The sequence below is a fragment of the Amblyomma mixtum genome, chromosome 9 (assembly GCF_055824585.1).
Source record: "Amblyomma mixtum isolate Tamu chromosome 9, ASM5582458v1, whole genome shotgun sequence".
Classification (NCBI taxonomy): domain Eukaryota; kingdom Metazoa; phylum Arthropoda; class Arachnida; order Ixodida; family Ixodidae; genus Amblyomma; species Amblyomma mixtum.
Window position 1 is genome coordinate 11,765,733 of NC_143020.1, and position 144,179 is coordinate 11,909,911.

Sequence of the window (144,179 nt, forward strand, 5' to 3'; positions counted from 1 at the left end):
TGCCATGGGTGCCAGATGGATGATGCATACTCTAATTTTGGCCGCACGAATGTTTCATACCCGAGTTGTTTTATGTTATGGGATAAAGATTTCAGATTTCTTCTCAGGTAGCCAAGTGTACGTGAAGCGTCGGAGCAAATGATTCTAATGTGGGTGACCTGAGAAAGTGTTGATGTGAGATGTACACCTAGATATTTATAAGATTTTGCAACGGTTATAGGGAGAGATGAAATGCTGTAAGTGTGATACGTCAAGGTGTGTTTGTGAGTGAAGGACAATCATTTGCACTTAGTAAGATTTAAAGGCATCTGTCATTTTTCACACCATGATGCAATAACGTCAAGGTCCTGCTGCAAAGTGCAGTTATCGGTTGGGCTACTTATTGCATTATAGATCACACAATCACCCGCAAAGAGTCGCAATTAGCATTGAACATTAGAGGGCAGGTCGTTGATGTATATTTAGAAGAGTAATGATGATAAGCTTGCGAGGGTGGAAGAGCGGGCTAGTTGGTAGTTCATCTTGAGGAAAAACACAGAGCACTCCTATGACACGGACAAAGAAAGGCAAGACGATGCAGCGCTGACTTCAACTGGTTATTTTATTGTGGAGCAAGATATATACGTTCGAAAAGTGGGCGGGAAGACATGAGTAACATCTGCTGTGTTTGTACGCGACCGAAAGATAACAAACTACAATTCTAAACAACATGAGGGCAAGGGTGACCCTTGGAGGCAATAAAAAAATGAAAACTAGACAAGATAAAAAGACGAGTGGAGGGGCGATTAAACGGATACCGCTTAAAAAGATGACGTTCAAAAGGATGACGCAAGCAGACAGTACAAGAGACAAAAAACACTCGGAAATGACAACCAGTGAACAAAATGCACTAAAAGGCCAAAAGGACCATTAAATTTTTTTTTTAAAACCGATAAAAGAGCCAAAAGGGACGTTAAAAGCAGAAGACATAAAACAACCTTGCCCAAAAGGTAAAAAAGGCTAGAAGTCGTATTTCGGAATCCTACACATTAAAGTTGCTCTATGCCTGGCTCAAATAATCTAACTCACGTTTCGTTAGCGCTATCGAGGGTGTGCTACACACTAACACAATCTTCACCTAGCTTTAGAATGTGGGCGGCTTCTATAATTTCGCGTGTGTTTTAATGGGCGTTTCTCGCGATGACCGAGCAGTCATGAAAGAAAGGCTCGCAGGAACCGGAGGGACACTTTAAGCAGTGAATACCCAGGTTTTTCTTTACGATGTTAGAAACATTATTTGAGTGCTCCATAAGACGCTCATTGACGGAACGTCCGTTTTGCCCCACGTAGGCCATACCGCAGCTCAAGGCTATCTTGTACACGACACCAACCTCGCAAGGAACGAAGGGTGCACGGTGCCTAACAAGGCAGGCTGGCTCTCTCACAGCCGGGGCATTTACTCTGCGACAAAGCTTGGATAGCTTGTCGGGCGCCGAGAACACCACTCGGACACCTGCCTTTTGTCCAATTCTTTTGAGCCTGTGAGAGAGACCATGCAGGTACGGCACCACAGCGACTTTGTGTTCGTGGTATAGGGCAGCACTCACTTGGCTTCCTTTGAGTTTCCTCAAGAGGGAGCCGGCTACTCAGATCAGAAGGTCAGAAGGTAATAAAGTGGTGCTCTCATGCCTTTTTCGGTTGACATTAAGGACCTTTATTACTCACTTCCACATGACAAGCTTCTTTTGTGCGTTGAAAGCTGTATTGATTCATTCGGATCCGTCACATTTCAGAATTCTTGTGGCATGTTGGTGGGCGGCTTCCTAGAATTGTTGACCGTTTATCTTAGCTCTACTTTCATTAGCAGGGGTGAATGTAATTTTATTCAAAAGAGCGGAGTATGCATCGGCTTATGCATTGCTCCAACCTTAAGCGATATCTACCTCGCCAATCATGACCGACTGATAAAAGAGCAGCTCTGTTCGTCAGCTGCCGTGAACGTTTTCAGGTTCGTGGACGATTACCTAATCCTTTTGGCCAGTAATGAACGTACTTTTCTTAGCTCAGTTTCAGAAGTGCTCCAATTGTTTGAACGGTACCTCTCGCCCCTCGTTTTGACCCATGAGGTACCCTAGAATGGGTCTTTACGTTTTCTCGACTTGAGGTCATTGACAGCACAAAATCACCTGTGTCGGTTGTATGAGCCACGAGGGGGCAAGTTCTTGTTGCCTTACAGTTCAGTTCACTCCAAGATCGTTAAGAAGGGCATTGTGAACCTCTGTTTCACAAATTCCTTAATGAAGTCCTGGGTCCACTCGATGGACCATAGCCTGAAAGAGCGGAATCGGAGGCTGATAAGAGCTGGCTACCCCGAGCACCTTCTGATCTGAGTAGCAGGCTCCCTCTTGAGGAAACTCAAAGGAAGCCAAGTGAGTGCTGCCCCAGACCACCAACACAAAGTCGCTGTGGTGCCGTACCTGCATGGTCTCTCTCACAGGCTCAAAAGAATTGGACAAAAGGCATGTGTCCGAGTGGTGTTCTGGGTGCCCGACAAGCTATCCAAGCTTTGTCGCAGAGTAAATGCCCCCGCTGTGAGAGAGCCAGCCTGCCTTGTTAGGCACCGCGCACCCTTCGTTCCTTGCGAGGTTGGCGTAGTTTACAAGATAGCCTTGAGCTGCGGCAAGGCCTACGTGGGGCAAAACGGAGGTTGCCTCAATGAGCGTCTTATGGAGCACTCAAATAATGTTTCTAACATCGTAAAGAAAAACCTGGGTATTCACTGTTTAATGTGTCCCTCCGGTTTCCTGCGACCCTTTCCTTCATGACTGCTCGGTCATCGCGAGAAACGCGCATCAATCCACACGCGAAATTATAGAAGCCACCGACATTCTAAAGCTAGGTGAAGATTGTGTTAGCACACCCTCGATAGCGCTAACGAAACGTTAGTTAGATTATTTGAGCCAGGCATAGAGCAGCTTTAATGTCTAGGATTCCGAAATACGTCTTTTAGCCTTTTTTACCTTTTAGACAAGGTTGTTTTCTTTCTTCTGCTTTTAACGTCCCTTTTGGTTCTTTTGTCGGTTTTAAAATTTTTTTAATGGTCTTTTTGGCTTTTTAGTGGATTTTGTTCACTTGTTGTCATTTTCTAGTGTTTTTTGTCTCTTGTACTGCCTGCTTGCGTCATCCTTTTAAGCGTCATCCTTTTAAGCGTGATGTGTTTAATCGCCCCTCCACTTCTCTTTTTATCTTGTCTAGTTTTCATTTTTTGTTGCCTCCAAGGGTCACCCTTGCCCTCATGTTGTTTTGAATTGTAGTTTGTTATCTTTCAGTCGCGTGCAAACACACCAGATGTTACTCATGTCTTCCCGCCCACTTTTCGAACGTATATATATCTTGCTCCACAATAAAATAACCAGTTGAAGTCAGCGCTGTATTGTCTTGACTTTCTTTGTCCGTGTCACAGGAGTGCGCTGTGTTTTTCCTCAAGATAATGGTGATAACCCGGCCCCTTGAGGGACACCAGATGTTACATCCGATGAGATGTTAAATCCGATGAGCATTTCCCTTTCTTATGGTCGTGCGTGTTCTTATGCACTTAATTTTAGGGCATCGCGCTGAAAAACGCCTCTGATTGCAAGTAAGTCCCCATACCTTCCACGATTTGAAAATCCCTCGTTTTCATTATTCAAAACACCCTGGTTTTCAGTGTTATTTAGATATAAAGGTCCAAGAATTCGTTTAGTATGTAGCTTGAAAAAAAATTGACAGTTTTTTTTAGTCAGATTCTAAAGAGTGACAGTTTGACCACATTTGTGGTTGCCATTAGGGGATAGGGTATGAGGATTTCCTTCTAAATATCAAGTGATCAGTGAACATCGGATATGAACAATTCATTAAAGACACTTCAAAACGGCGCGATATAGTTTTCCTGTAAATGAATGCATTGAATCAATTTCTTACCTTTCCGAGGAATTCCGTTCACCAGGTTTTGCGCATGTAATACAACGACACGAGGAATAAGAGCCTCGTGACGAAAGGAACGGGATGAAGGGTACTTTACAATGCAGCTGCTTTCCAACACCGTCTTTGTGCTGCGCAGTCACAGACAACAAGACCTTATCTGCGTGAGTGGAACAAGAAGGAAAGAAAAACTACAAGAACGAGCGAAAGCTTTCAACTGAGACTGCACTTCTGAGACAGTATATTTACCCCTCCGCTAGACTAGAAAACGACGATCTTTGAGACTGGTACCGAAACACGCAAAGACAGAGCAATCGCCTAAGATGAAGAGGATGCTCAGTTCGACATTCGACACTCACTGGTACTATCTCGAGTGCCGGGCTGTTTGCGCAGTGGGCGCCCGGTTCGATCAAAAATTCAGGGGGCACTTTGGCTCTCTCAAGTGCTGCAAGGCGAAAGCGTTTCCTGGCGCACAGTTTGTTTTTATTTATTTTTTATCTTTCATATTTTATATTTTTTATTTGTGCTATTTTTCTTATCTTTATTCTTTTTTATTTTCATTTCCAGATCTTAATTTTAATTTGATTTGATTTTGTTTATTTTCTTATTTTAATTTTTTATTTTCCCTTTCCTTCACTTTATTCCCTTTATTTTGTTTATGACACCCATGCATTCACTAGATGCGCCTTTATTCATGCTCGAACCTTGAGCCTTCGTGGCGGAGTGGTAGCGTCTCCGCTTCAAATGCCAAAGGCTCTGGTTCGATTCCCACCCTCGGCGCAGCTTCTTATTAAGCAGTGACGCCGAAAGGCGGACAAATCTGCCGATGCGTCTGTCGACACGGCTGCTGACGCGTCTGTCGACACGGCTCAAGAGAGCGTCTGCTAACGACAGTATGAGGCATTAAAGGCTTTCGCCTTAATAAGAAAATGATTATGTTGATGTGTTTATGCCGTGCTACTTGATGTGCTGACCTCAGCGATAGCCGTTCTTGCATGCCGTGCTTGTCCTGCTCAGCGTCGTAGCGTGAGCGCCATGCGGGGTGCGTACCACTTGCTGTCCCCTACCGGCCTTTGCAGTGATTTTGCTCCCCTTTCTCACTCCCCAATGCGGCCCTTCTTTCTTTGATAATTTATGAAAAAAATGTAAATTGCATGGTTTAAGGCGCCGAAGTGACGGCTGTTTGCGAAGCCGTTCTGAAGCGCTCCGGATTAGTTTATATGAAGTTAACGTGAGCCAAGACCGCACAGCTCAAGGGCGTTGCCAGAGAAATGCGGCCACTGCGGGCAGGATCGATCCCGCTGCGTTGCGGTCGGTCGCCGAAGGATGAAGCCTCTGAGCCACGATGGCGGCATCGCTAACTTTAGCAGCCATAATTCAGAGATCGATGGTAACCGGTATGGGGAGGGAAATGAATACCATAGTACGAAAAGGAGCACTCGCTAAGAACACGTTTGGTTTGGTTTATTGGGGTTTAACGCCCCAAAGCAACTGAGGCTATGAGGGACACCGTAGTGAAGGGCTCCGGAAATTTCGACCACCTGGGGTTCTTTAACGTGCACTGACATCGCACAGCACACGGGCCTCTAGAATTTCGCCTTCATCAAAATTCAGCCGCCGCGGCCGGGATCGAACCCGCGTCTTTCGGGTCAGCAGCCGAGCGCCGTAACCACTTTGCCACCGCGGCGGGGCGCTAAGAACATGGTAGAAAGGTAGGGCTACATAGCAAGTGTTTAAGGGAAGACTTTAAGCAGTTCTCAAAAACAGGCTTTTGGGTGTACAAATATGCTTTTGCGACATAGCATTGCTAGTGTTGGCGGACACGAGAAAGCCGGTCGATCATTTTAAGGGGTGAGTTGGTCAAGTAATTTTCAATAATTAATTTTTATATTTTTGAGTTAGAGCTTAGTTGTAATTAGGCATTTGCAGCCGGTCGGTAGTGATAACCATATCAGTTTTTAGAATTTAGAATACGCGGTTGCCCTCGACGCTGTGGCTTGGCAAAATTTGGCTTTTTCGACAAGTTAGCTTTTCGAAAGCGCATGTATTTTGGCACGATATAGGTAAATTTTGCCGAGCCACAGCGCAGAGGATAATCGCGTTTCCAACATTTAAAAGATTTCAGAAACAATTCTCCGAGACCAACGTTGTGCTTCCATTTCCGTCGTCTATGCCAACTTGGTCTGCAGCCAATCGAGATGCGAGCATGCTTCATTAGATAATAAATCTAAAGATTCTTAGATGTAACCAAATAATAATAAATGTATTTACATCAGGGTTCCCTTTTGTATTACTACAGTGCCATTGCACCGTATTAATTACCGTAAATCTGAATATGTGCACTGTTAGAAATATTTCGTCATCATCATCATAAGCCTGACTACTTCTCCTGCGCAGCAAAGGTCTCTCCCCTATCTCTGCAATTAACCCTCTCCTGAGCCAGCCGCGACCACCTTATCCCCGTAAACTTCGTAATCGCCTCCAGTTTCCTATGGCGGCACGTCTGGAGCCAGAAACTCTTTGCGCCCTCCGCTGCATCAAAGGTCTGACTACCACCTCGGTAAGTTGTCCCGCCACTGCTGGGGACTGAGGGCTAATTGGTGTGTTCATATAGGAGGGTTTGGCCAAATACTACACCGGGGCGGCCAAGTTTTGTTCTTATTTGTTGGAGCATCGCATGGTGACGGAATTCGAACCGCGGTCCTCTTGTACGCGGGGTGGATGCTCAACCTTCATGCCATAGCTGCCTTTTTAGGGTTCGTCATCATCATCATCAGCCTGACTACACCAACTTAGACATGTGAAGCCCTGAAAAAAACACTGCAATTCTGAAAAAAAAAAGTTTTTTTTCGTTTTTTTTTCAGACACAAAAAATGGAATGAAACACCGAAAATTTCACAATGCAATTTCAAGGTTTTATGAATGCTTTATTTTCGTTTAGGTTTTTGTTCTTGCTTTGAAAACTATTACAGCGTGCATCGTTGAACGATTGGAGAGCTGTCGTCATCGCCGGTCCCGGGTAGTGCTTCTAAAACGTTCGTGCTGCGAGTACGCGGGTTGTAGGCCTGGTCACATATAAGACCTAGGCATGAGTTTAAAACACACTAACACTTGAACTCACGGCTGAAGTAGAACAAAATGGCTGCAAATTCTGCAGCGCTACACACACGGCAAAAATAACGTGGCCTGCTGTGCACGTAAGCAGTTTTAGCCAAATACAAGCCTAGCTTCTTGATTTCCAACGTAGCAGAGTACAGGGCATCCGCAGGAATTTGGTCCAGGACAGGGGTCTTCAGCGAAGCACGTGGCCCCATCTACCTGCTGGCAAGGCCTTTGCACCAACCAGCCGCTAACCCGTCTGGCTTGCCGACTCCTGCAGATACCACCATCATCCGCCAGCTGCGAACGAAACTGGTCCCGTTTCGGAAACTTCCATACAAGGATTCGCAGCCGGCTTTCAGGGAAACGTGTTCGAAAGCTTGTGTATGTGCAGTCGAACCTAGCTGTGGACACCAACGTTTTTAGAACCCTTTCAGTTTGCAAGCTCCCCCGGGCCGCGCCCGAGAAAGCGGCCCCCGTCCGCTTCCACTCACCACGCGGCGCTGCTGTCGCTGTCGGCCCGGAAGCGTGTTCGCCATATGCAGCCGGTACAGCCAGCGATGACAGCGCCGCCCACCGGCAGGTAGCAGCCACATTAAGGCTGGTTATAAATATTCATTCAGAACGACGGCTTGACATCGCCGCTATGGCGCAGTGGATTAGAGGCACGTGTTGCGTATGGAAGGTCGGCCGTTCGATTCCGCTCTCGTACTGTAATTTTATTGTTTTTTTATTTCATTTTTTTCCCATTTTTTTTCCTTTTAGGTCGCAAATCGTGATGCTTAGTGGCATATAACGCCGTTTAAGAGGATTTATTACCCCTTTTAGGTAAGCCGTTGTGACAATCTTCAGTCACAGTGATCAATTCACCGTGGTTTCAAGCCTTGTGGCTGTACAGGCTGCAGTTGGCGAATACGCGGCCCGGAACCGCCGGAGCGCTTGCGCTTGCCAGTTGCTCTGACAGCCCGTTGTCATCCGCGATAACATTGGGAACGAACACGTCGAACTCAAATTTGCTGTACTTTTAGAGCTGTCACATTGAAACTTCAGTCTCATGGTTAAAGAAATGTTTCGCCTGGCTAGTAAGGCTGAGATAAAGAGCAGACTGATGCCAGTTCGCAAAAAACAATCGTTTGCATTGCGCTTTATCGCATCGCGTTTGTCATGTTTAGCGCTGATGATATGCGTGTGTTGGAGTAAAGCTATCAATATTTCTTCGGGAGAATGCATGAAACATTAATGAAAGGTTAAAACTAGCGATGTTCCGCTTCTAGATCAATCACTAAATTCCGCGCTATATTATCAGCGAAGCACCGCACAAACGAGCAGCATTTGGCACATTATTTAAAATTCCAATTTCAGTGAACACAAGTATAAATGCAGACACACTGAGCTGGATGCAGGGAGGGAATAACCTATAGAGGAGCTTTTTATTTGCAATGATCGCACAGACGAAATCAGCGTCCTGCACTTTCATTTTTAGAATGTTAATTTCGTTGAACACAGACAAGCATTAAATGCAGACACACTAAGTCGGAAGTGTTAATGGAGCGGCCTGGCGTCGCTTGGTCGACGAACACGACATCAAGCACGGAGGGAATGGCTACAGAAGGCGAGCTTTTTTATTTGCAATGATAACCTTTTCTCTGTTCTCCAGCCGACGGTTCACGTCTCTCGCATAGAAGTGCATGCGTGTCACTATGACAAAATGCAGCACTTGGCACGTAAAAGTGGCCATATGCTCTGCACATCCAAGCCGAGCAACGTTTTGCAATTCCAGCTCGTCTACACCTCTCAAAAAACGTCCCCAAAAACGGGACCTTCTTTCAAAGAAATCGAGATTGCTTTGTTTACATTGTTGGTAAACTCTAGCATCTTTTTGGTGGGATGCTTTAAGCACCCTTGCTTGAAGCTTTTGTATACTGTAAGATAAGCGTCACTGCCAACAACTGGCGCAGGCGAGCTGATATCTTGCGTGCTGATATCTGCTGGCTGCTCCAAATGAGGCGCCGGCGACGATGGCGTAGACATAGAGTAATATAGAAGTAAAGAGCGGACACTCCCGTAGGCCCCAGCGGCCGACTTTTGTGCACAGCGCACCTAGCGGACCCGGGGAAACGCACTGGCCTCAGAGATGATAGGCCTAAGCAGGAATCTTGGAGGCTCTACTGTCAAAACCTGGTGGTGGGCATCTGCCCTTGACGCAGCTTTGTTGCCTCTTTGGAAGTGCTTGGGAAGAGCCGCCGCCGCCGCCTTTAAGGCCGACAGCTGCAGCTTCTTGTTGGACAGTTCACGGGGTGGAAGAAACAACCGTCGCAGCACCACAGCAGTACACAAAACGGACGTGCCCACGAAGCTTGCAGACGCCGCAAAAAAATACAGCCGCTCACACCGTCGGTCCGTCGCACACTGCCGCCTGGGCGTGCTTGCCCGTTGGCTTGACGCACTTAAAAGACGCCGCTGTTGCTGACGTAACTGCGGCCGTAGGCGCGCAGCGCACGTCACTGCAAGCCAAGATATGCCAAGACCATACTCTTTTTCCTTTTTTTATTTGCACGTTCAGTGCCATCTGGCGGAAACGGGGAAGCGCCGAACTCGGCCGCGAAAGGGCCCGAGTGTCCGCTCTTTACTTTTATGTTACTCTATGGCGTAGACGCGAAGGGCCACGCTGGTCGGGCAAACAGCGTGGCGAGCGCCACCGCGCGGCAGGAAACGGAAAGGCGACAATCCGTGCACCGCAGCTTTCAAACTGAAAGGGATCTAAAAACGTTGGTGGACACAGCTTCGGTTCATGCTGCTGCGCGTAGTGCCGCATCCAGCGACAGTGACTCTGAGTCCGTATATGGAGTGACTTATGGATCAGTTTTCATGTTCATTTTCTCGGTGCAATTGAACAAGAAGTTCGTTCCACAAATAGGATATTTATATCTCCACATTCGCCTGAAGTGCAAATCATTATTTATCTTCTGGGAGCAATAGAACAAGAAGTTCGTTTCACAATATGGCATCTGTAACTGAATATTCGACTGAACGCCGGAGCATTATTATTGATCGTTGTGCTGTTGCAAATAAATATGTTTTATCACATTTTTCAAGATTTCCAATTTTTCATGAAAAAAACCCTGAAAAACGGTTTTTATCATGCTATTCTAAATTTCTTGAAATTTTACATCTCTACACGCACAGCAGGGCAAAGGCCTCTCCCACGTCTCTCCAATGAACCCTGTCCTTCGCCAGTTGCGGCCACTGTAGCCCCACAACCTTCTCAATCTCATCCGCCGACCTCACTTTCTGCCGTCCCCTGCTGCGTTTGTCTTCTCTTGGAATCCACTCCGTTATCCTTACGGGCCAGCGGTTATCTTGCCTTCGCCTTACACGCACTGCCCAAGCCCATTTCTTCCGCTTGATTTCAACTAGGATGTCATTAACTTGCGTTTGTTTCCTCATCCACTCCGCGCCCTTCCGATCTCTTAGCGTTACACCTATCGTGTTTCTTTCCATAGTTCGCTGTGTTGTCCTTAACTTAAGCTGAACCCTCTTTTTTAGCCTCTTTGTTTGTTTCTAGGGTTGAAGGAGCGGAGACACCAAATTTCGAGGCTATAAAAAGCCTGCTATGGGATTCCTCTGTAGAAAAGGGCACTCAAAGCCAGGTGCTGGACACAGCAAACGTTTAAAAAGTATTTGGTTCGGTTCCAAAGATTTTCTAAATGCTCGCTCTCAGAATCTAGACCCATCGCTAGCGCAAACGACGCTGACGTGATTACGCTTGCAGAATAACCAACGTTTTATTGACGGCATACCAAAATACAGTGACGTACGATGAGCGGGGCACAGCCACAGCCATGAGGCACGAGTGACGAGCCACCTGAGCGCAATTGACGCACTGCAGCGAGCCGCATTTGCTGCGAACCGCCCGCCACTCGCTAGGTTAGGTTTTGTCAAGGTATGGTCAAACTAGCCATGCTTATTGGCATTTCGCACATTGCTTCGCATCCTCACGCGAACCCGCGAAGGCGATATTAGCGTGCGATGGTGCGATCAAAAAAAAAAAGTCGATGTCCTCATTGGAGTAAGATTCGTCAAAATCCGAGCTGCTGGGACTAGCCATGCCGTTGTTTGTTTTCATGCACTGGTCAGCACGTGCGTGAGAAAGCAGACGATGAAGCAGTACCTACGGCACAACTTTTGTGGGCCCACGTGACCGGGCAAAGTAGTTGAGCATCCTAGATAATGACGTCACTATCCGACTCGTCGTTCAGAAACCTAAACTGAAAAGCGTTCACCTAAAAAACTCAGGGGGCACTTTGGCTCTATAAAATTTTGCAAGCCAAAAGCCTTTCCTTGCGCACCGGTCTTCATCAATTTTTTTTAGTGGTTTATTATTTTTTATTTATTTTTATTTTTCCTTTTTATTGTTATTTCCCAATTTCTAGCTCTTTTATTTTTCTTCGTTCTTTTTATTGTTTGGTTCTTTTTTATTTTTTCGTCAGGGAAGAAAGGAAAATGGTAGTGAACGATGACATCGTATTCACTACACGCGCCTTTGTTCATCCTGAACCAACAAGCTGGCACGGCGGAGTGGTTAGAGCACTCCGGATACACGGTTCGATTCCATAACTCGATCCATTTCCTACTCGGTTTTACTTAGTTATTTATTTATTTTACATGGAGCATCACTATACCTTCCCTTTCATTGGTTGCATGGTTACTAGCCAAAGCACAATTAGCCCCATTTACAATTCGCGCATTGTGATGTCACGACCATTTCGACCAATTGAAAAGCGTGACATCTCTCTCGACAACTCCTGCTTACAAAGATGAGGCATTAAAAGCTTCAGCCTTAAAAATGCCATATTAACGTATTCGCGGTAAATATATGAATATCCGAGTGGGTTTCATGCTTCCTGTAGTAATACGAAACGTTTGAAACAAAGAACGCGCGAGATACACATTTGATGTCTCCACCCCTTTAAGGACGCATGCAGTTCACTATGGTAAACAATACACTAGGGTTTCGCATAACTCCGCGTCGCTCCCTAGCGCGCGATGAACGGTGTGACGAGGTGTGTTATTAAGATCAACGTCAACAAGTCTCGCCGGGTGGCCTCCAGCACGCCTGCTTCTTCTGTGTATGGCGGCGAGCGGCTTGAGTGTGATTGCTTTCGGGCCTGCCGCCATGGACCGCACGCACTGAGAGGACCTAGGTGACAGCTGGCTTCAATTACGGAGTTTGCCCGGGAGGAGTGCAGGACCAAAACCAGACCCCCTTCACAAAGTGCCTGCACGTGTAAAACGCCGCCGCCGCCTCGGGGAGACGAACGTTATCTTCCCCATTTGCCGTGGCCATGCCGGGGAACAAAGGGCCTCGTTTCGTGCGGCTCTGTGGCGTGCCAAGCATCGCGACAAGCTGGCGGGCATCATCTCCGACCCAAGCACGAGGAACCACTTTCGGCCTTTTCGTGACCTCGCGTCCGGCCTCGAGCGGCGGGTGTCTGATTATCAGCAGATGTCGGTGACCCGCAGAAACCTTCGACTGGCCGGAGGCCATCACCTTCCGCAGTCAACGCTACCTCGACAACCTTCTTTCCCTCAGACTCCACATGTGACGGGGGCGTGGCCCTAAGTGCAGTGGTGTGTTTGTGCGCACAAGTTTGTGTTGTTTGTGATCTGGGCCCCTCCCACCCCGGCGTGGGCGTCCTCAACCTAGGGAATTTAGGGAAGGCGAACAGTATAAATGTCGAGAACGAATGCGGCAGAGCAGCTCACTTCAAGTCTCACTTCGAACTCACTAGAGCCTCTCTTCAAGCCTCCCATAGAGCCTCTTTTGGAGCCTCACTTCAGTCTCTAACCATGTTGTAAAAAGATGTAAATAAACCCTCTTGTAATCTTCCTCCCATCACTTAACTCTTCGACTTGGCGGCACTCCTGTCCTGGTGGTGGTGGGAACGGGTTCGAAGCTTGACCGCGGCGAGCAGCAGCAGCAGCGAGCTGGCAACGACTCCGAACCGACCCATCATCGCCAACAACTGGTGGCAGCGTCCACAACTGGTTGGCAGCGGTGTGATGAACCGGGTGGCATGGTGCTGCATCTACGGGTGAGTGTTTGGTTTTTGCTTTGGATCCTCCAGGCTTCAAATTCTGGGTTAATAATTTGAACTGCTGGTTGATCGGGTGTTTGTATGTCTGTAGCACAGGGGTAGTTGCTCAAAATCACCATGAGCGAGCAAAGCCAATATTTAAAAGCAGCGACCGTGGACCTGACGAGGTTGTCGAGGACAGAACTGTTGTTCTTGTGCGATGAGTTGAGTGTGGATGTGCAGGAAAGAGCGAAAGATTCGGATATTATCCAGGCAATCAAAAGTTTGCAACGGAAGAAGAAGATGATTTTGAAATTGCTTGGGATAATACGCACAGGTGGGCAAAAGAACAGGAGCGTAAAAGAGCTGAGGAAGCGGAAAGAGAGGAACGAGAGGCACAGCACCAGGAGCGTATGGAGAAGCTAGCAGCGGAGCTAGAAGAGCTTAAACTCGAGGCTGAGAAAAGGCGGCTCGCAATGCTCAGTGGTCTTAATGGGAACGAAGTAGCAATGAGTGACGCTATCTCCGTCCAGATATGGCCTTCAATGTTCCAGTCCATCGCCGAGTTAGAGAGGCATGACGCCATAATACAGGATTGCGAAATGGCGCAAAACCGGCATGGATGGCACACGACAGAGCACGGCCAAAATAGAGAGGCTACAGAGACCGTCTCCGAGTTAGCTAAGTGTAACTCCGCGAGAGCTCGTTCAGAAAACGAGTGGAGAGGGCATGGATGGCGTCGGACAAAGCCGAGCCAAGAGAGACTTCCCAAGCTAGCTAAACAGACCGTCGCCCAGTCAGGTAGTCGCAAACCTGCGAATAAGGGCCGAGAAACGGAGTCTAACCGGCACCCGCGGTTTAGAATAGAGAGAGCTCCGAAGAGAGGCTGTGCAGTGAGAGTAGGAACCGTGGCCGATTTGGTTAAGCGTGAGGACGCTAGAAAGGGGCCTGTACAGGCGACTAACCGGCACGGGTGTGAAAGGGATAACTTCCCCAAAGGTAAACGTTTCGAAAAGGAAACAAAGGGAAGCCCTTTAGTGATTGAGAATCGTGGCAACTGTGAGTTAAAGCGTCACTGCGGCGTCAGTGAACAAGCCAATGTTGTGGCTACCTTAACGAAGCTGGCGTATAAAGAGTGTGGAGCTGCTGTTGGGTTAAAACGCAGTACTGAACGCCATGCTGAGAAAAAGGACGAGAGCCCGATTCTAGATGAGCAGTGCGTTTCAGAGGAAACCACTCAGAGCGTGAGTGACCATGCGAGTGTTGTGGATATCTTGGCGAAGCTGGCGTATCAAGAGTGCGAAGCTGCTGTTGAGTTAAAACGCAGTATTGAAAGCCAGGCTGAGACACAGGAAGAGAGCCCGATTCGAAAAGAGCAGTGCGTTTCGGAGGAAAGCACTGAGAGCGATAAGCAAGCTGCAGAGGACTACCTTCAGGGGAGCGAACTGCTCATTTCCGGGGCACCTGAAGGTCCGTCTGTCAGCTCTGTGGAGATGACCATCTGTTGCGAAGGCAAAGAGGTCAATTTTGTGACTAAGGAAGGATCACGCGATGCATCAAGGGCTGGAGGAAACAGTCTTGGCTCATGCGGTGCACGCGGAAAGTCCAAAGCGAAAAAGGAAGAGGGCGAGGACAAAAAGGAAACGGATGAAATGTCAGGCCCTAAATTCACGTGTGCGGACAGGTGCTAGTGTTAGCACAGATGAAAATGCGGCAGAAGGGAAAGAGAAGCCTTCCCGCATTAGAGCTCGCAAGCTTGCGGCTAAAGTTACTGGTCAGGCGACACGCGTGGATTGTTGTAAACCTGACCGCAGTAACAGAAAGGGAAGACCGCATCTTCCAAGGAGAGCAGGAGGGGGGTTTTTCAAAGGGCATCGGCCTGCGGGAAAGCCCTGACAACCCATACCTGAGAAGAAGGCGGAAAGGGAAAAGGCAAAGCGGCCCGAGAGACCGGGAAGCGCTAGGTTGCGCGACCGTCAGCGCATGCGAGCACAGGGATTGAGAAACAGAGACCCAGCACGCAGGCATGTTCACCGCGCGCAGTTGAAAAAAAGGATGCGTCCTTCACTTTCGGCACTGGATTCTCGGAAGCGCGCAGGGCGAAAGGGTAGCCGAGCTTCGTGCTGGGGGCGACAACAAAGAACAGCTTCCCGCGCTGGTCGCTGTGCGTCGCCAAGAGCCGGTTCTCGACTTTGCAGGCGCTACCAAGGCTTTCTGAGCGTGTCGAGGGGGCGCGGAGACGACAGAGGGAGTCGTAGATGGCTTTTTTCAGTGGCCTTTTGTAGCGAAATGACCGCAGTGTCATCAGTCAAAGCGCGACCCCAGCGGGCGCGTCTGAAGGGTTAATCCTTTCAGCATGGCGGAGGTGAGTCAGCTTTCACCCCCGTGTAGCCATTCGAAGTAGTTTTTGTTTTGTTCCTTTTTTTGTGTGCGAAATCAAAGAGGGAAGGGCTACTTTGTTTTGAGCTAAAGATTTAGAGTTATCGGACGTTACTGTGTTTTGTCTTAAAATTTAGAAAGATTAAAGTCTGAGTAAGAAATTAGAGTTCAATTTGGCATGCTACCGAGGAATAAGGGCACTTAAAAGAGTGTAGCGAAGATTCCTGAGTAGGTCATGTGCTGTTTACATAGTTGGAACCGTTCAGAGCATTCAAGTTTTGCTGTGTTTGAAGGTTGGCACAGGTTTCTGTTGTATCGATAGTAGACTCAGACGTGTCAGACTTGGTTGAGATACCAAGATGTTGCTGCTATATTAACGGAAGTGTAGCTAATGCCTTGCGAAGGCAAAGAAAGTGCGCATAGTTGTGCATATCTGTGTACTCTTGTTTACTGGCGCGTGGTTAGTTATCCGATTGCGGTATTCGGAGATTAACCGAATGAAGTGAAGGTGCACAATTGTGTGGAGAACGGCTGTAGCAGCTTTGTGGTGGTTATGGTGCCTGGCACAATGAGTATAAGAGAAGTATTGCGCCAGTACTGGAATGAGTACGGATTCTGAAGAGCAGTCGTATCTTTGTGAGGTTAACTGGAGCAGTTGATTCTCAGTCTCGAGCGATCAAGGTTCTTTGAGAAGAGCCAGAGGATTAAACTGAGCGTGAGCCAAATTTTAAGCAGACTTTCGATATTCGGGTGGTATTGGGGATCAGAGCTTGGTTGATAAGGAATGGAGTTTCTATTCAAAATTTGTAGGCTTTGACACACCACCGCTTATCGCACAACGTGGCAGTCTGTCTTTGGCGACCTCAGGTGTGACGCGGGCGCTCACTTTGACCCTAAATTCGGGCAAAATTGACGGGTCAGTATTCTGGAGAAGGGTTTTGTTTGGTACTAAAAGGAAGCCTGGTGGGTCTTGAGTGAATTCCAGGCGCTTGCGCGTGGAGCGGTGCTTTGTTGTTGGGAACGTCCCATCTGTGCTTTCCTTTGTTGGTGGTTTGGTGTTTTGGGTTTGCCTTGGGAGTTGATGTTGCAAGCCAAGATATCAACGTGGACGCGAGCCCATCTCTTCCTACCCAGCGGTGGGGAACGCTGGCCATTCGAGATTTTCCGGGCCGCGGAGGAGCTATTAAGATCGACGTCAACAAGTCTCGCCGGGTGGCCTCCAGCACGCCTGCTTCTTCTGTGTATGGCTGCGAGCGGCTTGAGTGTGATTGCTTTCGGGCCTGCCGCGATGGACCGCACGCACTGAGAGGACCTAGGTGACAGCTGGCTTCAATTACGGAGTTTGCCCGGTTGGAATGCAGGACCAAAACCAGACCCCCTTCACAAAGTGCCTGCACGTGTAGAACGCCGCCGCCGCCTCGGGGAGACGAACGTTATCTTCCCCATTTGCCGTGGCCATGCCGGGGAACAAAGGGCCTCGTTTCGTGCGGCTCTGTGGCGTGCCAAGCATCGCGACAAGCTGGCGGGCATCATCTCCGACCCAAGCACGAGGAACCACTTTCGGCCTTTGGTGACCTCGCGTCCGGCCTCGAGCGGCGGGTGTCTGATTATCAGCAGATGTCGGTGACCCGCAGAAACCTTCGACTGGCCGGAGGCCATCACCTACCGCAGTCAACGCTACCTCGACAACCTTCTTTCCCTCAGACTCCACATGTGACGGGGGCGTGGCCCTAAGTGCAGTGGTGTGTTTGTGCGCACAAGTTTGTGTTGTTTGTGATCTGGGCCCCTCCCACCCCGGCGTGGGCGTCCTCAACCTAGGGAATTTAGGGAAGGCGAACAGTATAAATGTCGAGAACGAATGCGGCAGAGCAGCTCACTTCAAGTCTCACTTCGAACTCACTAGAGCCTCTCTTCAAGCCTCCCATAGAGCCTCTTTTGGAGCCTCACTTCAGTCTCTAACCATGTTGTAAAAAGATGTAAATAAACCCTCTTGTAATCTTCCTCCCATCACTTAACTCTTCGACTTGGCGGCACTCCTGTCCTGGTGGTGGTGGGAACGGGTTCGAAGCTTGACCGCGGCGAGCAGCAGCAGCAGCGAGCTGGCAACGACTCCGAACCGACCCATCATCGCCAACAACTGGTGGCAGCGTCAACAGTGTGCACAGGAAACCATCCCCAGAAAGTGAAGTGCCTAAATGTTCTCTGGGATGGGAGCCCAGTAATGTGTGCGCAGACACTCGTAACTACGAAATTTTCTTCTTAAATGAGAGATAACTGCAACGTGTGTCATAGCACGTACGACAATGGGAGAAACATGGTACCAGAAATAGAGCCTTAAATCAGCAATAACACTAAGCTCTCGAGCATGGGCAGAACGAGAGTATTGGCCGCCATGAAGCGTGTATCGGAAGATAACTGCGTCACCCTTTCTATCAAGAACCACACAGAAGTTTTCTATTGTTCAAATTGAAGCCAATTTGTCAAACACCACTGCTAGATGTTGCTTATGCCAGCTTTCAAAAGACGGAAGTCTTGTAAAGTTAGTCTTGTCAATCTTAGGAATATTTTCAAATAATTAGCAAAGAACAATGGCCTCGAGTTGACAATGTGCAGCGCAAAATCATTATTAAATGCTAAAACAACAGTTGTGCTATCTTGATCTTTTGATGCCCTCCTAATTTCAGTAGAAACCCATTCGACGCATACAGAAACAATATAAGCAGATTATGGCTGTTACCAAGGTAGCTTTTCCAGATTTTTTCTTCTGCATTCGAACTGAATCATGTTAAACCGGGCATAAAGCTTCAGTCAGACAAAAAAAGGTTGATTCTACCTGACCGCGATTAAACACGTGAGGCCCACTGTACCCGACAAACCTGCTAGGATTTGACTCACCTGATCAGCGTTTTGAAAATGTATATTGCGAAGACTAGACCTCTTTGAGTTACGAAATCGTGCGTTAACACATAACTACTTCGCAAAATTTTGTATAGCAACAAAAAAAATGATACTGGTCGAAAATTATTCCTATGACAAACACAGCCAGATTAAATCAACCCTTCGTGGGACAAAATGTTGCCCGCAAAGCACGGGCGGCAGAGTGGTTCCTATTAGTTAATTATGAAATGTACCAAATTTACTTTCTCTAATGTAATGGCTCCTGAGAAAAAAATGCGACATATGCGTCCCACTCGGAAAGAGGATGTAACGAAGCCTCAGGAGCAATGCAAAGGGGGAAAGCAGCTGGTGAGGATCAGGTAACAGCTGGTTTGTTGAAGGACGGAGGAGAGATTGTGCTAGAGGAACTAGCCACCCTGCACACGGAACGCCTTGTGACCTCGAGCGTACCAGGAGCCTGGAAGAACAACATTATTTTAGTTCATAAGAAAAGAGACTTCAAGGACTTGAAAAATTACGGAGCGATTAGATGATTGCCGGTTGCCTAAAATGTATTTACTAAGGCAATAGCTAATAGAGTCAGGACAACTGTAGACTTCAATCAACCGAGGGATAAGTTCGGGCAGACATTCGTAAACGATACTCTACGACAGACCATATTCGCGCTATTAGTCAGGTGATGGAGAAATGCGCAGAATATAACCAGCCCCTACATATAGCATTCATTGATTACGAGAAAGCATTCGACTCAGTAGAAACCTCAGCAGTCATGCAAGTATTGCGGAATCAGGGTTTAGAAGTCTTACTCGAAAATATTAGAACATATTTATAACGATTGCATAGCTGCCATAGCTCTCCATCAAATTCCCATAAGGAAAGGTGTCAGACAGGGGGACACGATCTCACTAACTGCCTGTGTACAGGAGAAATTCCGAAGTCTGAATTGGGAACAGTTGGGGATATGAGTTTATGGAGAATACCTAAGCAGCCTGCGATTCGCTGAATACATTGTCTTGCCAAGTCACTCAGGACATGAACTGCAAAGCATGATCGATGATTTAGACAGGCAGAGCAGAATGATGCATCTAAAATTAACACGCAGAAAACCAAAATAATGTTCAAAAGTGAAGGAAAAAAACAGCATTCGCAATTGGTAGCGAAGTGGTGGAAGTGGTAAGGAAATACGTGTACCTAGGGAGGTAGTGGCTGCTGATCATCATGAAAAGGAAATAACTAGAAAAGTAAGAGTGGGGTGGAGCGCATATGGGAGGTTGTCTCAGATCATGAACGGCAGTTTACCAATATCCCTCGAGAGAAAATAAACAACAGCTGTATCTTACCGCTACTCACCTATGCCGCAGAAACGAGGAAGTTAACGAAAGGGGTTAGGCTTATTTTAAGGACAACGCAGAGAACTATGGAAGGAAAAAATGGTAGGTGCAACGTTAAGAGACAGGAAGCAGGAAGAATGGGTTAGGGAACAGACACGAGTTAATGACATGTTAGTTGAAATCAAGAGGAAGAAATGGGCTCGGTCAGGTCATGTAATCCGAACGCGGGATAATCGCTGGTCCTTGAAGGTAACGGAGTGGATTCCAAGAGAAGGCAAGCGTAGCAGGGGGCGGCTGAAAGTTAGGCAGGCGAATAAGATTAAGACATTTGCTGGAATGCGGTTGGTGCAACTGACAAAGGACATGGTTAATTGTAGAGACAAGAAGAGGCCTTGGCCCTGCAGTAGGTGTAGTCAGGATGATGATGATTGAATAAGAGTTTCTCAGGGTTGAACTGTATGGGTGGAAAACTGAGCAGTGGTGAAGGATCGCAAGGTGACAGAGTATGTCGACAATATAAAATTGAATCACAGTTGAAAAACTACAAAGCTGCAGTATGCTTGGCGGTGTTTTTCATCTGCACTATGGCACTGCGCTTGAAAACTGCAATGTGACAATTATGTTTTATGTGTTAGATACTATACAGAAGGATATCTGCACTGATTGTTAAATTTCATTATTTTATTTTGCTACGAATAAAACTTTGTGAATGTAAAGAAAGAGGAATGTTTATCATTTTGCTTATGAATAATATTAAGAAAAAGAGCCAGGATTTGTTCCAGAAGCAGTGGTACTTCAGGAGGCTAATTTTCAAACACCATAATTTGTTCCTGAACCATCTAGAGAGTGCAAAGTCAAAAATGTAATACCTTGTGCCAGGAAGCAATGTGAAATAGATGAATCAAATTTTGTTGTGCGTGATTTTAACTGACCACGAAAAAAGAGTTGGTTCGAAAAGCGGCTGAAAAAATATTTTATTCGGCTCCACGGCATCGCTTTCCAGGGCGACATAGTCCACGGCAGCACACCCCACGTATCCTCTGATCTGGCAGCTGGGCAAGTGATGAAAGAAGAAAAATAAAGCGTAAATTCTTGGTGCCTTTAAAAAAGCTACGCTCTTAGACAAATAGAGATAACGAACAAGCTTGTTTTATCGCCTGGAGATGTTTGCCTTTTCATAAATGCAAGCTGTTTACAAGTAAACATGCTCTTAGAAACAAGCTCCCCGTAAAGGGGTGCCCCAGATCGTTGCAAGAAATCAGCCATCACGGTGTATTAGTGTTTATGGCATCTAGCTGTTGAGCCTAGGAAAATGAATTGGAAATCAGGGGCGAAACAACCGGTCTGCTGTGCGGAGCCATGGAATCGGAGGCGATACAATTTAATCCGGAACCCTCTACTTCAATATTTGAAAGTTTGAAAAGTTTTAAAAGTATTTATTCGAAGTTTGTCTCATACACTTCAGGAAGGAGGCCAAAAGGCGTGGTGCCTGACGAGGGCCTTCCTCCCTGGGGGTAAGCAAATTGCATACAGCATATATACACACAAAATAAACAAATGCAATATATGTAGCGGTCGCAATGACACTTGCTGGCACGTTAAAAGGAAAACAAAAAACTGTACAACAATGTTAAGGTAGCTTCAAAGTTGTTTAGATGCGCGCTGTTGGGTTACAGGGAATTATAAAAAGGAAAAAAATATTGTGACGAAGACGAAGCTGCCAGTGGCGCAGGACGGAGCGCCCGTGCTAGGCCAGCGGCCATTAAATCATCTCATAGCCATGGTTCACCACGTCTCATTCTTCGGCTGGCCGCCGCGTAACATTTGGTGTGAGGTGCTGGGGTCCCTTCATCGCCATCCTGGTCACGGAGCTTCGGCGTGCTGGGCCTGCCGTGGACGTCGGCCGTGAGTACCTAGTCAGCGCCGCACGGCCGTGCCCCAGCCCGCCCGACCTGAACCGACCTCGACGCTCACCCCAGCCCCGTCCCCCGCCCGGACCACACTACACGACGACCCAAGACCCGACGGACCCAAGACCCGACCGACCCAAGACCCCACTGACCCAAACGTGAAGACACCGTACCCCTGCCTCTGCCGTTCGGTGCGTCCAGAGACCTCAGCCGTCAGCTCCTGGCACCCTACGGCCGGGATGCTTCGTTGACCGGGACTCATTCTCTCATCTTTCTCATCGTGGCGGCCAGCACTGCACCATCTTCTACATATTGTTCGATCCTTCACTCAAGACTATCGCCATTTCGCCGTCTGTTCGTCACCGATCGGGACGATCGCTCGGAGGCCCCGGGTAGTGTGACGAAGACGAAGCTGGCAGTGGCGCAGGACGGAGCGCCCGTGCTAGGCCAGCGGCCATTAAATCATCTCATAGCCATGGTACACCACGTCTCATTCTTCGGCTGGCCGCCGCGTAACAATATATACAATCATGTTAACTGCTATCAATTTACAATATGTCACAGGATGTACCAGTTAGTCATGTAGTGAGTAGTGCAATCACTTTCCTCTTGTATATTTTTTGAGTTCTGCATTGATTGAGGAGGTCATGAAAATTTCTCTTTTCATTCAAAAAGGTAGTCATTTGGTATCAATCGCTTGGAATCCGTAATTTGTTCTTGCTTTTGGTGCTCTTATTGTCATGTGCCGAAGGGGATATGGGTTTTGTGGTAGTTCTGGTGTTGCAAAAAAAATGAGTTTCAAGATGAAATCTGTTATATGTTTCAAGTGCTAGCCGAAGAGTTTTTAATTGAAAAATTATCAGTAACCCCAAGCTGTTCCACGACGGGTTCGTGCTATCCAAGTAGCCGAGTTTAACATTTCCTCGTATGGCTTTTTTCTGTAGTAAAAACAAAGCATTTAAATTAGTCTGTGAAGATGCAAATGAATTAAACTGAAAAAAGTTGCTTTTTGAGCCATACTGGTAATAGAAACATAAATTTATTTAGAAGGCCCACTGATCGCAAAATTTTTTTTCTTGATTAATATGGTCAGTCCACAGCAGGTATTCATTAAATTTAACTGCAGGGAAATTTATTGGCTGTACTCGTTGTAAAACATTTGAATTGTATAATATGACTGGCTCATCATCTATGACTTTATATTTAGCTCTGAATATTACGTACTTGGTCTTCGTGATGTTTAGTTCTAACTTGTTCGCCCTCAACCATAATGTAAGGTTTTCTAACCAGAGATTTGCTCTACATTGTATTGCTTGTAAACTCGCGTCATGAAAGAAAATATTTGTGTCGTCAGCGTATAAAACTGTTTCGGAGCAAGGAAGAATATTAAAAATGTCATTTATCTGAACTAGGAATAGAATAGGACCCAGTATTGAGCCCTGTGGCACACCAGTGCGTATAAGGCCGTAGCTTGAAGGTATGCCGTTAATCATTGTGAATTGTACTCTGGATGATAAGTAGCTCTGAATAAGATTAAGTGCGGAGCCTCGTATCTCATAGAATTGTAATTTGCGCAGTAAAATTTCGTGACAGACCGAGTCGAAGGTTTTTCAAAAGTCTAATAATAGCCCAAGTGTAAAAATTCTGTTTTCTATATTGTTAATTAGGTTGTCCTTTATGTGAAGTAAAGCTTTTTCCTTAGATTTCCCTTTCTGAAAGCCATATTGTTCTTTCGCAATAGCTCCGGTCTTAATGAAGTACGAAGTAAAGCGGGTATTGATGACTTGTTCAGCAATTCTTGAGAAAACCGGCAAAACGTATATTGGGCTGTAATTATTAGGATCATTATAGCTTCCTGTCTTATGTATTACACAAACTCTCGCTATATTTAATTTATCTGGAAACCTGCCTTACTTGAGCATTTGGTTGCATATATGGGACAAAAAAGGTGCGATAATATCAGATACGGCTTTCACTACCTCACCCTTGATGTCATCAGCTCCAACGGAACAGTTATTTTTTAGACGCATTATATACGAGGAGATTTCGGCTGTAGTTGTTGGGGAAAGAAATATCGAAGGCTTTGGTCTGCCTTTAAGATATGACATTGAATCAGTGCATGTTGGTTGCGCAGACTTATTTTCACCAACCGTCAGGAAGTGTTCGTTAGACATGTCTGATAAGGGACGACCTCTGAGTGGAACGCCATCTACCACAATCTCTACTGGAGTTGGCTCGGTTCGTTATGATACTAAATTGTTGTATGACCTCCATATCTGGTTAGAGGCAAGTTTATTAGCGAACGCTTTTGCGTAATATTTCTTTTTTGCGGTACTTAGATCAGTGTTGAGCTTATTCCTTACAGCTTTTTACAAGTTTAGTATATTCATGTCCTTGCGCTTCAAAAAATCAGCAAAGAGATTGTGTTTTTGCCTTATTCTCTTGTACAGCTCTTTCGTAACCCACGGTTTCTTAGACTTTTTTATCTAGAGCGGCGGACTAGAGGAAAGGCGCCATAACAGGCATCTTGAAATTTTTTTTCAAAGACATCGTAACAGCGACTAGGATCTTCTTCATTAAAAACTAGTGACCAGTCCACCTCTGAAATCATGCGTCGAAAGCAATTTATAGTTTTCTCATTAATTTGTCGATAGAAAGTGTTAGCTGCCCTATTAGAAAAATTTTCCTCAAATGGGGCAAAAAGACAAAAAATGGAAGATGGTCACTAACATCGCAGGCCATCACACCCGACTGGACATCATTTGGTAAGAAATCAGTGAAACATAAATCGAGAGCAATTCTTGTACTTGTGGTAATTCTTGTTGTCAGGTTTATAACATTTGCACAGCTGTAAGTAGATATCATACCAATAAAACTCTTAGAAACTGTATTCTCAGTGTTAACATCACCCAGCACGACAACAGATTGACTATGTCCTGTAAACGAGTGAAGTACACTGTCAAGGTAGGAAAAAAAGCGTTCAATTACCAGACGGGGGTCTATAAACAAGAATTATAGTAACACCACAAGATTCGGCAACAAGTACCTCAAAATCACAATCAACAACGGAAAACGACTCTAGGGAGGCGTGTGATACGCCATCACGAAAATACAGAGAGACACCGCCCCCTTTTTTGTTGTCTCTGAGCAAAGACACATGAGAATAGTGTTCAAATTGAACAACGTCAGATAAATCAGTGAACCAGGTTTCTGTAAATGCTCGAACATCACATTTATGGTGAAGTAAGTTCATATAAGCGCCAACGGCCTCTACTTTGTTTCGAAGACTTCGCGAGTTTAAATAAAACAAAGAAAAAGGCTTATTTGAATGGGAAGGTAATCCCATTACTGTATCGTTAAATTCAGGTATCGCGTAGTGACTGCGGTTTTGTGACGATGCTTCGTAATCCATACTGCTAGAAGACATACAGAAAAAAGAGAAGAAAACTCAGTTGATGGATGCTCACGCTTCCGAATCATCAATTTCAGCCTGCTTAGTTTCCTTGATATTTAACAGATCTGCCTCACATGAAATCAGCAAAATTGGTTCCCCTGCGCCCTTGCTTACCATCACCTTTCCATTCTTCTGCCACGTGAAGCAATAACCCATCTGCTGTGCCCTTGTGCGTGCCAGCCACACTGCTCTCATGGAGCAGTGCAGTTTTGCGATTACCATACCATACCATACCATACCATACCATACCATACCATACCATACCATACCATACGAATTCATGCCATGGATTTCATGATTTCATGCGCTGCTCATGATACAGTTATACCAAAAACCACTAAAGTATTTGTATAAATTTCAGTGGCTGGAGAATTCATTTGCAGATGAAATGGCGAGTTTTATAGTTAGGCCAGCAGATTTCCTCGAACATTTCATCTCTGGAAAAACCCGCCGCGGTGGCTCCGTGGTTACGGCGCTCGGCTGCTGACCCGAAAGACGCGGGCTCGATCCCTGCCACGGGGGCCGAATTTCGATGGAGTTGAAGTTCTAAAGGCCCGTGTGCTGTGCGTTCTTAGTGAACGCTAAACAACCCCAGGTGGTCGAAATTTTTGGAGCCCTTCACTACGGCGTCCCTCATAGGCTGGGTCGGTTTGGGACGTTAAACTCTAATAAATCAATAAACCAATTATCTTTCGAAAAGACTGCTGTTTGAGGCAACGTAGGTATTCATGCTGTCGGTAATGTGGGGCTGTTTATATTACTACGGTTGTCTTACATTTGCAGCAGTGTGCGACTGTCTTTGCTTTCTGTCTGCATTAGAATGCTCTGCGGAAGTGACGATTCGATACAGAACCTTTTTTTCAATACCTAATAATGCAATTTCTCCACTGCTCTTGCCAGCGCTCTGCGACGTCGCCATTTGGCAGTATTCTGCGTACAGGTCAAAGAAATTAAGATTAAGCCCATACAGGGAGGTTCGCCATGGAAATTTTCTAACAAGAGCCGTAAATTCCCGCTCACCTGGCATCTGCTGTAGTCCTTGTACAAGCCGTAGTACCATGAACCGCTTCTCTGGCAGTAGTGGTGGCAGTCCGAAAGAATATCCTTCTGCAAACGTAAGACCGTGGGCCTTTTTAACACGAACTAAAGCTCTTGGAGATTTGTCACGATGGTAAGTGTGGCTGTAGAAACCGTGTAAACGAGCTAAACGAAATTTTAATATAACCAAATTATGGCAATATCAGAATTTAATTTTAATATGAAGATATTCTACTGCGTTGCACATTAGCTGAACGTTTCATATCTCCTGAGTGGAATTCTAGGATGATAAAAAATGTTGTTAAATTTGTTAGGTGATACACATCAATAACGAAAAGAAGGTGACTATTTCCAATTTTCGCCGCCTTGCGCCCCAGTTTTTACTATTGCCACGTATCATTGTAGTGTTTATTCGTTCACGCTCAAGGCTGCAGGAAAGGGTTGTTATCACTTTTGTTCGTGGCGCGAGAAGCGACCAGACTAATCTCGATTGATCGCAGCCATGAAGGGCTGCATCTAGGTTTTTCTAGATTACTGTAGATGATCTTGTCCTGTTATCTGGAAGTTTCCTTGCCGCCTTTAAATTGAGCGATGCCGCGAGCGGCGGACATTCGTAGTTCGACGACCGACGAGCACGTTTGTTGCTTACGCCGCCGCCGAGTGATTCAGTTATTTTGCGGGCGCAAGTCAGCCCAAATAAAGAGCTTCGTTTCCAAGACTGGCTAGTGTCTTCCTGACCACTGGACTGCCGTCACTACAACGTGACATCTGGTGGAGGTGCTGGGTAGCCTCCCATGTTCCGGACACCCCCTACAAGTCGAGACGCCAGCCCTTTGAGTCATCTACCGCAGGACCTGAGTCCAGTCCACCGCGCAAGCCGACGCCTGCAAGGGGACGCACCTGAGTTCGGGACCCTGCCGGACCCTACCCGGAAGCGAAAGCAAGTACCAACGTCCATCATGACCTTGCCCCAGACGACCACTCCAATCATTCTGCAGCAGCCCCGGGTGCCACCAACCTTCGACGCTTCGCCTGGCGCCGACCCCGAGGAATGGCTGGAGCAGTTCGACCGTGTGGCTGTCTTCAACAACTGGGACAACGCCATGAAATTTAGGTACGTCTTCTTCGCCCTGGAGGGACCAGCAAGAGTCTGGTTCGAGAATGAGGAAGCCAGCCTTGCCAATTGGGAAACCTTCAAGGAACAGCTTCTGAAGACCTTCACAAACGTCGTGCGAAAGGAGAGAGCCCAGCAGCTGCTACAGTCTCGCATACAACGCCCAAACGAGACCGTTGCAGTGTATACTGAGGAGATGAAGCGTCTCTTCCGGCGTGCCGACATGAACATGAAGGAAGAAGAGAAGGTGAAGTTGCTTATGCGAGGAGTTAAAGAGCAACTATTTGCCGGCCTCGTTCGAAACCCACCGAAAACCGTCGCTGAATTCGTAGAAGAGGCATCCACAATGGAGAAAACTCTCGACGCCCGAGCCCGCCAGTATGACCGCCAGCAGCGCTTTTTGTCAGCAAGCTGCATGGACACCGCTAACAATGATAACCTGCGGGAGGTTATACGTGAAGTTGTGCGAGAGGAGCTCCGACGGTTGCTGCCAACGGGAACGCAGCCGCAACTTTCATCGCTCACTGACGTCATCCGGGACGAGGTTCAACAGGCCTTGGGTGTGAAGCCGACACCCACGCAGCCTCTGCAGCCCCCAGCCATGACTTACGCCGCAGCTGTGCGCCGTCCTGCACCTCGACGACGGGACCCAAGCCCCTATCGCCCTCAGCCAGCTGCGTTGGACCGCCGCCCACTCGCCCCAACCCGCCCGTCCTACGAGCGACGCGCGCAGCCGAGGAAATGCGACGAGTGGAGAACTCCCGACCAGCGCCGCCCACTATGCTTCCACTGTGGCGAAGCCGGTCACGTCCTCCGGCACTGCCCATACAGAAGACTGGGCATCCGAGGGTTCTCTTACGACGCTCCACGACCCCGACCCGGCCAGCGACCAGCCGAAATCGAGGAGTTTTTACGTCGGGAAGAATACTCATCGCCGAGCCGCCTATCACGTTCCCCGTCGCCATCGTCCCCGCGCTTTGTTTCTCCTAGCCGAGGTTACGCCGTGCGTGGACGCTCCCCCAGCCCACGAAGGTTAAACTAAATAAAGCAGCCTCTGGAGGTGAGGTTGCTTCTAAGCGCAATGACAAAGATCCTCCATCGACGAGTACTCAAGACCATGCCTCAACTACGACGACAACACCGACGACGACAACACCGACGACGACAACACCGACGACGACAACACCGACGACGACAACACCGACGACAACGCCGACGACGAGAACGCCGACGACGACGACACCGACGACGACGCGGCCAGACTTGAAGCTTTTACCGCTGCCCAGTGAAGTAACGTCGCAGTACGCCCACCGCAGCCTCACTACTCGACGAAGCCGAGATCGGACACCGAAGACAACGTACAATACCAGAACGCGAACAAGTGACCTTGAAGTTACGGTCGACGGTCACGCGGTTACTGCCTTGGTCGACACTGGAGCTGACTACTCTGTCATGAGTGGCCCACTCGCTGTCCGACTCAGGAAGGTAACAACAACTTGGGATGGCCCGCTGATCCGCACCGCAGGTGGCAACCTGATTACGCCGTCAGGACGCTGCACCGCGAGAGTTACTGTAAATGGGAGAACCTATGCGACAACCTTCCTGATCCTACAGCAATGCTCGAGAGACGTGATTTTGGGAATGGACTTCCTGAACGAACATCGGGCGATCATCGACCTTCGATCTAAGTCGATCAAGCTTTCCACGGAAAAAGCCATACCTGTTGCGACGAGCGTGACTCATCACGTTGCCTTAAACGTCCTCGATGAAGCATTGAGCGTGCCGCCCCGATCAAGTGTTCTCGTCGGCATAGGTACTGGAGACATCGAAAATGCCGAAGGTGTTATCGAGGGGAACACCCAGTTACTCCTGGATCGAGGATTGGGCGTCGCGAGGGGAGTCGCCGAAATCCGAAATGGCCGAGCCCAGGTGTTGCTAACCAACTTCACCGAAGAATACCGGCATCTAAACAAAGGTACGACGATCGCTTTCCTCGACGAGCTGGCAGACATCAGAGACGTATTTGCCCTACCCGACCAACCTGCAGAACTATCTGAACAAGGCCATCAACCCACGTTCGACATCAACCCAGCATTACCCCGGAGCAGACAAGACCAAATACGCAGTCTTCTTCAAAGGTACACCGATTGCTTCTCATCAGCATCGAATGTGCGACGAACCCGGCTTGCCAAGCACCGCATTGTCACAGACGAACACGCACGACCACTGCGACAGAGCCCCTACCGCGTATCGCCGTTAGAACGCCAAGCTATCCGCAAGCAAGTTGAGGAAATGCTTCGTGACGACGTCATCCAGCCATCGAGGAGCCCCTGGGCAGCACCGGTCGTCCTAGTGAAAAAGAAAGACGGCACCCTTCGCTTTTGCGTCGATTACCGCCGCCTGAACAACATTACGAAGAAGGATGTCTACCCCCTCCCCCGCATCGACGATACACTGGACCGGCTGTGCAACGCTAAGTACTTCTCATCGATGGACCTGAAGAGCGGCTACTGGCAAATTGAAGTCGACGAAAGAGATCGCGAGAAGACTGCGTTCATCACGCCAGACGGACTCTTCGAGTTCAAGGTGATGCCATTCGGCCTCTGCTCTGCCCCAGCGACGTTCCAGCGAGTAATGGATACGGTGCTCGCAGGCTTGAAATGGCAGATTTGCCTAGTCTACTTAGATGACGTTATTGTCTTCTCCTCAAGCTTTGAAGACCACCTCAGAAGGCTTCGGATAGTGCTGGAAACGATCAAGTCTTCAGGCCTGACACTGAAACGAGAGAAGTGCCACTTCGCTTACGAGGAGCTGCTGTTCCTTGGTCACGTCGTAAGCAAGGATGGAGTTCGCCCAGACCCCAGGAAGACGGCTGCGATCGCAGAGTTTCCACAGCCTAATGACAAGAAGGCTATACGCAGATTCCTTGGATTATGCGCTTATTACCGGCGATTCGTCAAGAACTTTTCGCGCATCGCTGAACCTTTGACCCAACTTACCAAGGCTGACGTGCCTTTTAAATGGCAAAGGCCGCAAGAGGAAGCTTTCAACGAACTGAAGCGCCGCTTACAGTCCCCTCCTGTGCTCGGGCACTTTGATGAAAACGCCGAAACCGAAGTTCATACCGATGCAAGCAGTGTGGGCTTAGGAGCGGTCCTCGTTCAGAAAAATGGCAGACAGGAGAAGGTTATCGCGTATGCTAGCCGTTCACTGTCGAAAGCCGAGGCCAACTACTCGACTACCGAGAAAGAATGTCTCGCCATTATTTGGGCCACGTCGAAATTTCGCCCCTACCTGTACGGACGACCATTCAAGGTTGTGAGCGATCACCATGCTCTGTGCTGGCTAGCCAATTTGAAAGATCCCTCCGGCCGCCTTGCTCGTTGGAGCCTGCGCCTTCAAGAATTTGACATAACTGTAGTCTACAAATCTGGCCGCAAGCATTCCGACGCAGACTGCTTGTCGCGAGCCCCCGTCGACGCAGCCCCGGAAGAGGAAGACGACGACGCTTTCTTAGGACCGGTAAGCGCGAGCAGTTTCGCGCAGCAGCAGCGCTCGGATCCTGAGTTGCAAAGCCTGGTTGATTATCTGCAAGGCAAGACCGCATCGCCTCCCCGAGGGTTCAAGCGCCAACTGTCGTCCTTCGTCCTTCACAATAATGTCCTTCTGAAGAAGAACTTCGCGCCCAACAGGACAGTGCATCTTCTTGTCGTGCCCAAAAATCTCAGGCAAGAAATTATGCAGGCATGTCATGATGAGCCGACTGCAGGGCATCTCGGGATTGCTCGCACGTTGCACCGCATCCAGGAGAAGTACTATTGGCCGCGGCTAGCTACCGATGTTTCGCATTACGTGAAAACGTGCCGTGAGTGTCAACGACGCAAAACGCCTCCGACTAGACCAGCCGGACTCCTGAACCCCATACCACCACCAACTAAGCCCTTTCAGCAAATCGGGATGGACCTACTCGGCCCCTTTCCTACTTCATCATCAGGTAACAAGTGGATCATCGTGGCCACCGACTACATGACCCGCTACGCCGAAGCAAAAGCGTTGCCTAGTGGTACCGCAACAGAAGTTGCAAAATTTTTTGTCGAACAAATTCTCCTCCGACACGGCGCACCCGAAGTACTCATCACAGACAGAGGAACAGCATTTACAGCGGAACTGACGCAAGCCATTTTAAAGTACAGCCAGACAAGTCATCGGAGGACAACTGCCTATCATCCGCAAACCAACGGACTCACAGAGCGTCTGAACAAGACCATCGCAGACATGCTCTCCATGTTCATCGACGCCGAACACAAGACGTGGGACTCTATTCTGCCCTACGTGATCTTCGCCTATAATACTGCCACCCAGGAGACAACCAGGTTTACTCCATTCCAGCTGGTTTACGGCAGGAAGCCCACAACAACACTCGACGCAATGCTCCCGCACGTTTCCGACGAAGACAACCTCGACGTCGCCGCCTACCTTCATCGCGCCGAGGAAGCCCGAAGACTTGCACGGCTTCGCATTCAAGACCAGCAGCACACCGACGCCCGACGCTACAATCTGCGCCGACGAGACACGCATTACAAGCCAGGTGATCGGGTTTGGATATGGACGCCAGTTCGCCGCCGCGGATTGAGCGAAAAGTTGCTGCGACGCTACTTTGGCCCGTACAGGGTTCTCCGTCGCATCGGTGACCTCGACTATGAAGTCATCCCCGACGGCACGACAGCATCTCAGCGACGCCGCCCACGCCCGGAAGTCGTACATGTCGTACGCCTGAAGCCATATTATGAACGCTGAAGGACTCGAAGTTTCATTTTCCGTGTTTATTTTCATTTTAAAGCATCGAGACGATGCTTCTTTGGAAGGGGGGTAATGCCACGTATCATTGTAGTGTTTATTCGTTCACGCTCAAGGCTGCAGGAAAGGGTTGTTATCACTTTTGTTCGTGGCGCGAGAAGCGACCAGACTAATCTCGATTGATCGCAGCCATGAAGGGCTGCATCTAGGTTTTTCTAGATTACTGTAGATGATCTTGTCCTGTTATCTGGAAGTTTCCTTGCCGCCTTTAAATTGAGCGATGCCGCGAGCGGCGGACATTCGTAGTTCGACGACCGACGAGCACGTTTGTTGCTTACGCCGCCGCCGAGTGATTCAGTTATTTTGCGGGCGCAAGTCAGCCCAAATAAAGAGCTTCGTTTCCAAGACTGGCTAGTGTCTTCCTGACCACTGGACTGCCGTCACTACAACGTGACACTATATTCCCTTGCAGTTATCTATTCCAATCATTCCAGTCTAGTGACCCCGACAGCCGATACTTTCTGCAGTCCGACATTCGGTACCTACCTAAGCCAGGCTCGGACACCAACGTGAAATGCGTCTCTTACCTCCTGATTTCTCTAAGAGATCAATATGCGGCTGAACATATTCTTATTCTGGAAGAAGGTTCAACAAGGTAATATATGTTTTCGTTCTCAGATGTATGCCACGCCACCAAGCATCCAACCATGGTTTTCGGGCTATATCTCCGAAAATATTCCTTAAGTAATTTAGAAGAGTTAACGGTCAGGCTAGTTGGAGCTGTAAAGGTCATGTTTTTAACATAGCACTCCAACGGCACACAGCGTAAGAAGGGAGGCAGAAGCAAGACAAGAAAGGACGAAACGCACCGCTGTTACAAGTATGGTGTTGATCTGGAGCACATTCACATTCTGAAGAACAGAACGAGTAAAGAAAGACGAGCTGTCCGGTTCTTCAGGATGTGAATTTTCTCCAGACCACCATCGCAGTTGCGACAGGGATGCGTTTCGTTTTTTCTGGTCCTCCTTCTGCCTATCCTTTTTGGCCGTGTGCCGTTGGGCTGCCAGGTTAAAAACATGACAGTAATATTTCTTTTTTTTTTGGATTGTGTTGTTGCCGGGGAAATGACTGGCAGCAATCGCGCAAAAGAACCCTTTCCTAGGGGAAACAAAGCTACGCGCCAACGTCTAAATTGGAGCACTTCTCTGCATAACCTATTAAGAAACAATCTAATGGACAGTTGGGAGGCACTGATTTTTTTTTCTGAACTTCACTGCGTTTCCCATTTACAACGAGTTCTATAAGATGGCCCTTCTATGAAGTGCCCTTGATCATTAGTTAATGTTGAAAAGAAAGCGCCATTTTGGGTGCTTCTCTATGGCTGTGAAGCTTAAGTTCTGGAATATTACTAGAATAAAATTGCACTCCCTATCCAGATGAATAGTTCCTAGCGAGAGGCGAGTTTTCTACCGAGCAAACAACGTGCACTCTCCCACGTATGGCTACTTGGCGTGAATTTTGGTGTCCATTGCAGGAGGCTGCGAACAAATGCCCGCTTCCTGAGGGTAGATAACTGGGACTGCCAAGTGGTACTTACGGTTAATTGCGGCTTTGGTTTACACTTATGGTACTTGTTGGAGAAAACTTTGCGTGTGGCTCCACTGTGCGCCACTTCTGCATGAAGGAAAAAAGGCACGATATAAACACATTCTATACATCTCTTTGAAGGTTTAAAGCTTGCCAAGTGACGATTCCGCTTCTCTCAGCAGTGACTGTGCAAGGGCAGAAAGAAAACTTTTCCCGCAAAAGACAACGTATCTTACGCAAAAAGCGCCACATCGACGAACTGCTTTGCAGTAAAACGTGCCGAGGAACACAAAACAGGCAGCATTTCACGAGGTTTTGCGAGGTCAAAAGCAATAAGGGGCTACTGTAAAGCGTGAATCTTTCGTGGCGAAAGCGGCTTGCTAAAACTGAAGTTATTTTGTCACCGGGAAGCTGTATAAGTGGAAACGACGTGCAAAAACTTTTGTGGTATAACTCATGCTGTGAGAAATTGTACTCGGACAAGATTGATCCGCCTTAGAGTAAACTGTTGACAACAGCGCGCGGGAACCTGATTATAACATTGAACCAACTAGCCCAGAACATGCCGCAAGCGTCCTGTGCTGTGGGCACTCTTTCATGTTCTAGATCCAGCTCGCAGGATTATTTTTTATTTACTTTTTTTCCTCCTGTCTTTGAGGTTTTTTGTTTAATTTGTCGCGTGGCTAGTGTACTGCGTTTATGCAGGTATGCATTAACACATGTCCTTCCTGAAGTTTTGCGTCTGTGTGCCCTGGGTTCTCACCCCCAGTAAACTCATAGTTATGCAACTCCCGGAACCTTCGGCGGCCGTTCGCACGCCTTGTGGCAAAGTAAAGCAAGGTAGATCGGGAGGAAGTGCACTCTGACGCGTTTGTCTGACGCCTATAAAATCACTGCAGCTCTGGGCGCGTGGTTTAGAATAATCACCTTTCCGAGTCTAAGCTGGGAGCATTATTTTGAGCCGATTGTATGTACGAGCGTAACAACAATCATGGGCCTAAACTTGCCTCCAATGCAAAATAATTACACTATATCTCGTAGTTGAAGGTAGGCGTATGGAAAATAGTTTGCCGAAAAAGCGTAGTTCGCTCTGGGATAGCTCGAGATGGTGACAGCCACTCTCAAATGCTGGCCATCCCGGTTCTATTAATGCGATAGCATTTAGGTGGTCGTCTTGCGAAAACCACCCGGTTTCATGGTAACCAAATTCTCTGATTGGTCTTTAGTGTCGTGACGTCATCGGTACTCCCAAATTTGAAAAACTGAGGACTAGACTGCTCTAGTAGCTTTCAAAGAATTATCATACCAAAGTATGCTAACCCAACATAGTCTTAGATCTTTATCCACCCTCTGATACCAATTAACCTACCTTAATCCACCAACACAATCTCTACTAAACCACATTAATCCATCCACAAATCCTGAATAATCCACAACATCCCACCCACTAATCCTCACTAATCCGGAAGGGTCCGGCCACCAATTCCCATTAATTCATCTCCATCCATAATTTGGAGTGGCCAAATTCCAAAATTCGACGGGTTCATTGGAATATTTGGGAGTGCTCCAAGCTCCACTTGCTATCGCATTCTCTTTAATTTTGTGGTCAAGAAGACCCCAAGATTATATTTCAGCTACGCTGCGCTGATGGTCTCGTTGACTGCCTTCGTGGCTTGGGGAACTTCCACTATCAGCAAAACAGCACGCTGGGCTTCCTTCGGCTGTTTTGGTGCTTTAGGTGCGAGTGTTTCGAGTCACATGTTTTTTTTTCGGGCTGGACAGTGCTCTCAGGGTTTCGCTGCTCTCGCTTTGGATGCGCCACAGCAGTCGCCAGGTCATCAGCGGCTTTACCAAGCATTCGCGGCGCATAGCGAATGGAGGAAAGATGACGAAGACGACAATTTTTAATTCAGCCCAACAATTTTTATCCTGTTTGGATCGGCTCCAAACCCTGGCGACTCCCCCATCGTGGATATTTGCCATCGCTTCAGATGCAAAACAACAACGACAGGCTAAAAATTGGGACACGCATCACGAGAGGCCGTGGTGGTGGTAGAGGCGTCTGGTGTAGTATATGTAAATGAAGTAGCTCTATTTGCTTCGCCGCTGGTTCAAATCGCCCTCGCAGCTGCAGTGTGATTTTTTTTTTACTGTATGCCATTTGAGCCAAATGTTGCAGAATATTTCAAATAGTTCTGCTTCGTACGCGTCCTCATGTTTGGCTTCATGTGCGCCGCGGTTGGTTTGGTTTATTGGGGTTTAACGTCCGGAAGCAACTTAAGCTATGAGGGACGTCGTAGTGAAGACCTCCGGAAATTTCGACCACCTGGGGTTCTTTAACGTGCACTGACATCGCACAGCACACGGGCCTCTAGAATTTCGCCTCCATTGAAATTCAGCCGCCGCGACCGGGATCGAACCCGCACCTTTCGGGTCAGCAGCCGAGCGCCGTAACAACTGAGCCACCGCGACGGGGCGCCACGGTTTCCGGACGGCGCTCGGCTTGTTTTGCCCTTAACGGGAGGCAAAAAGTATTTGAAGCTCAGAAAGGCCGCGATTGCTTGGGAAGACTAGAGATATTGTCTTTGGCACACATACAAAAAGCCACAATTCCACTGCTAATATACCTAGGAATGCGTAATGCTGTCAATTGCTGAGAATATGCTGAATGCTGAGCTGCCGAGTATGTCGTTCCTCGGTTGATGGCGAGGTACGCAATGAACGTCTGGGCCCTCTAATTTCGACTATTTGAGACTTGCGTGCATGCGTCCAAGACGAAAAAGCAATCTGACATGCATACTTGATGAGAAGGGGCATATGACGGAGTGTTGAATCTATCGGGACTTTTCGCGTGAGTGTACGCGTATGCCAGGGCCAAAGAAAGGATCGCTTGGGTCGCGACGAGCAGTTGTAGCGTCTTTTGTCCGCAGAAAATTCGCGGTGTAAACCTTGGTACATTTGGGCTAGTTTGCGCGTGGAATGCATAATACAAGACTCAGACATTCATACCTGCTAAAGTTAGTGCAAGCGCAAACGGATCCCACTGAAAATTATTTCTACTGGCTTCAGGGTATGCCTGGCGCCTATAATACAATGTAGCAAACGTCAACCATGGTGTAATACAATTCTTTTCGCTATGACCTAAAATCCTCTCGAGCTTGCTAACTGTGCGGCAGTTTTTAGTGCATTTATCTTAGTCTCTCGTCTGGAGTAGCAAGCCAGGCCCATAATCAGGCAGACCTCTCTTTTATTCATTAAAGTCTCTCTCCTTCTCTATCTTAGTCTTTCTCTGACAAAAGGAACGAAAGCAGAAACAGGCGGCAAGCTGCACCACTAACCTATTACTACGGCAGCGGACGTCAGCTATCGCTGTCACATTACGCCGCCATCTGCTTGGATCGGCCACTTGTGGAACGCAATTAACCACTTTTCTTACGATTTCAGCGTTTTTGACCGGAATTAATGTATCGCCGTGAAAGAAGCTAAATAGGAAACGAATAAAAGAACATGTTAAATGTGCTAGCCCATCTCTTAAGTATATTATACGTACAATCGTCACGTATGTTATATACAGAGAAATGTAGGTGTTGTGAAACTATAAAAGAATGACGAACAAAATGTAAACTTTCTCGCTTGAAACACTCCAAAACGAAAATATTGTACGCATTTGACATCGATTACTTTAAATCAATGAAGATTTGTAAATGGCAAAAAAAAAGAAAGTATAAATGTGCTTGTTTCTGTTTCTAACAACGATTCTAACTTTACTAAATACATATGTTTTACTGAAACTGACCTTTTCAGCGAAATAGCTTTTATCGGCAACGGTTTTAACGAAGTTAACAGCCTGAACAGGTTCGTTCCCACAGTTTCTGAAAAAATAAGTTTTTTTTTAAAAAAGCCCGTCTAATGACATCGTTTCAACGAATTACATACGTTAGTCAGGAGACAGCAGAACGAAGACAACCCTCCGCTGCAACATTCAGGCTAAACGCAAAGTGCAGGATGTTCGCCTCAAATCCGGCACGCATAATAAAAGCTCGGTCAATCGACAGCGCTCCCGCTTTGCAGATTACCCAAGTCATCGTGTTCAATACAGTGTCCATTCTTGCAGATGCCAGCAGCGCCGAACGGATTTCCTAGTTTGTCGGTGTTCTGTAAAGAGAGATAGAGCGACAAAACAGACAGGTTTATTTGGAGAGAAAAACAGGGGTTGGCCTTAGCCATCTTTGTTTTTCGTGCTGCTCCGCGCTAAGGAAAGAAACATTTTTATATTCGGTGATGGTATGGACAGGAGACGCGAGTATACAGGGTGGTCTTTTAGTGGACTGGCACTTATGGTGTCCATTCCCAGCAATTAGCCGTTGTGTGCTTGTCTGTTCAGTCTTCGTCTGAAGCCTGTTTTGAGGCAGGCTGCTTAGCTGTTCAGGGGAGCAGGCTAAATATATATATAAATATATTTTCGAAATTTGGTGGTAGTTGGTTCGGGTCCCACTGACGGCATGGTTGCTTTTTCTTCTGCTTTATAATAATTGTATTTAAACGACAGGTTATTCAGTGTTAGTCTCGCACAGATCAACATCACCACCAAATGCTACATATATTCCCCTATGCACCTTGGTTTCAGTGGCTGTTGGCTTACTTCATATGCATTTCGAACGAGCCCCCATTTTCCTTCTCTTGTCTGTTAAATAGCTGAACGAGAGTCTTGGTCCTGGAAGTCTTGACGCCATAGGTAGCGTAAGAGCGTTCTCACGCAGCTTCTGCCCTCAACGCTCGTCTTAATAGACCTTTCCACAAATTGCAGCGCCGCGCCATCCCCTAGCGGATCCGCGCAAAGCATGATGGGAGAAAGGAGCGGTCGCCGCCCGCGTCGTCTGCTGTCAAGCGTGTTGCTGTGTTGTGCCGCCGTGCTCAGGCGTTGTGCGTCTTCTCGTGCGCGCTGTAAATGTTGCAGCGCACTGCTGTGGTGGTTATCTCTTAGTCTTTCTGCAATTATGTGGGGATTTTTTTAGAGATTCAACATGTCTGCAGATTAGAATCGCGGTGTCGGTCAAAGGTGCTGCGTGCCCGGCTGTAGTAACAACACGAGAAAGGACATCAACATTTCATACCACGTATTCCCCAAGGACAAGAAGCTGAAGCTAGAATGGGTGCGCAGGATAAATCGGCAACGTTCGCAAGGGCGATTTACCCTGTGGAAGCCTTCGAAACACCACAAAATATGTGGTACGCATTTCAACATTAGCGGGCGCAAGGGATACATGGATCGTCTCTCCACGATCTTTCCACACCGAGTGTATGCGGAACGGACGCCTGCTGTGATTACGCAGAGCAATGGGCACATGCGAACCTCCAACTTCGGCTGGTGACCGGGGCAGAGGGCGTCGCGACTAGGTACGGCCAGAACGCCACAACCGGCAGCCTGAAGGCCGCCCACAATGCCGCTGCATAATTTTCGTTTTTTTGGGGGGGCTTTAATGAATAAAGTTATTCACCACCACCATGGGCACATAAGCGGCGAGGGCTCTGTGTATACATGTATTGGGAGAACGCCGGTCTTTGCGTCTGCTGGTGCTCGGCTGGTTATCCGTGGCCACGGAACGCAACATCCGACTGTGTCACGCTTACTGTGTCAACCAAGTGTGTCATGTTTAGCAAATAGCTCGTGTTCTGTCTAAGGGAGTGCTTGAAGATTATATATTACAGCAGTGAACATTTCCCGCGTTAGCATGAAATTTCCCCAGGAGTGCGCCGATGAGTACAACTGCACACATACTGTTGTTTACATCGCTGCGTACGAATAGTTAGTACTCGTTTTCATGACATAAAACGCAATCGGCGCTTTAGTTCTATTAATCAGCCTGTTTTCTTTTCTACCGGCTGTAGCCGTGCTTTTTTTACGCAGTGCGATAATGTGTGGGAAGCGATGATGCGATCGCACGCCTAAGAAACACTTAACCGCGGGCTGTTGACATCGCGCAGGACGGCGCTTCTCGTTTTTTGTCCCGGCTTCCTCCGACGTGACCAGTACTTTATTTTAAACTACTTTATCCAGAAGTATGTTTGGCGACCGTTCGCTTTAATTGAAACGGCCTAACTTGTTATCCACAAGCTAGCGACGGCAACGACTGCTGCTGGCCGTAAAGCACGGCTCGGCAGTCTGGGTCACACCGGCGTTTCACGTTCATCATATGCGTGCCCAGCGATGTAAGCAATAATTAATTTCAGGTCACTATTGCCAAAACTACACTCGGTGACCATTTTCATTCGCTAAAGCTAGTGATTCGCTCATCACAACCGCCTCAATCACAGATCATATCCTACGAACTCGCTAGGCCTAGTCGTCGCGGAAGGGAAGGGAGTCGTCGTCGACCAGCGCTTATCGCTGGTGACTGTTCAGGTGTGCACATGTGAAATATGGCCGTTCGTTTCGCTCATTTAGAAGCGCGAACATATTTGCACCGCCGCCTCATCACCGTGCTTTCGCTCAGCCGCCGACAAGGCTGACCGTCCGCCGATCGGATTCGTCGGTGTCGTTGGCCCGAAAAACGTGTCCCACTGCAATTATATTATAGTAAACTAGATATTTCACTATAATCACATGCTGCTGTTGACCGTGATAGTGTCGTTGTCGGACTAGTGTGACCGTCGTCATCGTTGTACACTGAAAACGAGCTGAGGCTTTCGAATGCGCTTGGAAAGTGTCGTGTAGCACCGCGCGCGTCCGTCGATTCCGAATGCCATTCCAAGTCTCGACTGCCATTCGACTCAGATGTCATTCGAACGTTCCCATGTAGCACAGGTATTAGAAACAGCGATGGCGACGAGATGGCAGAGGAAGGCTTTCCGGTGATCAGGCGCAGTCGGAGAGACGAACGAAAAAACGCGAGCGCGGCGCCGCGGGCGCCGCGGCGCTCCATTTTCCCAGAGTGCTTTGCGCGGCCGCTTGGTGGCGCGGCGGAATTTGTGGAAAGGTCTATAGAGGATGTTCTACGTTCGTCGCTATGGCCGAGGGGGGCGCTGGTGAAAACTCTCCAGGTTCAGTTACAGGCAAACATAAATACCCGCTCAAGCGGAAGATTACACAGCTGTCGTCGGAGCTCAGTGAGTAGGGCACCGGAAGCGAAATTCGAGGTCGTGGGTTGGGATCCCGCCGGCTGCATAGTTATTTTTATTGTGCTTTATAGTTAATTTTATTTAAATGAGAGATTCTTTAGTTCTAGCCGCCACTGATCTACATGAGATATTAAAAAAATAGTAGAAACATTACCCTCCTCCATACACACGCACACACACAAAGAGAGAGAGAGACACACGCGCACACACACATATGTAGCAACCTGTCCTCCGCGTCATGAATGTAGAGGATGACCAATTCCTCATATATGGACATTAACCCATTGTCGCTAACTGAGCAACTGCCATGCGTGAACACTAGATCTGAACACCGGAACCGAACTGAAAACCGAAATGATAGCGCACCTAGCATTCGGCCTAACTGCGCAAATCGATCGTGATTTTTTAACTTGGCAGATTTTTATTTTAAAAACTGTGAGATTTCAGTGTGATCTGTTCAGCTAGAGGATTGTACTGCGAGGAGAACATTCTATAACTCATATTTGTCAATATTCTCAAATGAAATAAAAACTATTCAGTTCTGAATTTCCGGGCAAAGGTTACACTGCACGAATGATGGCAATCAACATCGAACATGTGCCCTATTTTTTAAATTTCTTAATAGTCGATGTGGTTCGAAACATCGAACACCAAAGTTACGTATTTCAATACTTGTTGAGTTGGCTTTCGAGCATTATCTATTTTTAAGTGATATCGCTGCGCGTGGTATCGTCACCGAAATTGTTTTCACTGCTCATCATATGCAATAACTGCGCCTACATTTGATGCACATGAAGTGCAAAGCACGGCATTTTATAAATGTGCAATGCGAGAAAGCCAACTCCACGTGCTTTGTAATGCGTATGCCGTTCGTTATATGAAAAAACATCGCTTATTAAAATAACTTAAAAACACGTCTCGCCTTCGTTGTGAACGGCCCTCATTGTCTGAATGTAACCTTGCCCCACTAATTTAAAAACTAAATAAAAAGGTTCATTTTGTTAATTCCCATCAATTAATCGCTTATATCGATCCATATGGGGCACATAATGACCGCATTCCTGCACAAAGCAGCTCTATAGACCGCACCGACGTCTCTGTCGCTGTTTTTTCAACAAAAATCTGTAATTGTTAAACAAATCACCTTTATATTAAGTAGTAAAAATCAGGCTTTGCACATTTGTGAAATTAGGTAGTAAGAGACACGTGAAATCCACCTCTGCCCATAAGATGCGCGTCCAGTGGAACAGTAACTACATTCACGCTGGCTGCAGTGACTTAAAAGTCAATATGTTTTGGTTCATTAGGTGCCATGCAGTGACAATTATAATCTCACTTCGTGTTACCCTGGCTGCATGGCATACATGCAGAGGTGAAAATCAGGCACCTCTCAGTGCATAAATTTCGAGAAATCTGTAAGGCTTAAATATGAACTCCCTGTATATATACAAGCACGTCAGGAGGGCGCAAGTCAAAACCGCGCGTCTAAACACTTTGTTGCGCAAAGAACAGCGAAGCCGCCACGTTGTCTGGAGAGGTTTCCAAGTCACCTGCCTTGTGCCCAATAGAGTAATGAAAAAAAGTTTGCAGGATGTGGGTGCGTGGAAAGAAAATTAATTATCTGTGCTGAGAAGAAGCCGGTCAATGAAAAAGCCTAAATCGAAAAGAGAACACGTTTGCTCAATCCGTTGCAATAGACACCAGCTGACTGGCTATCAACACTAAGCGGAAATAATTGCTTTCCCATGAATACGGATCCTGTAAATTTCCGAGCATGACTGTACCACAATGTCCGAGAGTAGTGTGCTCGCGGGAGGCTCCAAAGGAAGCGGCAACCGGCAATCTTTCGTGCGAACATGCAGGGCGTATCTCTGTTACATGGTTCAAAATCTCAATCTCATGAAAAGTAGCGGAATCTCAAGAGACCGCGAGTCTAATTAAATTCGAGCACTACCGCGTGAAAGCGACACGCAATCTCGGTCTAAGTATAAAGCTTGCCTGATGAGCGGAATTCCACGCGAAATGCGAGAGCTCATTTACCGATTAAGCCTGTGAAGGCTTCGACGCACAGTGCCTAGTTGCGCCCAATCTCTCGATGTGGCATGCTTATGACACCGGGAAGAATGGAGATGGCGTTCCGTCTCAAAAACGGGGCTACTGTTCGCACACCATTGCTCAGGGTGCTCTTTGTTTTGCGTTGTCAGCACGCTCAGTTCCGTGCAACTAACAGTCTTAAGCAGTCCACTGAAACACAATGCGACACAGCAGCAAAAAACGTTCCATTTTACTTTTCCAGCTGTCATAACGAAGACCCCTCGCCTCCACGCTGTCAGCATCCAGCGTCCCGCGAACATGTGAACACACCGTGCACTGTGCCCGAGTCTGGTGCTAATTTCGCCGTCTTGACATCGAGCACAGGGTCGCAGCAACAACGCATTAGTGCCCTCGTATCGACATTTCCATCCTCGGCCTGTGAGTCTGATCTGTCAACGCGAGCACATTGAAGCCGACATTCACCGCTTACTGTGGGACTTATTCCCATTACTTTACATCCAATTACTTATTCCCATAACTTATTAAGCCGCCGCAGTGGCTCAGTGGTTATGGAGCTCGGCTGCTGACCCAAAAGACGCGGGTTCGATCCCGGCCGCGGCGGTTGAATTTCTTTGGAGAAGAAATTCTAGAGGCCCGTGTGCTGTGCCATGTCAGTGCACGTTAAAGAACCCCAGGCGGTCGAAATTTCCGGAGCCCTCCACTACGGCGTCTCTCATAGCCTTAGTCGCTTTGGGACGTTAAACCCCATAAACCAACCAAACCAACCATAACTTATTTCCCTTCCTTTAATAATTACTGCATCCTTCACCACACTTCCGCTCATTGACGCCCTGAGGCCATAAATTTCGTTTAAAAAATTCACATTTTGAAATCACTGGATGGCGTGCCATCCGGAGAGCAAGTGCTATAGCAGCCGCAGCAGTTATGACAAAGCCGCTAGCGGCGACGCGGCAGATTATTCACCTTACAGGAAGAGCATAGGTGGAAGCGCGGCGGGGCGTCGTTCTCTGAACGCCGCACCTATGCTGGAGGGCCAGAGCCGTAAACGTGCGGCAGGTCGACCATAGGACCAATGCTTTCGGGACGCTGACCGCAAACGAGCTCCACGGCAAGACGCTCAAACAGTTGCCAACAGATTTCTCACACCATAAAGCACTCGTAAAAAGCACCGCTAAAACGCAATCAGCAGTCACTCATGGGATGCAGCAGCATACAAAGCAAATGCAATAATTAGAAAAGTGCAACGTGGATGAGCTAGCGATGGTCATTCGCATTGCCACGGGGGCATTCACCACATTTTTTCCTGTTCAGATGAAGAGCTCACCGACATCATGTGGCATATACTAGTAGCATATACTAGCTAGAATTTATGGCGCAGCTTTGGTATCAGAAGATAGGAACCACGATTGAGAAAACCCACCACACATGTGATGACTATCTTCCCGCATTGTCACAAGCTCTACAGCTGCTGATGCCGCTTTTGTGACCTGAAATGTGGCATCGAATCTGCTGCTGAGTGATACAGCAATAGCTGCTGTTGATACGGTAGGTGTCACTGATCTGTCGATATAAGCGTGGATATAGCCGCTACATTCTGACCCCGAGTTAGTCTCCGCTCGAGTAAGCTGGTGTAGCCCACGAACTTGTCTCGACGACTTTTTTACTTTGAATGTGGAATATTGATGAAAGACTAAATGCAGGTGAGCGCTTCCGTGCATCAAGTGCGGCGTCTATTTCGGGTTTCCTCAAGAGAAAGTCGACAAACTCACAACGCGAAAGTGGCGTCAACTGACGGGCTAGTTGGTTTTCCATGGTGTTTTACCAGCGCAAGAAAATGCGGACGAAGGAACACAGAACAATGTAAAACGAAAGTGGCGTCTAAATCTCCAAAGAGAGAATCGAGCCACGGTTAGAAAACTCTGCCGTGATTGCTCATCTCGGAGGCAACGGCTCATAGTTCGTCCTCTTTTCCTCTACCTAGATGAGCGCCAGTTTATTTGCAAGCGCTGCCAAAAATCAAGTACAATTTTCCTACGCTGCTACGTTGCCATCATAGAGTTAACATGCTGACTCCACGTTGTGTCGCCATAGCGAACATCACTGTTGGTTCCTTTCGCAGCTATAACTCCCTCATGTATAGCGCGATGCCGCAGCTTTGGCGCCACAGTTCGCTGTTTTCGCCCGCATGCCATAAGACGCGAACATTCCTACGAATATTCGATTCAAGTGTCTGACTGTTCGATGCATGTTCGATAGGTTGTTTAGCTCCACTATTGGGTTTTCATCACAAGCGAAGCACTGCTATTCTTATTCGTTTCGGTTTTTAAGAAGGTCTACCGCACAAACAGCTAACGAGGACACAGGCGTGCGCTTGGGGCTGTCGATAGTAGGACAGAAATCCTGTTTGCGTTACGTTCCCCGGGCCTATAACAATACTATAAAACTTCAAAGGAATACTTGATGACGGAAGTGTACGGACAAAGGGCGAAACGGGCTTTTATAGGTTCGCGGTACATTAGCTTTCTCATTGTCTGCCAAAAAATTTGACCCAGGCAGCGTGAAGAAAATCTGTTAATGACGTTTGATGGTTACTGGAAGTATGTCTGAAAATGGTTCAAAAGTTGAAGCGAAGGCGTTCAAAGACATCGCGCTGGCAAGGCCCCATATGCAATTTGTAGGTAATGACCACATTTATAAACAGTAAAAGATGGGCTTACGAGACAAGGCGTTCCATAAAAGTAGTTCTTCCGTTTGCGCTGTCCGAATCGGTCTCTGCATGTGTAGCGGCACGAAGGGGCGTATCCTCTCTGGAAGGAAATGCATTGCAGCAGGTTACCTCCGCGCTTCCAAGAAACAAGTTCTTGTTAGAGTCATAGCAGAGTGGTATGTTAACTAGAAATACGAGTGAATAGTTGAAGCAAGGCATGCAATTATTTTTAGAGTTAATGGCACCCGTGCGGAGTAAAAGAGAAAGAGGCAAAAGCTTAAGTTCTCGATAGAGGCCCTTGCAAAATGACGCATATCTTCTTAAGACTTGTGCCTCAAGAAAGTAGCGTACCCTACGGCGTGAAGATACGTCACGGGGTGCGTACTGAAGTTAGCAATAGTGAACAAGCTTTATTTGATTGAGCGTGAAAAATTGCCTCACACAAAACAAGCAATTCTGTATTTTAAGAAGCAAGATGGTGCTGCGATATATGGCGTATGCCACTTAATCGAAATAAATGCAGATTCGCATAATTATTCCTCAAAAGCACCGTGATTAACAACCCTTACAACATTTTACCGTAGTCATTGGAACAAAGTAATCTGAAAAACATCTGGGAGGGCACATTACACCTTCACTGCCATGGAGAACGCACATTTCTGCCATATTTTCCAAGGCGTCGCGCACAATAGAGACCCTCCGCCTAAGTCAGTGTCTCTGACCCCCTCCCCAAAAATAGCTTTTCCTTGCGGAATCCTGCCACTTAAGACGCATCCAAACACTCTGTTTACCCAATCTTCGTCACCTACACCGCATTCATCCAATATTACACGCAGATAAACGTTAGTGTGCTAATATTCCTACAATGACACACATTGCATGGGCATGCACAGCGACACCCTGGAAGTCTAAGGAGCGCTAAAGTGTCGGTGGAAGCTACTGGAGTCCTGGATTGAGGACTCCACTTGCGGTCTGCTCCGGTCTTTTATACCATAAAATTTTACTCTCTCTATAATACAATCTGAAATCTTCCTCAGCCGACGAAAAATAGCTGGCGTACACCACATTCATCCGTCAGAAGTTAAATATTCTTCATCTTTCTGCGTTCTTTTCGAGCATACCTCACCACCCACCTTAAAGTCATTGAAAACATCGCCGCGCGTTTCATCATCATCATTTCGTAATATTAAAACGAAAACCAGTATCGCTTAAATAAAAAAAAAAAACTCGCGGCCTTCCAACGCTCCCGACCGACCAAGTAATTTTACGTTTAAGCATTTTTTACTCTTTCTTTAATGGCAAGACATTCTTTCCTGCAACCACCCCCAGAACGTAATTCCGCTTAGAAGACAGTCACCTCATCGCAGGTACCAATGTCCGCACTTGTGCCACTAAAATTCATTTTTCTCTGGGCGCATAGCGCTTTGAAACAGCCTTTAACATAATTACATGCTCTGACCGCCATCTATGCCATCACAAATAGGCTGGTCATTTTTCGTACAAGAGCAACCTATTTTTGTAACTGCGTATTACCTGATACCGCAGACTTGTTATAACCATACTGCGATGTTGAAGCGCGAACACTACCCAGTTTTAAATTTTTTAGGCACCCTTTTGGATTGTTCTGTAGTTTTGTTTTTGAGTTAATTTTGTAATGCACACTTTCTCTCTTTTCTTGTGTCTTTTACTTTTGTCCAGACGCTACTCCCAACTGAATGCACACCCCCCTTCTGTAATGTCTCCGGGCCTTTAAGGGATGAAAAAAATAAAATGCAAATATTATTCTATCTGGTTTAAAAGTGGTAGCGTCAAAGAACAGCCCAATTAGCGCAGTATAGAAGCTTTCGATGCCAGCAGTGAACATCATTCATTGTCATATTTATGTGACAGAATGACCATATGCCACATTAGGATACTCGTAGTTTCCAGTTTCTATGATGTCCTTCCTTCGCAAACAGTAACGCGTGGAGAATGCAGTTTAAGCTTTTTCCTTCCTGATTGATTACTGTTCCCGAACAGGGTTTTTGGATGCCCAAGTATATTTAATTCTTCGCTTATATGTGGGAATTATATAAGTGGTGGAGCCGAGTAGGGTAGAATCTACGCGAAAGACGCTGTTTCCCACAGTTGGTGTGTGCCAAATAGCTCAGATGAAGGCACTCCATGCAAGCTTGGTCTGCATTAAAAACGACTGAGGCTGCGCTGACGCGCTCATCCTGCTCGACAGTGAGCATGGGGGAGCAAGTGCCTTCTTTAGAAATGTCCTCATGAAATCGGATTTGTTTTTCGGCACTGTAGTGGGGTTTGCATAGACGCTCAGAAGGTCAGACAGTCAACGGGAGCATTTCATTTCACCGCTTAAGAGCTGTTAAACGTCTGGGGGCACCAGAAGATACCCAAGAAAAACATCCAGAACTTAGCGCTATTGGTAGCCTGGGAACTTTCTGAAAAAGCATCTCGCACATACTGCACGTGGCTAAATGCGCACAAGCGAATGAATGGTGTCCGAAAAACGCCCGAGAAATTGTAATTAATGCAATTTGTGGAACAACGGGGTAGCCTTCTTTCTAACGTGTCCAGTAATATTATGATGCATTCACCTTAAGTTTAAGATGTATGACATGTAGGCTAGTGCTCAGGTTTACTACCACTTACGAAGGCTTTAAAAACTTATCCTACCCATACCAAACGCATAAAAAATGGTTTTTAAAATTGGTTTTTGAGGAAAGAAAATGACGCAGTAGCTTTCTGACGGGCAGCCGAACCACGCCGCAAGGGAAGGGAGGAAGGCGGGAGGGAAAGAAGAAAGATAGAAAGAGGTGCCGTAGTGGAGGTCTCCGGAATAATTTCGACAACCTGGGGATATTTGACGTGCACTGACATCGCCCAGCAGACCAGCGTTTCTGCAGAAAATCCGGTACGGTGGTTGCCATGGTGAGCGAAAAATTCCCGGAGAAGCAACCTGGTAGGCCACCTAGGTCAGATGACCTTGAGGCCTCATCGAAACCTGCCCATAAAACTATGAGAAAACTGACCACCGTAGCAGGTGGCAGTTAAACGCTGTTCGCGACAGGTTGCTCGGGTCCCATTCTGGGTTGCTCGTGACAGCAACCTGGGACCCACAAGCCACACCGGTGGTAGCAGCTGTCATCGCAAGGCAGTGGCGCAGTTTAATCGCTGCCCCACAGCTTCAGGTGTAGTATGATGACTCCCGGGGAATCTGTAAATCTGAAGTCAAGAGTGACCAATGCCGCTATATGGATATTAACTATTAACGCTATCCCGTCATGCAAGTTGGTAACATCCTAATGAAAATCAAGAGGAGGAAATGGGCTTCGCAGGGCATGTAATCGAAGGCAAGACAACCGCTGGTCAATAAGGGTAACGGGCAGAAGTACTTGCTGTTGGGCAAGATGGTTCATCATAAATTTTTTGAATGGCGTGTCATCCTGTGTTCCCTTGCGCCATTCAAATATTTTAAGGGTAACGGAGTAGATGTCAAGAGAAGGCAAGCGCAGCGTCTGTCATTTTCGCGTCTGCCATCAAAAGTGGGGTACGCCATGACTATGTCGTCCGGCGGTGTGCTTGCAGATAGCATCCGTGCTCCCCTCTCGGCTGCTGACATGTCCAGGAAGAAAGTAGCGCTGGCACCCACAAAATGGATACCCCCGAGTCGTGCTGGTGTCTGCTTGTGGGCTACAGTCCTCACTACTAACGACGGGTGAAATGCACGATAAGTCATATTATGCGGAGCGGCAGATACAAAAGTGCAAATGAATATGGTACAGCTCTTGTAATAAACTTTCTCTCGTTTTTTTCTATGTACTTACGCCTCGGTAAACGCCGTCGCAAGTTGTATACCAGGGTGCTGAAAGAGGGAGAATTCGGCATGAATGACTAGCACCGGTAATAATTGAAAGGGAAGAGGGAACCCACCGGCGCTTGTGTCTAATTCTATTTTTTCGTGCGCGCATATAAGTGCACTTTTCTTTCCGTTTAAGATCATCCCCTCGCCCTGCTTCACTACGTTTTCATATCCAAGAATTCTAGAGAAAACAATTTTGGAACAGGAAAGAGTTTATGAACTCAATGTTTTTCATATATTCTAAGATTTCATTATAAAAATAAATTTATCGGCTGATCAACCTTCGACAGGCTTACAATTTTTGCTATTAACATTTTTGCTATCATCAAAAGCATTCCCTATTGTTATTTTTATGGCATTCTTAACTGTTTCATGCGAGCGATGGAAAAGTTTGGAATAAAGTTTTTGCTGCACATGGGTAAATTGGAACATTACCTTCAATATTTCCGCAACAGTAGCTTATAACATTCACTATTCAAAATTTTTGTCCAGCAATGTTGGACACTAGAAGGTAAAGTGGCTCCACTGCTAGTCAAGACACGCAGGAAATGATGCAGTGAAAGCAAAGCTTTGACTAATCGGTGAATAATCATGCTGAAAAACAGCGCAAAATACAGGGTCTGTTCTGAAAGTAGTAGGACTGGTTTTTTCCTGGGCGAACGGGCGGGCGAGAGGCGGTCTGCGCGTGCAGGATCGTTGAAGGGGGATATTGGGAATGCTGGGGAAAATCGGAAGTCGGCTCTCGGCCGTTGAAGAGAGGAGGTCGCTTGTACTTTGAACCCCTGTCGAAACGTCTCGTCACGCAGAATCGTCGAGCGTTTACTGAAAAAGCGATACGTGATCAAAATTTTGAGTAAATCTTGGCAAAACGGGCAAAGAGACTCACAACATAATTAAGGAGGCCTATGGTGACGCTTCCATGAGTAGATCAGGTGTTTTTTGAGTGGCACAAGCTTTTCCGAGAAGGTAAGGAAAGAGTGGAGGAAGACGACCGCTCCAGACGCCCTTCGACCAGCATGACCAACGAAAATGTGTAGCTAGTGAAACATTTACTTAACAGTGATCGTAGAATGAGTATTAGAATGATTGCTGATGACTTGAGCATTCCTCAAACCCAAGTTTTTGAGATCGTGAAAGAAAACGTATCCATGAGGAAAGCGTGCGTGAAGTTGGTGCTGGGAGTGTTTTCAGAGGAGGAAAAGGCCAACCGGTAGGATCTTCTTCACCATGAGAATGAGGACCCCGATTTTATGCCCAGCACAAGGCGGCAACGCTGCCTCAGCCCCCCTACAGCCTCGACTTGGCCCCACCAGACTTTTTTCTATTCCCGAGAATAAAATTTACGCTTGAGGGGGGACATCACGGATCGGTAGAGGTGGTTCAACAGGCCGTGACGAGAGAGCTAAACAGCATTCCGGTCCAGGCGTTCCTGGAAGCGTACGAAAACTGTAAAACTCATTGGCAGCAGCGTGTAGGTGCGGAAGGGTGCACCTACACGCTCTAGGGTGCACCTACACCTACAACCTTGAAAAACTGTAATCGTTTGTACTGTTCTATTGAATAAATTTTGTTTAAAAAAATGAGTCCTACTACTTTCAGAACAGACCATGTAGATTGGACGCGCAAGAGAAAGAAGACACCACCTGCGCATGTGGTGTCGTCGTACACTTGTGCGTTCCGTCCAGCTGGCTTTGTTTTTCACCATGAATGACGCAAGCACTATACATTTATTGTACCACTTGCCCTGATACAGTGTGTGCTCGTCGGCTATGACATACAGGAAAGATCATCAAGGAGAATTTATTACTAACAGTGTATAATATCCTAAGGGGGTAAGTGTTTCCCGACTTGCCTGCATTGAAGTTATGCCCTGTCCAAGTGCGGCATAAATTGGTTTGCTATGCGCCACTTTTAATCACTACTAATAGTTTATGTAGAATTTACATGGCCAGTCACTGAACTACGCTTCGGAATAGGTAAGTTCAGGAAGCTATCTTCAGGAAAAACTTGAAGACGCTTCTAGCTGCCTTCCTTTCTATATCCAGTGCCAGCATTATGTCGTCTTTGTTACAGCTTAGTGACACCACATGACAAAACCCAACAAAGAATCGAGCAATAGAAGAGGAAAAATGTGTGTTCTCAAAATGTACTCCTGTGTAGGAGATTGTGTGATGATTGTTGGCGCAAAAGACTTGTTTTCATGTTGCGAAATTCGTTCAAAAGACTTCTCTTTAATTACAAAAAATTTTAAGGTGTCATAAAAAATATGTACTGCATGAAAATTTATTATGGTGGAGAAGTGGATCTCAGGTGAACTTACGTGAAATTTCAATGCACACTCCCCTGATGCACTGTCCTGCTGCATGGCGCCCCTTTGACAGCTGGAAGTATTGTGATAAAAGAAATTGTTAATCAGAAGCGGCACCGTGTAATTTACACGACGAGCGACTAGAAACGTTCAAAAACACCACCGCGAGGTGTTCTTGCTGACAGCATCACCCTGCTTCAGCTCATTTTCATTGACAAACAAGAGCGGCTTTGAGCCAGCAGGTACAGCGTTTTCGTTTCAAGGAAGCGCATAGAAAACTATTGTAGCAGGAAGGACCGTACACACACTGGAAATGCGTTGTAAATGGAATAGCTTGTTTTGAAAAGTACTGTAAGAGGATTATGCTTTTTTAAGGAACTGATGGAGAAAACATTTTTTCGAATTTTATCTGAATGAAGTATTTTAAAATGTTCGGGACCGCCTTTATGACTTTTGCAAGAAAAATTACCAGAACTACGGAGTCCTTAACAGCTCTTATCTTCGGTTGTCGAGAATTTGTGTGGTCAGCGCTGCATCCTTGAATATAAACAGAATACTTAACTCTGCTACACAGTGTACGCCACTGACAAAAAATTATTACGAACGAATTTCTCGAAATCATTCAGTCTGACATCCTCGACGTGTTGAGGGTCCGCCCAGCGTTGACGGCATGGAGGATCAGGTACGTGGAAAAGGTGAGTCGGCCGATGGACAGTGCTATGTTGGTTGGACACCAGGGCTCAGTCATCGGTCCTTTTTGGATTAATTTAAATAAACCGATCGCTCCTTTTTATATAATTAGCGCGTTGTGCATCCTCTCTGCTTCGAGGCAGTGAAGCTGTGAAGAAATTTTTGTTTGTCGAGTGGCTGTCGATATATTTTGCTTGTCATAGAAGAGAAATGACATTTGTAGTGGATATAGTTCGTCGGAAATGCTGCTATCCTGTCTTGTTTTTAAACGAGGGTTCCATATTTTTTTTAAACCGCATTGCAAACGTATTCAGATTTCTTTCTAGTAAGAAGTTTCCGCTTCTTAAGTGCGAAAGATGTAAACATCTACTTTAAGTTCAGTCGTCTAAAATGATGGAGCATTTCAAGACAGAGGGCACTGAGCGACACAAGAAGGAGCCGAAAGGGTAATTTTCGTGTAGAGCATCCGGTAGACAGGAAGGCACGCAAAAACCATGCAGTTTGTTAACAATCATGCAAAATATATAACGATGGGTAGCTTATTAAGCAAACAAGGGAAGGGGATGAGGGGCTCGTTATAAACATGAGAGAAGCCAAGAGCCATAGAAACCAAGGAGCACAGGGGATTTTTTTTAAATTAATTTTTATTTTTTTGTGGTGTTGATCAAGTAAGAATATTACTGAATATCTTGTCGCTTAAAGCTAATTGATTAGAAAAGCAGAAGAAAAAACAACCACATGCCGCCGGTGGGATCCGAACCCACGACCTCCGAATTACGCGTCCGGTGCTCTACCTCTGAGCTACGGCGACGGCTGTCAAACCTTCTGCTTTCGGGGGTATTTATGTTTACAAATAACCTAACCTTGAGAGTGTTCATCAGCGCCACCCACGTTCGTAAGCGGCGGACGTGGAACGTCCTGAGTTACCGCTGGTGGGACGTAGAACGCTATCGAACGGCGAGGGTGGAAGCTGTGTGAGAACCCTCTTATGCTTCCTATGGCGCAAGGCTGCCAGAACCGAGGCCCTCGCTAAGCAATTAAGCAAACAAGGGAAGGGGTGAGGGGCTCGTTATAAACATGAGAGAAGCCAACAGCCACAGAAACCAAGGAGCACAGGGTTTTTTTATTTTTAATTAATTTTTTTTTTTTTTGTGGTGTTGATCAAGTAAGAATATTACTGAATATCTTGTCGCTTAAAGCTAATTGATTAGAAAAGCAGAAGAAAAAACAACCACATGCCGCCGGTGGGATCCGAACCCACGACCTCCGAATTACGCGTCCGGTGCTCTACCTCTGAGCTACGGCGACGGCTGTCAAACCTTCTGCTTTAGGGGGTATTTATGTTTACAAATAACCTAACCTTGAGAGTGTTCATCAGCGCTACCCACGTTCGTAAGCGGCGGACGTGGAACGTCCTGAGTTACCGCTGGTGTGACGTAGAACGCCATCGAACGGCGAGGGTGGAAGCTGTGTGAGAACCCTCTTATGCTTCCTATGGCGCAAGGCTGCCAGAACCGAGGCCCTTGGTAAGCAATTAAGCAAACAAGGGAAGGGGATGAGGGGCTCGTTATAAACATGAGAGAAGCCAACAGCCACAGAAACCAAGGAGCACAGGGGATTTTTTTAATTTTTTTTTTGTGGTGTTGATCAAGTAAGAATATTACTGAATATCTCATCGCTTAAAGCTAATTGATTAGAAAAGCAGAAGAAAAAACAACCACATGCCGCCGGTGAGATCCGAACCCACGACCTCCAAATTACGCGTCCGGTGCTCTACCCCTGAGCTACGGCGACGGCTGTCAAACCTGCTGCTTTCGGGGGTATTTATGTTTACAAATAACCTAACCTTGAGAGTGTTCATCAGCTGCCACCCCCACGTTCGTAAGCGGCGGAGGTCGTGGGTTCGGATCCCACCGGCGGCATGTCGTTGTGACAGCCGTCGCCGTAGCTCAGAGGTAGAGCACCGGACGCGTAATTCGGAGGTCGTGGGTTCGGATCCCACCGGCGGCATGTGGTTGTTTTTTCTTCTGCTTTTCTAATCAATTAGCTTTAAGCGACAAGATATTCAGTAATATTCTAACTTGATCAACACCACGAAAAAAATAAAAATTAATTAAACAAAAATCCCCTGTGCTCCTTGGTTTCTGTGGCTGTTGGCTTCTCTCATGTTTATAACGAGCCCCTGATCCCCTTCCCTTGTTTGCTTAATTGCTTAGCGAGGGCCTCGGTTCTGGCAGCCTTTCGCCATAGGAAGCATAAGAGGGTTCTCACACAGCTTCCACCCTCGCCGTTCGATGGCGTTCTACGTCACACCAGCGGTAACTCAGGACGTTCCACGTCCGCCGCTTACGAACGTGTGTGGCGCTGATGAACACTCTCAAGGTTAGGTTATTTGTAAACATAAATACCCCCGAAAACAGAAGGTTTGATAGCCGTCGCCGTAGCTCAGAGGTAGAGCACCGGGCGCGTAATTCGGAGGTCGTGGGTTCGGATCCCACCGGCGGCATGTGGTTATTTTTTCTTCTGCTTTTCTAATCAATTAGCTTTAAGCGACAAGATATTCAGTAATATTCTTACTTGATCAACACCACAAAAAAATAAAAATTAATTAAAAAAAATCCCCTGTGCTCCTTGATTTCTGTGGCTGTTGGCTTCTCTGATGGGTAGCTTATGATACGCAGTAGCAATTCGTGCTTTGTTTATTATGCTGCCTTGCGATTCTTACAGTTGATATATGCTTTTCAACTGAGCAGTGTAAACCTGTCGCTCTACGCTGAGAAGTCAAACTTGGCATTGAAGTTTCACACGTTTCTATTTCCGGCAGATCTTGTTGCCTTCTCAGGAGCGGTTAGAAGAAACTGTTGCACTACGTAGGCAACAGTTTTATGACGTTGCCACTTCCTGAAGTTACAATATTTCTCACAACAACTATTGCAGTCACGCGGCATCCACGGCCGTGATGGCATTTTTCTATCTTAAGTAGCCGTATTCGCACCTGTTTCCATGCTAGACATCCTCCTGTGCGACTGTGCGAATTTTTCGAACGCGTTAAATGTTTGGGTCGGGCCACACTTTTGGGTTTAATTCCTTACACCCTGCCCTTACTTATACACACTGCATTGCAAACACTGCTATGTTCGACTAGTGAGACTTTACGGAGAACTGTCTTAGACCATGAGATTTTTTTCATTGGACGCAATTAATTTTACGCCAATGCCTTGCCAAGACTTCTTTCTCAGTTATCGCCGGGCATTAAACAGGGGCTAATCTACTATCGTGCACGATGAACTTTTAGTGCATCATTCCTTTAATACTACTGCGATAAACACAATGAATGCTACAGTGGAAGACACTGTGTTCACTTGTGCTGTTCGCGTGTCTGACTGTCCTTGGTTGTCTGTTGCTCTAGTGTTTTATAAATGATGCTTAACGGTGTCCTAGCCATCTATGGTTTCCATCCAGAAAACGGATTCATGAAAACACAAAACAAAATGAAGAATTGCTGAGGGGGAACGTTTGTTCTCTAGCCAACGTTTTGAAGATATGATTGGCTTTCGTGAAGATCACTTCTTCCCAAACGGAGTCGCGTTATCGAAGCTTTGGCTAGCAGAATGAACACCCTCTCGGCTTGTGAATTTTGTTTGGCTTTGTGCGATAGGTAATTTATTTAGACGCTGTTGAAAATCGGGAACGGAAGACGGCTGAATTTTTAACGTTGATGACAGCGTTCTTGCTTCGATGAGCGTGATGAGATGGCATGTTATCACTATAAAAGAATGCAGCGGAGCCCGCCGCCGCTTTGAGCTCAAAATATTTTTTTTTATTATTATTTTACTCGTTTCTTACTCTCAGCACCTTTGTCAAGGCATTACAGTGAGAGGGCAAGAATAATGCACTCAACTGTTCTTGTATTTAGAGGCCTTAATAGCAGCAATGCATAAAGACCTAAATGCAACTTGGAGGCTTTTGGCGTTTATAATTCAATAGAAATCTCTTTTTGTGGAGGATCAAAATGTTTGGCACTGAGATGCCGTTTCGTCTCATAGGTCCATAAATTAATCAATAGCAATGTGTTAGAAATAATTTCGTAAGGCGAGGAGAACGCTCAGATCTCCCGAAAAATTAACTTGTGAGCAGCAAATGCTAGCACAGAATTAGTTTCAAGCACTAAAACGACGAGACAGCCTACCGTGCAAGGCGCTCCATCTCCAAGGGTTCCTTGGGACCAGCCAGTGGCACGACTGAAGCATATGTATGCACAGGGCGATTTTGGTCCTGGCTGTAAGAGAGGAAAACAAAAGGTGGTGCCCATTCTGATATGTGTTTTTACTTCGGCCAATCATTTCAAATAATTAAAATTTTCCGTAGCAGTAGCTGCTGAAGGTAAAGTGTTGGTCGTGAAGTTTGAGTGCTGTTTGAATACTAAAACTTTTATGCAAAAACTGGGAAGTTTTTTATTTGTCAGACCACAGTGAACCATGAGTTTGTCGCAAAAGATATTGTTTTTTTTTTTCGGTGCCATTGTTTTTGTGTCTACAATACGAAAAGAGAGACCGAAACAATTTCAGTCAGGTTTTCTTCATAACTGGCAAATTTTTTTCAGCTTCCTGAAACAGAATGCGTTAGCTTTGATTGGAATCAAGAGTTCAGTAGTCCATCACACCCTGCTTTGTCTTATTTGTATCACTTTATGCTGTGCAGGCCGATGTTGCGGTCAGCCTTCGAAGTGAGCACGGAGGTTACCGCCATAAAATAGGCCTAGAACTCTCCATGAAAGGCAACCAAACAATAACACGAAGTTTCAGTATACTACGAATTCATCTGTGTGCATTCAAGGCGGCGAGGATTAAGTGTACAGCCGCTAAAAAAGAAGTGCTCGTTATAAATCTTCTTAGTGTGGTTGCGCATACTCGGAGGGGGCGAAATTTATTCTTTCCATGAACCAGAAGGCCCTCACTTACATTTTAAATGCGCATAGCCAAAAGGGTACATTGCTATGTTGGCAAACCAAATCCAGCATTTCGATTTCGCTATTTCGCTTCGTCCAGAGCCACTGCTTACGGACGCAGTCGAAGAGTATAAGCGCCCCGTTAAACGGACTAGAGCACACTTGAGAGAGTCAAGCAAAGAAACATGAAAAGGCACTTATGAACTGATGCTCATTTATGGGGGAGATCCCGTCCCGCTAGCAAGGGTTAGAAAGCCCGGGAGCTCCACCATGGTTTTCCTGAATCAGGAGTATGTAAAACAGGCTTGCTATGAGATTTACGCGGCTGGGTATGAATGAAAACACATCCATTATGTTTGTTGATGCCAGTTTTGCCCAATAAGTGCCGTTGCATTGTGGCGACCAGCTCTCGTCATAATTCCGCCAGCACATTCAAGTGAATCTTTACAAATCACGAACACTGATTTAGTGAAGCCCATCAAAAAGTATAGACGATCAGTCCCTGACCCACTTTTTCTCGTCTTCCGTACCACCGCTATAGACATGGGGATTTTGCTCTGTCAAACAAGGCTCAAGGCGATTGGAAAGAAAAACACATTCTCACGACAAGGGTGTTCTTATGAGCACAAAAAGCAAATGGGATGATGCCACGAAGATGCGGGGTCTCCTGCTTTTAGTAGGTCATGTAGATGAATACACAAGATTGACTTGGTATCGCAAGGTATGGTGGGCTAATCGTCCTGAAGCGCAAACAGGTGACGAGAGACGCCGCAGTGGAGGGCTCCGAAGTAATTTCGACCACGTGGGATTGTTTAAAGTGTGGTGATGATGTCGCGGCCAGGTTTCGGTTCTGGGTGGGTCCTTAGGTGAGAAGCAGAACGCCCCAGCCACCAAGCCACTGCAGTGGGTACGCAAGAATGATAGCGGCACGAAGAAGGAAAGCGGATGCATTGCGATTGCGCTCCTTGGAAGGAAATTTCCGAGAAGAGCTTAAATCACCTTGTGCGGCAATGATTAAGCTTGACTGAGTGCGAATTAAGGTAGAGAAATGGGCACATACTTCAAGGCCAGCTTTTTTGGAGGTCCATATTTTAGTGCCACAAATAGAAAAGGACCAGAACAGTACTGACGTAAACAACACATTCGCTGATGGTCAGTTTGATTTGTTTTACTCACAGGCAAACGGAGAAGGACAGTACGGTATTTATTACTGCTGTCTGTCGCTGTAGCAGTACCTCGGCCCATGGCCGACTGATCATTTTCGCAGCAGATTGAAAAAGCGACCGTTGGGAATATCGTGATCGTCTGTCCTGCGGGCCACCATGGCAGTGTTGATAGCAGAATTTTGATTGAAAGGCTCTTGATATACCTCGTTAAACAGAGCCTGTGTGTGTATTGTCCGAGAGTGTCCGTGTCTGCGAAGTGATATGCAAAGAGGACACCAGAACATGATGTCCTTAACGACATTGTGTCATTTTTCCTTCAATTTCAATTCGCAATTTTTCCTTCAAGGCAAAATCCACGTGGCGACCCATAGTTTGACTGCTGCTGCTTTTAGTTCCTCACAACTGCTAATAACACAGTCGCGGTCGTGCACTCTGACCCGCTGCGGTGGCTCAGTGATTATAGCGATCGGTTACTGAGCCTCAGTACACGGCTTCGAGTCCGGCCGCGGCGGCCTCGTTTCACTGAAGAATGGGGAATGCACCTGTATGCTATGCGATTCCAGTGCGCCTTAAAGGCCCCCAGCTGGTCGAAATTATTCGGGAGCCTTCCACTACGGCACCCCTTTCTCTCATTCTTCTTTGGCTCCCACCTTTCTCCCTTTTATTACGGCGTAGGAGTGGTGTCGAGGGTTAAGTTACTGCGATAGATGTATGCGTTAAGAGACAAAGAGAAAGAGAAAGAGAAAGAGAGTTAAAGTAACCGAAGCGTTCTACGCAAATCTTTTCAGTAGCCAATGTAATCTGAATGCTTATGGGGGAGGCTGCAGCACACGGCAATGGTATATCCCGCCAGGAAAGAAAGAGGAAGTAAAAAAAACCTTAGGAACAATTAAAAGGGGGAAAGCAGCCCGTAAGTATCAGGTAACACCTGATCTATTGCAGGATAGAGGAGAGATTGTGCTAGAAAAACTAGCCACACTGTATACGCAATACCTTATGACCCCGAGTGTACCACAAGCTTGGAAGAACGCTAACATTATCTGAATTCATAAGACGGGAGACGCCAAGGGCTTGGAAAATTACAGACCGATCAGCTTACTGTCCGTTGCCTGCAAGGTGTTTAAAAAGGTAATGGCTAATACTATCAGGAAAACCTTAGATTTCAATCAACGAAACGATCCGGCAGGCTTACTACAGGATACTGGACAATAAACCACATTTACCACATCAATGAGGTGAGAAAGAAATACGCGCAGTAAAGCCACCCCTATACGAGGTATGTTAGAAAAGTATCCGACTTTAATTTTGTTTTTGCAAACACCTGATGGATTTGAAACAAGCACTCTTGCACCAGCCTACCTTCAGCCTTCGTGCGCATGCACAAATTTTTTCCCGCCTGCCGATAGCGTCAGTCGCTGGGACACAGCGTTTGAATGAGGCAGTTCGCAGTGCTCTCGTCGGTTTTTTATTGCAAGGAAAATGGCGGAGCGAGAGGAGCAGCGCTACTACCTCAAATTTTACCAGAAACTTGGCGATAGCCAAGTGGAAACCATTGGAAATGTTCAGACGCCTTTCGGTGATGATGCTATGAGCAGCACACAGATTAAGCAGTGGTGCAACTGGTTTAAAGACGGCCGCACATCTGTGGAGAGAGAGCCATGCTCCGGTCGGCCATCAACATGCCTAAATTACCAGGTAATTGCCGAAGTGAACGCTGTGGTGCTACGGGACTGTTGTGTGACTATCCGAGAAATTGCGGAAGACGTGTACATCAGCAATTTTTCTGCACATTCCATTATCACCGAAGATTTGGCCATGGAGAGAGTTGCGGAAAAATTCGTGCCGAAGCTGCTGACGGTGGAGAAAAAGCAGCTTCGTGTTGAAGTCTCACAGGAGACGCTGGATTCCACAAACAGTTACCCTGACTTCACCGACGCCGTAATCACTAATGACGAGTCTTGGGTGTACGGGTACGACCCGGAAACCAAATCCCAGTCGTCACAGAGGACGCATTCCACGTCACCAAGACCAAAGAAGGCCCGCCAAGTGCGCAGCAATGTCAAAGTGATGCTGACTGCTTTTTTGACTCCCTATGTGTGGCACACCACGAGTAGGCACCCCACAGGATCAAAGAATGACTAAAGAGTACTACAGGGAAGTCCTCCATCGCCTACGTGGTGTTGTGCGGTGCAAGAGACCGGAATTGAGGTCAACAAGAAATTGGCGCATCCCTCGCGGCATTGCTCCTGCACATTCCTCGCATCTGATTCAGACTTTTCTGGCGAAAAACCAGACTCCTGTAGTTCAACAGGCTCCTTACTCTCCTGATATGTCCCCCTACGACTTCTGGCTGTTTCCTGAAATCAAGAGGCCATTGAAAGGAGCGCGATTTCAGAAAAGAAAGGACATTATGGCTGCAACGACAGGGGAGATAAATTCCATTCCGAAAAGGGCCTTTTCGGAATACTTCCAACAATGGCAGCACCGCTGGAAAATGTATATTCAGCCCCAAGGAAACTACTTTGAAGGTTATTAGGTTTCTAAAGCTCCAGTTATGCCAGTTTTTTTTCTTGGGCCAAAGGTCGGATACTTTTCTAAAAGTCCTCGTATATAGCCTTCATTGATTACGAGAAAGCATTTGACAGAGTGGAAGCCTCAGCAGTCGCGGGGCATTGCGGAATCAGGGTGTAGAACAGTCTTGTGGAAATAATGGGAAATATCTATAACAATTGCAAAGCAACCCCAGTTCTCCATAAAATCAGCAATAAAATTCCAACAATGAAGGGTGTCAAGAAGGGAGAGATGATCTCGCTTATGCTTTTCATTGCCTATTTACACGAGGTGTTGCGAGGAGGGGATTGGGACCAGTAGGGGATGAGGATTAATGGAGAATACCTAAGTAACCTGCGATTCACTGATGGCATTGCTTTGGCAAGTCACTCAGGACATGAACTGCAAAATGTGATCATTGAGTTAGACAATCAGACCAAAACGATGTGTCTAAAACTTAACATACACAGAACCAAAGCTATCTTCTACAGTCTCGCAAGGGAACAGCAATGTACAATTGGTAGCGAGGTGCACGAAGTAGTAAGGGAATACGACTACTTAGGGCAGGTAGTGACCGCGGTTCTGAATAGAAAGGGCGAAATAACTAGAAGAATAAGAATGTGGTGGAGCGCATATGGCGAGCTCTCTGACATCATGAATGCCAGTTTACCAATATCTCAGAAGTGAAAAGTATACAACAGCTGTATCCTACCGGTACTCACCTATGGGGCAGAAACGTGGAGGCTAACAAAGAGGGTTCAGCTTAAGTTAAGAACAACGCAGCGAGCTATGGAAAGGAAAATGATAGGTCTAACCTTAAGAGCCCGGAAGCGGACAGAGTAGGTGAGGGAACATACGGTGGCTATTGACATCCGGGTCGAAATCAAGAGGAGAAAATGGGCTTGGGCAGGGCATGTAATGCAAAGGCAAGATATCCGCTAGTCGTTAAGGTTAACGGAGTTAATTACAAGAGAAGGCGAGCGTAGGAGGGGCGCCGAAAAGATAGGTGAGCGCATCAGATTAAGAAGTTTGCGGGGATACGGTGCCGGCATCTGTCAGAGAACAGGGTTAATTGGAGAGACATGGGAGAGGCCTTTGTCCTGCAGTGGACGTAGACCGGCTGATGATGACGATGACTGCCCTTCCCCAGAAAACACTAATAATGCACTGTGTGGCTTGAGCTTCCGTCGCTGCTTTAAGCGATGAGACGTAGCCTCCGCTGAACAGTCAAGCCCGACGCGCACTCTAAACAGAAAAAAATAAATGATAGTAAGCTCTCCTCTAGTACACTGCCGTTTGTGCAAGCAAGAGTGTGCACTAGGGGACAACTTACGCCTTTTTACTGAAGTTCAGGCTGTTAAAAGGACGGATGTTTAGACCGTATGTTACACGAGTGGCGCTTCAACGACTTTCTGGGGCCTCGTTAAATTTCCTCCCTTCGGTCGCACTGCTGTTGTTTGGGGCACTGCCATCGGATTGGGGAACTTCTTTGCCGCGAAGCGCTGATGTTTTGCTACCACTCCCAGAGCGGACCTGTGAGCGTGAAGCTCGTGTCTTACGCATAGGGGAACAACGTCATGCTGGACGTACGGGAAAAGACACGACGCGTGAGCGAGCGGAAGCCCTAAAAAAAAACCCCCGATAGCTCTGCTCTTAGACGGCGGCTGGAGAGTACATTGTCAAAATGAAGGAAAAAAATTTTGACTTCCTCCTGCACAAGTGTTCTCTCCAGTCGCCGGCTATTCGCGCAGCTATCAGCTTCGTTTGAGGAACACATGGCCCAGAGACTTTTGTACTTGACTGTACAAGGCACCTTTGAACACAGATGTGCCATCTGGCTCGGTGGTTCCGTCTCATGCTTACAGTCGGGAATCAGTCTTTCTTTTTTTCTCAGTACACTCTTTTGCACCGCTTACGTGCGGCCATACCTTTCTACATTAGCTATAAAGGGACCATTATGGTTGCGGATGCGTAATGGACAGCGTTGTTCGCGAAAGTACGCAAGGTCTAGATAGGAGCTTCGTAATGCACAAGCGCAGTCACGAACCGCAGTCCTGCCCCGGTGTAAGAGTGGTCCTTCCGTGTCCGCCATCAGGAAAGCACATTTGTCACTGTCGCTGCCACTCAGCTGTATACTTGTTTATTCGCGCTCGAAACATTCTTCATAGTAGTTGTCGTCACTGCTGCCTGGCACTTCGTTCTTACGAGTACTTAAGAGATTCTAAAACGCTATCTTTATTTGTTCGTGTGAGAACGCTCTTGTTTTTTGTTTTTTTTTTGCAGTGCCAGCGGGCTGAAAGATGCGGAATTGAGTAGTCGCAACACTGGCATTCGAATAAAGCACTGCGGATTAGCGGTCATTTTTCCGGTCCTGTGACTATTGCAACCAGGAAGTGCTGATAATTTAGTTTATGGGCCCAACACAAGAATATAAAGCCGCAAAGAGAGGTAAGTGGTAGACTTAAGTAGTTAAATAAATTAGTAAGAATGCTTCAGAGCGTCCTATTAAGGCGCATGATGACATTCTTCAGAACGCAATGATAAAAATGTACACCCGGAAGTGTTCATCTCGTCAGACGAGATTATTCGTGGCCGAAACAAGATGTTTAGCGCGTTTACTTCATAGTGAATGGAAAAAAGACGAGCATTATTTTCGTCCATATAGCGACAGAAGGAGGACGTTCGTTGGAGTCCTTACTAATGCGAAAGTACTATTTCAATCAGCTTGTTTATCATGTTTATATGATGCACGAAATATTTTATGAAAATGCGTATTATAGCAAGAACACAAGTCAAGATGACAGGAAAAGTTAATTTATAGAAATAGATGAGATATTTAAACCGCTTTCTTCAATAGATTGTGACCGAAGCTTCAAAGTACTTTATTTTTTTACCCTTGTATTCAACACATTCTAGATCGGTAGGTTTAGCTCCTATTCTCAGAGGCTCAAAATTGCGGCATGCATTGCGTTCCCCCATGTACTACAGGGGAATTAGTTCTCGCACTAAGGAAACGAAAGCGTGCATCTGTATACACCACATTTGTTAGGCAAAAATTATTTTAGAACGAAATATCTGCTCTTCCCGTTCATCAAGGTCATGCCGGTATGCAAAATGTCTTTGGGAAACAGCAGAGACCAAAATAAAATTAACGAACATTGAAATCAATGAATGAAAATTGAAAATAAAAGTCAAATGAACTAAAATTTGAAAGATTGAAAATAACAAAAAATAAAAGAACAATTCAGAAAACCATAGAAAGAAAAGGAACAAAATAAAATAACAAGGAGTTAAATCAACTTAAAAAAGTAATTAATTGAAGAAAAAAAATGTAATGAGTTGCAGAAAGAATTTCAGAAAACAATGTGTAAAGAATTCCAGTAAGTATTGGAAAAAAGTAGCTTTCGTGCTTCATTATTGTTGGGTAGAATTGCGGCGAGCTTACGCCAATTTTTTTAGCAATACTGATTTTTTTTGGCATGCCCGTCAGCTAAACGTAATAAAAAATTTATAAACATTGAAATAAATCACCAAGTTGGTAAAGAAGAACCATTTCGTTTCGTCATCGAAACGCACTAATTTTGAGCACCACAAAAAAGTCTTCTATATAACATGACGGAAGCCAAAAGCCATCTCAACCATGGAGAAGAGGATATGGCTTCTTTTAATTTGTAGTGTTTCATTAATGGCAGTTTATTAAAAGCAGAAAAAAGCAACCATATGCCGCCGGTGGGATCCGGACCCACAACCTCCGAAAAAATAAAGCATCTAGTATCGAAGACGTCACACAAAAAGCGACTGTAGAATTTGCAGCGAACTCACAGGGATGTATTGGCCTTTGCAGTGGTGCCATGGAGAATACGCGGAACCAGCTGCACAGGAACTGCCTGGTGAAACAGTAGAATGAATCCGGTCGAAGATGTGATAACAATGTTTCGGGTCTCACGCTCCTATGCGTTTGCATATGAGGCCTTGGTATCAGAGCAAATGACATGTGCCGTTCATGCAATACTTATTGTGCTCCTATCAACTCCGAATCATTTTTGTGCGCAGGAAAACTAGCATAGAGGGCCTATTCGTTATACACCTCTGTTATCTGTGAAATAACGCAGGAAGAATACCGCGGGTTAGCAACTTTAGCTAAGTTGGATAATTGCAAGCTGCACTTTTTGAGAGGCCGCATCAGGGCCACTTTTTAAGAGGCACTCAGAATCAGTACGAGGGTGGTTACTCCAGAATTAACCTACTGAGATAAAATACGGAATGATTCTTGTTCTGCCAGCAAGAAAGCATCATTTTGATATGAAATCGTACTCTAGAAGTTAACAAACAAGTTTTCCTCTGGTTATATATCATCAAGATTAACACACATACCTTGTCTGCGGAACAAAGACTTGCCGCATTCACCCCCAAATAACCCTGTTCTAAGCCTGTTGCGGCGAACCTAACCCTTCAGATTTTCTTATCCAATTTCCAGTACGAATATCTGCTGAGCAAATGGGAGGTGCGGCGTTCTAACCCCAGTGCCCCCAGGCACAGTTCACCGGTCATACAATGGCTACAGTCTTTAGCGTGGCCCGGGGCTTGGCTTCTCTGAGTGAACTGCACGCTAATTGGGTCTTTGAACTAATTTGAATACACTAAGAACACCTGCCATGGCGCCCTTCGGCCACAGATGGCCTTGCTCCATAAAGCTTCATCATCATCATCATTGCCAACTACTTAAGAGCTGGGAGTTATAATGAATTAAGGCGATTGGGAGTAGAATAAATACCTCGCAGAAATTCTGTGACTGTGACTAAGATATTCAAGATCTAAAAGTTATAACAATATCCGTGTTGTATCCTTTGTTCATCGGTATTCACGCATAGCAAGCATGTTTGCAGCAAATTCACCAACAAATGGTTCTTTTTATTTTCAACAGAGCAGCGAATTGAGGAAGTCGGTATACATTCATTGCGGAATACATAAAGGGCTATACAGAACCAACCCCATACCCTTATGCAACCCTTCAAATATAGTAGTTAAGGAGATAAATCCGTGATGCGATCTGGTTGTGCTCTCTCCGTAGAAAGCTATGCGTGCGAAAAAAAAAGCAAAAACAGTACTTACCAATCACTCCTGCTAGAACGCACAAGATGGAAGCAGTGATTTTTCTCATTTCCGCTGAACTACGCACCTCTGATACTTTCTGCAACGTTTTCGGAGCTTATACTTGAGACTTCCTCGGCGAGCAGCTGGACCGCAGCAGGTGCATAGAAAAAGGAAAGTTCAATGGGCTCGAGTCGGACATCTGTCGGTAAGGCATAAGTTGTTGCTGCGACGTCCTGTTGTTTATCTTCGGTGGCCGTGCTGGACAATGAAAGGGGAGTGTGGAGGACAACTGGAAAAAGGAAATGGAGCTGAGCTTCGAGTAGGGCATGTTTATTTTTTTTTGCTGCTCTATTTTCAAATATGGACGGAATACGAATGTCGGTCAGCTCCAATCACGTTTATTTTTCTTGCCAGTACTGAATAGCAGTTATGCGAAAGTAGCAATAGGGTCGAGTAGCGCATAACAATTACTCTCAGCTTTCATCGTTTACATGCTCCAGGTGGCAGACAGAACAGTTACTCTATAGCTATAATTGGTTTGGTATTTTTAAAGGAAAGGAAATGGCGCAGTATCTGTCTCACATATCTTGGCGAACGCTTGAACCGCGCCGTAAGAGAAGGGATAAAGGAGGAAATGAGAAAAGAAAGGAAGGAAGAGGTGCCGTAGTAGATGGCGCCGGAATAATTTTGACCACCTGGGGCTCTTTAACGTGCCCTGACGTCGCACAGCACAAGGGGCACTGCGCGATGTGAGTGCACGTTAAAGATCTCCAGGTAGGTCGAAATTATTCCTCAGCCCTCCACTGCGGGACCTCAGTGTACTCTTACAATTTTTATGACCGTCAAAAACAAGTTACTTTAGGCGCAAAATTAGCGCTTATCACTTGCAGGTGGTGACAGCGGCGACGAAGTTTATCAAAGCTACCTTTATAGGAGCGCGAAATTTAAAAAAAAAAACAGAGAACAATTTATTGTGGTTAGGCCAAATGCAAATTACGTGCACTTGCACTTCGGTTTTTTATTCGGTTTCGGGCCGAGGCTCAGCTTTGCAGCTCAGGCAGCTGTCAGACAAAGATCGACGAAGTCGTAGAGGGGGGGGGGGGGGGAGGCTTTTGTGCTTGCGCCCTAAAGCTTTCAAATGAATTACATTTCACCCACAGAATAGCTATACTATTTTTTACTATCTATCAACACCATAAATAAAAAAATAGAAGCACCCCCTTGTGCTCCTTAGTTTTACTCATTGTTGGCTTCTTTCGTAACTAAAGTGCTCCAGATGAACGGTGCGACGCGATAGTGTTAATGGTTTAATATTCAAATACGCAGTAGTAGTCACTCTTTTCTTTGCATTCTAGGTCACTGGCCGTCCTAATTCCATACTTCGCGCAGTGACGCAGTAGTTAGGCGGTCTATGTAGGTAGTTAAGCGGTGTATGCAGGGTTGCCGTATGTAATTTAGAAATCCAAGTTGGCCTTTTGCCCCGGCATTCCTTCGTGGCACCTTTCGCCTGACTGCTGGGGAATGACCATCACCCTAGTCAGCTTCGGTGTCCATCCATCACGTGCCCGCCAGTAACGCCACAACTGAACTGTGCTCAACTGGGGCAGTTTCCGCACTATTCTCCAGGATCTCCCTGCTGAGTCGTCGCCACTGCTTGTTCAACACATACAATGCGCGTAAAACAGGGCTGCAACCTCCACCTGGAGAGGCATCGGTCGACTGATTTCCCATATCAGACCGCTGAACTTGTGGGCTGCGTGCCGACAGGCCGAGCTGGCAGCCTTATTCGATCCAGCACCAGCACAAGCATGTATAAGACTAATCTCAATAACGGTTAAAGCTCGCAGATATCAGCGCTATCTATCACGATGGCAGTGCCATGCGTGGCATGAGCAGTTTTCTACGAAGTCGTCGAATCCATCTCTCTGGCGAACTTTCCGCGCAATGTAGCAAGGTCACCGTCGACCCGACGCAGCTACCACCGCGTGCTTGGCAGCTAACTTGTCTCCAGATGATTTCACCAGAGAAGCGGCGTGGAAGTGTTATCCAAAATATGATGTGTTGTCTCCCCCAGCTACCACTTCTAACTCTGCAGGGATTCCAGCACACTGAGGTAAACTGACATCAGCAGCCGACGCGAATTTATTGCGAGTCCTTTTTCAATGCCTAAGTTGCTTGCAGCGATAGATGAGGCAAAACGGAAGACATATCGGCCGGTCAGGATGCCATTCCATGTGTACAAGAACATGAGTTGTGCTGTCCTCTCTCGGTTTCTTGACGCCATTAACAAAGTATGCTAAACGGCTCTGTACCTGAGACCTGCAAAATGGCCACTGTGATACCAATTTCAAAACCATGGAAGCTACCGACGGACCTTGTGAACTTCCGGCCTGTTTCCCTTACGTCAACGCTGTGCAAGCTGATAGAGAAAGTGTTAAGCACACGACTGTCGAGGTGGCTGGAGCAGCAAGATTTCTGTCACCCAGCCCAAATTGGTTCCCGTACATTCATTGGTACTGAAGATGATCCGGCTGTCTTGGAATCGCAAGTTCTATCAGTCCGCAGCCACAGCGTACGTACCGTTCTGGCCATGAATATCGAAAAGGCTTACGATAACATAAGTCGTGCCGCAATTTTGCACTCTATTGTTATGCGGCATTTCGCTCCTCAAGTACGCAGTTTCATTAAATCCTTCCTTGAAGGCAGAATATTTGCCATGTGCCTGAGTAGTGAATCCATAGGATTTTTCGTACCTGTTCGCGGTGCTCCCCAGGGCTTGGTACTGCCACCAACGCAGTTTAATGTTGCCTTCATTCCCCTTGTAATGACGCTTACATGATGTCCCGTACGTTAAATTTTTACTGTACACTGATATCAGGGTGTGGAGCACTCACCATGACCTGCTTACTCAAGCGGTGGCCCCACAGCCAGCCTTAGATATAAATGCCAGCTGTGCTATGTCTCTCAGCCTACAGCTTTCCGTGAACAAAACTACGTTCACGTTAGTAGCCAACTGCTGGGGATGCCATAAACTCGCTGCCACGCCAGTGCGTCTCCAGCTATCTGGAACCGCACTTCAAGAATGTTTGACGTTAAAAATTCATCAGTCCGGAACGGGTACTGCCTGGCTATCTGTGACTAAAAAGCAGGCGATGCAGACTTTGGGCCTAATCATACGTATTGCTCCCAAAACTGGAGCCGCTCGCTCCCATGTCGCGCGACGTTTGGTGAGAGCGGTTTTGCTACCGCGCCTCATTTACCAAGCAGAGTTCCAACACTTACCCAAGGCTCAGTGGGATCGTTTGGAAGCTGTCTATCGAGAGGATATGAGAACTATCACTTGACTTCCTCGCATCACACCGATCGTGGCACTTCAAGAGAATGCTCAGCTTAACACACTTGATGAGCTGATGCAGCAGCGGCGTAATCCTCGTAGCCTTAAGGTGGCCCTTCTGTACTCACCGCGAGCACTCCGGGCTTATGCTTCATCACACACCATACTTTGGCCGCCACCCTTAGTTGTTCCTCCATGGGAGTTAGTCCAGTTGAGCGAGAAAAAACCTACCGATCTTCGTTGACCAACCTCATCTTATGCGGCGTTGTCCCGGCGCCGGTGAATCGCGGAACAAGATACCCACCTACACCGTGGCTGGCTCAGTCATTATATATGTAGAGGCTAGCATCCAGGCCTGTGAAACAACAACTGCAGTTTACTGTTCTTGCAAGCCTACACTTGACAAGACGGCCAGGTTTCAATTTGCAAAGCTGCCTCCTTCTTTCTTTGCGGAGCTGGTCGGTAGAAGACGCGCTTTGTTCTATAGCCGCCGTTGCCTTGCTTCCTACAGCCCACATTTTCATCCGCAACGACGCCCTTCAAGCAGCACGTCTACTCCAACGTATCCCTCGCAGCCCAGAAATCTGCCAGAATATACAACGTCTGGCGGCTCGTATCCCGCAAGCCATTCGAACTGAGTGGGTCCCACGTGGCCGGCTGAGTTTACGAAGCTTTGCAGACTACAACGCGATTGGCGACCCTACTCTCATCAGTGCCTGGGTTCCTCAGCATGGATGATGCTACCCTCCTTTAAACAAGAACGGAACAACTCCGGCGCCGCGCACGTGCTCTCGTCCCTCTGTGTGCGATTACCCGCCCTTTGTTGCCTTACCCGTGCAGAGGTGGTTGTGCTTCGGAGGATCCGGGTCGGGGTTGCCCTCACTCCTGCCGTCATTTGGACGTGGTCCCACTTTTTCCACTTATATCACCGCCCAGTGTTCCCTGTCTGCAACTCGCGAAATACTGAAGCTGATATTTACCGTATTTGCCCTGCGCTGAAGCCAACAAGAATTCGTCACCTGGCAGGGGTGGGTTCCCCGCTGAACAACCCGTCCTCATATATTGCTTGGACGCAGGGGCCACATCACCGCTCCCTTCTTCCTTTCATTAGATTCGCCTATCTTTTCTCCTTCATTTAACACCCATTCTTTTTTTTCTATCTTCGCAATTCCCTTTATGTCCTGAGGTAATAAATAACGTTATAAATTAAGCGATGCGTCACTGCCTTGAGATTGCAGTTGCTGCCTCTGGTGGGGCTTGTGAGGCCCGCAGGTTGCAATTCCGGAGCAAGCCCTCACGACCAGTCAATAATTTAATGGCCACCTGTTACGGTGGGAAGGTTGTGATGACGTCACAACGCCACACAGCCTAGATGCCAGCTGCCATCTAGGAGGTACTACCGAGGTGGCAGGTTGCTCCCAACTTGCTGCACACACACACGGGCCTCTCAGACAAAGGCCAAACAACTGAGTGGAAGCTCTAGCGCTAACTTAGCAAAACTAGCTAAATAAGCATGACAGAGGGCAGCGCCGAGTCTAGCCAATCATGCCATGTCATTATGGGACATGTCTGAAGAGGGGAATAATCGGGGACCTCCAGCTTGATTCTGACGCGGACGCTCCCTTTAGTTGAATGATGAGTCAGGCTGCAGGTGCCGGCGGGCGCCGAATTTTAGTACACAGACCCTGCGGCGACAGTGGTGATGCTTTCTCTTTTGTTTACGCAAAAATTCGCTGTGGCTTAGCTTGGTTAAGCCCGGTAATTGCGAAAGCAATATCCGTACATACGCCATGGTTCAGCTGGTAGTGTAGCTGGTGGTGGTGCTTGTGGTTAGACTTGTGGTGATGCATCGGTTATACTACCCAATCCAATCAAAAACAATCCAATCACATCCATTCCAATCCAATCCAATCAAACCCAATCCAATGTAATCTACTCTAATCCAATGTAATATAATGTAATCTAATCTAATCGAACCCAATCCAGTCCAATCCAATCCAATCTAATGTAATCCAATCTAATCCAACTGATGCAATCAAAGTCAAATGAAGGTCAATGGTGGTCACCGCCGCGGCACGATCGTGGTCACCCTGGAAAGTGCAAGTAGTATTGCTTTCGCAATAAAAAAAAAAGGTACGCTGACCAGGAGCTACGGAGGCCACGGACACAATTTCGTGACCGCTCGTGCTAATATTTGTGTAGGGAGAGGACTAATTCTCCAGTCTCCCCTTTACGGAACGGCGGCGACAAATGGGAAGGAGCCAACTGGTTCCCCGGAGCACTGTGGTCCGGCGACAGTGAACCTTTTGGGAAAAGCGAACTTCTTTTCTCTGTACAAATTCACGACGGCGGCGGCCGCATACTGTTGACGTGGAGCATTGGTGTGGTCCGAAGAGTGATCACTTTACAAGTGGTGCTTCAAGATGACAATGGTCGACGCCGGCCACAGCGAGGCTTGCTTCACCTGATTAAGAATGTCAGTTACCACCAGAAGTGCTGCATAACGGTGGTCTCCGCACCAGCGCTACCGCAAGCTCTTCGAGAGGGCACCGGTCACGCCTACTGCTGTGGGTGGTTTGGGAAGACCACGAGCGACCACCTGGTTGGCCACTAATGAAGTGGCTATATTCCATATTGGGAAGCCGGGTGCCGGGCACAGCAAATCGTATAAAACCAGCCGGATGTCAAGATGTCACAAGAGTTGTGGGGCTGCTTTAATGAGGTAAAATAAACCGTATGGTCTTCTTCAGCACCTTCCGCGCTTCGCTAGTCCGTCTGCGACCGCTCCGTTCCTAATCTGAATACGTCCACGCAACATGGGTCACTCGCATAGCAACACAGTTGAGTAGTGGCCGCGAGGGTGAAGTCCTCTGGAAAATGTATTAGCGCGTAGGCTGGTGCTAAACAGAAGGTGAGCTTACGGGGATAGCCTATCAGTCTTTAAGTGACAGACCTCAGAAGTGGTTTGCCCTTTACCCTGTCCACCTCCTTTACCTCACTTGGTGCCTAGCCACCCTTTCAAAATAGTTGCTGCTGCCCTTGAGGCATGATGGCGCTTACTCACCTGGGGATTGCTGTGACCAGACGGTGACTACCAGTTTTTGTTTGAAGGACTGAGTGCAGGAGTAATCAGATAACATCATTCTTTCTCACAGTTCTATTGCGTTTCGTCTTTACTACCTTGTCGTCATGTCACTTCACACTGCTACGTGAGCAACATCAAGCCAAAGCCAACAGCATGCTGTTTAACATATAGTGTCAAGCTTGGTCAGTGCGTGAAACTAGATACATGCGGGTCGGTGGAAGTTTGCATTGCTTTTTAGTGCAAGAACGCTATTCCAGACGTATACCAACGCTAAGCAAAATTGCTTTCTTGTGCACTGTCTCCTGCAACTCCAAGGCAAGAATGTTGTTGTGCCCTGTGCTTCGAGCAAACCCGAGCTTAACTGAGGACGAGTTATTCGGGTAAGCTTGGGTTAGCACGGAGGAACAATCACGCAAACTGCAGCCAACGGAAGAAAGCTCGAGTAAGTTCTGTAGAGCGTCGCGCCAGCCGTAGCCAATGGGAGGAGGACGTCGCACCAACTAGGTCACTAACTTTTGTGGCTTCATCACAACGTGAGAACCGGATTGCCAGCAAACTGACCACTATGGCAGGCAGCAGTTACATTAAATACGGCATGAGAGGTTGTTCGGCAAGAGCAGCAAGGGTCGCACAATCCCTACCGACGGCTGTGACAGAAACAGCCACCTTCCAGAACAGTGGCGCTACGCTTAACCGCTGATCCACGGGGCTGGCAGTGGTATATGAGGACTTGTCGCTATCTGTGAATGTTAAGTAGAGTGACCAAGTCTGCATATACGGGCATTCACTCAATAAAGCACTTCAGGTGAAGCTCAAGTGTCTCCTACTTTCGCAAGTGCACTTGATTGCGCTACGTGAAATCTACGTTAAACACCTATCACTTCTGACAGCGTGATAGCGGCAATACTCGAGCCTCTTTCCTCGTAGCAGAAGTGCGCCCACTTTACAGTCAAGATAGGCTGCGGCCACCTGCGTCAGTATTGTCGAGGGTGCCGCTTCCGGGCTGGGGCGGACAGCAATTTTTTGCTCGCCGGTGAAACTGAGGGTTTTCAGCTGCAACACAGTACTGTACAATAAGTGATTGTAAAAAAAAAGAAGAAAAAATTTGCAGTGGCTTAGCTCTGGTTAAGCCTGGATATACAAGCGAAAAGCTGCAGTTATGCTTGGTTTGACGTTATGGCTGTCGCAGTCCGCGCACAATGCACTGGGAGCACCCCGATAACGGTGTAGGCAAGGGCGTTATATAGCCTTCCTTGCGCATGTGTAGTAACTGTGGTAAACACGCGACTGCAACGAAAAATCAAACGGTAGCAAGGAGGCGAGCGCGCAGTAGTAGCGGCGGTGAGGAGGCGGCGCACATGAGCACTAGCGCGCGGCTGCGCCGGAAGGTCAGGCGGCGGAGCCGCGGCGGCGGTTGCGGCGGCGGCCGCTCAGGCCACCTGCGTCTCTTCTGTGACGTCACTCGGTTCTGCGCTTGCACAGCTGTGGCTAATTCTGATCACGGAGCATACGCCAGACCCGGTGTTTACTGGCCTAGTGAAGCTTTTTGCTTCAAAAAATACCACCTGATAATAGCATAGAAGCAGAGAATGACAAACACAACGCTGAACTAGCAAGTGAAATTTTAGCAAGATAGGCGTTTGCGCTCAAGTTTTGCACATAGATGGCACTTGCCGGTTTTTTATGTGACATTTAGGAGGGGCGCTTGCCTAATTGTGTTGGAATTATTGTGAAGTTGGAACGGATTCCACGTTGCCCGACGAATAAAAGACGCTTTCGGAAAAGCAGTGTCTGTTGCCCCATATCTGGCTTTCGGAGAGTTAAAGAGCACCGTAAGTTACTTGTTTTGCATTCGCTGCTTTGGTCATTCCGCCGCCGACGGCAAAAGCGTCTGTTTTCGGTCATGTATGGTCGAATTCAGTGGGCATTTCAGATTAATTGAAATCAAATGATGGAAGCACCCTATTAAAACGTACTGTTTTTCAGAACTACTGCTAAATACCACATCTGCGAAGTTTGAAAGTGAACCTGGCAGCTGTTTTGCAGTGAGAAACATTTTAGTAGCCAGTCTTAGCGACGTCGCAGGAGCCAGACGGTCACAGCGCTTGTCAAGTCGGGTTCATGAAAGGTTTAATCACTTTTCACCAATAAGTAATCTCTATTGGCCGCCGCGGTGGCTCAGCGGCTATGGTGCTCGGCTGCTGACCCAAAAGACGCGGGTTCGATCCCGGCCGCGGCGGCTAGAATTTCTTTGGAGGAGAAATTCTAGAGGCCCGTGTACTGTGCGATGTCAGTGCACGTTAAAGAACCCCAGGTGGTCGAAATTTCCGGAGCCCTTCACTACGGCGTCTCTCATAGCCTTAGTCGCTTTGGGACGTTAAACCCCATAAACCAAACCAAACCAAACCAATCTCTATTGACCAATAAATGAGAACCCTTTTTGGTGCAGCCATATGATTGGTTGCCTCACGCACGTGTGACCACATACCATATATGACAATGTAGTACGCTTTATCATGGTCACATGTGGCCGGATCACGCTGCGCAGCATTGCCAGGCTATTTAGGTGCCACGAAATGGTCTTTGGAGATAGAGAGGAAGAGCTACGACGGACGCTTGTTGAGTCATCGGTCATCCAACCAAGAAACACATCACCACAATTCATTGTGAAATAGCACGCACAACAAAAACGAAACTAAAAATATAGAAGAGGAGGAAACAGTAGTGTTAGCAACTGACGCGAAATTGTAAAAAGTGACAAATATGAATGAACGAAGATTTGCTCAACAACGTAATCTGCTATTACCGAAGGCCAAGACTAACTACGCAAATCAAGCTGTGCACTTTTTCGGGGGCTTCTGTATAGAATTCATTGCCATCAGAAATCGAATCGCACCATAATCTGCACTGATTTCCTCACTCATTAACTACTTGCTCATTTTTTTACTATGATTTCCTCCACCGACTATTGTATTTTCTGTGGCGTTTTTTTTCCCCTGTGGACGTTGCTTGTGCATTTTGAACTTTTAATATGTTCTTTTTCTTGCCGCCACCATTACATTTTAACTTTCCAGTTTTTCGATCCTGAATGCTTTTATTTGTCTGCCCCGTAAGTTAACACTTAACTAATGCATTTTCTCATAGGAGGTCCCCCGAATTGTATTTACTTCGGGACACAACTATCAAATCCTGATATCTATGTATTGACAAAAAGAAAATACGGAAGAACAGCGAAAGGCGTCGATAAGCTATTATAACGTGCGTATCGCCGGTTTTCAGTCTTTTCTTTTTATGATCTGTCGTTTATCTCAAGCAACCAGCCTTATCATGTTTAGTTTTGTTTTTTTCTGGTGATGGATGCCGAAAGCACAGCGCATGTTTAGAGAAGGGAATCGTTTACCGATTTCGCGTCAGCTGCTATACGCTCCTGTACCCTTCTTTCCTATACTTTGTGTTCCTTGTTTTTAGTAGGGGCTGTTTCCCGATGAATTATTACGAACTGGCCCAACGTTCGACATTGCATATCCACAAGCTAACGGGACGCGATGACTAACATTTGTTCTGCATATACCACGCTTGTTTTAGTGACAGTACTCATTTTGCACGGGGGGGGGGGGGGGGGCATTAAACGCTTTTTCCGCTTTTATGGCGACCCAGTGACAGTCCTGCCCAAGTTTTCTGGAGATGAAAAAAACTACTTGCACAGCAATTTTTACACCGAATGCGATATCATTTACACTCAGAAACGGGCAAGAAGACTTGTTGCTTGAAAGAAACATGATGGAAGTACGTGTAACTTTCGTTCTCAACAAATATCGATGTTTTCGCATATGCGGAAGTACGATTTTATGTTTGTCTGCCAGCTAATATAAATTTACTGCCGAGTAAATATTCTTTGAAAAAGAAACAGCTTTTTCGGCTATTGAACGCGATCTCTAGAGATCTGCGTTGAAAAAAATTGTGTGATGATCGACTGGAATTTATTGACAATGACGCATAACTTCGGAGATCCGCGACAGACACTAAAAACAACAAAATAACAGTGCTTGCGAGAACTGGCGGTGAGGTAAATGCCGGTATCTATTCATTTAGTTTTTTGCTTTGTCTAATTTATAAAACTTTCCTTATCAGTGAAAGTAACCTCTGAGTCATTATAACGTCGTTCATCTCAGCTTCACAAAAAAGGCGATATCCTTTGCACCCAGAAACGCACAAGAAGGTGTATGGCCTGAAAGAAACTCTGATCGAACTGCATATAACTTTAGTTCACAACAAATATCCAATGTTTCTCTTTTGTTTCCCCGCAATAAATGTATTTTAGCTGGCAGATAAATATACTCGCACGTCACGAAAGAGAAACATTCGATATTTGTTGATGCTTCCTTTAAAAGCTGCCTATGCCTCTATATTTTTCAGCGCGTTACTCGGACCACATTTAACTGAGTGCCTTCATTGTGCGCTCCTCTAAGCTATGTGAAAGCACAATAATAGAGGGCGGGAACAGGTGCGAACTTCTCGCAGCTGGTGAGTAGGATAACGCAGAGGGGCCAAGACACGCGGACGGGAGGTTTTACTGTCCAGTGGTACGGACGTAGCACGTCTATAACAATACTTCATGACACTTTTGTCGGGTAAGGCACAGCGTGGCTTCTGTCGAAGTGGGCATTGTACACACGTCGTAACTGATAGCTCCTCTGTTTTTCCACTATCCTGACCTCGCCCCCAAAAACACGTGGTAGAACAATAGGCGCAATCAAGAATGCACCATCTGTGACCAAGTCGTCCAAGGAGCTGGTCTAGTGGGGAACGGAGGACGGGGTGTGGAGTACTTCAACTATTTTTGTCGCTTGTTCACACTGAATTGCACGAAAACTATGGGAAGCTGCAGAAAGTGGCATTACTGGAAAGGGGCCGGAAGTTCTTGATGTATTTATTGTCCGTCTTTCTTTTCAAGAAGTATTGCAGGATACCAGACGAATAGAGTTTTGGGCCGCAGGCACACTGTCGCGATAACAAAAGCGACGTATAAGGTTATTTTAACGCAATAGACTAAAATAACCTTTATGTATATATATGCATATATATATATATATATATATATATATATATAGCACAACAAGATAAACGTACTTGGTTGCTAGAAATAAGATGCGAAATTGAGAAACGCTTCTTTTAAGTAAACATTTATTGGGAGTCGACGTTTCGGACAGAGCCTGTCCTTTTTCAAGACTGAAGTTACATGGTTCTTGCTTCTCTTCTTAAAGGGCCTTCATCTGTACAGGTGTTCGACACATGAGCCAAAACAAGCCGACGATGCAGAAGGAAGAACGGCTCAAAGAAGAGAAAAAAGACAAAAATTAACAAAAAATACAAAAACGGGACAGGGAGGGGGGAGGGTAAATATCGTTGCCCGCCACCCACGTATGCGGTCGCGGGGAGAAAAGAAAAAAAAAGGAGAAAAGGGACAAAAAAAGCGGGAGCGGAGAATGGACGGAGGCCTGAGTCCTAACACAGCGGACAGCTAGCAAAGTGTATGGAGACAAACTGTGGCGGAGGCACAGCATAGATTTGAGATGCACTCAAATGTTGTCCACCTAAAAAGTAAACAACATACAATGGAGCAAAAGGGCGGGAACTTCCGCCATGTGCAACTTCTTTGGCAGAATGAGTCAAGGCGGACAGAGTGGAATTTAACGAGACACACGTGGAGTGTAGATGAGCTCACCTGCACACACCCACAGAAGCAACAACAACAGAAAAAAGGAAAAGAAAAGGCCGGAAACGGAGGCGACTTTGGGGAAGAATTGTCGCGTGGGGCCACTATGAATGGCGGGAGTGCTTAGGGTTCTTTGACAGCGCCGCTATCGTCAAGATGGTCGAACGGGAGAAGGTAAGAGCGCGGTGTGCGATGAGGACATCGGTGTAAGCGTATGGGAGTAAGCTTGCGAGGCTTGTCAAGCCGGCACTCCAAGGTCACTACTGGATTTGCAAGGGGCGTATTGAAGACAAAGCGCCCAGGATCAGCCTTGGGCAATTGTTCCAAACTTACAAATAAAGTACGACTCGCGTTGCTCCTGTTCCCGGGTGTTGTTGAACCAACCCTGTAAGAGTGTTAATTTAAATGCTTCAAATGGGTGTTTTTTGTCATTAATGTGTTTTGACAAGGGGAGGTTAGGTAGAGATAGGGCATGAGCGCGGTGGTTATTAAAGCGAATTCGTAGAGGGTTAACCGTCTGCCCAATGTACTGCATACTGCACACACCGCATTCTAGGAGGTAGATAACGTTGGAAGAGTCACAATTAAAGCGCCATTGATTTTTCATTTAAAGCCTGAGGCTGTGCTTATCGCACAGCTGGTTGTTTGCATATGTTTGCAGACGTGGCATCTACTTTTGGCGCAGGGTCGGCAACCCAACCCAAGGTGGTTATGTGTTTTTGAGTGTACGAGAATGTTTTGAACGTTTTTCGGTCGTCTGTAGACTAAGTGAGGGGGAGTAGTGAAAATTTTGGCGAGGCGCTCGCTTTGTTCGAGAATGTTGAAATGTTTTTTAAGGATTTTGTTTACGTTGGGGGGATTACTTGTGTAGGTGAGTACCAAGTTTGCCCGGTGATCTGTTTCTTCACTGCATCGACGTCCATCTAGTATTTCCTCTCGGTTGAGTTTAGATGCCCTTTGAATTGCATCGTCGACAATGGCGGGGGGATATCTTTGCTTGGTGAGGACTTCTCGCATGCGATTGGAATTTCTCCCGAAGTCTTGATCTTGTAAACAGAATCTTTTAAATCGATGTGCCTGAGAGTATGGGATACTTGTTTTGGAGTGGCGGGGATGACAACTTTGAAAGTGTAAGTATTGTTGACGTCCCGTCGGTTTTCTATATACGCTGGTGTTAAATGAGCCTTCCTTTACCGAAATCTCGACATCTAGCAAGTTAATTGTGGTGTGGGAGTACGCTTAAGTGAACGATATGTTGGGGTGGACAAGGTTGAATTGTTCAATAAAATGTAGGAGTTCTTGCTCTGTGGCAGTCCAAATTAAAAAAAATGACATCCAAATAGCGTTTGTATAGGATGGGCTTGATGAGAGAATCTTGCAAAAATTTAGATTCAATACTGTGCATGAAGATGTTGGCGTAGGTGGGGGCCATCCTTGTACCCATGGCTGTGCCATTAATTTGTAAGTAGTGTTGATCGTTGAATTCAAAGTTGTTGTATTCGAGTACGATTTTCGCAAGTATTTCCAGAACACGTGGGGCAGGGGACTGCTCTTTTCTATCTTGTTTGTACGCTTCGGTCAGAGATCTGATGCCATCGGAATGAGGAATATTAGTGTAGAGTGAGATTACATCTAATGTTACCAGAAAGGCACCTTCCGGAAGGCCGCCGCGGTGGCTCAGTGGCTATGGTGCTCGGCTGCTGACCCGAAAGACGCGGGTTCGATCCCGGCCGCGGCGGCTGGAATTTCTTTGGAGGAGAAATTCTAGAGGCCCGTGTGCTGTGCGATGTCAGTGCACGTAAAAGAACCCCAGGTGGTCGAAATTTCCGGAGCCCTTCACTACGGCGCCTCTCATAGCCTCAGTCGCTTTGAGACGTTAAACCCCATAAACCAAACCAAACCAAACCTTCCGGAAGTTTAAGGCCTGCTATTTCGCGAAGGAAATGGTTTGTGTCTCGTGTGTAGGATGGGTGTGTTGGTGGAATATGCCTGATTAATGTGTCAATGTTACTGGAAATTGGTTCTGTAATCGTGCCAATGCCAGATACTATAAGGCTGCCAGGATTATCATTTTTGTGGATTTTCGCTAGTAAGTAAAATCGACCTGGCGACGGGTGTGGTGCGGTGAGGTCTTTAGATAACCTTAGGGTTATGTCCCCTTTTTGCGCAAGCTGATCCAGAGTCTCTGCTATATATTGTTGGTATTGTGGAGTTGGGTCTTTTTCAAGAAGTTGACAGAAGCAAGTGTTAGAGAGTTGTCTCAAGCCTTCCTTAATGTATGCTTCACTATCCATGACTACTATACCGCCTCCTTTATCTGCTGGCTTTATGGTTACATCTGTCCGTCTGCGGAGAGCCTTCAATGCGTCCCGTTCTTTCTTGGACAGGTACGGTCTCCCTGGAGTGTGGCTTTTGTAAGCGCGAATTATGTCGTTCTGGACCGCATTAATATACATGTCCAAGTGTTTGTCTCTTCCCATGTTAGGAGTCCAGCGTTAGTTTGTAACGCAGAATTCTCTGCTGTCTGCACTAAGTTGGGGCCTATCACAAAAGTATTCTTTCAGTCGCAACATTCGTGCAAAATTGTTCAAATCTTTTAAAACTGAGAATTCATTGTATTTACTTGTGGTGGGGCAGAACGTAAGACCTCGAGAAAGAACTGATTTCTCGTCAGTTGTTAGGGCGCTGGATGATACACCTGTACAGATAAAGACCCTTTAAGAAGAGAAGCAAGAACCATGTAACTTCAGTCTTGAAAAGGACAGGCTCTGTCCGAAACGTCGACTACCAAGAAATGTTTACTTAAAAGAAGCGTTTTTCAATTCCGCATATATATATATATATATATATATATGTGTGTGTGTGTGGGGGGGGGGGGGGGGTTATTGGGGTTTAACGTCCACTGACATCGCACAGTACACGGGCCTCTAGAATTTCGCTTGAGCTACCGCGGCGGGTCTTGCGTCATCAGGAGTACAAGGTGCGTTCCCTATGGGCATAACATGCGAGTTTTGATAAAATTAGTTGACTAGTTCATGCTTGCGTCTTTCAACACATACAGCTCGAACTGCGAAAGCAGCGCTTCGCTGTTCCTCACGATTGCTCATTTAATATTCGTACACATAACAAATATTCGTCAACATATTCGATTCTCATGCAATTTCGATCTCTCATCGTTCGATTTGCATTCGATTCGGTGAATGCATTCGATTCGGTGATTCGGTAGCGCATGTGAATAACACATGCGCTACAAAGACAGCCACAAAGCGGGAACACAGCGCTTTTTCCCCCTTTGTGTCTGTGTTTGTAGCGTTTGCGTTTTTCATAATGAATATTTAACACCTTGCTCTGTTATCTACCTTGATGAAACTATTAGCATTCGATTCGGCAGGAAAGGTACACTATTCGCACGACCCTGTAGTCGTATCTGCTTTTCTCTGCTGAGACGCGTGCCTTTCATGGCTGCATGCGACAACAATGCTCTAATAGCTCCGTCGGTGTCCATCAGAAGGGTCGACCATGACCGGCGTTTTCTGTCCATCTCCCCCAGTCCAAACTGTGGCCGGGTCGTGGTTGAGCGCAGTGTCCGGAAAGAACAGCAGGCATGAAGGGGCAAGATCTCTAGCGCATGCTGTTGTGTACTTTCGGACGATTGAGAATGCTGACGCATTTTGAAAAACAACAGTTAGTACGCGGTCGCAAATTGTGCTTAGCCAAGCCCGTGTATGTGCCATATGAGCGAAGAAGTTTTCAGTGCAGCAGTACCCCAGATATCTTCGAGAAAATTGCAGCTCATATGAAAGGCGTTGAGTACGACGTCAGGTTGGAGTTGAAGTCGGATTATTTTTTTGCGTATCGTTTCTTCACTCTGTTTGAAGTTCGGTTTCGAGCACTGCCTATCATCTATGATACTTCGAGCACGATGTTCGCCGCTCGTCGGCAGGGGGTGCTCGTAGCTACGTCAACGCTCCCCGTGTGCTTCTTCAGACGATGTGCGGCGGGGAGCCCCACCCGACGCTTTGTGAAGTGTGCTGCAGACGGGATCAAGTGGCGACAGGACGCTACGTACCCATGGTTTTGTATATAGAGTTTCTTTATGTTTTGCAAATATCAGCAGTGGTACGTTGCTCGTACACAATTTTATCTCGGACACTGCCTGAACAATCGCCCGCGAGCAGCGCAAACTAGTTTACTTTATGTGCTTTGTAAATAGTGCCGCAAATCTTTGCACTGTTTGTTTGTTCAAGCTCGAAGCCACCGGCACTAAGCTTTATCATTTTGTTTGTGACGCAGGATGCGGCGAGACTTATCTCGAAGATAGCGGCCATACGCAACTGCTACCACAATGTTCCAGGCTGCTGTAGTTGCTTTGGCGCCTTATCTCGATGGTTGCTTGCCAATTTTAAATTTAGCGGGACCGAGAGCGGCAGGGATTCTGTGGACGACCATGAGCGCGCTTGCTTCTACCGGCGCCGCTGTGTTCAGTTCTTTGTGGGCGCAAATACTTCCAATAGAGAGTCTGAATTTCTCGCCACTCCACTCGTCCATTGTCCACGGCGTTGTAATCACCACGTGACAGTAGTTTACATAACTATCCTCTGTCCTTGCTTTCGCTGCTGTCTACTTATCGCTACCCTCTCCCGGTCCCCTTTATTTCTGCCTTACGGAGCTCAGCTGCTTAAGGCATTGCGGCTGGCAACATATGATCCGTTCTTTTTATAGCGCTAAATTTCCACACGGCATAAAAGGTGCTCTCAGTAAGTAAAATTGTAAAGCGTTACAAGAAAGCGTGCCGTCCCGTTATAAGTCATCATCATCATGATAATCAGCCTGATTACGCCCACTGCAGGGCAAAGGCCTCTCTTATTTCTCTCCAATTAACCCTGTGCTTTGCCATTTGCGGCCATCCTATCCCCACAAACTTCTTAATCTCATCCGCCCACCTAACTTTCTTCCGCCCCCTGCTACCCTTGCTTTCTCTTGAAATCCACTCCGTTACCTTTAAGGACCAGCGGTTATCTTGCCTTCGCATCACATGCCCTGCCGAGGTACATTTCTTCCTGCTGATTTCGACTAGGATGTCATTAACCCGCGTTTGTTTTTTCCCCACTACGTCTGCGTCCGGTCTCTTAACGTCACATCCGTCATTTTTCTTTCGATAGCTCGCTGCGTTGTCCTTAACTTAAGCTGAAACCTCTTCGTTATGAGTAAAAGAACCATAAACTTCAAGCACAAATAATTTTCGTTAACCAGATGTGGAAATGCGAGTCATAATGCAGAAAACAATCCTGCCTTTTCAGGAACACGAGCACGGACCAGCGAAGTTCCTGCCAACTTCCATAGTAGGTATCGCACAGTGGTGTCGGCAGCCGGTGCTTCGCAGTGAGGACATTTGGCCGGCACTGGGATCTTTGCGCTTCGCCACTGGTGACAAACTCTAGTTTTAAGGGCCACTCCGACCCCACAGCCGCCTCAGAGAAACCGCCTCCACCCGTGATAGAGTGGGGGGAAAGGGTTAGGCACACGGGGCAACAAGAACACATGTGGGCTGCCTGAACGAGGCTGAATATGTTAAATGCGCCGGAAGTGGAATTGGTACTCCTTTTGTACTTTGTTTAAACTAATAAACGACTTATACTACTGCGTATGCGCGTTCTATGCAATGGCTGCCTTAGGCACCGGTCCAGACTGAAGGAGATCACAATATTCAGAAGCAGATTTAAGCGCACTCTCTATAGATATTCACCAAGGAATATTCATAAAATGCAGGCCTGTTTACACTGCACACCGTACTGCTCTGGGCTAGCGCTGTCTCATTTCGCGCACGGTTCGAGTTCCAAAGGAATCGAAAAAATTTAATCCTCACAAGCTTTCGGGTGGTATTCCCGTAGGTGTTATTACAACCACCAGAAACGCAGCAGTTACTAATGCTGCCATAGCTTGTTCCTGAGAAAAATCATGATATGTGATTGAAGCACAGCGTCTGCGGTATAGGTAGCGTAGGATCCAAACAGTAGCTTTTCTGCCGTGCCGATTCCCAGATTGCTCTAACTTTTTGGCTGAAGCTGCAGCCGACTAGGCCTACAGCTCCGATGCCTGTATGGCTGAGGGCTATGCAAAAAGCGGTGGGATGTTAACGCAGTTAAACCGAGAAGTTCGAAATTCTGCTTTTAGCCTGGTTGGTTCATGGTCTTGCTTTGCTAAGTCGTCGGCCCCTCTGGCGGCTGTATTAGACAGAAGTACTCATCGAGTTTAAGGTGATCTGATCTGTTCGCGCCGCGCGGGTTCGAAACCGAGACCCCTCATTATCTATTTAAATCTGCAAACTCAAGACCATGCAAGAGAAAAGATTCTCGGTTGGGTTTCGCCCGTGAGGTAGTGCTTTCTGATTGTAACACAACTGCTAACCATTTCGCCGTGATCCACGTTGCCTCCGACATTTATGTGCAGCGGAAGTCTCGAGTATGTTGATGCAAAGCTTTTTGATGTTTGTTCATTCTTCAAAACTGCCGCACGTGGCTTCATCGCTCTGTTTGTGATGCAAGACGCGACCGTATGTATCTCGACTGATGGCACCCAAGCGCAGCCGAGTGTACGCTGTTCCAGACTGTTGCAGCTACTTTGCGCGCCGTATCTCAAAAGTTGGTTGTGAACTTTAAACTGAGCGCAGCCGAGAGCGGCAGGCGGTTTGCTCGATGACCGCCGAGCACGCGTAATGCTACGCCGCCGCCGACTCATTCAGTTCTCTGCGGGTGCAAGTCAGCCCCAAATAAAGTTTCGTTTAGACGCCCAGTTTCGCTGTTTTCGTGCTCGCTAGGCTGCCGTCACCAGTATATGACAGCGGGCGCATTTGTTTTTCAGTCCCGGACTGTCCGGGACTTCTTACGGACTCGAGTCAGGCATGTGATGTTCTCGGGCAGCCGAAAGCTCTGCCCACTAGTCAGAAAGCTGCCCGCATCGCCGTAGCAACGCGTTCGTTTTTTGCCTTTGCCAGTCCGCGCTACTTCAGCCTGCGAGGAAGAGAGCAGAGGACAGCTGCCAGGAAAGTGAAGCGCAGCGCTAGCAGCCATATTGAGTTAGAATGCGTGCATTTTGCGTACTTTTCGTGCTCCTGGAGAACGATATCGTGTCTTAAACCTTCACAAGAGCTCTGTAGCTCCTCTCTGAGCCTTCGTAAGACTTTTTGTTCATGAATATTCGTTCTATTTTCTTTAAAGGTTCTTGTTCGCTTGTTTTGCGACATGCTCTTTGCGCGCTTACTTGAAGAATCGCAAGGGAACCAATCGTATACTGGAGCAGCTATATCACTTGTTGTCAGCATTTTTTGCGAAGGCTTTCGTCTGTCTGCTTACGCGCAACGAGTTGGGCCATTTTGTGCGAACTTCGCCGCGAGCGCTTGCAGCGAGCATATCCCCGAAGCTGAGTTCTGTAATGTACCTACGGTAAGCTGACAGCATGGTCTTCAAATCGACTCAACATCGGGATTGAACGCACGGTGTTGCTTTGGCACCGTGGTGGCCATTGCTTGCGTCGTCTGCTAGCAGATGACAGCGACCCGGCAGCGGCCTGGCACGGCCTGGCAGAGCCCGGCTCTGGCAGCGAGTTCGTAAGCAGCCCCTGGCAAGTAGGTCATGTCACCATGACGCTGTTTCCTGTCAGAGCGGAAGCCGAGACCTGTCAGCAAGTAGTCCGAGACTCGAAAATCGAATACGCCCAGTATTTCAAATGCCAAATAAAGGCATGGGACGAAACAATTTCTCAACGTATAGCGTTATTCCTAGAACAATACTCTTTAAAGTGCAACACGCTCTACACGCTAGCAAGAGCGCCTGAAAGAAGGGCCCCTTCTAATGGCATGCACTCTGGACAGTCTCGGCATTTCTTTGAAGGTTGCAGGGAAACTAATTGTATAGGTTAGTGAAATACGCTTCGAAGCATGAATCCGTGCACTTTTACTATTCATTAGGGAAATCCTTCGAAACGAGGCATTAAGGTTGGTTTAGCAAATGGTTATGATCTCTTTTTCAGGTTTCCAAAACTGTCACACAGGGCTGCGCATTCGCCGTACATGTTCAGTCTGCTGTCACACGAGTCAGAGTGCATCACTTGAGCGGCAAACTTAAGAGGATAGTGCCACGTTAATAATTAGTATACCTTTTGCATTCGTTTATTGTGCTTTAATTTTTTCCCCAAACGTTTGCAGGTCTCGTTGAGGTAAATAGGATTTTTTGTATTGGTCGTTTGGTTTCCTAGTGTAAATGTTGATATTCATTAGTTGGATTTCAGCTTAAGTGTAAGGCATTCCAGCGCAGGATTTATACATGTTTTATCACGACAGGGATAAAGGCTCCATTACCCAGAAAAGTTCAGGGGGGCACTTTGTTCACCAAAATTGCGGTGAGGCGAAAGCCTCAAGCGCAGTGTTTCTGCTTGTGTCACTGATGTGTGGTTATGATGTTAAGCTTCGCCTCTAAGAGTGAAACGCGACAGCGTCTTGCAACGCTGCCAGGGAGTCCACAGAACGCCATCGCCCGTTCGGTTCTACGCTTTGCTCGTCGGTAAATGGGATTTTGAGGAAAGGAAATGTACCTGTCTCGCGTACCTCGGTGGACATATGAACCTCGCCGTAAGGGAAGGAAGATGGGAGTGAACGAAGACACCGTATTCGCTAGACGCGCCTTTGTTCGTTCCAAACCATCAAGCTGGCATGGTGTCAAGATTCTGGCAAAGCGAATTCAGGGCGTCATAACCATGCTAGTGGGGAGTCATCAAACTTGCGGTATCAAGGGTCGGAGCAACGCCACTAATATACACATAGCGCTAAGTGTGCTTGAATGCTGCGATGCACTAGGCGACAGGGTGGCAATGATGCAGCTAGATCTCGCAAAGGCCTTTGACCGTGTATCTCATGAGGTTCTGTTCAGCTTGCTAGATCATGCTAATGTGGGCTGTGTAATAACGGAGGGCGTACGAATGGCGTACGCGAACTGCACAACGCGCGTCCTTGTTAATGGGGAGCTGACTGAAAGCCTACACGTACGCTCTTCAGTGAGGCAGGGATGTACTTTGACACCCCTCTTGTTCGCAATCTATCTTGAGCCCCTTTGTCTGGCTGTACGAAACTCTGAGTGTATAACTGGCTTCAGGTTACTGTCAGCGCATGTAAAAATCTTAGCTTATGCTGACGAAATCGCCGTGTTCTGCTCAAGTAGACAGAGTATCTGTGAAGCCACGAATGTTGTTGAGAAGTTTTGCAACTGCACCGGGGCGCAAATAAATTGGGAGAAGAGTTGTGGATTCAGGCATGGTGACTGGGAGGAAACGCCGGACTATTACTCCCGACTTCGGTGGTCCACAACTCCGACGACGTACCTTGGAGTACCGCTGAACTCTTATAGCAACCCTGAACGATACTGGAATGAACAGGTGGCAATGGCAAAGGAAAAGGCCAGTGGGTGGCAGGGGCGACCACTATCAATGTTCTCGCGCCACTGTGTGTAACCTGTTCCTCATCTCCAAGATATGGTATGTCATGAATGTGTTGAGCGCCTCGCGGATCAATATTCAAAGGATCCATCGGCTTTTTGCTGTATTTATTTGGGCGTCGACATGGGAAAGAACTAGTCGAACAAACTTATTCTTGCCCGTGAAGAGAGGAGGTCTCGGTCTTGTTCAATTATTTGTACGACCAATCGTGCCCCGCTTTATGTTTCTTCGCGTCCAGAAAGATATTTTTCTTCGCACAGTTATGCAAGTTCGTTTATGTCGATTGCCACCAGGAGTTGTAGTATGCTCTGCTGAAAACATGCGTGGTACAGTGAGAGGTTATCTGCGTGATGTTGTGCTTGCGTACAGAATGTTACAAGTGCGATTTTCAATGCAGTACCTCTCCAATGCCACTAGAAAAATCTGTATAAAGATTTAAATGAATCAATGCTCTTGTACCCATTTACCGATTGTCAAACTGCGGAGGCCCAGGAGCAGATGTGCTCAAAAGGGTTAAAAGAATGCCAGTTTACCCATCTTTGAAAACTTTCTTCTTCAAACTTCCCACCGGAACACTGTCGGTCAAAACATGGATGCATGATAAAGGACTCTTTGTCCCTTGGTCAACAGATTGTTTTCTATGTAAAAAACCTGAAACAATAGATCACGTGTTTTTAGATTGTTGGGATGCGTTTTTTTTCTGGGATGTGCTTCAAAGAACCTTAAAGAAATATTTACCGCTACACCCGCATGGCATCAGGTTCTTACCGGTAGGAAAACAGGACATCCCTTATGACACTATTATGCTCCTTGGCCTCGATAGTTTATAGAAAACAAGCACACAATTCAACAATGCAGAAGTAGTTGTGAGATCTCCACGCGATAATTTCATTGAAGGTGTCATACGTCTGAGGGAAGTGTATCAGGCACTGCCTGATCAGCCAACTTGGTTAAATGTGTTGGATGACTTGGTTGAACTGAAAAAAATTTAACCTGCCGTGTCAGTGCATGTGTTGCTGACATGTTTTACTTCTTTGTATCCGTTGTGAAAATGCTATAAAGGAAAAAAGCTGGCATGGCGTACAATAAAGAAAAAAGCTGGCATGGCGTATGTTGCGGGAATTTTAAGCTGACGAAGCCAGTCTCGTGCTGGCTGACCACGACAGTGTCGTATGTATATAGCGTTATGTGTATTTTTGTTGTGCAATGTCATGAGCCAAAGACAGGCAATAAAGAAAAAAAGCTGGCATGGCGTAGTGGTTAGCATGCTCGTCTCGCACTCCGGAGACCGGGGTTCGATTCCCGAACTCAACCAATTTTTTACTTAATTTTATTTATTTATCTCGCCTCACTAGAAAGGTTAATTAGGGTAATTGGGTAATTAAGCAATTAACAAAACTAATTCCCGCTTACTTGGAGCATCACTATACGATCCCTTTAATTGGTTGCAAGGTTACTAGCCAAAGTCCAATTGGCCCCGTTTGAAATTCGCGCACTGTGACGTCATGACCGTTTCGACCAATTGAAAAGCGTGGCATTTCTGTCGACAACTCCTGCTTACAACGACGAGGCATCAAAGGCTTCCGCCTTAAAATCGGGCGTCGGTGTTGGCAGCGAAAAATCAACACAGTGACTCTGGCAGGTAGCGGTCAGAGAGCAGCATAGGAGGCCGGTGGGCCACGAAGGTGACGTGACTTTGCGGCGTCATTCCAAGCTGGCCAGCGGATAGTGAACAAACTGCCAACTGCGCGTATTAGCAGGTGGCAGTTAAATTAATGATTGGACGCACGGAAAGAGCCAACTGGGTCGCACAAGGCCCACCGCTGGGAGCACCTGCCAGAAACTAGGATGGTGGCACGTCTCATAATCGTGGCACCACTGTACCAGGAGAGGTATGAGGACTCCCAGGGATTTATGCATATAAAATAGAGAATGACCTACTGCATAGATGAGAATTAGCTGATTTCGCTACTGTGTCATACCCTTAAGGCGGAGCTAAGTGCGCCCTCCAATTTCTTTTTCATGGCTTTGTTATCCCTCCACTATGACGCAAAATTGTCTTTTCGAACACAATCATCTTACAAACTGCATTCAAGGCCAGGCTCCGCTTCTTCTACATGAATATGGCTCAAAATAAAGAAGACCACTTCGATTCAGGACAGGCAGAGGGTGCAAAGACATTTTAATTTGCAGCGTGCCATCAGTATCTTTCCGATGTCGGCGGCTACTCTGCTCCTAGCGCCGCCTTGAGCGCGGGCAGCACGTGCGTCTCAGGCAACTTGGCAAAGACCGGCACGAAGCTGCGATCGGCCGCCTGCATCATGTCGAAGTAGGGCACCCCGCTTCTTTGCGGGTTCAGGGGGCCCGTAGCTATGCCCGAAAACCAGGGGTACTCTCTAAGGGTGACTTCCACACGCGTCACTTCCGGCCTCGAAGAACCTTCAGCATGGCTTCCGCCCAGATGCTGTGTGAGCTTGCCGTTGAACGATACCCCTGTGAATGTGACTCCCACCCGACCACGCTCCTCGGGCGTCGTCACGTTGTTGCCCGCGTAGTGGTACTCGTAGATGCCTTTCATCTGGGCGTTCTAGTATGACGGGAGAAAAAAAAACAAGCGAGACGCATTCAGAGAACTGAAGGCAAAAAAGTTACAACGTTTACGCTTGTAGCGTCAATCAGAAAATCAGCTACAGGGCTATTTTGTTTGTTAGGAACACTATCACTCCTGCCGACACGAAGATAGAGTTTTTGTGATGAGTACAATACAAATTCAACAAAAAGACATGCGTAGGGAAATATAAGACCAGCACTATCTACACAGTGTCAAATTTGAGCACTACTAAAATTGATTCAATGTGTTTGCAGGAGAGAAAACACTAGCAAAATAGGGATACAGCTAAACATCCAACAGTATGACAAACACCAGAAGAGAACATATCTAAACATTTGCAAGAACTACACGTTCTGCATAAAAGTCGCCAGCTTTTTAAATCACTGTCCATTTCAGCCCTTTGTCGCTTCCCTGACGGTATGGTTGACGTCTTCACGTACAGTAAAACTGCTACAGCACCTCTGGTTTCATAGCAACATAAAGCCATGAGCCGACACACATTATGCGGTTACGGCAGAGCGAGGACGCTTATGCCTTTAACTGAGCTGTGAATTAAGTGTGAAGTTGGGATTGTGAACAGCTCGGGCTGGCAATACTGCTGTTCCTGAGTTCTTCGCCGTAGCGGCGATTGTACCATGGTAGACAAAAGTAAGACACCCCCCCCCCCCCTCTCCAAGCTCCGATCCGTGCTGCTCTGCGTGTGTGCGCTTCCGCGCAGAGTGGCACGGGTCGGAACTTGGAGGGGGGTTCTCTTACTTTTGCTCATGGTGGTACCAGTAACAGGTCCCGATTTAAAAGCCGACTCTCCGTGCTGCACTGCGTTTATGCGGCCGAATATAAGGATAGGGGCACATGACTGCAGTTGTCGAGGATCAGGCACACAAAATTCTAACAGGTGGTTCCCTTCGTCCTCAGAGTGCAGAGAAGCGAATGAGGTGTCATTGCTTTGGGTTTGGCTTCTGCGCAATGTAAGGTTGATGTTAAGGTTTCCAAAAATGTATTTCGAATATACGCTAAGGATACAATTTCGCCCCCAACATAACAAATTTTAGTGCCCCGGCACGCTACACAACTTCAAGTAACAGCGCAAGAAACACTGACTAGGCACATAGAACAAGAACACACAACAACCGCCGACTTTCAGCAAGTATATTTCGAGGCATGCATCGTTTTATACACTGTTGCGAACCACACAAGACACAGACACGTGACTTCTGCCACACGTATCATCACTATCACGAGATTCGTCGTACACCCAACAGCTCCAGTTCCTTTTTTGTCAAAAGTAGAGATGGTTTGCTGATACAATCATCTCCAACCTTTGTTATCTCGGCTGCCTCTACTATCTCGCGAACCAGCTGCTCGGCGTCTTTACTGATCACTTTACATTGTGCATACTCAGCCATGAAAGTTTTGGATGTCCAATCTCTTACATGTATTCCAATATGCCTGCGTGCTTGATCGACGCTAATTTTATGTTCTTTGAGTTCTTCGTTAGTGCATCTGCCGGTCTGTCCTATGTAATTTTATCCACATTTGAACGGCAGGGAATAAGCAACGCCTTCCGCGCATTCGACAAAGCGAGTCTGATGATTTGTTGTGCACCTTCGCAGTTTTTCTGGTTCTTCGGCGTTGACGCGCCGGCAAAAAAAAAATCTATTTTCGTTTCATGTTTTCAATCACACATGTGGAAATTAAATTATATTGGTTTATGCTGGTAAGCAATGGTTGAATTGGCGTATGGGATCAATTTGTAACACCCTGATCGCTAAATTCAATCAGAGCTCGTTGATTAGCCTCAGTAAAAATCCCATTGCTATAATTTAGTTAGGCTTACTTTCCCCGAAGGTTGCGCAAAAGCTAGAACAATAATAAGGCAGTCTTTTCTTAATGACGTTTACTATTACTTTACTGTAGAAAGTATGAAAAGGGGCCTATATAGATACAATGAAGAAATATTTGTGTTCCAACTAAAAGTGTCCTGCCTATATTCGAGCTCTGTGTCGAAAACACGTGGTTCAAAAATAAAGTTGATTATGCTGTACAGCCGTGGTAAAAAAAAATCGGTAGAATATAGGAAACCCGCAACATTATTGAGTTTTTTGCAAATTCCTTGGAAATAATCCTCAAATCCATAATTAATTTCGGTATTGAAATCAGCTGAAAGGGATGGATAGACGGTATAAGGAGTGGCATGAACGGAGACAATTGTGATAGCCACGGCAACCCCTCACGGGGAAAGCGGGACGAGTTAAGGGATCACTGAAGATGGTGACAACTTGCCGAAGTTAATACAAAATTGATAGATTATACATGGTGTAGCGGGGATTAAGTGCTTTCTAACGCAGTAGTCAGACCCCACTGCTTACTGAAGCCGGAACATAGGCACAGGATTAAATATTCACGTACGAGAAGGTCGTCCAAGACCGGACCGTTGCACACCGAGCCTGTGCGGCGGCCGTCTCCGTGCGGGCCCTGAACTAGCAGAAAGAAGTCCGCAGCAGCCCACATTGCTCCCACCAAGAAGCATTTTCAGAGCAACCATAAAATTTCTTCTTATTATTATAACTCAGGGCAATTTCCTTTAAGGATTTTGAAAATGGGCTGAACGTGTAACGATATTTTTTGCACTGCTCGATCTGTCCCCATGTTCATTCGATGCCTTTGCATTAACCCCCGTAGGTTCTCCCTTTTGCGCGCGCTTGTAAGCGAGCCATGCGTTGAGAAAAGCTACGAAGCAAATTCGACCTTTTTTGGACACCACGCAGTCGATGAGCTCGAAGGTAGGCAGTAAGTCAGAGCGGAGCATAATATGCCAGGTTCCATGGGAAAGTAAAAAGTTTAAAGGCCTGAAAAGCCAAGGTTATTCTTTTTTCGGTAGAGAAAGACAGTATCGTTTCTCGATCAATACTGCACCAGTGGGCTGACATTCAGGTAATTTCAAGAAATACAAGAAAGGAGGCTGATAAACAGGATGAAACATGGTACAAACAAGTCAAAGGGTGGTTGTCATGTGGAGACCAGGGACCGTTTTCGATTAGTTGTCCGTTATCCGTTGTCCACTTTACGTCTATTGGGGCCTCTCTAACTGGTCGCTCAGATATACTCGCAGCTTTGAAGCTGCTTTGTGATGCGAACCGGCCATTTCTGTGGTTGAAGACCGGACATCACCATTGCCTGCATATCGGAGCCAATGGACGCTAGTTGTCAGATCCGGTCGTCTGTTGCTTAAAGAGCACTGAGATGCACCTCACCATTTGCTGCATTTTATCCTGAGATTCTTAAGGGACTCAGGGTTGTATTCCCGTCTATAATCTTTAAGGTTTCAGTGCGCGCCCTCTGTCCCCGTGACATGGTGGTCGCTGGACACTTCGAAAACTCATTTCATTGCCGCTCTTTTTCCTTTTTTCCCCCTTTGTTCCCCTCCCAAAGTGTAGGGTAGCCAACTGGGCATCGCCTGGTTAACATCCCGGCCTTTCCGTCCATTTCTCTCTCTCTCTCTTTGCACCATATTGAAGCGAATAGAGAGTTTTAGTATAGTGTTAGCGTGATAGAGGACCTAAGGGAAATCACGTTAGTGTGCCGCAGGCAACGTATTCCCAAAGAGAGTTTTAGTATAGCGTTCTGAAAACGGTAAGCGTGATTTGCTTTACATGAAGGCGAAAGGTCTTTCTAAAATGGTTGCCACTGCCGCTAACTTGCTAAAATATAATATTTACCAGTCCTTTAAGGCAATCCGTACAGCTCCGCTTATTTTCCCCAGTAAAATGACCCAAAATTGAAATAAACTGAGATCAAAATGCATAGCAGTGGCGCCATCTAGTCAGGGCAATGTTATAACTACAAACCGTTTGAACAACAAATTTTTCAACACAAGGCGCCTTATGTTCAAAAAACATTTGCAAATTTGATGTCAATTGCTTTGTTACTACAATTAAGAGTATAAAGCACCGCGACAAAGCTCGAAATCTATTTTTTCTTTCGTTCCGGACGTTTGTGTTACGTTCCGGACAGTTCCAGACGGTAGCAGTGCAGCTTGAGGTCCCATTAGGCTTGAGCACTCAAGAATCGTGAGGGTATCTAAAAAAAATGGGCTGAATTGAGCTTAAATTTAATCTTCGAAGCAAGGTAAGTCATAGCGGAAAGCAAGAATACCAGTAGTTGCCGGTGAATCGCAAGGACTGCTGAACCGGCTGAAGCGGGCGGCTCTTGCTTGGAAGTACAGCGCCATGTTTTCACGCTTAGGGCGCAAAAGCCGCAACTGCCGCAACGCTAACTTCTGAAAATTGGTTTGGTTTGGTTTATGGGGTTTAACGTCCCAAAGCGACTAAGGCTATGAGAGACGCCGTAGTGGAGGGCTCCGGAAATTTCGACCACCTGGGGTTCTTTAACGTGCACTGACATCGCACAGTGCACGGGCCTCTAGAATTTCTCCTCCAAAGAAATTCCGGCCGCCGCGGCCGGGATCGAACCCTCGTCCTTTGGGTCAGCAGCCGAGCACCATAGCCACTGAGCCACCGCGGCGGCTTCTGAAAATTGCGTGCGAACGCTAACGCTAATTCCCCGTTAGCATTCTGCGCATGCGCACTTTGGACCCGCTATTCCTCTATGCACGCAATTGCGCAAAGCCCGCAAAACTAATACTCTCTAATGGCAGCGAATAGTGAGATCCGGTCTCCAACCACCCAATAGCCGGTTCGCTTCACACAGAAGCTTAAGAGGACCACATAGATGTAAAATGGACAATGTAAAAGGGACAGCTCATAGAATAAGGCCCCAGTTACATCTCCTTACCGTGCTCACGGCGATGACGAAGGGGAAGTGCCGCACGTTCTCCTCGCAGACGGCATGCTCGGCGGTCACGTTGACGTCGGTCAGGCGCAGAGGTGAGAGGGTGCCGTTGTACAGTATGTACCCATTTGCGGACACGCTTGGCACCGGGACGATCTCGCTTAGTGTGCCGCTCACCCTTTCCACGGCGGCGAGCAGCACAGCGCGCGCCTCGTGGATTTCCTGGTCGGAGCAACCGTCGTTCCGCGATGTGGTACGCAGCGAGAGGCTGGACACCGATGGAGCTGCGACGTTAAGCCAATGTTTGAGCATACTTAAAGACGTTCGTGGACGCTTTTCTTGGGTTGTTTTCTGTATTACATCTATATTGCATGTGCTGGTGCTAAATTTAGCTGTCCCTATAATTCGTATATTTATTCAAAGCAGCAAGAGGGAAGAAGGGAACAATATACACGAAAGCCACATTTAAAGCTCAGTGCTCTTCTGGTAGTCACCATGTGTAGGTATTTGCTTTGATCTGCCGCATTATGAACTGTCCAGAGTAGCTTTCTTTTGGATAGAGCCGTTCATCTCATGTGAAGTTTAGCGTCGTTGACCGCCGGTAAAACAGCCGTCTCCCATAACTGGACCGGTCACCACGAAAACATTGTCGGGGTATTTGAGTGGGCTCTTCGGTGGTCCAGGAGCATTCATACTTTGAGCGAGTTTTTACAGCTTGGGCGCCACCCTCCGGCTTTGAATGCCTCACTCTCTCCACCGGACTCTCCGGATGGTTCCGGTGGTAACCACTCTCCAGCCACGCATTCCTCTGCTCTCTTAATATACTCCTCTTTTCACGGTAACTTCACTTCCGGTTGTTCCTATTGGAGAAACCGCCCGGTTACGCAGACCACCACTACTACTACTACTTATGCCACATCGACGGGGGAACGAGAAACAGGCGCCTAACAGCGGTCGCCGCAGTGAAAGCGATGCCTTTTATAAATATGCAATGCGGCACTGCCAACTCAATGTGCTCTTTTCGAAGCCACATCGAACTTTTTCTGTCATATTACCCGTCCAGATGCCTGACCTACGCCGTTAGGGCTTAGTGGCAAATTTTTTAAGGGAGCTCGACCCCTCGTGGATTTCCAGGTTTACCGTAGTTTCATCCCTCGGCAGCATCATTTCCTCAAAGAATAAATTCACTCTCAGTTCCTCTAAGTCCATCGTCATCTTCTATGGTGCAGTCCGCCGCCACATCTTTTGCCTGAGAGCTTTGAACTTACTCTCGGTCCTGTAAGCACGAGCTCCAGCAACGGAGGAACGGCTCCGCCTTCAGCGGCGGGATGCGGGGCTTGGCGATTTCCGCCAGTGCAGCATGGGATGAAGTTCCGCTGCCCGGAAGTTAGTACCCCGAAAGCCGCACAAGGGGGTTAGTCTCCCACCCATCTCCGGGGCGCATGGTCACTCTGCACCGCCGGAAACCCCTATCAACGCCAAACGATTGTCAGCAAATTCTCCTGAGCGACTCCGCCACTTTAGGCGTCATTCTGCACAACGAAATGGGCAGCAACGGCGGGGTTAACCTCACGACTTCGTAAATCACTAGAGTATGATGTTTGGTAGAGGTTTCCCCTGCTGCGCGCCAATGCATGCACATTTGGCGTTAAGCCACCCACGCTTAGCTCACTGAGATAGCTCTCGCCCTCAGGGTTCGTCAAAGCTCACATCGCGAAGGTGGCAGAGGCTGTCCACAGACCAGGCAACTAACCTAGAGTTACGCAGGAAGCGCATGCAACCCCCAGGGTTTTAAAGTCTGCGTCCATCCGTCACTCACATCCTTGTGAACGACGGTGAAAAATCTTTGAAATTTCAAACCTTTCTATTTCACACTAGTAGTTGCACAACTCGGAGGACCTTTCGTATCAGAGACACCCCAGGGCAGGCCCCAGAATACGAAGGATCACGATATCCTTTGGCTGACAAGGCTTCGCGTTGACCACATCACAGATGCCTGCAACCTCCCCTAGCCATTACAGCACGTCTTAAGAAAATGCTTAATTCCAGCTTTGTTCAGATCTAGTCAACAAAGGGTCTGAAGGACACCACAGGTCGGGTCCTAAAACAGATCTGTGGCAATCTCCCGTCCACGAGGCTTCCTTTTAACTGGTTTGAGAGAGCTTGCAGGCTGCCCTAGTCATTTCGCACACCTTAGGAAAATGTGGGGTCCTTGCTCTGTCCGGGCCTTTTGCAATAGCGTGTCCTTCATAATCGAGACACCTTAGGAGGGCCCTGAAACGCACCTGTAGGAGTCCCCCGCCCACGAAGCTTCCTACTGGCTGGATTAGAGGGGACCGCTACCTCCCACTGCGATTTCGCAACTGTTGGGAACCAGTTGCGTCAAATTGATTGAACACCACACCATCCAAAGTTTCCGAGTCGCTTGATCCCAAGGGCTGGCCAGCGACCCAAATCATTTCAACTGGTTATAGAAGTTGATACCACCCTGTGCTCCCGGGAACTAGAAACCACAGAGTCAATGCGAGGCTGCTTCCCTTTAGCGGAATCTACACTAGCTTTCCACGAAAATGAAGGATCTCCAGAAAAAAAATCATGTTTGTTTGAAATCGATGCCAGTGCCTGTGCACAATTCTCACTGCAATAGAAGACCTCAGGCAGATGCTTTGTTATCTGAGGCGAAATAGTTTGTGTAGTACACAGTAACAAGCCTCGTGAACTAAAGGTCGCTGATACTTTGAGTTAGCCTCCGTTTATGAAACTATTCGACTTAGCCTGAAGCATCTGCCTCGTGAAAGACATTTAGAGGGTACATCGTACCGACACATTTTGTTCAACAGTGCACAGTGGCGGCTCTTGTGCTGTGTTCAGCAAGAAGTCACCAAATGTGAAAAGGCAACACTACAACACAAGGTGACATTCGGCAGGTAGGTTGATTGAAGGGCTCTAGGAGTAAGCCTGAGTGCTTCGTCAATGTGGGAAGTTTATTGCATGGTAAAAGGCCTTCATAATCTGAATCTTCGCTTCGGGGGAAACAGACAACGAGCATTCAATCTGGGCTTTCAGAATTGTGTGATGCTGACAGTCAGGAAAACTGCCGAAATACGTGCCTTTGAACATTTGCCGCAGGGTGTGCATGACGTCAATACAATGGTTTTGACAATGCAGTGAGAATGCAAGCTGCCGTCAAACGACAAGAGCGAAGCAGAATTGACCGCTACACCACACCAGACTGCCTGAAATGTGGAAAAGGGTGTGACTTGCCCCAAGGGAAGTTCCTCATGATGTTGGCTCTATCAGCAACGAATTAAACGCGAACAAGAACATGAAGGCGGCAACAAAAAAACGCAAACATATTAGCGCCTGGAGAGCAAATACAAGCGAGGTTGATTAACATTTCTGTAAAGCAGTCTTTGCACCCTGAACTGAAATTCTTCCAGCTAGTGTTGTGCTTTCCATAGCTAAGAACTTCTTATTGTGCTGTTCTTCGCTCAGTTGTCTTGTTGGCATATTATTCCTTGCTGAAAGTAGAAGACAGTCGGAAAGAACCGACGATATTGAAAGTACAAAAAAGAACAACAAGGAGCGGCGCCGGAATATTGGTTCGGTGGTAGGGTGGGGTAGCGTTTTTGGCCGGCATTGTTCCTGCGTAGTATTGCTCATCAAGATCGATAGCAACTTCACACATTCTCTTACCAGCCACATTTAAATGCAGGAAGTGAGATGTTTCAAGAATTTGCTGTCACATTAACAACTCATGCTATTAAGGAACTGTCCGGGAGAATTTCGGGAATGTACTCGTCACCCTTCGCCTCCACTTGGCTTGTCTTTTCGTGAGCGTCGTGTTGGGATAAATACGAATCGGCACGAGACGCCTGCAAAAAAAGGGCACTTCCAGCTGCTAATTGCTCACTGTTGTAGAACCATCGCTTCTGTGCTTTGAACATAACCTAGAGCACGACTACCAGGACAACACCACTGTTGCTCAGCCTTTTAAAATAGTGGAGCACTCCACACCACTCCAGAAGCTAGCGTCTTCACAAAAGCTGATCCAGATTTCTTGGGTCTTTTCTCTGTTGTGTTAGCTCGCTGCAATTTTGAATATCTCTGTATTTCCTTATAATGCTTGTGATTGAAGCTCTGTGCGTGTGTTTTATGGGGATTTACTATTTAAAACGTATATTAGGTCTGGGCTGGAATATGCTTGTATTGTGTAGGACCTGTCGACAAAGACCGAAAGACAAAAATTAGAAAGAGTCCAGAACTTAGCGGCCCGCTATGTTTTTGGGAATTGTAGTAAATGCACTGGTGTGTCTGGCATAAAAGAGAAATTAGAATGGGGACCCCTTGAAGGAAGAAAGAGAAAGCTAAGGCTTAAACTTTTTCAGAATATATATTACAATAGGTACATTCTTCATCCACGCTACAGCTCCGAGCGGGTTGTCACAACCATAAAGTGCGCGAATTCAGATGAAGAACCGATATGTACATGTTGTTTATTCCTCACACTGTTCGAGAATAGAATGCTTTATCTTCATAGCTTGTTAGTATTACTGACAATGAAGTTTTTCCATTGTCATTGTGACTGCCCTTGTATTTTTTTTTCTTTGTACAACCTGCAACCCCCCCCCCCCCCCCCCCCACCTGCCACTGCAGTGCCACTGTGGCGCTGTGTGTAAATAAATAAATAAAGCATAATTCCTCTGTATCGCCTTTCTGCTGAGGAAAAGATTGTCGTACGCTGACTGCTGGTAGTCGCTAAAAAGAAGTCAATAATTGCACTAATACTTGCACGGTTTGATTTTATGGGGATTAACATACCGATAGGCAATCAGGGACGTCGTAGTGGAGGGCTCCGGATATATCGACTTACCGGGGTTCTTCAACGTGCACCGACATGTACAGTAGACGAGAATCTAGAATTTCGACTCCATCGAAACACCACCGTTACGGCGGGGATAGAACTCGCACCTTCTGGGTCGGTAGTTGACCTCCGCGGTAGCTTACGCACATTTGCTTGATCTTAAATGTTACTCATTTCACTGCTTAGTTGTAGCCACAATAAAGTAAGCGAAAAACAATGATCAGGAAGTAATTGATTACAATCACGTTCATTCCCTTCCAAGGCTATTAGCACACGCATACGCGGACTGAAGTTAGATGGGACAGCTTGCTTAATCGTTTGTCTAGTTTTATTAGTTATTTTCGGCTGTAGTTGTTTTTCGAAGTTCCTGCTTGTTTTTTTCACCTTTGCACGTGAGTATGTGAGCCGGGACGCTGAAGGCTACCAATATAGGTTCTTGAGGAAAGAGCGATGTCAAAACATGATGGACACCTGGCACCCGCCCGCATTGAGCACTTGCTCTATTATTGTGCCTGACTTCTGAAAGCATACTTCTTCGTTGTAGTTCATGCTCTCAGGCCACAGAGCCCTTGCCAAGAAAACATGACGTTCCGTTTTATCATCATGGCGAAAAGCGAACCGGCGAATATGGTGTGAGGCGGAGAACGGCGATGATCATGTTTGTTGGTCGTTTGTTGCTATCGGCGCCGCCACCCAGTTAAGCTCTTTGTGGGCGCAATGCAGCTGAATAAAGAGTTTGCTTCGGTGACACATCAGATGGATCGTCTTTTCTCACCGCCTTTGCCATTACCACGTGAAAATACCAGTTTTTGCATCAAAGAAAAACGCGTTCCCTGATGTTCTTTATGAAGTCTGCCGCGCTCGGAAAAACGGACAACACAGAGGCACCCCATGCGCTATTAGTGTTGTTCGTGTTTCCCAGCACTGCAGACTTCATAATGAACAACCAACTTGCCTAATCAGCTAGTCTCATCTGAAGTCTCATCGGCCGAAAGCGAACCTAAGTGCATGAAACGCACATTAAGTTGAGTGCCAACTAGGGCAACGTCTGCCAGTGATGTGTTAAAACGTCTACTGTGCTGAATTCCAAGTGCCTGCTCTGTTGTACTACATTATAGCACTTTGGTTTTCTTCCTCGCTTGGTGCAAGAAAAAGTGCCGCCTTTGGCAACGTCTTGGACATCATTAAGGCGGGGACACATGTCAGGCGAGCGCTCCGAATCCGGTCCGGCTCGCCGCGTCCGGCGGCGCCGCTCCGGCCAGCCGGCGACCGCCGGACGCGTCAAACCGCGTAGATATGTCCGGTGCACCGCGTCCGGCGAATGTCCGGCACGCCGCTCCGGCGGGCAGTGGCAGCCAATGCGAGCGCGCAGAGCGCCAACGTCACGACGACGTCGAGTTCGCGACGTCACAGGTGAGCACGACAGAGGTACAGTGGTGAGCGGTGTGTCGGCTGCTGAATTGTAAGGCTAGTTTGACAGCGCTGTTTTCACCGAACACCATGTCTTCGTTCAAACAGTCCCGGATTTGGGAGAACGAACAAGGGGTGCCGAGTGTAGCACCTTTTTTGAGCGCTGGCCAGTCCCGAAGAGCCCTCGGCTGCGGCGTTGATACGAAACCACTAGGCCTAGCGACGACTAGGGCAGTCGGGGACTAGCGCTCAGTTCGTCGCCCGGCGTTGCCGCAGGCGATGTTCTTGCAGAAAGCTCCACTCTAGCACAGGCATGCTGTCGTTGCTCGATTCTAGGAAGCATCCTTTCTGGTAGCATGGCTGTTCTGTATTTTCTTGTGCGAACGTGAAGTAAGCCGAGCCTGCCGGCCGGCCAGCCTGGATCCCGTCTGCCGGCGTCATAAAAACGAGCGAATGAGTGTTCTTGACGTAAATAATAAACCCTGGGATAGCGAAATGAGAAAATTATATCATTTTTCTGGTTCATTGGCTAATACCGAGTTGCTGGTAAAAGTAACAACTGTGGTACGAGCGAATTAGTTGCGAGAACCGCCTCGCAGCTGCCGCTAGCTGGCCCGACGCTGTGGTCCGGCTCGACTGGCGCCCGCTAGCCGCTGCTGAAGGCGCCACGGAAACTGACCATACTATTATTTTATTGTGAGATGATGCTGTTGACAGCAAAGCGGAGTGAAGAATAGGCCTTCAATTATAGCGCAGGTGACTTCCGAAGCGCCAGCCCCTGCCGCTTCGATGCGAAGCAGGCTATAGGCCTAGCGACGACCACGGCAGACAGGCAGCAGCAGAGCTCGTCGCCCGGAGCACCCGCGAGCGGTGCCGTTGCCGAAAGCTCGCAACATAAGGAGGCATGCTTTGTCGCCGCTCTAGTATAGCTGGCAGTCTTTCTGATAACAAGGCGATGCCGTCTTTTCTTGCAATATTTGTACACCAAGCCAAGGAGCGCTAAGCAGGGTTGCCAGATTGGGCTATTAATAGCCAATTTGGGCTACTTTTTGTCCGAGTTGGCGTCAGAAATTTCGTTTTGGCTATGTGGCTACTTTTTGGCTACATCTTTTTTATGCGTGAAAAAAATGTTAAAGTAGTTATAATGTGCTCTGTTACAATAACGCAGGGACAGAAATAAAAGGCATGTTGGAATCAAAATGCAGGCTATTGCAGGCTAAAGAAATTAAGCGCGTCTGCTACAAAATGACAATTTGTAAACGCTGTGTTCGAGAAAACTTGTGTGTGTCAGGCGGCCAAGGATCATGGCCTTTCGATTTCTTTTATAAACAGTGGACACTACGTGAAAGTTGCCCCCAGGAAACACTTCACGGCCTATAGATTACACTTAATTCGCGAACTAACCCCACCCACGCCCGCGCGCCACCGAACATAGACTGTTGCCGTCTGCACACGTGAGCGTTCTCCCATTGACGGTGTACCACGGGTGACCATGGTACCAGAATAGAGGTAAAACACAAAGAGAACTTAAGTCTCTACGTGGTACGAATGCGTACGCATTAAATGCTACTGTTTCGCTTCTGTTGCGCGGTTTCGTGATCATCACGTATTAATCATTAACCGTAGACGTGGCCTAGTGGTTTGGGGGTCCGCTTCGGCTGCGGTAGGTGGCTGGTTGGAAACCCACCGCCAGGAATGTTCTTTTCTTGTATTGTTTATTCTGCATGGTTCTGCGAACACATTCTGCTCAAGATACGCATGAGGAAAGTTATGCTTACGCATTAATAAGGTATTCTTCTGTTTCTTCCTAATCTCGTGGTGGACACACCAAGCGCGCAACTCGCAAGAGCCTACGCTTTTTTTGCAGCCTCAGGCGGCACACGTGCAGCCCTCGATATTCATCGCGAACTACGCGAGAGCGCCGTGTCCGTTGCGTAATCCACGTGCACTGATACGGTGCCATGGCGTCATCCTTTGGAGCGGCGCGGAACCCACTGTAAGAACGAGGACGGCGGAAGTTAGTGGCATGACATGGCATTAGATCCGTCGCTACGAGAACTTTAATCAGAATGGGCAAGTTGGCTATGTACATCCGGAACTACAAAAATAAATGGAAAAAGGAGCCGGAATTCAAGGTTAAAATGTTTTTCTCATTATTGTGAACGTACTGTTACACTGAAGATGAAATCGACATAGATTATCATCTAATGGCACATATCCTAAATTTATTCTGAGCTCATGCATATCGTGGAATGTAGCTTCAAGAAGGCGCATGCTATAGTCGGATACAACTTAAGTCTGCAGTGAAGCTCCGCCCATATTCAGCCTTCGCGCACAGAATTCCTCCACGACGAAAAAGTAGTCCGCTGCTTAAACGCTTCTTGTTACGTTAACAAGAAGCTTATGACAAGAAAAAAATTGAGCTCTAGAATTTTTAATCACGAATTGTTTGATATAGTCAAACGTTAAAAAGCTGATTTCGTTTACACTTGCGATTGGCCAGCGGAGCAATACAAGACGCCGCGGACCGCAGTCCAGTGTTAGCAACTGCTGTTTTTTTAAGTTGTATCCTACGATAGGTGCTTTGAGGTGACGCTCTCAGCGAGAACCTTTCTCTTAATGCATAAAATTGAAATGTGAGGCTGCGTAAGTATAGAGCAAGGTATTTTCACTGTCGATGTGTGTAATGTGGGCGCGATCATTTTAAGGTGAAATATTTATAAACTAGAGCTGCGATTGCGTTGTATAGCGCCGCCGTTCTTTTCCGCGTGCAGACTGGCTGTCGTAACCCGCCTCAGGTGATATGCCCTACTGCCGCACATGAAAAGTGGAACTGCGGCCCCATCTTGAGGACCTGGTTAGCGCACCTGGTTAGTCGTAGTGGTTAGCGCGCATGAGGGATGCGAAATGTAACTACGGAAAGAACACATCATGGGCACCACCTCAGACGGAAAAGAAATCTAATATGTAAATATTCTTGCCGAAAATTAATTTAATTGGCTTAAGAAATGTCGTCCCAAAAACAAATATTTTTGGCTACTTTTGGGCTACGCAAAATTTTCGCTTCTGGCTACGTTTGGGCTACTACGCAGGCCAATTTGGCTACCAGAGGCCGGAACCATCTGGCAACCCTGGCGCTAAGGCACTGCTGCGCGGCGGCGAAGTGCTACGCCGGTTGTGGGCGGAGCTTGGGTTGAGCGGCGCAGCGATGCTCACCGCTCCCTGTGTGTCCCTGCTTGCTGTGGTGCGGCAGTTCGGAAGCGGCGACCGGAGCGGCGCGCCGGACGCGTTGCCGGACATGTGTTCCCTGCTTTATTCAGGAGGGGGCAGGCGGCATAAAAATGGAACCTTCGAAAGTCGTCGCTGCATGAACGGCGCCATGCTTCTGCCATCTATCAAATCTTTGTGTGGAGCAAGCAGTGTTGGCAAAGAAATTCAGCTTGAGAACCTTTAAAGTTGTTCACAAAGACGTGAGATAATATTCAATATAAAAGCTTGCTGCAAAGCAGAGAGGCATCCATGGAGTCTTGTAGCCGTGCTCTTCTCGCAGTCATAACCAGCCCTCTTCCAATCATTTTGGTGCGAGCGGTGGCGAGCAATCGCTAAAACAAAACGCGGGCTTCAGAGCACAACATTTCTTTCAACTCTTTACCTCCGGCACTAATGGGAAGTGAAGCGCACCGAGGATGTGGATCCGAGCGTTGTGGCCCCACCCTTGAGATTATTTACCCCCGCGTAAATAGTGATCTCTGTGTGTGCGCGTGTATATACCGGCTGTCCCAGCTAAATGTAACCAAACTTTTAAAAAAGGCGAAGTGTCCTAGTCCAGTGATACCAACTCAGGGTTGTTCATAGTCGCGTGGCCTAGTTTTGAGTATTTTTTTTGCTCTTCAAAGTTAAATAGTTAAGTTTAATTAGCTAACTTTTTAATGATTAACTTCAGGAAGAAAGTGACAATGCAAAAGAATTAGATCACCTTGAAAAACCGCTAGTAGTGCTGTTTCCGTCAAGTTACGATTTACATAGCTTCAATTAATTGTCACGTGAACAGCTGCTCGCTCACTTCTCTGCCCCAATGTGCACCCAAAGTCTCATCGAGGATAGGACTTCAGTTAATTTTGCTTGATCATATGGTGTTGGATGATCGCTCACATCGATGGTGTTGATCTTGTAGCCTTCTAATGGTTCGGTGATCCGGCGACACGTTGCGGAAGAGACAGGACACTTCTTCGGGACTATGTGGTTTATTCACGAGCGCTCAATGGCGACTTCTCTTCGAGCCCTCTCTCAGACCTCGCCCGGACTCCCCTCCGATGCCGGCCGGTCTCTCCGGACTCTATCGAGCTCCCATCTCCCTGCCGGCCGGTCTCCGATCTCTCCCCGGCCTCCGTCTGATCTCTAATCCTCTCCTTTTCGCGCCAAAAACTTGCCCTTAAATACACTCTCCCAGCATTCTGAGGACCATTTTTGTAACCAATAGGAAATGCGCTTGAAGAGCCAATCAGGAGAATTTTGTTCAAACTGAAGGAGCCAATAGCACGCCAGTGCTCACGGGGTTGTTTTTTACGCGAGCACCGCGCGAATTCCACGAATACGTTACGCATTTCCGCTTGGTTACGGCACCGGCGCACACAAACACACAAAAACACCAACGGCGGCACAGGGAAGTCAAACACTCTGCCCGAACCGCGCGCACTGCCCCGGTCGCGCTCTCCCCCTTCGCTGCTCGTCTTAGGGGCATCCCGTCTGTCACGCTGTCTGCTGTCGAAAGCAATAAAATTGCACGCGAACCCCTCTCGAAGCCCCAGGGGTCCGCGCATCGGCCGCGTCTTGCGGCCCGAACGCCGCCTTGCAAGGCCGGGCCTCCTCCTTGCGGTTAACCGTCGTTGCCGCCATCTGCCGCGTTTGTCTCCGATTTCGGCGGCGCCAGGATGGCGGCTGCTCAAGGAGCCCCGACAAACAGCCAACACACACAAAACCAAGGGGGCCAAGCTACCGGCTTCGGGGTGTGTGCGCGATGGGTCCCTGAGCCGCAACCCGGCAACTCAACTACTTCAGAAAAAAATGGATTTTATTCTTTAAGGCGCGTCTTGGGACGTTGAAGTGGCACAGTTGTAACGTGGAAGCTTTTTCTTATTGCGCGGTTTATGGTTAAAGGCCGGTAAAAAAAACTACTTTACGTAAATTTTACTTTGCTGCAAATGTCTCAGTAAGCTGTTTCTCAAAGCGATCTACAACTTTTCCATTGACACTTTGTTCGTCAAGTGAATAATTAAAAAGTTAGTTAATTAAGCTTAACTAGTTAGTCAACCTTGAAGAACGAAAAACACTGCAGACTAGGTCACGCGACTCTAAACAACCCTCATTTGGTTTCAGATGGCTAGAACACCCCGTGTTTTTTAAAAGCTTGGTTACATTTAGCTGGGAGACGTGGTCTATATATATTGTCACGTGCTTCCACAGAACCTCGACGGAAGAAGCAGAAGATGGACTGACCAGCAGAGAGAAAGGAAGAGAAGGAGCTGAAGGACGCTGGTAGGTTTCCTGCTTCCATCCTGCTCCGACCGATCCCCTCTGTGAATAAACCCCCGTGCGTGCTAAGCACGGAACAGTTTGATGGAGGTGCTGGGTGCAAAAGCCTTCTTTGCGTATTGAAAATTATCAACGCAGAAATGCCCTACAGCTACAATTTATAACAATTATTAACCATGCCACTTCTACAACTACTACTACACTTAAAATGCTACTGATTAAGTGGCAACTTGGAATTAGCCATTAAAAGGACGTTCGGAGATTGCGATGAAAGCTGAAAATGGTGAGCCCTATGAGAAAACTGAGCGTGAAGTTCAGCACAACGTAACATCTCGCCAGTGATGTTCGAAACAGAAAAGGCGCGAATGCGACGAGAACAAGAAGGGACGTAAAGCAACAGGGCTGGTCCTCGTCCCATTCGCGGCTTTTCTGTTTCAAACATGAATATGAACCAACTAGCTCAAAAAAAGGGCTTCTATTACTCGCCAGTCCTTTTCACCACGCTCTCCCTTTTCGGGCCCATGCAGGAGTGGATACAAAGGAGGCAATACAGGGGAACAAGTTCTCGAAGAGAGACGAATTGGTTCCTGGAGGTATGTTTCTCTTGATATTGTTGCCGTGATAAAGTGAGAGCAGAAATTTTAGCCTTGATGTTGTTCTACGCTGTGCCAAGCTGCGAAGATCTGCTTTGTGAAGTAGGTTAGATACGCTGGAATTTCTGGAAAAGTTTGAGTATACAAAGCGTACTGATGTTTCGAATGCGTTCTAGTGCGCCTGTCAAATATTGCTAGTGTCCACTCCAAATAATGTCAGCATATTCTAAGGTTGGTCTCACGAGCGTTTTGTATGAACTAAGTTTAAAATTAGGAGCAGCGTTACGTAATCTTATTCTGAGGAGATACAGCTTTCCTTGGGCCTTACGACATATGTTTTTAATGTGCTGTTCCCAGCTTAGATTGCTTGATAGTGTCACTCCTAGGTATTTTACACAATTAGTTTTCTCGATTGGGACATTGGCTATAATGTATGAAAAATCTAGTGGCTTTTTCTTGTTGCTAAAAATTATGCTTTTTGTTTTAGTGGCATTAAGTCTCATTCCCCATCTGGTGCAAGACTAAATAGCCGATAGAGATTCATTTAGTTTAATTTGATCTCCTATAGAATCTGTCATCTTATATACTACGCAGTCATCCGCGAAGAGTCGAATTTGTACCCAAAGGTGAATGCATGTATGGATATTTGATTGACAGTGATCCATTTATCTTTTTTCTCGGCATATGGTATTGTCACGTGATATTGACAACGCTCTGCACGATGAACGGCCAGAGTGAAGCTGTTCTTAAGCGAACTCTTTTGGGTTGTCTTGCGCCCACAAGTAACAACTTGGAGGCGGTGACAGCGACAAATGTGCTCAGTGGTCGTTGAAAACAGAACACCGCCGCTCTCCGCCGCACTGATTTTTTAAGCTGGCTAACAATCTCCGACATAAGGCGCGAAAAAATGCTAAAATAAATCTCGAACAATGTACAAGCCGCCGCATGTGGCTGCGATCATTCGAGATAAAACTGGTCCAATCTCGCGTTACAAACAAAATGATAAAGAGGCGCGCTGGTGGTCTTCAGCATGGACAAATAAAAGCATAAAGCTGCACTGTATTAGGACAAACTGGTGCATTGTGCCGGGCAGAATGCAGTGGCTTAATGCAACGGAAGATGTCCTGATCCAGAGGCAACGTTTCAAGGATAAAGAACCCATAATGTTACGGCAAGCGCATGATCCTGTCTTTTTGCCTCGTGGAAGGGGGCGCCATTTCGAGCTTGCCAGAAGATATGCTGACTGCATAAGATGGCATGTGATATTACGCAGTAGAGAAAGCAATACGATTTGTGGTAGCGTTCATCTCAGCCGAGCTACTTTCTTTCTGTGCTCGCCGTACGCGCCACAGATTTGTAGGGCTTTTGCAGATATTTTTAAAGCAGGAGGCGTTAAGCATGCATTCAATAAAATGGAGCCAGAAAAGTGAACACCAATAATTTCACTGAACGAAGACTGCATTTTGTTCCCGCCACGCCAAAAATAGCGGGAATGCTATCAAACAAATTTTTGTAAAGAGATTACGCAAAAAGCCCTGAAGAGCATCTTGAGCACACAGACAAGTTCCCACTAATGTTGCGGTACACGTTGATTACCTGGAGAGTCGCTGACATGACAGCGCTTATGAAAACTTTTGAAAGAGTTGCCTTTTAAATGTGGATGTAGGGAGCACTTCCAAAAGGCGACCACTTTCATTTCGTAGCGGAAGAAGCGGGATCAATTCGCCATATATGAAGTATTGGTCTCATAATGAAGAGCAAATTCCTTGTAGTCATTTAAGGTACTTAAACAAGAGAATTGCGCTAAAAAATGCACGAACGAGAAGAGGACAAGGAGCGTAATTCTCTTGTTTAAACGATCGACTCGCCCAACAACGTGCTCTCTTAAATTTGTTTAAGGTAATTAACATAGAAGTACTCCAAAGAATGAAAGATATTCCCCCCCCCCCGTTTTTACGAAAAAAACCTGATCCGTGAACAACGTCACAGCTTCAACGAAGTACTTTCTAAATAAAACAGAAATTTACCCGCAAGGAGATGTGAAAAATTGATTATTTTCAAGGTTTATGCATGTACTTGCGTTTCATCATATAAGGTTTTTTACAAACCAATAAACAAAAGAGACGCAATCCTTGCAAATCTCACGTTGCAGCGTGCTGCAAAAGAGCAGCGGGATGCCTTTACGCTTACCTATTGTAGTTAGGAGAAGTACAATCCACGGGCCCACCGCTGCCGACTGCATGTTGCCGACTCACGCTGCGGCGCCGCGATCAGCGAAGGGCCTGGCCCTGTGCCACCGCCGACCGCGCGCCTCCTCGGCTGCCCCGTCGGGCTGGGGCATGGGGGCCTCTCAGATTTCAGCCATCGTCCTCGATATCTCTCTCTCACGCCGCTGTATCAGCCGACACACGCGTGCTCTGGGAGCGGCCCGGCTCGAGCAACACGAGGCGCACGCGATAAGCAACGAGCCAACAAATACAAACAAAAATGCCACTGCAGTCGTGAGAAGAACGATGACAAAATTAGAAACATATGCGGCAAGTCTTGCTGCCGGAGGTTACGTTTATTTTGCGGCCAAGTTGAAACGACGGGTGCGTATAGTTAAGCGCTCAGCATAAAAGAACGCTTAAGCATGAGCGATTATATTGGTTTGCGAAGCAGGAAAACTACTTTGCTGGTGTAGAACCCACCGAAGCTTTGCCTGCGGGCTAATGGGATGAACAGAAAAAGATCTGAGCCTTGATCACCCACCATGTTGCACTGCACGTGCTTGTGGTACTTCGCTTGAGGTGGCTTGAGTCAAAAAAAGACTACATTAGTCAATCAAAATTGGACTAATATTGCTAGGATCGTGAAATTATGGCGTCATAAAATTGGTATGTGTTACGAACATTGTAAATGTTAATTTTTTTTCGCACAAACATGGTTGCCATTGATTTTGTGGTTCCGTTTCCAGATAAGCACTTGAATCGTATTATTTTTCTGCTCAAAGAAAATGGGGCATATAAAAAAATTTCGTACAGAGAGTCTAACCCCTCCTTATACAGAAAAAGCCTCCTGGGTCAAAGCTGCTGGCGTGTCGTACTGAACTCGAGGTTGCCGCTTCCATTTGACGGCACGGTAGCATCCCATGAAGGATAGCAGGTCTCGTAGATGTTGCTGACTTCATCTAAAGATACATCTAGCTTTACTATAAAAGAGAACACATTATGAATAATGATTCAATAATCTGTCAATAAATTGGAGAGACAAGCATTCTTTCTCTTGATTTTTTGAAAGCGGTCTCCTGCGCATAAAATAATGGCACAATATTTTGGGGTTAGGTGTAGAAATAAAGACAGACATCCTACCGACTTCGGCTGATAGGATCATTGTATTTTTTTTTCGCTATTTAATTGGATTCGTTCGATTAGTCAGTAGGTGATTTCAGTGGCAGTAGTGCCATGGGAGCACTTGCGTCAATGATAAATGTTTTTGACGCGAACAGCAAATATATTGCTTTCAACTAGCCGTACCTGAGTCATCACAAGACAGCAGCTGCTTTTTCCTCGTCGTCACTGATAGCGCGTCTAGGGCAAGAAGTGATTTCTCCACGTGGCATCTGGACACGCAAGACACGGGTTCTCAGAGATGAGACCCCTCGAGTGTGCCCTTACTGGCCTCTGGCAGCTGCGATTATCGGTCCCACATACCGGAGGGGCGGCGTGTTAAGCGTCTGTCAAGTTCAACACCCGGAACATCTCTGTGTAAGAGATCGGTGCTGGTGATTCTGCGGAGTCTTAAGCGATGTGAAGACAATCACTTTAGACTGAACAGGTATCAATTAAAGTAGTGTAGTGGAGACCATCCGGTTAACAAGGCACATGAGGATTGTTAGGCGCTGGAATTCTCTGTCCTATACCGTGATTTCTACCGGAGAATAAGCGACCCCACCTCACCAGAAAAAAGTATAAAGTTCTAGTGTGGTGAAAACAAAAGCGATAAATACCACATCGATCTTTACTATGCGCCGCCGCGGTGGCTCAGTGGCTGTGGCGCTCGGCTGTTGGTCGAAAAGACGTGGGTTCGATCCTGGCCACTGCGGTCATGTATTGATTCAGGCGAAATACTAAAGACCCGTGTGCTGTGCGATGTCAGCGCACGTTAAAGAACCCCCGGTGGTCGAAACTTCCGGAGGCCTTCACTACGGCGTGCTTCATAGCCTGAGCCGCTTTGGGACGTCAAACCCGCAATAACCAATGAAACCGCTCTATACTATGCGCTGTGTTCTATCGTACAGACCCGATTCAGCCAGAGAGCAAGTGCTGAAGCTGCAATGAATGAGAGTGTCACGTATTGCTGACTGTAGTCCAGCGGGTAGGAAAACAGCGAGAATGGCTTCCAAACGAAACTTTTATTTGGGGCTGAATTGCGCCCGCAAAGAATGGAATGACCCTGCAGCAGCGTAGCAACACATGTACTCGGCGGTCGTCGAAGAGAATGCCCGCCGCTCTCGGCCTTGCTGAATTTAAAGTTGACAGTGAACTTTCGAGATACGGCGTGCAAAGTTACAACAGAGTCATGAAACAACGTAGAATCGGCTCCGCCTGGATGCGCTCAATCGAGATAAATCTGGTCGCGCCTCGCCTCTCAGTTAAAGCGATAAAGTGGCGTGCCGGCAGCTTTGCAGAATGAACAAACAAACAATGCAAATGTAGCAATAGTAGATTAACAAAACGATATTTCCTGTTGGCCTACTGAATAATGTGTGGGTGAAATGTGAAATAATAGAGAAAATTAAAATCTGAAATATCCTGGTGGTTTCATCTCTCGTCGAATGACCCCCTTGATTAATTTCCGCTTGAGTGATACTGGTAAGCTGCTGTTGATGACCTTTGAGTATGTGCCAAAAGCACTCAACGGCGTAATTATTCTAACTAGTTTTTCCGCTCCGTACACAAAATGGATCCCTGTCATGGTGTCGCTAGGAAAGAGCGGAGAGATGGTGGAGTAGAGAAGAGGTGGACAACCCGGTAATAACTCATTATGAGCAAACACCACGAAAAGACAACACACCTAACGTTCACACACAATAATTTTATTGTACTAAAGACATTTTATACACAGCAACCACGTGGCATACAAGCAAGAATACAAAGAAGGCAAACATTGCACAGTTAGCGGCCAGTAAACGAGAATTAAAGATTGGTATGTGATGCAGCAGAAGCAAAACACAGTCATACAAAAGCCGAGTTCTTAACTTTTATTTGTAGTCTTAGCAAGGGACTTAATTTTCGAACGACGCTATGGAGGGTCACACATGGACCTTATCACATGGACCTTTTTTAGATGATAAAATATGACTAGATTACGGTCTAGTAGATTGGTCAGAGCACCAAAACATAATAATATTACAACAAGCTCCATCGTTGTGATGGCGACAGTGAAACGACACGTAATGATATCCGGAATTCGGCAGCCCGTTTATGTGTTCACGCAAGGCACTTCTTGTGCAGCAAACTGTATACCAAACACACCCTTTCCGGCACGAAAAGCCAGCAGGTATACTACAGCACACACATATTCAATTCCCAAAAGCAGATTTCAGTGGCAAACAAAGCATATGAAAAGAATCGGGACAGTATACGTTGGAAATTCACTTCTGAATCGTGCCATATCATCGACGGAGTTTCAGCAGTGTTGCGAAAGCAAAGCCAAGTTCCGGTCTTGAGGAGAGGCTCTTCAGTTCTTGTACCACACTTCTCATATAAGGTATGACTGCCAGTTCGTTTTACCATGTTATCTGAGACGGGATTCTTTTGGTCTTTCTATAACATTCCAGTGCGAAGCAGTAGGGTGACCTGCTTAATAGGTGCAAACGTTCGCGACTGCCGCGCGGAAGCACGGTGAAGCGGTGCTGACTGAAACGTTTCTAGACGGTCGTGATGATATAAAGGGTGCTTCACCTAAGACTTTACACAATTTTTAAAAATTCGCTCATGAGTTTGGAGAGCGCTTTTATCTGCATAGCATTGTGCTGAGACGTGTTAACTAGCAGGCCGGCTAGCTAATATTGAGTAGTTAACTTTTTAGCTATTACCATTAGGCTCCTTAATTTTCAGGAGGCGTGTAGCCCACTGAGAGTAACATCCATATCAGTTTTTGGAATTTAGAAAACTTCGTTACCCTAGGCGCTGTGGCGCAACAAGTTTTACCTACATCTCGCCAAAATACGTGCTTTCGAGAAGCTTGCAGGCAAAGCAACCTCTCCAGTGCACGCCATTCGTCGAAATAGCCAAAATTTGTTGGGCCCCAGCGCCGAGGGTAACCGCGTTTTTGAAATCCTAAAAGCTGTCATGGATGCTACTTACGGAGGGCTACACGACCGTCAGTTATCAAGGAGCCTCATTGGAATAGTCGACAAGTGAACTATTAAACATTAGTTAACCCGCCAGCCAGTTAGCACATCTTAGCTGTGTTCTTGTATACTACACTGTTGACAATGCTATGCTGAAAAAACGCTCTTGCAACTTCAACAGCCTATTTAAGAAAAAATATGTCTGAAGTCTAAGGTGAAACACGCAGTGTATTTCCCGGCGTTCGCAGGACGCTGCCAGCACTCCCATAACATTATCTTTCGTTAACATGATCTCAACACTGAGGAGTTTAAGCTCATCATTTTCCTGCGTTTCAAACGTCAGCGTGAGACATTTGGCGAAGTCACATCGGCTTGTTTCGTTTCTCGTCCCGTCCCGAGTAAGGTGCACTCCCTTAATAATAACTCAGTGAACATGTATATTTTGTTTACATCTGTTTAGAACAGGGTTTGCTGCAGTCACTCGTCAGTTCTCTCAAATACGTCCGCTTTTCATCGGTTGCGTTTCTCCGAATACTTCTCTCCGTGTTCTCACCTGCGCTGCGGCTTCCACAGACAGACCACCTTCGCGACAACGAGGCAACTAGATCCTCAATGGATTCCATTTGCTGTCTCTCATAAACGAAAAACGTGAAGGTCACAGTGATAATTCCTCTGGCGGTGTCTCGTGTACGGAATACATACACCATAGGCATCTGAAACAGTAGACTTGTACAATATTTTACACGACGGAAAGCCTAGTCTCACAAGCGCGCTTCCCCTAAGTCATGCTCATGGTCAGGCTGTTCTGTTGAGGCAAAATACAACGCTCAAGACAGGCCATAGGATAACGGCGAGATACACGATTCGCTGAGTTACGCGTGGAGTTTAGTCACTTAAGGAACCTGAAAAAGTTGCAGAAACGACCATTAGCGCATTCAATACCAAAACTGGGACTGAAAAAAAAAGAAAATAAAAAATTAGAACAAAAAGAATGAAAAAACAAATCAACGATTAACGAATGTTTTCTTATGAAGGGAAAAGGTGGCTGGCTGGTGTAAATAGGATGGGCTTCAACGGGGTCTCTTTTACGGTGTCTTTGATGCCTGCAGGATGCAGTCGATTTTTCAAGTCGAGAATGCAGGTGCAAAATGCGTTATTAAACGCTTGTTGTGCTTATGGTGTAATATTCATCCGATCACACGTCTGGCGTGGTTTCTTCTCTAATGTAGTCGCACGGAATAGACTTGGTTCCTATCTTGTGAACTTGTGAGCTTGGAGCGGCCTGTGTCTCTCGTAGAGATAACCTTGTAGCAGTACTGCCTGCCGCTAGACGTGTCTTTCATTTCATCTCGCCAGCACCTCACGCTCATTCCCCGCAACCATGCCTTCTAGAGACGACGGAAATACTAAATCACGATCATATCCTATCGATATTTACAATACGAGTTTTGTTGACAAAAAAAATTCATTGTCAGCTGATAATACCTTCACATTAAGACCGATCCCTCTCCCAATGAAGTCCGTTCAGCAAAAAAGGGGTCGGCCATGGCAGCTTCAGTCGGAACCTGTTTTTAAATCTCGTTTCTGTACGTGCCTGTCTGATATTATTGGTGTAGTGTGTTTTAACGTCCCAAAGCGACCCAGGCTATGAGGGACGCCGTAGTGAAGGACTTCACAAATTTCGACCACCTGGGGTTCTTTTAGGTGCACTGACATCGCACAGCACACGGGCCTCTAGAATTTCGCCTCCATCGAAATTCGGCCGCCGCGGCCGGGATCGAACCCGCGTCTTTCAGGTCAGCAGCCGAGCGCCGTAACCATTGAGCCACCGTGGCGGGGCTGTCTGATATTATAGTTATGGTTTTCTTTCCATAGAGGCTACAGCGTCGCCGTAACCCACTCCACTTAACGTTCTTCGGTTTACATGTCCGGCGACTCCCATCTTTCTCACTTCCGCAACAATAACAGCTTTAGTTTCTTTCCTAAAACACGCCGCTCTCACATTGGCTGTGAAAGTTACCCCTCCAATTTTCCTTTGAATAGCTCACTGCACTGTGAACTTTTTAGTGTCAATGACTTTCGATAGCCTCCAGGTTTCAGCCCAGAGATGAAGAAAACACGATGCGAATGTTACATAATGTTTTTTTATGGTTAGGTGGGAGCTTCCGATATTATACTTGTTGAAAATACTCAGCATCCACCGCGTAAATACTTCTTTGAGAGAAGAAAATGAAGCTTGGGATTACTGCCAGTGGGGCTGTTTTTTCACTTAGCGTGTTCTCTTTGCAAGCAGTTTTTAAGGCGGAAGCCTTTAATGCCTCATCGTTGTAAGCAGCAGGTGTCGACAGAAATGTCACGCTTTTCAGTAGGTCGAAACGGTCCTGACGTCACAGTGCGCTAATTTCAAACGGGGCCAATTGTACTTGGGCTAGTAACCAATACAACCACTTAAAGGGATCGTATAGTTATGCTTTGAGTAAGTGGGACTGAGTTTAGGTGATTGCTTAATTAACAATTTACCCTAATGACCCTTTCTAGTCGGACCAGATGGATAAATAAAACTGAGTAGAAAAATGGCCGAGCTCGGGAATCGAACCCCGGTCTCCGGAGTGCGAGACGAGCACGCTACCACTCCGCCATGCCAGCTCGATGGTTTGTAATGAACAAAGGCGCGTCTGGTGTCATCGTTCACTCCCATCTTCCTCCCTACCCGTTACGGCGAGTTTTAGGTGTCCACCGAGATATGAGAGACAGGTACATTTCCTTTGCTCAAAAACCAATTTACCGACGAGCAAGGTGTAGAACCCAACGGGCGATGGCGTTCTATGCATGGACTCCGTGGCAGCGTTGCAAGAGGCTCTTGGAGGCGAAGCTTAACACCTTAACCACACATCAGTGACACAAGCAGCAACATCGCGCTTAAGGCTTTCGCCTCATCGCTGTTTAGGTCAACAAAGTGCCCCCCCCCCCCCCCTGAATTTTGTTCGAATGGTATTAACAAAAACTAACAAAGTGCATAAGCTTTAAAGGTGCAGCTGAAACAATGTAAAATTAAAACTTTCTCAAAATGCCTCCAAGCAGCTATTGTAAGCAGAGTGCAATACTCAGAAAGGCCACTAGCTCCACCTTTTCTGATTTGCGCGATAGAAGGACGACGCCAGGATTCCACCGTTCCAGCACCCTACGTTAGAAAGTACCGCTAAGAACTGAGTTACTTCTCTCTTTGAACGCTATAATTAAACACTCCATAGCAAAAACCGCAGTGGCGACAGCCAAAAACGCCATGAACATGCCAAAGAAGGAGGCTAGGTCCGCTATTTCAAGCGGCTGTAATTCAATAATGTTTTGAGTGTGATCTTGTGGGGACATATCGTATTGCTCGAAATGTCTAGAAGGACGCAACAGAGCACCTTCTATAACTCTGCTGATGAACTCGGTGAATGCTTCCAAATGTGGATAATTCTTGCGCACAGCTATACTAAACAAAAGGCTGGTTATCGCCTCTCTAGATTCCACGAGCCCTCTCTTCTCCTTAATAAGATACCGCGGTGGCAGAGAGAACACATGACAAATGCGGTCGTTTCGCTGAGCGCAGATCAGGCACGCCGGATAAGTTTTAGTCGTCAGGTTTTCTTTAACGCTGTTCTCTTTAAATGAAGAACTCAACTTGCTCATAATGACGTTCCCATGTACACTGCGCTTCAAATTAGTATGCTGAAACGTTCCTTTTACTACGCACGGAGCCACACGCTTTTGGTCAAGGGCAACCTCCAGCTTTTCGAGCGTGTCAAGTTCTTCCGGGAAAGCGCGGAGGGCAAGCCTTGAAGTGAGTTCGCTTCGGAAGTAGTTCGAAAACGGAAGTATACCCACGAGCCAGAAACCACAAACAACGCCAGACGCAAAACTCCTTCTTACGCGAGGTGTGGGCGATGATGAGGCTAAGAAGGAGGCTAAGAGGAACATGAACATATCAGAGGCAACATCAGGTGATCTTGACTTTGGTTTTTTCTGTTTAATGTCAGCCAGCACGAAGAACAAAAAACAGGAAATCAGCGCAGCGGCAACAAGAAGGAAACCCAGTTTGGCTTCGTTCAAGATGCCAAGCATGGGCAGTGGTATAGGAGGGCTGCGCTTCGCATAGAAGGTATCGTACCAATACGCGATCAAACCGGGCATGGCTATATCTTTTTTTGAGTTTACACTGGCAGCGCCCACATTCCCTTGCACGTCAACATGGCCCTCAAATATATCGGTAGCTAACGCTCTTCTATCAGAATAGAAGCTCTGAACTACACTTACGTTGTACAGTGATAAGGCACTCCAAATGATGTCCATTTGCCAAGAATTGCAGGTTGGTTTCTCTTTCCTGAATTGCGGAATGTCAAAACACGCATTGTGGATAACTGTGTTGCGTAATGGTGACTGCCTTTTCAGGGCAGACCCACTTTTCCCTTGTGCCTGACTGCAACCTCTGGAATACAGTGACGGAACGCTTGGAGCAAACGTTTTCCGACCGTCACTTAGCAGAGCTTCCCTTTTAGGTAGCTCACAAGTGAAATTCCTGATGTCGGATCGTGTCACGTAGCGGCCCATCAAACTCCTTCCTTCTACACTGTCTTCTAACAATATCCAGTCCACTAAGTACAGAAACAGCCAGTTGCTAATTGTTTCATTGAGGCATCGTGACGCGTTTTCTCCGAGACTCGTTATCAGCACGTTTGTTTTCGTGCTAATGTCGGTGTTTTTTCTCACCAGCTTGTAGAACCCGGGCAAACCTGGTTGTGGCAGAGTCCAGCAAGTAACAGGCCATGGAAGCTCCCTAAACGAGAAATGGTCTGAAAAATCCCAGTGTCTTTTGCACGTCATCAGTGCCACATCATCTCGCTGCGCTATGTGAGAAAGCAGGGTCATAATCACATAACTGCCATTTTCATTAACGAATGGCGCAAACTGTATCGAACTGCAAAGCACACCATGCATCACAGCCAACAATACTTTCGCATGGAGAACCATTCTTCAATCTTCCCGCTAAAGTTATGAAGTTTTTACTGTTTACATGATTTGACAAAATGCCTTCGGTAAAAAATAGCAGTTGTTGACAACGAACGATGTATTCGAAGTATCCGATGCTCTTACACGGTCTTGAACGCCAACTGTCGGGCTTGTGAGCTGAAAGGAAATGGCACACACGAGGAAATTGAGGAAAAGCACAGTGTTCCTAATACATGATCAAAACTGGAGCAGAGACTGCTAAGGGCAGTTTTACAGTATCTACGGTCCGAATTGACTGAATAGAGATATGAGATGACCAAATTGCAATGAAAGATTATCGATGCTTAACCCTTTTCTAGTAATTACAGAAGCACTTATTTATATAATCAGAAAGCGGGTAATGGTCTATGTTCTGAGTACCGTCGAGTCAAAGCATGCTTAACCGACCAAACGTTTTCAGGGCAGCATTTCGAAAATGTTCATGCAGGGTTAACTCTGGCAAGAGCAGGAGAGTGCAATGCGTTACAGTTCTCTCAGAGGTCCAGCGGCCGTAGACAATTCTTCCCACCAGCTTCCGTGATGTGATGAAGTGAAGTGCTGTAAATAGAATTGTTCAGATGTTACAGTCTGTAAAGCTAGCTTCTATACCAAGTAAACAGGTTTGAAAAGGATATCAACCAGCATGATCACCTGAAGTCACCTTTTTTGACGGTAGGAAGTTTTTCTTACCTCGAACACCGGTGTGCGGTGCCCCGTCAAGTGACTAAATACGTCTCCTACATGTAACGCTTCTATATACCTTATTTGAATGAGCTAGGAGCTTAAATGTCTCGTGTAGTTCTGTCCAACGTTTAGGCCCTCTTTAAAGAATAAAAATAAACTCTGGATTTTCATTTGCGTGAGTGAAGAGAGTGTGTTTCCGGAAAACGCGGCTCCAGTAAGAGTAGAGAGTCTATTGTATAATGCGACTTACCACCAGCGGCGTCATTAAGTTTCTTTCATAAAGGACCAACAAACACGCCGTGTAGCTTGGAAAAGCTCTCTGACATCTAGTGCTTTGTTTGTAAATTGCTGTAATGATTATTTTGCCTCGCACGAGGGTCGAAATAATGTTGCCTTCTCGCTAGAGGGTACATCACGCAGCGAGAATACAAAGCCCTGAGGAATAAAATTGGGCGAACTTCAAAAAAAAAAAAGGTTTTGTTCAGACACAGATGAAAGTTTTCGTTCAGAACACAGGGACCGCATTTTCTGTGCGTTCACTCTGTGTACTCGTCTGCGCACAATACGCATTGAGGGCTTTTTATGTGGGTCGAGACACGTGGCGTTTCTCTTGACAGCTGCGTGTAAAAGTTTTTGTGCCTGAACTTTCAGTCACAGAAGCGCGTGGCTTGCACGGGCTGGTACCGAATGTAGAGGCGTCGGCATTCGATCGATTTGCTTCTGTACAAAATAAACAAGCCTGGAGAAGAGCCTAATGTCAGCGGGGACACCGCACCACGTAATAAGGTCGCCGTCACTCTTTCTTTAGTTTTCCAGTGAGAGTTTTCTTTTTGTTTTTGTTTTCAAAAAAGCATGGCGCTGCAGAGGTTCTGTAAAAAAACAATTGTTGACTGCTTCGGCACTCGCTCACTCGCTTTTGAGTTCCCATAGAAAATCATTAGCAGCGGCGATTACCACGCAAAAAACAACTGTCGCCAAGGAAACTGCTTACTTGGCTTGAACGCCAGTACACCACAAATCAAAAAATTAAATGGCCGCAAAACAAATCCGCACAGCCAGCTGCCATCCATATGAGATAGCACCTCTCTCGTCTATAGCCCACTTGGCCACGTCTCATTTTTTTGTAACATATTTTACAGATACGTTTGCGAACACTTGAAATAATTCCTGATAATTATTTGGTAATCTGATAATCTACTCCACCTAGGCATATTTTCATAAACATTTGACCAACACAGTTCCCACACCGAGTTATTGATCAACTTAACCTACAATAAGTTTGCCGTCCCGGTTAGCTCAAATGGTAGAGCGACTGCTCCGGTGAAGCTGTGGTCCCGGGATCGAGCCCCGGACAAGGACGAATTTCTCTTTAACTACAAAGTTTCTGAGAAAACTGTATAGCTTTCCTTTGTAGCCATATGGCTACGCTCGAGTGGATGTCAATGAGTAATTACTCCCTTATTACAAATCTGCTCCATTTTGGGGGGTTCCCCTAAACATTTGACCCACAGATGATGATGTATGCTTCTCCTAAACATCTGGCGAGCAAAGCGGTCTTCCAGTGCGAACAGGTGGTAAATAAGCAATCTCATTCTCCAAAAACTGCGCGCGTGCTACAATAAAAACATGTACAGTCTTTGTCAAAAGTAACCAGGCTGCATGGTTTGCTTGTAGCTCGTACAGTGGAGCCCTTACAGCTTCCCTGAAGCTGAAATGGTCGTTAAATGTAAAGACGGGGGTCTGCTTACCTTCCGTCACCTTTCGATCTTTAGGAAAGCCACAAAGGCTCCACTATACAAGCTAGAAGCAAACCATGCAGCCTGGTTACTTTTGACAAAGACGCTACACTTCGGATGCAAAATGTGTCTGATGGTTCTTTTGAACACAAAAATCAAATTCACATCTTTCCACGTCAGACGACTAAATCATGTCACTCGGTCAGCTAAATTTTTTCGTGAGGAGTATGGTTTGTTCAATCTGGGCGCTCTGGCTATGCGGAAATTGCTTTTGTAGAAAATATTCTTCGCGGAGTGACCGCCATTGCAATTTCGCAAATAACAGTTAAGAGCTATAGGAAATGAAAATTTAAAAATAATTATTTACACACCATGAAAATATCTTAAACAAAAAAAAAAGATTATGCATGTCAATGATATCAATCGAGTCTAAATTTCGCGTATTTGTTCCGAATAAAACGTACTAGTGTATCAAAGTGTGTCAGAGGTGCTAACGGATGTCCCTGTCGCACTCACTTCCTGGGAGCCGACAAAGCAGCCCGATCCGTCTCGAAGAATGTCACGAGAAAGCCCCAGAAGCCGTCCCAATCGAAGGCGAAGGAAGAAGCAGCCGTCGTCGCCAGAGGCGTCCACCAGAATTCGGACTGCTACCGGACCGCACGCGAGTGAAGAAGGACTCCCTCATTTCGACGACAGCCAAGGCTACGACACCTGCCCCTATTGTTATGCGCCAGCCCCGACTGCCGCCCACGTTCAACGGTTCACCGGGCCAGGATCCCGAAGAATGGCTGGAACAGTTTCAGCGTGTCGCCGTGTTCAACACTTGGGACGACCAGACCAAAGTTAGTCATGTTTTCTTTGCCTTAGAAGGACTGGCAAGAATTTGGTTCGACAACCACGAAGCTTCTCAAGCGACGTGCGAATATTCAAGCTCGAGTTCCTGAAGGCCTTCACGAGCATCATAAGGAAAGAAAGAGCTCAACTGCTTTTACAGTCACGCATCCAACATCTGAAAGAGTGAGTGACCGCATACGTAGACGACATAAAGCGCCTTTTCGTGGAGTCGATCCTGACATGACAGAAGATAAGAAGGTGGAGCTTCTGATCCATGGTGCACTTTTCGTAGGTTTGACCCGCAATCCACCCAAGAGCGTCGCCGAATTCACCAGCGAAGCAGCCACTATTGAGAAAACTTTGGAAGCACGAGCCCGCCATTTCCCTCGACAGCTCCAAGTGACCTTAACAACCTTCTCGGATACCACAGCATCCGGAGGCAACCTGCGAGATGTCATCCGCGAAATTGTACGGGAAGAGTTGCTTCGCCTGTTACCATCTTCAAACCAACCTCTAGCAATCTTTGCCTCCAGCTCAAGCTCCAGCCTTAACCTACTGCGCGGCAGTACGCAGTCCTCAGCCCCAACGAGAGAGCCGAAGCCCGCCTCTTCGACGTGAACCAGCTGTTCACGAACGCCGCCCCTCTGCCCCCGCCCGCCTAGCCTACGAACGACGCCCAAGCCCCAGGAAGTGCGACGCCTGGAGGACCCCCGACAACCTCCCGCTGTGCTTCCATTGCGGTGAAGCCGATAATATACTTCGCCACTGCCCATACGGACGCATCGGCCTGCGAGTTTTCTCCATCGACGCCCCACGGCCACTCCCCGGACAGCGACCACGGGAAATCGACGACTACCTGCACAGAGTGGAGTACGTGTCGACAAGCCATGTTTCCCGCTCGCCGTCGCCGTCCACCGCTCGTTTTGCGTCACAGGGCCGCAGCTACGCCGCGGCTGTCCGAACAAGGTCCCCTAGCCCCTGTAGGGGAATCTAAACAAAGCAACCTGTGGAGGTCAGGATTCTTGCCGAGAAAACGACGAAGATACCCCAGCGACCACGCCGTATGAACACGTCGCCCCCACTACGTCGACGCCGCATACAAAGACAACATCGACCACGACTCGAACCCCCTCCAAAATGACGCCGTCGTCAAGAAAAGCTTCGACCAAACGGCCCACCGATAATTCACATACCCGACAAAGCCGTGACCCGACGCCGAGGACGACGTGCAACGCCATAGCCAGGGCATCCGACTTAGAAGTGGTTATTGACGGCTGGGAAGTCACCGCACTAGTCGACACAGGAGCCGATTATTCGGTGATGAATGAACCATTCGCTGCGCACCTGAGGAACGTAAAAACAGCTTGGGACGGCCTCCAATTCCGGACCGCAGGGGGCCTCCTTATTACGCCATCAGCACGATGCACAGCAGGAGCGACACTCAAGGGACATACCTATACTGCGACCTTCGTAGTGCTACCGCAGTGTTCCGGCGAAGTGACCTTGGGCATAGATTTCATTAATGAGCACCAGGCGATCATCGACCTGCGATCCAAGCTGATCACACATTCCACGGACGAGGCCCTCTCGTCGATGAGGACTACGGAACATCGCGTTACACTTGGTGACCTGGAGGAACAAGTGAGTATCCCACCGAGCTCAAGCGTCATTGTCACCGTACGCGCCGCAGAATCGTATAACATTGAAGCCATTATCGAGGGGAACATATAGTTGCTTCTCGACAGAGGAATTGGTATCGCAAGAGGCATCGCACATTTCCGCTAAGGACAAGCCCAAATAGTTCTGACTAGCTTCAGCGAAGAATACTGCCACGTTAACAGAGGAATGACGATTGTTTTCCACGACGAAATATCCGACGTACGAGACTTCTTCGCCCTCTCCGACCCATCCGCAGAAGATTCGCCTGATATAGAGAACTCGCCAACTTTCGACATAAACCTAGACCTGCCCGGGAACAGACAAGAGCAGATCTGCAATCTCCTTCGAAGCCACAGCGAGTCCTTTTCGTCATCGCCGAAGGCCCGACAAACGCCGATTGCGAAGCAGTGCATTATAACCGACCAGCACGGCCGACCACTCCGCCAAAGCCTCTACCGAGTGTCGCCGCGAGAACGACAAGCTATCCGGAACCAAGTGGAAGAAATGCTTCGCTACGACGTCATTTAGACTTCAAAGAGCCCCTGGGCCGCACCGGTTGTTCTAGTGACAAAGAAAGACGGCACATATCGAATCTGCGTTGAATACCGCCGCTTGAACAGCATCCCAAAGGAGTACGTCTACACCCTCCCCCGCATCGACCTCTCACTGGACCGGCTCTGCAACACTAAGTATTTCTCATCGATGGACCTCAAGAGCTGCTACTCGCATATTGAGGTCGATGAAACACATCGCGAGAAGACCGCATTCATCACTTCAGATGGCCTCTTCGATTTCAAGGTGATGCCGTTTGGTCTGTGTTCCTCACCAACGACATTTCTGCGAATAATGGATAGAGTGCTGGCAGGCCTGAAGTGGCAGATTTGTCCGCTATATTTAGATTACGTCGTTGTCTTCACATCGAACTTTTAGGAGCACCTAAAAAGGCTTCGAAAAGTACTAGACGCTATCAAATTGTCCGGCCTAACGTTGAAAGCTGGGAAGTGTCACGTTGCCTATGAAGAACTGCTCTTTCTAGGCCACATCGTTAGCAAGGAGGGAGTACGCCCAGACCCGCAGAAAACAGCTGCTATCGCAATATTTCCGCCACCGGCCGATAAGAAAGCTGTGCACAGATTCCCCGGACTGGTCACGCATTACCGACGATTTGTCAAGAATTTTTCGCGCATCGCCGAGCCACTGATCCAGCTGAGAAAGGCAGACGTGCCATTTAAATGGGAAGTGCCGCAAGTGGAAGCCTTCAAAGAACTTCAGCGTCGTTTACAGTCCCCACCAATACTGGCGTACATTGATGAAAACGCCGAGACTGAAATTCATACAAATGTAAGTAGTGTGAGCCTAGGCCCTGTCCTTGTTCAGAAAACTGACGGAGTGGAGAAGGCCATCTCATACGTTTGCCGTTTCCTGTCCAAAGCCGAAGCTAATTATTCGACAACTGAGTACTAGCGCATTGACATCATCTGGGCTACGTCGAAATTCCGCCCCTACTTATACGGACGACCGTTTAAAGTGGTCAACGATCACCACACACTGTGCTGGCTCGCCAGTTAGAAGGACACCTCCGGCCGCCTCGCTCGATGGAGCCTTCGGCTCCAGGAGTTTGACGTCACCGTCGCTCACAAGTCCGGACGCAAGCACTCTGACGCCGACTGCCTGTCACGTGCCCCTGTAGATGCACCACCGCTGGACAACGATGAGGACGCATTCCTGGGACCCATCAGCTCCAGCTCTTTTGTACAACGGCAAGGCGCGGACCCCGACATAAAACGCCTCATCGAACACATGGAAGGCAAGGTTTCTTCACACCCCGCCTCGTTCAAGCGAGGGTTGTCTCGTTCTCTTTATAGAACGATGGCCTCGTGAGGAAGAACTTTGCAGCGAGCAAGACAGCCTACCTCCCTGTTGCACCTGATAGTCTGCGCGGAGTTCTTCAGGCCTCACACGACGAGCCTACAGCTGGACATCTCGGGTTTTCTCGCACCCTCCGCCGCATTCAAGACAGGTATTACTGGCCACGACTGTCTGCCGATGACGCACATTATGTGAAAACCTGCCAAGATTGTCAGCGACGAAAGATGCCTCCAACCCGACCAGCAGGATTTCTGAACCCCATTGAACCCCCCTCAAGGCCCTTCCAGCAGATCGGCTTGGACTTGCTTGGCCCTTTCGCGAAATCAACGTCTGGAAATAAGTGAATCATTATAGCGACCGACTACCTGACCCGCTACGCCGAGCCAAAAGCCCTGCCGAACGGAACAGCAGCAGAGGTCGCCAAGTTTTTCGTGATGTACATTCTTCTGCGACACGGCGCCCCCGATGTGCTCATCACTGACAGAGGAACAGCATTCACGGCGGAACTGACGCAAGCCATCCTGCGTTACAGAGAAACCAGCCGCAGGAGGACAACTGCATACCATCCGCAGACCAACGTACTGACCGAGCGCCTGAACCAAACCGTCGCCGATACGCTCGCCACGTATGTCGATGCCGAACACAAGACCTGGGACATTATCCTGCCTTACATCGTATTCGCAGACAACACCGAGTGCAGGAGACCCCCAAATGACGCCTTTTAGGCTCGTCCATGACAGGGAGGCCACGACCACGCTAGACGCCATGCTGCATAATGCTACCGAAGAAGATAACGTCGACGTCGCCGCCTACCTTCAACTCGCAGAAGCCCGAAGACTTGCCAGATTACGGATCAACGACCAGCAGCGGACCGACGCCAGACACTACAACCTACGAAGACGCAACGCGGAATACAAGCCAGGAGACCGAGTCTGGGTATGCACGCCCATTGGTAGCCGCAGATTGATTGAAAAACTTTTAGGCCGCTATTTCGGCCTGTACGAGGTTCTTCGCCGCGTAGGTGAACTGGAGTATGAAGTCGTCCCTGACGAAATGACTGCATCGCAGCGACGCCGCTTACGACCAGGGTTGTCCATGTCGTCCGTCTAAAGCCCTATTACGCGAGCTAAAGCACCTTGTGCTTACAATCTTGATGTTTATTTTTACGCAGCCCGTTTTATTTGTTTGCGTCCGCATTATGTACTAAAGCATCCGGTCAATGCTTCTTTCAGGGAACAGTAAAGCCGCGAATATTTGTAATGTTTGTTTGTTTACTCTTCAAAGCTGCAGGCACGCCGCTTTGTCGCTTGGTTTGTGATGCAAGACGCGCCTAGTTTATCTCGATTGATCGCATCCAGGCGTAGCCGATTCTACGTTGTTCCAGAGTGTTCTATACTCCGTTTCTTACATCATGTGCAACGCTGTGGAAGCTACGGAAGTAGACCGCAAAAAAAAATAAAGAAAGGTGTATCCCTCCCCGCTGTTTTGTGGCCGTGTGGTCTAACGCGTCGCTCCGGAGAATGAACAAGCAGTGGGGGTGCGTAGGTTCAAATCCGCATGGTGGAACATTTTTTTTCGCGCATTTCTTTTTTCATCACAAGTAGAATTTCGCATGACTTGAAGGAGAAAACTCGTTTTGTTCAGAATCATCATCTGTATCTTCTTCGCCAACATCAGCAGTCTGACTAAACCCACTGCAGGGCAAATGACTCTCCCATGTCTCTCCAATGAACCCTGTCCTTTGCCAGTTGCGGCCACTGTAACCCCGCAGACTTCTTAAGCTCATCCGCCCACCTAACTTTCTGCCGTCGCCTTCTACGCTTGCCTTCTCTTGGAATCCATTCCGTTACCCTTAAAGACCAGCGGTTATCTTGCCTTCGTATTACATGCCCTGCCCAAGCCCATTTCTTCTTCTTGATTTACACTAGGATGTCATTAACGCGCATTTGTTTCCCTCCTCCAGTCTGCCCTCTTCCGATCTCTTAAAGTTACACGTATCATTTTCTTTTCTATAGCTCCAGATAGACAGAATGTCTATGGCTTTTTCCGCATCGTGAAGAGATTATCACTTACTGGAAAAAACTTCGTAAACCACACAAGTCTGGATGAAGGCTATTTTCAGGAATGTTTTCTCCGTAAGTGTAAACCACATCTCCATCGAATTTCCCGAATAGATACGCATCCAGTTGCTAAAAGAGTGCCTCAACTTTCATTGCTTGACAATGTCAAGACCAAAAAGTATTCTCCAAAAACTCATTTTTGATTGTATTAATATTTAAAAGGAAAACAACCCCAACTTGTATTTTTCTAAACCTTCCGAAACAAGTCTCTACAAGGAGGCTAAAAAGGATACAAAAGAAGATGTTGCATTATTTTCTTTCCAAAAAGGTCACCAAAGCACAAATTTTTAGCTTCTTGGGCACTGGCAGGAGCGCTTAAATGAAGAGGCGGAAGCTGCTAATGCGTTTCCCGCGGCCCTAAATTCTCCCCAGAGCCAAGAATAAGACCTTCTCCGTCAAAAGAGTATATATCAATATTTTTTATGGGCAAACACGCGCCTTTGCGTAAGCAGGATTTGGTGGCGCAGCTATCGGTAATTGCGGGCAACGGGTCTTGATTTCAAACTACATTTTGGTTTCTTTTATAATCTCTGTTCATTTATTTTCATTGGTCATGCTAGATATATGCTTGATTGGTTACACCTGTGCTGAAGTAGTCATTCCCTCAACTTATGTAGAATTTGTTTAAGCTTCTCGCTATCACAGAGACTCCAGAGTAAGTAACGAGGTCCTCCTTCATTAATAAAAGAAAATAAGAGCCCATAGTACATATTGTGGATTTGTAAATCGTCTGCGGAAAGCACATGTTGTGATGTTTTAATTAACAGTTCGCTTTGAAATGACGTTGTACACTTCTACGTTCCTTTCTTGGATGAAGTCGGCTTTTTTAAATGAAATACGACCTCACAGGTACAATGTGCAGTAAGAAAGTTACATTGAGAATTTTTGTTCACATGTATTCGTATGGTCCGCCCTCCTAGTTGTTACCCGCACTCGGCAATAGCGGCGGCACCGAATCCTGCTTACGTCACAGATCGGTATTTGTCTACAAAAAGCAATTAGGTATGTTCTCTCTTGATTTAAAGGTCTGTCTTTTGAATTGGGAAAAATTTACAGCAGGGCAGGGCATATTTACTGCTTCTTCCCCTTAATTTAGGCACTCCGGCCGATCCTACAGAAGCTACAAGTTTGAGCTTGGATAACATCGTTGGAAACCGAATATTGCCACTTGTGCTTTAGTATTATTTTTCACCTGCTTGTGGAGACTTGTTTCTGGAGTGTTAAGAAAAATCGCGTTTTATTTCCTTTGGTTTTGAAAAACTACTATATAAAAAATGCCAGATTTAGGGCAATATTTCTGCTACTTTCCTGTAATATACAACAAAAAAAGTTTGTACGCTCTTTTAGCATATCAATACTTATCTGCTGTAAAATTTGAAGGAGATGTGCTTCATATAGTTCTTGAAAATAGCCTCATTCCAGGCTCATGCCGTTTTCTAAATTCTTTCTAGTAAGCAACAAATTGTTCACCGTGGCAGAAATAACCCTTACATTGTCTTCCTCAAGTCAGCTTTTAGCACGCAAAACGTATCTATCATGCATTCATATCTCTATCCTTATGTCATTGCAAATTTGAAAGTTGAGCTGTGCGTGAAAATGCTACCTTTGCTACGACGTCGCTTATAATTTTTATATCCTGAATTAAAAGCATTTTCCACAAAACGATATTTCCATTGGCCCACTGAATAATGTGTGCATGATATATGAAATAATAGAGAAAATTAAAACCTGAAATATCTTGGTGGTTTCATCTCTCGAGGAATGACCCCCTTGATTGATCTCCACTTGAGCGACACTGGTAAGCTGCTGCTAATGGCGTGAAGGTACGTGCCAAAAGCCTTCTACGGCGTAATTATTCTAACTAGCTATTTCCCTCTCTACACAGAATGGATCCTTGCCATGGTGTCCCTAGAATAGAGCGGGATAGATGGTGGAGTAGAGAGCATAATAATAATAATTTGTTTATTTTTCCTCTTTTACAAGGAAGGATAGTTGCGCAAACCGGCAATATCTCATTGTCAGCAAACACCAAGAAAAGACAACAGCCCTAACGTTGACTCACAATAACTTTATTGCAGGAAACTCATTTTATACACAGCAACCACGTGGCATACAAGCAAAAATAGAAAGAACGAAAATGTTGAACAGTTAGCGGCCAGTAAGCGAGGAATAAAGATTTGCATGTGGCGCAGCAGAAGAGAAACACACTCACACAAAACCCGAGTTCTTAAGTTTTATTTGTGGTCTAAGAAAGCGTTTTCATATCCAAACAACACTATGGAGGGTCGGATAATCACATGGACCTTCTTTAGATGATAAAATATGACTGTATTACTGTTTAGTAAATTGGTCAGAGCCTAAAACATAATAATGTTAGATCAAGCTCCCCTGTTGTGATGCCGACAATGAAACGACACGTAATGATATCCGGAATTGGACAGCCCGTTTCTGTGCCCATGCAAGACTGTGCTTACCCAGCACACTTTCCGCCACGAAAAGCAAGCCGGTATACTACAGCATACGCATATCCAAATCCCAAATGCAGATTCCAGTGGTGAACAAAGCATATGAACAGGATCGGGGCAGTAGACGTTCATAATGCACTTCTGGATCGTGCCATGTTATGGACTGAGCTTCAGCACTGTTGTGAAAAGCAAAGCCCAGTTCCTGCCTTTTGGACTGCTCTTCTGTTCTTGTACCACACTTATGACATAAGGTATGACCGCAAGTTTGTTTCGCGATATTATCTGAGACGGGATTCTTTTGGTCTTCCTTTAACATTCCAGTGGGAAACAACATAGTTACGTGCTTAAAAGTTGCAAACGTACGCGACAGCCGCGCGGAAGCAAGGTGACGCGTTGCTGACTGAAACGTTTCTAGACGGTCGTGAGGATATAAAGGGTGCTTCACCTAAGAGTTTACACAATTTTTGATAATTCGCTCTTGAGTTAGGAGAGCGCTTTTTTCTGCATAGCATTGTCACCGATATAATGCATCCTAACACAGCTTAGAAGTGCTAACTAGTAAGGTGGTTAACTGATGTTGTACAGTTAACTTTAAACTACTACCATTAGGCTCTTTAATTATGGAGAGGCGTTTAGTTCACCGTAAATAATATCCATATCACTTTTTACAATTTCGAAAACACGGTTGCCCTCTGCGCTGTGGCACAAGAAATTTTGCCTACATCATGCCAATCTACATGCTTTCGAGAAGCTTGTAGGCAAAGCAACCTCTCCAATGCAGTCACTCGTCGAAATAGCCAGAATTTGATGGTCCTAGCGCAAAGGGTAACCGCGCTTTGAAATCCTAAACACTGTCATGGATCTTACTTACGGAGGGCTACACGGCCGTCAGTTATCAAGGAACCTCATTGGAATAGTTAACAAGTGAACTATTAAACATTAGTTAACCCGCCAACCAGTTAGTTCATCTTAGCTGTGTTCTCGTATACTACACTGTTGACAATGCTATGCTGAAAAAACGCTCTTGCAACTTAAACAGCCTATTTAAGAAAAAAAAATGTCTGAAGTCTAAGGTGAAACACACTGTGTATTACCCGGCGTTCGCAGGACGCTGCCAGCACTCCCATAACATTATCTTTCGTTAACATGATCTCAACACTGAGGAGTTTAAGCTCATCATTTTCCCGCGTTTCAAACGTCAGCGTGAGACATTTGGCGAAGTCACATCGGCTTGTTTCGTTTCTCGTCGCGTCCCGAGTAAGGTGCACTCCCTTAATAATAACTTAGTGAACATGCATATTTTTTTTACATCTGTTTAGAACAGGGTATGGTGCAGTCTCTCGTCAATTCTCTCAACTACGTCCGCTTTTTATCGGTAGCGTTCGTCCGAATACTTCACTCCGTGTCCTCGCCTGCGCTGCCGCTTGCAGGGACAGTCCACCTTCCAGAAAAATAAGGCAACAAGCACCCCAATGGATTCCACTTCTTGTCTCTCATAAAGGAAAAAGATGAAGGTCTCAGTGATAATTCCTCTGGCGCTGTAAAGTGTACGGAATAAACACACTATAGGCATCTCAAACCGTAGACTTGTACAATATTTTACACTACGGAAACCCGAGTCTCTCAAGCGCGCTTCCTCTAAGTCATGCTCATGGTCAGGCTGTTCTGTTGATACAAAATACAACGCTTAGAAAGGCTAAAGGATAACGGCGAGATACACGACACGCTGAGTTACGACTGGAGTTTAGTCACCTAAGTAACCTAAGTCACCTAAGTAATTCATCAGTTGATGTGTTAGCGCAGCTGGCGGGGACAGTTGACGCAATTCAAACAGATTTTATGGTATCGGAGGTGATTTCAATCTGCCTAGCATTAACTGGACTCATCAACCTCACTTCCAGTCCTTTGCGAGTCGCTCCTGCCAATAACTGATCAATTTGGTTGAACTTCATGCATTGCGTCAACCGGTTCTGGAACCGACACGTGGGGATCACATCCTAGATTTGTTGTTCACAAATCAACGTGAATTCGTCAATTCCACTCAGGTGCTACCTGGAATAAGCGATCACAGTGCTGCGCTTTGTGAAATGAAAGTTGAACATATAAGGAGCGCTGGTACAGCACACAGGCAAGTATATAGCTATGAAAAAGCAAACGTAAGGGAGATAAACGGAGAGTTGAATAAGTACCGAACGATCTTTGAAACGCATGCCGATAACTCTGGAGTGGTTGAACTATGGTCTAGATTTAAGGATAAGATGTTTTAAGTGAGGCAGTGCTTTCTTCCGGCATGCATATTAACAAAAAGGAGGAGTAAAAGCAAACCATGGTTTACTCGGGGGCTACGCAGTATTACGCGCGAAAGGCAAGGTGTTTACGTTAAATTTAAAGGAAATCCGACGCGTGAGAATTGGTTCAAGCTGCAGAAAATTGCCGGAATAATGAAAGCTGCTGTGGCAGCTGCAAAGAATTCGTTTGGCATTTCAATGGAGACGAAATTAAAAGAAAATCCAAAGGAATTTTGGAAACATGTAAAAAGAAATGGAAAAGACTATAACTATACCACCTCTTGTTTCTGGTGACACCTTTGTTGATGATGATGCACAAAAAGCTGAGTTCTTTAATAAATATTTCAGCTCTATTTTCAGCTCAGAAATCGAACATGCTGATATGAATACCCCGAGTTTCCAGCCAGTGGCGAGTGTTATGGATGATGTTGTGATCAGCATCAACGGTATACAGTCTCTGTTGCAGAATCTGAAGATTGCTAAGGCTGGTTGTCCTGATGACTTGCCAAACAAATTCTACAAACTGTGTGCTGAGTCGGTTGCACCCTACTTAAAGATAATTTTTGAAAAATCGCTTGAAGAATCCTGCCTTCCAGATGACTGCAAAATTGCAAGTGTCGTGCCAGTCTACAAATCTGGCCCTCGCAACACTGTATCAAATTATAGACCGGTATCTCTAACTTCAGTTGCGTGCAAGACACTCGAACATATTTTGTTCACCAGTATAACAGCACATATGGACGCACATTCATTGTTTAATCCTCGTCAGCATGGTTTTCGAAGGGGCCTATCGTGTACTACGCAGCTGACTGAATTTGCTCACAATCTGGCTGAGGCACTGGACAGGCGATTTAGCGTGGACTGCGTGTTTTTGGACTTTAAAAAGGCCTTTGATACCGTGACGCATTATTTACTAATTCAAAAAATGTCTTTTTACAATATTAGCCCTCAAGTGATATCATGGGTAAAAGATTACCTATGTTTACGGCAGCAGTTTGTGGTTATGAATGGCGCCGAGTCTCAAACAGTGCAGGTTGTGTCTCGTGTTCCCCAGGGCTCCGTGTTGGGACCACTATTGTTCCTGCTCTATGTGAATGACATTGGTGACGGAATAGTATCTCAAATGCGGTTATTTGCGGATGACTGCGTTCTTTATAGTGTTGTCACTAGTGATCGAGATGTGGAAATGTTCCAAGAAGATTTGAACAGAATATCAGAGTGGTGCGTTAATTGGAATATGAATTTGAATTTGTCCAAGACTGTCCATATGAAGTTTACAAGAAAGAAAAACCCTGATGTGTATTCATATGTTATTAGGAACACAATGTTAGAACAGGTATTTGAATTTAAATACCTAGGCGTTTATTTCACGCCTGATTTGAGCTGGCGCCGTCACGTCGATTATATCTGTGCTAAAGCATGCAGAAACTTGGGATTTCTTTGCCGAAATGCAAGCACTTTTCCACTGCCATGTCGTGACATTTTATTCAATACTTATGTCAGGTCGGTTCTGGACTACGCGTGCACTGTCTGGGACCCGCCTACTGCTAGAGATAAAGATAAGTTGGAGAGGGTGCAGACCATTGCTTCTCGTTTCGTGTCTGGCACACGCGGGGCTCGTTACAGTGCATCGCGTACAAAGGATGCACTCAACTGGGAAATGCTTGACACGCGCCGAAAGAAGTTGCGTCTGAAGCTATTTCATGCTGTTTATTATTCAACTGTTCGGGTTGAACGCGAAAGGTATGTGCAGGAGCCTTTTTATAGATCCAACCGTGTTGACCATGCTTTTAAAGTCCGCGAATTCGCGGCAAAAACTGAATTATTTAAAATGTCTTTTTTTTTTCGAAAACCATTAGAGAATGGAACAGACTACCGAGCGATGTTGTGAGTTTGACATCAAATGATGCGTTCTTTCGTTCTTTAATGATGTGATGCGATTGTGATGTGTTCTTTTGAAGTGAGATGTACATGGCGAAAGCTTTATGCTTGTAACTCTGCCTGAGAGCGGAGGAGTCATGTGTGCTTCTTTTTTGTACATTGCCACCCCCCCCCCCCCCTCTGTAATCCCACGGCGCTGTGGGTTCCTTACTAAATAAATAAATAAATAAATAAAAAGTTGGAGCAAGGAACATTAGCGCATTCAATACCAAAACCGGGACTGCAAAAAAGAAAATTAAAAAATTGGAAGAAAAGAAATGAGAAAACAAAGCAGCGATCAACGAATGTTTTCTTATGAAGGGAAAAGGTGGCTGGCTGATGTAAGGATGCGCTTCAACGGGGTCTCTTTCACGGTGCCTTTGATGTCTAAAGGACGCAGTCGATTTTTCACGTCGAGAATGCAGGTGCAAGGTGCGTATTTAAACGCTTTTTGTGCTTATGGTGTAATATTCATCCGATGACACGTCTGGTATGGTTTCGTCTCTAATGGATTCGCACGGAATAGTCTTGGTTCCGTTCTTGTGAACTTGTGAGCTTGGAGCGGCCTGTGTCTCTCGTAGAGATAACCTTGTAGCAGTACTGCCTGCCGCTACACGTGTCTTTCATTTCATCTCGCCAGCAGCTCACGCTCAATCCCCGCAACAATGCCTTCTAGAGACGGCGGAAACTTTAAATCAGGGTCATATCCTATCGATATTTACAATACGAGTTTTCCTGTCGACAAAAAAATATCATTATAAGCTGATGATGCCTTCACAATAAGGCCGATGCCTCTCCAAATGACATCCCTTCAGCCCAAGATGCGTCGGCCACAGCAGCTTCAATCGGAAGCTGTCTTTAAATCTTTTTCTGTACTTGCCGGTCCGATATTATTGGTTTAGTGTGGTTTAACGTCCCAAAGCGACTCAGGCTATGAGGAACGCCGTTGTCATGGGCTTCGGAAATTTCGACCACCTGGGGTTATTTAACGTGCACTGACATCGCACAGCACTCGGACCTCTAGAATTTCGCCTCCTTCAAAATTGGGCCGCCGCGGCAGGCATCGAACCCGCGTCTTTCGGGTCATCAGCTGTGCGCCGTAACCACTGAGCCACCACCCCTGGGCTGTTCGATATTATAGGTATGGTTCTCTTTCCATAGGGGCTACAGCGTCGCCGTAACGCACTCCACTTAGCGTTCTTCGGTTTACATGTGCGGCGAGTTCCATCTTTCTCACTTCCGCAACAATAACAGCTGCAGTTTCTTTCCTAAAACACGCCGCTCTCACCTTGGCTGTGAAAGTTACCCCTAAAATTTTCCTTTGAACAACTCACTGCGCTGTGAACTGTTTAGTGTCAATGACTTTCGTTAGCCTGCAGGATTCAGCCCAGAGATGAAGAAAAACACTATGCGAATGTTACATAATGTTTTGTTATGATTAGGTGGGAGCTTCCGATATTATACTTGTTGAAAATACTCAGTATCCACCGCGTAAACACTTTTTTTGATAGAAGAAAATGAACGTTTGGATTACTGCCAGTGGGGCTGTTTCTTCACTTAGCGTGTTCTCTTTGGAAGCAGTTTTGTTCGACTCGTATTAAGAAAAACTAACAAAGTGCGTAAGCTTTAAAGGTGCAGCTGAAACAATGTAAAATTAAAACTTTCTCAAAAAGCCTCCAAGCAGCTATTGTGACAATCAGAGTGCAATCCTAAGAAAGGCCACTAGCTCCAACTAAGAAAGGCCACTAGCTGCTGTGCGCGATAGGAGGACGACGCCAGGATTCCATCGTGCCAGCACCCTACGTTAGAAAGTACCGCTAACAACTGAGTTACTTCTCTCTTTGAATGCTATAGTTAAACACTCCATAGCAAAAACCGCAGAGGCGACAGCCAAAAACGCCATGAACATGCCAAAGAAAGAGGCTAGGTCCGCTATTTGAAGCGGCTGTAATTCAAGAATGTTTTGAGTGTGATCTTGTGGTGACATATCGTATTCCGCGAAATCTCTAGAAGGACGGAAAAGAGCGCCTTCTATAACTCTGCTGATGAACTCGGTTAATGCTTCCAAATGTGGATAATTCTTGCGCACAGCTATGCTAATCAAAAGGCTGGTTATCGCCTCTCTAGATTCCACGAGCCCTCTCTTCTCCTTAATCAGATGCCGCGGTGGCAGAGAGAACACATGACAGATGCGGTCGTTTCGCTGAGCGCAGATGAGGCACGCCGTATACGTTTCAGTCGTCAGGTTTTCTTTAATATTGTTGTCTTTAAATGAAGAACTCAACTTGCTCATAATGACATGGTCATATACACTGCTCTTCAAATTATTATGCTGAAACGTTCCTTTTACTACGCACGGAGCCACACGCTTTTGGTCAAGGGCAACCTCCAGCTTTTGGAGCGTGTCAAGTTCTTCCGGGAAAGCGCGGAGGGCAAACCTTGAAGTCAGTTCGCTTCGGAAGTAGTTCGAAAACGGAAGGATACCCACGAGCCAGAAACCACAAACAACGCCAGACGCAAAACTGCTTCTTCCGCGAGGTGTGGGCGATGATGAGGCTAAGAAGGAGGCTAAGAGGAACATGAACATATCAGAGGCAACATCCGGTGATCTTGACTTTGGTTTTTTCTGTTTAATGTCAGCCAGCACGAAGAACAAAAAACAGGAAATCAGCGCAGCGGCAACAAGCAGGAAACCGAGTTTGGCTTCGTTCAAGATGCCAAGCATGGGCAGTGGTATAGGAGGGCTGCGCTTCGCATAGAAGGTATCGTACCAATACGCGATCAAACCGGGCATGGCTACACCTTTTGTTGAGTTTGCACTGGCAGCGCCCACATTCCCATGCACGTCAACACGGCCCTCAAATATATCGGTAGTTAACGCTCTTATATCAGAATAGAAGCTCTGAACTACAGTTACGTTGTACAGTGATATGGCACTCCAAATTATGTCCATTTGCCAAGAATTGCAGTTTGGTTTCTCTTTCCTGAATTGCGGAATGTCAAAACACGCGTTGTAGATAACTGTGTTGCGTAGCGGTGACTGCTTTTTCAGGCCAGACCCACTTTTCCCTTGTGCCGGACTGCAACCTCTGGAATACAGTGACGGAACGCTTGGAGCAAACGTTTCCCGACTGTCATTTAGAAGAGTTTTCCTTTTAGGTAGTTCACAAGTGAAATTCCTGAAGTCGGATCGTGTCACGTAGCGGTTCATCAAACGCCTTCCTTCTGCACTGTCTTCTAACAATATCCAGTCCACTAAGTACAGAAACAGCCAGTAGCGAATTGTTTCATACAGGCATCGTTGCGCGTTTTTTCCGAGACTCGTTATGAGCACGTTGGTTTTCGTGCTAATGTCGGTGTTCTTCCTCACCAGCTGGAAGAGCCCGGGCAAGCCTGGCTGTGGCAAAGTCCAGGAAGTAAAAGGCCATGGAACCTCCTTCAACCAGAAATGGTCCGAAAAATCCCAGTGTCCTTTGCACGTCATGAATGCCACTTCATCTCGCTGGGCTATGTGTGAAAGCAGGGTGCTAATTACATAACTTCCCTTTTCATTAACAGGCGGCGCAAACTGTGTCGAACTGCTCAGCACGGCGTGCATCACAGCCAGCAATATTTTCGCATAGAGAACCATTCTTCAAGCTTCCCGCTAAAATTAACAAAGTGTTTGCTGTTTACATGATTTGACAAAATACCTTCGGTAAAAAAAAAGCAGCCGTTAAAAACGAATGATGTATTCGAAGTAGGCTTTTCTTACAAGGTCTTAAACGCCAGCTGTCGGTCTTGTGAGCTCAAAAGAAAAGCCATGCACGAGAAAATCGAAGAAAAGTGCAGTGTTCCTAGCACTTGGTCAAAAAAAAGAGCACAGGCTCCTTAGGGCATTGTTTTCAGTACCTACGACCCAAATTCGTCGACCAGAGTGAGATGACCAAATAGCAAGAAAAGATTATCGATGCCGAACCGTTTTCTTGTAATTCCAAAAGCCTTTATGTATACTGTAAGAGAGTGGATAATGGTCTATATTCTGAGTACCATCGAGTCAAAGCATGCTTAACCGAGCAAATGTTCTAAGGGCAGCATTTCGAAAATGTCGATTTAGGAGATCACTCTGGCAAGAGCAGGAGAGAGTGCAATGCGTTACAGTTCTCTCAAAGGTCCAGTGGCCGTAGACAATTCTACCCACCAGCTTCCGTGATGTGATAAAGTGAAGTGCTGTAAATAGAATTGTTCAGATGTTAGAGTCTGTAAAGCTAGCTTCTATAACAAGTAAACAGGTTTGAAAAGGATATCAACCAGCATAATCACCTGAAGTCGCCTTCTCTGACGGTAGGAAGTTTTTCCTACCTCGAACACCGGTGTGCGGTGCCCCGTCAAGTGACTAAATACGTCTGCTACATGTAACGCTTCTATATACCTCATTTGAATGAGCTAGGAGCTTAAATGACTCGTGTTGTTCTGTCCAGCGTTTAGGGCATCTTTAAAGAATAAAAATAAACTCTGGAATTTCATTTGCGTGAGGGAAGAGAGTGTGTTTCCGGAAAACGCGGCTACAGGTAGAGTAGAGAGTCTATTGTATAATGCGACCTACCACCAGCGGCGTCATTAAGTTTCTTTCATAAAGGACCAACAAACACGCCGTGTAGTGTGGAAAAGCTCTCTGACATCTAGTGCTTTGTTTGTAAATTGCTGTAATTATTATTTTGCCTCGCACGAGGGTCGAAATAATGTTGCTTTCTCGCTAGAGGGTAGATCACGCAACGAGAATACAAAGCCCTGAGAAACAAAATTGGGCGAACTTCGAAAAAAAAAAGTTTTCGTTCAGACACAGATGAAAGTTTTCATTCAGAACACAGGGACCGCATTTTCTGTGCGTTCACTCTGTGTACCCGTCTGCGCACAATACGCATTGGGGGCTTTCTATATGGGTCGAGACACGTGGCGTTTCTCTTGACAGCTGCGTGTAAAAGTTTTTGTGCCTGAACTTTCAGTCACTGAAGCGCGTGGCTTGCACAGGCTGGTACCGAATGTAGACGCGTCGGCATTCGATCGATTTGCTTCTGTACAAAACAAACGAGCCTGGAGAATTGCCTAATGTCAGCTGGGACACCGCACCACGTGATAAGGTTGCCGTCACTCTTTCGGTAGTTTTCCAGTGAGAGTTTTTTTTGTTTTTGTTTTCAAAAAAGCATGGTGCTGCAGAGGTTCTGTCAAAAAACAATTGTTGACTGCTTCGGCACTCGCTCACTCGCTTTTGAGTTCCCATAGAAAATCATTAGCAGCGGCGACGACCACGCAAAAAACAACTGTCGCCAAGGAAACTCCTTACTTGGCTTGAATGCCAGTACACCACAAATGAAAAAAGTAAATGGCAGCAAAACAAATGCGTACAGCCAGCTGCCATCCATATGAAATAGCGCCTCTCTCGTCTATAGCCCACTTGGCCACGTCTCATTTTTTGTAACATATTTTACAGATACGTTTGCGAACACTTGAAATAATTCCTGATAATCTGGTAATCTGATAATCTACTCCACCTAGGCTGATTTTCCTAAACATTTGACCAACACAGTTCCCACTTCGAGTTATTGATCAAAATGCTCTCACCCTACAATAAGTTTGCCGTCCCGGTTAGCTCAAATGATAGACCGACTGCTCCGGTGAACCGGTGGTCCCGGGTTCGAACCCCGGACCAGGACGAATTTTCCTTTAACTACGAAGTTTCTGAGAAATCTGTACAACTTTAATCTGTAGCCGTATGGCTGCGCTCGGGTGGACGTCAATGAGTAATTACTCGCCTATTACAAATCTACTCCCCCTTGGGGGATTCCCCTAAACATTTGACCAACACAGTTCTCACTTCGAGTTATTGATCAAAATGATCTCACCCTAGAATAATTTGCCGTCCCGGTTAGCTCAAATGGTAGAGCGACTGCTCCGGTGAAGCGGTGGTCCCGGGTTCGAACCCCGGACCAGGACGAATTTCTCTTTAACTACAAAATTTCTGAGAAAGCTGTATAGCTTTCCTTTGTAGCCATATGGCTACGCTCGAGTGTATGTCAATGAGTAATACTCCCTTATTACAAATCTACTCCACCTGGGGGGATTCCCCTAAACATTTGACCAACAGATGATGATGTGTGTTCCTGATAAATATCTGCCGAGCATAGCAGTAGTCCAGTGCGAACAGGTGGGAAATAATCATTCTAATTCTTCAAAAACTGCGTGCTTGCTACAATAAAAACACGTACACTTCGGAAGCAAAATGTGCCTCATGTTTCTTCTGAAAAGCAAAAATCAAATTCATATCGTTCCACTTCAGACGACTAAGTCCTGTCGTCACCTAAATATTTCGCGAGGAGTATGGCCTGTTCAATCTGGGCGCTCTGGCTCTGCGGAAATTGCTTTTTGGAGAAAATGTTCTTCGCGGAGTGACCGGCATTGCAATTTCTCAAATAACAGTTAAGAGCTATAGCAAATGAAAATTTAAAAAAATAATTATCTACACACCATGAAAATATCTTCAATAAAAAAAAAACAGATTATCCACCTCTGTGATATCAACCGAGTCTAAATTTTGCGTATTTGTTCCGAATAACACGGACTAGTGATCAGATTTTTTTAACTTTAAGAAATATTTTATTTTTACTGTATTCGCTACATCCGGCTCGTAATCATTTCAAAATCCAAGAAATAGATGAGATTGTTCAGAAGCTTGTAGGCAGCTTTAAATACTAAAAAAGATGTACGCCTCGTGATAGCGAGCACATGTAAGCATGAAGTGTTTTGCTGTACAACGGCAGTCGCAGTACCGCCGTAGCACGTTCTAGAAACTAAATCTCGTTGAAAGGCAAGATTTCATTTCGGTCAACCACTTGTACCACCCGTCTGCAGCGTCGGTCCAGTAAAAGAGTGCAATGTCTAGTGTGGCGCCGTGGCGCCATCCCTCGGTACGGCTCGGTACCCGTTGTGCACAGTCGATGGCGAACGGTAGCAATCCGAGCGCGAATTACGCAACATGCACTGCTCTCTCGTTTCGCTCAGACGTCACAAGGGTCACGAGCCCCGCGCGGGCACAACTTGTGCTGAGGGACAATGCATAGGGTCCTTGGGGCCACGCGCTGGTTTCGACCGTCACGGGATTAGGAAGGCGCTGTTGTAGACGCGTGCGCTGCTTCAGTGGCTGTACGGCACTAAGACTGACTCACTGCGGTAGACGAAAAGTTTCGCTAAAGTTCGTTTATATTGTCTTTGATGGTTTCCGTTTGGTTCTTTCTCTGTTCTGTCCAGGGTGTCGAACCGCAACCGACCCTGAGCCCGAAACCGGATCCGAACCCGAACAACCAAACCCACACTTTTTTTAGGGAAACATTTAAGGAAAGGCGGTTTTGTAGCAGCTGTAGAAATGCTTAAGGAAAAAAAAATAGCGATTACACAAAGGGGCAGTGCGGCAATGCTTGCTCTCTCTGGCGTGCGATAATGATCAGGCCCAAAATGATGCTACTACAAAGAAACGCAACTGCGATGAAAAGATTTTGTCTTATGCCGATGGGCTTAAATTGTCCTGCTATTCGCAAGCGGGCCGCATCGTCACGCAGTTCTCGGCCCACTCGATCTTGAATTCTCTGACGGGCGGCTTATATCTGCCTCTCGCGGTCGCACTTCGGGCTGTTGGTGCCTGAGACGAGAGGCTTATGCTTGTCGCCGTTCTTTCGTAGAACGCTTTGGAGACGTGAGACGTGGGCAATTCACAGCAAACTCTCTCGGCTACATCGGCTCCAGGTGGGTAGAAGGTGGGGATGAGGACAAGGTGGACGAGGGTGCATTTTTTGCGAGTGAATGCCTGGTTTTGCGTTCACGAGAGTGCGCATCAAGGGTGGAGGCTACATCAGACTCACTCTCTCACCCGCACTAACTCGCGTACTTGCTCGCTCGCTCGCTCGCTCACTCACTCACTCACTCACTCACTCACATACACTCACTCACACTCACTCACACTCACTCACTCTCAGTCACCCACTAACTCACTCGTTCACTCTGCTCACTCACTCACTCTGCTCACTCACTCGCTCACTCACTCACACACATTCACTCACTCACTCACACCCACCCACTCACTCACTCACACTCACTCACTCACTAACTCACTCGCTCGCTCACTCTGCTCACTCACACACCCTGCTCACTCACTCAGACTCACTCGCACTCCCTCACTCACTAACACTCACTCACTCGCTCACACTCGCACTCACTCACTCACACTCACTCACACTCACTCGCACTCACTCGCTCACACTCACTCACTCACTCTCGCTCACTCACTCTCGCTCACTCGCTCACACTCACTCACTCACTCACTCTCGCTCACTCGCTCACACTCACTCACTCACTCTCGCTCACTCACTCACACTCACTCACTGACTCACTCGCACTCACGCACTCACACTCTCTCACTCACTCACACTCACTCACTCAGTCTCACTCAATCACTCACTCACTCTGCTCACTCAATCACACTCACTCACTCACACTCAATCACTCACACTCAATCACTCACACTCACTCACTCACACTCACTCACTCACACTCACTCACTCACTCACTAATACTAACGCGCACACACACATACACACACAGTAATTTTTGGGAAAGGAGGCTATACTGCTCATGCAGTAAAGAACACAACTACCTTACTCTAACCCCGAGATCCGGAGTTAGATTGGAACCAATCGCGGCGCAACAGAGGAGCTTCGTTTACCGACGCCTCGGGCTAGTCGGATATCTCCGAAGCTTCTTTTTGTTGTTGGCGCACGAAATATCGGGAGCCTCCCTGTCCCCCTCATGCCTTACTTGACCGCACGGTTCTCTGAACAGTGACTTCGTCGAACACGGTGGTTGTTCGAGTTTATCAATCACGCATTTTCCCCCAGGTTAAACAGTTCTATTTAGAAGAAAAGTTTAGACGGAATTTTGTAGTTTTTCATTACAGACAGAAATAGTATAGTGTAAGGGGTGATCTCAAAATCGTTTTTAAGTCTGCTGAAGTATGTCCGAAACGAACATAGCATCACAACTAAACACAAATAACTTCATTGTTCAATAGTTTCTCGTTGCTCTCACATGTAGCAATTCACTGGCCACGACACAAACGTCCCCTTTGTGCGAACGCCCGTCCTAGCACGTAAGGTTCACGTTTGAAGTCTAAAAAACGTTTTAGCGGCCTACTGCGTCTATATCCTCTGAACTCGCTTCAATGCACCGACGCCAAGAAAGGCTAGGTAATGTTGCATGTATATGGGAGGAATGCAGGATCAGAAACTGACATCTGCCTTCTGGAGAGGCTGTACGGCTGTTACTGTTATAAAGACAAGCCACGATTCAGGAAATGAAATGTATCAGCTCAAAATTCACTCACGATTATGTCCAGAAAAGACAGATGAGAACTTAGTAGCTTAATGAGCACAGCTGCCACGAAGTGGTGGTGTGTTGTTTTGAAAAATAAAAGCCCTGAATTAAGTTGGGGGACGGAAAGTGCATTACAGATTCACCAGACTTTATGAAGGTAGCAAAAAATTCCGTCGACATAAAGGCTCCTTTTGATAGCGCTCTACAAAAGCCACAAAAATTGTAGGGGCACATATGCTCTACCGCAAGGGTATGACGCGACAGAATTAATGGTTAATGCCCGTAGGCGC

At 46.7% G+C, this 144,179-nt stretch overlaps 2 protein-coding genes across 2 annotated transcripts; both read right to left on the minus strand.

The window, feature by feature from the left end:
* Positions 1–20,679: 20,679 nt before the first annotated feature.
* LOC149328313 (uncharacterized) lies at positions 20,680–66,373 on the minus strand. Its single transcript, XM_089560669.1, has 10 exons — positions 66,144–66,373; positions 64,854–64,918; positions 56,557–56,646; positions 51,690–51,750; positions 49,335–49,372; positions 45,515–45,604; positions 37,700–37,778; positions 33,634–33,710; positions 26,108–26,194; positions 20,680–20,775 (listed from the first exon to the last, which is right to left on the minus strand). Exons 1-10 carry the CDS (start codon positions 66,190–66,192, stop codon positions 20,698–20,700), a joined length of 714 nt encoding a protein of 237 aa, XP_089416795.1. The 5' UTR covers positions 66,193–66,373; the 3' UTR covers positions 20,680–20,697.
* Positions 66,374–89,898: 23,525 nt separating this feature from the next.
* LOC149328314 (uncharacterized) lies at positions 89,899–109,895 on the minus strand. Its single transcript, XM_089559997.1, has 3 exons — positions 109,738–109,895; positions 95,152–95,432; positions 89,899–90,333 (listed from the first exon to the last, which is right to left on the minus strand). The coding sequence occupies exons 1-3, from the start codon at positions 109,787–109,789 to the stop codon at positions 89,971–89,973; spliced, it is 696 nt and encodes a 231-aa protein (XP_089416123.1). The 5' UTR covers positions 109,790–109,895; the 3' UTR covers positions 89,899–89,970.
* Between the last annotated feature and the right edge of the window lie 34,284 nt (positions 109,896–144,179).

Coding starts and splice junctions, on each gene's coding strand:
- LOC149328313 (XM_089560669.1), bottom strand. CDS start 66,192: ATGAGAAAAATCACTGCTTCCATCTTGTGCGTTCTAGCAGGAGTGATT. Junction 26,195..33,633: donor AACCAAAGCCGCAATTAACC/GTAAGTACCACT, acceptor TTACGTTTGCAG/AAGGATATTCTTTCGGACTG. Junction 20,776..26,107: donor AGGACTACAGCAGATGCCAG/GTGAGCGGGAAT, acceptor TCACTTGCCCAG/CTGCCAGATCAGAGGATACG.
- LOC149328314 (XM_089559997.1), bottom strand. CDS start 109,789: ATGCAGTCGGCAGCGGTGGGCCCGTGGATTGTACTTCTCCTAACTACA. Junction 95,433..109,737: donor ACTTCTCCTAACTACAATAG/GTAAGCGTAAAG, acceptor TTAACGTCGCAG/CTCCATCGGTGTCCAGCCTC. Junction 90,334..95,151: donor TCGTCATCGCCGTGAGCACG/GTAAGGAGATGT, acceptor CCGTCATACTAG/AACGCCCAGATGAAAGGCAT.